Source organism: Salmo salar, chromosome 05 (genome assembly GCF_965601325.2).
Source record: "Salmo salar chromosome 05, fSalSal1, whole genome shotgun sequence".
Lineage (NCBI taxonomy): Eukaryota > Metazoa > Chordata > Actinopteri > Salmoniformes > Salmonidae > Salmo > Salmo salar.
The window spans coordinates 71,769,502-71,912,740 of NC_138295.1; the positions used below are offsets into that span (position 1 = coordinate 71,769,502).

Consider the following 143,239-nt stretch of genomic DNA (forward strand, 5'->3'; position numbering starts at 1 on the left):
TTTAGTGTATGTAAACTTCTGAGTGAATTTGAATTTTAAGTGAAATAATCTGTCTGTAAACATTTGTTGGAAAAATGACTTGTGTCATGCACAAAGTAAATGTCCTAACTGACTTGCCAAAACTATAGTTTGTTAACAAGAGATTTGTGGAGTGGTTGAAAAACGAGTTTTAATGACTCCAACCTAAGTGTATATAAACTTCCGACTTCAACTGTAAATATAATAACATTTTTAAACATTTCTTCCATAAAGAATGCTTTTTTATTAATCAGTATATTTAAGTTTAACCATAACATTTGTTGTAATATTTGTTCTATCTTTTCTGGAGGATAAAACTGAAATTGTACCCCGCTTTGTATGGCTTGTTTAAGAAAGGGCGATACTTTAAACAAAATTTAATTTTCCGTTAGTTGGAAATGAGAAGTAATATGTATATAGGCAAAAAAACTAAAAAATTTTTAACAAGGATGAGCTTTCCTTATTAATAATCTACTGGAGAAACATTTTAAGTAAAACTTATGTATGAGTGAAGCTTTGAGTGGAAGGTTTAAAGCTTTAATATTTAATAATTTACCACCAGTGTTTGTAATACATTGAGTTCGTCGACAAAACAGACCAGTGGACACCTTTTCATAAAGAGATGCATTTATAGAATGGATGTATTTGTAAGTATCAGTTAGGGAAAATAATTGTTCTCACTGATAGAACATTCAGATTTTTCTGCCTGACTGGCGCTCTTTACCACTGTTGGTAACCAGTTGCACAACTGAATAACAGCTACTATGTTGTTCTAGCTGACATACTGGTGTTGTGTTGATGTGTCTTCATCAGATGTGGCAAGAGCTGTTCTCCACGCTCTCAACTTTGGGGTGGAAGGTGACGCAACATAGAATGCCTAGTGGAGATTGAGCAATGGAGAGTTGGCCCACATCAGCCCAAAGGCATGTATACACACAGACAACACGTTAGTACATTACATTAGAGTTGATCATACACTCCTCATTGTTCAGATTTAAACCCTAATGGCTGCACAGACCCATTGAACATGCTTTTAAATCAAGTGGTATGAATGAAACTGCCCACCAAGTTGATGTTTGTGTCTCTGCCTCCACCAGGTTGTGGTGCTGTGGGTGGACACCAATAATCATGGTCACACTGCAGAACAGATCTGTGGAGGCATCATGGCCATAGTCCAACTCATCAAGGACAAGCTGCTGAAGGCTTACACTCTCGTACTGGTAGGTTGTACTACTTTTTTTCTACCACAAATGTGACTTAAAGCATTAATGGGACCTTTTTTATTCATTGTTTTCCTGTATTTGATTTACTGTTACTAAGTAGTGATGTTCTATCATTGACCTGTTTAACTGCCAGTATCACATGTCTGCCAGTGTTGAATGTTATGGTTAAGGTTTGCTGCCAGACATCGCAAAGGACACACTGATAATGTATCTGCGACAATGTGATTCTGTTTTTGTGACTTCCTACAAGCCTCTCGGGCTGGTGTTTACTCAACACTTGGTGCTGTGGGATTAATATATATGTGCCTTCTCAGAGAAGCCCATTAGACATTTCTCTTGGCTTCTGCTCTGGAGTGTTCTTCTTGAATTCTTGTAATAAACTGAAATGATTTGGATTAATGTGATTGACTACTCTCCCCTTTGCTCACATGTAAAATCCCCTTTACAACCATTAACCTGTATGATAACCCAAACCTAAATTATCATTGCTAACTTCAAACCTAAACTATCGTTGCTAACTACAGTATATTGGCACGTTTGTCCTTTCTAGCATGGCCATCTAGTGACTATCATGCACAGGAGGTTGGTGGGACCTTAATTGGGGAGAAGGGGCTCGTGGTAATGGCTGGAGCTGAATCAGTGGAATGGTATCAAACACATGGTTTTCAGGTGTTTGAAGCCATTCAATTTGCTCTGTTCCGGCTGTTATGAGCCTCCTGTGCTATCATGTATGTTTCCAACCACAGGGAGTGCTGCCCAGGGGTAAGATGCCCAATGGGCAAGGAAGGTCCCGGTCATCAAGCTGGTCCAGGAGGACTTGTCCTCCCTCCCCAACGTAAAACCTGGCTTTGTGCACTCGGACGGCAGCATCTCCCACCAGGACCTGGATGACTACCTCCACCTCACCACTCGGGGCTACCAGGCTGTGTGCCAGCCGCTACACGCCCACCTCAAGACAAACTGATGGAGAACTGATGGCCAATGACCAAATGACCCACTCACTACATCAGAGGTAAAAACCCTGGACCTGGAGAGCCACAAGAGTACAGGCTTTTAGCACATTCACTACTTTAAGAACACTTTTTAGTATTTTAGTACAGCCTTTTGTTCCATCCCATGATTCAAATAATGATCTAGTCCTTGATTGGTTGAATCACATTTTATGTTTTGAATACTGGGTTGGAAGTGTAAGTAACCGACGCTGGAGATGTGAAGCAGGTACGGGGAGACAACATTTAATCAGGAACAAACAGGTAACAAGACAGGCACAGCTTCAGCAAACGGGTAAACAAGGACATACGACAAGCAATGCTTCAGCAGGGAATAGAGCGGGAAACCAGACAGATATAAAGGAGGTAATGACAGAGGTGATTGAGTCCAGGTGAGTCCAATAATCGCTGATGCACGTGACGGGAAAAGCAGGTGTGCGTACTGCTGGTGGCAAGAGTGCGTAATCCTGGGGAGGGAGAGCGGGAGCAGGCATGACAGGAAGAAAAGCCTGCTCTAAAAAGGCTTTCCAGAACCAGGGTTGGTAACCACTGCACTACTCCATTCTATGGGACCATACTGTAACTTACCAACAAAATGGCAGAGTAGAGGACCACTAAGCACTAATAGGATCAAATATCTGTGTTGCTAGTCAGATTTGACCTCTTATCAACAACTGAGATTTGATTGAGCTGATTTGAGAGATTATCCTTCTCTTTAGTTTCATGCTGTATGGTGGATATGATGAACAATATGCCAGGATCTCTCTCCTCTGGCTGATAGATACATTATAAGAGCTTCCCCACAGAAAGGTTAGGAGAATCTGAAAAGCTACCATACTAAAGGTTTGTTTTGTTTCCTCTGTCAAATAACCGCATTTCCTGTCTTTTTCTCTTCACTTTGAAAACATATACAGTCCTATTGATCTGATTGGTTACTAATAGTATCATCTCTTTAATGGTGTCATGTGTTTAAACACGTAGACCATTTACGGTGACGGTGCAATAAGGCATCACTTGGCCAGTCGGCTCCACTGTTAAAGCATTACTAGTTTCCTGTATCTGTTTACCACCGTTGCTTTTTTGTTATTTGTGAAGATTTAGGCTGAATATGTCTTATTTTGGCTGCACACATATGGAGAATGAAAGGGAAGGGTATGGTGTATTTGGAGTGAATGATGAGGTCATTTCAAAGTAGCTCTGAGACTGGTGGCTATTTGGCTTGGATATGGTATGATACTGTAGTCAGTGTGTATGGATGTGCTGTAGCTAGCTTATACTCTTTATTCAAAGGCAGTCACCCCACGAGACCCAAGACTCCCTATAAAAGGCTGCTTTGACTGTTTGTATATACTGTGTATGTAGGCCTACCCGCCTCTGTACTTGACCATGTTTGTGTCGTTGATCTTGAATGTTGATTGTGTCAAAATGCAATGCATTAAAACCAATGAAAGCTTGGACATTGCTTTGTTTGCAGCTTCCAACCACAGAAGTGTGTCTGCATGACGGCTCTGCAAAGATTTTTTTTTTTAAACCAAAATAATAAAATAATTGACCTTTAGCTGTAGCTTGTCAAAACATCTGGCGTGTGCGTTCCAGTGTGTGTGTGTTTGATTGATTAATGTACTCAAACTAATGGGTGCAGCAAGAGTACACATGGAACACAACAATGGAGTGATGTATTGGATTGGGATGACCAAACAGTTTTATACCTGCATGTGATGCCCTGAGCACATCCAAGATACGGTACCTGTACGAATTGAGTTATGCCTGAGCAGAGAACCACAAGAGAGTCTAGTGACACACAGTACTGTGATGAGACATTGGACCCACTCCTTTGTATGGTTAGTTGGCAGTGTCAGTTGTCAAGAAATATTTATTTACCAGTTCCACCTTACAGCTTCTAACATGCCACAAAATGGAAGCTCAAGAGACCAAGTGTAAATATCTGTTTTTAAGTAGGTCTTCAGAGATATCATCGACATGGGGTTGAATGATCCAGCCAATCCAGCGTAGAGGTGTGGAGCCCAATACCGTGACTGATTAATGGAATCCAGCAAGCACCAAACCGTTATGCCGTGAAAGAATGTTCATGTCCTGTGATAGTCAATGTGAGATTTGACTAGGTGCAAACAGAACTTCTCTAACCCTTTCACACACACTGTCATTTTAGTTTGCTCTAATCGCTTGAATGATGATCTGGGCAGCATATTGACCTATCAGATCAATGATACTTTTATTTCCTCATTGCTTTGCTAGAGGAATATTGGATCATTGTCTTAATGTTTGCCAAGGAAACACAATCACAGTGTCTGGCTGACAGTTTCAAGCGGCCTTCAAGTCTTCAGGTGAACATTCAACATAAGGTTATTTGTTAGTTTGCTCTGATAGAAAGTATATTTATTGAACATAAGCCATAAAGGAAGAATAGTGTTTTCCTATAGACACTTTCACAGGTCAGTATCATAAAGGGCCCTCATCCACCTGTCATGCTGACTTCACTCATCAGTAGCACTATGAGGTGTTGTTTTGGCCAACGTCCACTCTTTCCAAAACTCTTGGCGTATATAACACAAGCCACAAGGCAGGTGTAGGTAGGGGCACATGCTTCACACAACATGGCCCTTTCATCTCAGACTGAGACACACGTCTATATAAAGGGCTGAAGTAACTGCAGAGTTTAGTTGTTCATTCAGCAGCAGCTGCAGAGGTTATATTGCACATTCACAAGGATGGTGTGGCCATAGGAATGGGATTAAAGATGCTAATGCTGTTCTGTGTATTGGCATTCACTAGCCAAGGGCAAGGTAAAGTATTGAACATTCTGTTTGATTTACTGTTGAATGTATTTGGCTTCAGCATGTACAGTGAGTTATAGCAGGTTACACGTAATACAACTGCTACTGGTGTGCATCATGTGAGGTGTCTGTGAGAGCACTACATTTAGCTCTTAACTCATAGGGAGTCTTATAGATTGACATGTGAATTTGATTGTTTCTTTCTGATGTTTTGAGCGTTTCATGAAGTGTTGCAAACAGACATAGCCATCTCATAGTAGTTGCATACAGACATTCATCATACATTAATATTCATCATACAGACATATCCATCATACAGAAATATCCATCATACAGACATATTGCAAGCCGAAGAACACCATCCCAACCGTGAAGCACGGCGGTGGCAGCATCATGTTGTGGGGCTGCTTTGCTGCAGGAGGGACTGCTGCACTTCACAAAATAGGTGGCATCATGAGAAAGGGAAATTATGTGGATATATTGAAGCAACATCTCAAGACATCAGTCAGGAAGTTAAAGCTTGGACGCAAATGGGTCTTCCAAATGGACAATGACCCCAAGCTTACATTCAAAGTTGTCACAAAATGGCTTAAGGACAACAAAGTCAAGGTATTGGAGTGGCCATCACAAAGCCCTGACCTCAATCCCATAGAAAATTTGTGGGCAGAACTGAAAAAGCGTGTGCGAGCAAGGAGGTCTAAAAACCTGACTCGGTTACACCAGCTCTGTCAGGAGGTATGGGCCAACATTCCCCTAACTTATTGTGGGAAGCTTGTGGAAGGCTACCTGAAACGTTTGACCCAAGTTAAACAATTTAAAGGTAATGCTACCAAATACTAATTGAGCGTATGTAAACTTCTGACGCACTAGGAATGTGATGAAAGAAATAAAAGCTGAAAATAATAATTCTCTCTACTGTTATTATGACATTTCACATTCTTAAAATAAAGTGGTGATCCTAACTGGCCTAAGATAAGGAATTTTTACTAGGATTAAATGTCAGGAATTGTGAAAAACTGAGTATAAATGTATTTGGCTAAGGTGTATGTAAACTTCCGACTTCAACTGTATATTTTTTTAACGAGTTTAGTTTGAAAATATTATGTTATCTCTATTTCCCGAACTCGAATTCGTCCCACCTACGTAACAGCCACTTGAAGCCTGTGGCGCGATTTTCAAAACCTTAAAAATCCTATTACTTCAATTTCTCAAACATATGACTATTTTACAGCTATTTAAAGACAAGACTCTCGTTAATCTAACCACACTGTCCGATTTCAAAAAGGCTTTACAACGAAAGCAAAACATTAGATTATGTCAGCAGAGTACCAAGCCAGAAATAATCAGACACCCATTTTTCAAGCTAGCATATAATGTCACAAAAACCCAGAAGACAGCTAAATGCAGCACTAACCTTTGATGATCTTCATCAGATGACAACCCTAGGACATTATGTTATACAATACATGCATGTTTTGTTCAATCAAGTTCATATTTATATCAAAAACCAGCTTTTTACATTAGCATGTGACGTTCAGAACTAGCATACCCCCCCGCAAACTTCCGGGGAATTCGCTAACATTTTACTAAATTACTCACGATAAACGTTCACAAAAAGCATAACAATTATTTTAAGAATTATAGATACAGACCTCCTCTATGCACTCGATATGTCCGATTTTAAAATAGCTTTTTGGTGAAAGCACATTTTGCAATATTCTAAGTACATAGCCCAGGCATCACGGGCTAGCTATTTAGACACCCGGCAAGTTTAGCACTCACCATAATCATATTTACTATTATAAAAGTTTGATTACCTTTTGTTGTCTTCGTCAGAATGCACTCCCAGGACTGCTACTTCAATAACAAATGTTGGTTTGGTCCAAAATAATCCATCGTTATATCCGAATAGCGGCGTTTTGTTCGTGCGTTCCAGACACTATCCGAAATGGTAAAGAAGGGTCGTGCGCATGGCGCAATTCGTGACAAAAAAATTCTAAATATTCCATTACCGTACTTCGAAGCATGTCAACCGCTGTTTAAAATCAATTTTTATGCCATTTATCTCGTAAAAAAGCGATAATATTCCGACCGGGAATCTCCTTTTCGGCAAACAGAGGAAAAAAATCACAAAGACGGGGGCAGTCAGGTCACGCGCCTAAGCCCAGAGTCCCTTGATCGGCCACTTGAGAAAGGCGATAATGTCTTTCAGCCTAGGGCTGGGATGACGACATTCAGGTTTTTCCCGGGCTCTGAGCGCCTATGGACGACGTAGGAAGTGTCACGTTAGAGCAGAGATCCTTAGTAAAAGATAGAGATGGCAAAGAAGTTCCAGAAATGGTCAGACAGGCCACTTCCTGTAAAGGAATCTCTCAGGTTTTGACCTGCCATTTGAGTTCTGTTATACTCACAGACACCATTCAAACAGTTTTAGAAACTTTAGGGTGTTTTCTATCCATATGTAATAAGTATATGCATATTGTAGTTACTGGGTAGGAGTGGTAACCAGATTAAATCGGGTATGTTTTTTATCCAGCCGTGTCAATACTGCCCCCTAGTTAAGGACTTGTAAGTATGCATTTCACGGTAAGGTCTACACCTGTTGTATTCGGCACGTGACAAATTACATTTGATTTGATCCTGTTTCCATTGATCATTGTTGAGATGTTTCTACAACATGATTGGAGTCCACCAATGGTAAATTTAATTGGTTGGACATGATTTGGAAAGGCACACACCAATCCATATAAGGTCCCACCGTTGACAGCGCATATCAGAGCAAAAACCACGCCATGAGGTTGAAGGAATTGTCCGTAGAGCTCCGGGAGAGAGGATTGTGTCAAAGCAGAGATCTGGGGAAGGGTACCAATAAATGTCTGCAGCATTGAAGGTCCCCAAGAACACAGTGGCCATCATTCTTAAATTGAAGAAGTTTGGAACCACCAAGACTATTCCTATAGCTGGCCGCGCGGCCAAACTAGGTAATCGGGGAATGGGCCTTGGTCAGTGAGGTGACTAAGAACCCGATGGTCACTCTGACAGAGCTCCAGAGTTCCTCTGTGGAGATGGGAGAACCTTCCAGAAGGACAACCATCTCTGCAGCACTCCACCAATCAGGCCCATATGGTAGAGTGGCCAGACAGAAGCCACTCCTCAGTAAAAGGCACATGACAGCCCACTTGGAGTTTGCCAAAAGGCACCTAAAGGACTCTCAGACCATGAGAAACAAGATTCTCTGGTCTCATGAAACCAAGATTGAAATCTTTGGCCTGCATGCCTAGTGTGGAGAAAACCTGGCACCATCCCTAAAGTGAAGCATGTTGGTGGCAGCATCATGCTTTGGGGATGTTTTTCAGTGGCAGGGACTGGGAGACTAGTCAGGATTAAGGGAAAGATGAACAGAGCAAGGTACAGAGAGATCCTTGATGAAAACCTGCTCCAGAGTGCTCAGGACCTTAGACTGGGGCGAAGGTTCACGTTCCAACAGGACACCTAAGCACACAGTCAAGATAATGCAGAAGTTGCTTTGGGACAAGTCTCTGAAGGGCCAGAGCCCGGACTTGAACCCGATCAATCATCTCTGGAGAGACCTGAAAATAGCTGTGCAGTGCCCCTCCCCATCCAACCTGACAGCGCTTGAGAGGATCTGCAGAAAAGAATGGGAGAAACTCCCGAAGTACAGGTGTGCCAACCTTGTAGCGTCATACCCAACAAGACTCAAGGCTTTAATCGCTGCCAAAGGTGCTTTAACAAATTACTGAGTAAATGGTTTGAATACTTATGTAAATGTGATATTTCCGGTTTTTTTTTTATACATTTTCAAAAAATTCTAAAAAACAGTTTTGTCATTATGGGGTATTGTGTGTAGATTGATGAGGGAGAAAAAATAATTTTATCAATTTTAGAATACGGCTGTAACGTAATAACAAAATGTTGAAAAACATCAAGGGGTCTGAATACTTTCCAAATGCACTGTACATATCCATTCTGATCAACCTTTCTCTCTCTCATCCTCTACCAAGGGATTCCTGAAACTGATGTACAACGTTCCGGTGTCAGTGCCGCTTCAGGTACAGCGGAGGACCCACGGAGAGTTGGAGACGAGATCAACCCCCCAGACACCATGACAGACTGTGTGACTGTAAGGGTGAGTGATTAGAAACTCAGTGCTATTTGTCCAGTAAGGGGATACAATCCTAGCCTGCTTGTCACTCTGTTTCTGACAGCCCATGATAGTAATGTTTTTGGATGTCAAATAGTTGGCAGAAACTGAATGGCACTCAGACTAATACAGCAGTTTACTTTGTGTCACTCAGGGAGGAGGAGAGAGGGTTTGAGTGGAGGCTGCCTCTGCCAGGAGTCTGCCAAATCCTACCGCAAGCCCAGGAAGGCCTGTGAGTAGTCCTGTGTTTCTGTAACACTAACAGCAGTACATTGAAGAGTTTCTACAATACTTGTTACCATGGACTCTCCCAAAGTCACCAATCTGTGTGTATCTCTCTCCCATCCTCTCCGACCTATACGCAATCCAGTTGTGGCAATGTGCCTAAGGAAAGGATTCCAGAATCATTGGTAATGCCAGAAGATCATGAAAATGGTAGAGAGGTCAAAGGGTGACCAAGGCAAAAACTTCATCAGTATCCCAATTTAAAGAGTTGACCTTTAATAACTATTTTATAAACCTTGTAACCATGTTTCGTAATCTCATGTTGCTCTCTCAAGAACTATGACTCGTTTTTTTAAATAAAATGTATTATATAATTATACTCCTTTGTAATACACATTTTTTTATAACAAGTTTCACTATGTGTGTGGAATGATTTCCAATGTGTTATTTTAGCATTTTCTCACTAGATTTCATATTTCCTTTTGCGTGTATTGTGCAACTCTAAATCCCTCTGTTGCTACTTCATTAGATCCACATTATTTCTGTATTTTACCCCCTTTTCTACCCGATTTCAATCTTGTCTCACGCTGCAATTCCCCAATGGGCTCGGGAGGGTAATGTCGAGTCATGCGTCCTCTGAAACATGACCCGCCAGACCGCACTTCTTAACACCCGCCTGCTTAACAAGGAAGCCAGCCGCACCAATGTCTCGGAGGAAACACCGTTCACCTGACAACCAAGGTCAGACTGCAGGCACCCGGCCCGCCACAAGGAGTTGCTAGAGCGCGATGAGCCATGTAAAGCCCCCCCCCCTCCCCCCTCCGGCAAAACCCTCCCCTAACCCGGTCGACGCTGGGACAATTGTGCACCGCCCTATGCGACTCCAGATCATGACCGGTTGTGATACTGCCGAAAGTGTGCCTGTGGTGATGCCTCTAGCGCCTGCGATGCAGTGCCTTAGACCTCTGCGCCACTCAGGAGGCCCAAGATCCACATTTCTTCACAGCAATTCTGCCGATAAAGAAATCACCCAAGATTGCAACATTCAGTAGGACAGGTGTGAAAAGACAACACTATATTTAAGACAATAATTAATGAAGAGGAAATATAAACATAAGACAACAGCACAAGCCTGCGTCTCCTCCGGGAATTTACAAGCTTATGCAAAAACAAGCCATATTTGACATAAACACCAGTTAACTGTACTATCAATTGAAATGTTTTACCTTCAAGGTATTTACAAGTTAAATAAACCTGAATTTGTACTTAACAGAGTTTACATACATGATCAAACACAGAACACAGAAAGAGACTCAGTGAATGGACTCCAGGGCAACAGTCACAAGGGCAGTGAATATCTAAGAACTTTTAGAAACAGAACTAGGCAGTGCTGCTGAGCAGTGGATGTTTTCCCTTTCATTTACCATGTTGAAGACCAGTTTAAGATTTTTGTTTTTATTTATAGAGATGATTGACAAAAACACACTGTCGAGGTGGGTTCTATTCTAGGTTCTATTCCCTTCTGACCTCTTGTTCTCTCTCCTCACAGTGTAAAAGCATTGGAAAGGAGCTGAGCATACTAAACCCAGCCCTATAGTGGCAAGATGGGGCAATTACAATATCAACAATACCACTTATTTCTATCGAGTCCTTTTTCAGATCAGTGAGGGGAGTCAGTGAGGGTAGAGGGAAGGGAATGATTGGCTCCCAGCCAGCAGACAGACATGCAGTGTGCTTACTGTGGTGGTCTCAGTGGTTGATCAGAGGCAGAGAGAGAGAGCTAGCAGGGCCGTCAGCATCAGACCAACTCTGGACTGGAATGGAGGGGCAGGCGAGTGGCCTGAGAGAGAAAGGAGAATGGGAGAGAAAGGGAACAAAGAGAATGGGAGAGGAGGGGGACCAAGAGAATGAGTGAGGAAGTTTAAAAAAAATGTATTTGTTTTTATTCCTGTCTGTACCCCCCTAGTTCAGAAAATGTCTGTATTGCATTTCCCTGATGCATGAAAATGATCCTTGCATAAACACGTACGCAAACTAGAACCAAATTAAATTCAACGTAATAAAAACAACTTTGTGACATTTAATTACTCAGTACATCCCACCTAGGTCTTAGTATAAGAACCCACCCACTTACCAGTGACATCCAGACTAATGGTCTTGGACATTGAGATGTTGGTCACAGGGTTCTTGGCCACACAAGTGTAGTCCCCTGCATTCTCCAAGGAGGCAATAACAGCCATCAAAGGACCAGTCCCTAGCACTGATTGGTTGTTGAATATCCACCCGTACTCGCTGGTTGGCCGGGAGTCGGCAGAGCACTTCAGCGTAACTGTGATTACTGAGCCAATCACTGCTGAGACTGGGCCAGAGACGTTCACACTCAGAGGGCCATCTACACAGGGGGGGGGGGGGGGGTATAGGCGGTCATAATAGGGAAAAGTCGAAACAGGATATTGGGTCATCCAACTCTTACATCAACCCATTGAGGTTGAAATTTAAAACAGTTAAGGTTAGGGTTTAGGCTAGGGACATTCCAAGTATCCCAGATAGCGCTAACCATCATACCAGTGGTGGCTTTCTGACTGTTTCTGCATTACATAAACGTGTATATTTTAAATATTACTAAAACACCAGTACTTACAGTTCACCAGTAACTGGTATTTAGGACTGGTGTGTAGACCAAAGAGGTTGGTGGCAACGCACTGATAGTTTCCATCGTTAGACACCTTGACTGGACTGAAGTGCAGAGAGTTGTTAGAGATGGTTATGTCAGAGTTCAAGGTGTTGTTCAGGACCAGAGACAGGTTGTCCTTCATCCAATAGATGGTGTCATAGCGCCCGGTGACATCACAGGTCAGGGTTAGGTTGTCAGATGATATTGGTATTTTGTTTCGTTTCACCATCACCGACTTTATAGCCTCTGTGAGGACAGAGTATTGCTTTATGTACAGTATCAAGATTTGTCATTTTATCAAATGGTTAGTTCCAGCGATGCAACAGTTGGTTATATAAAACAAATAATATATATGTAGTGTGTGTGTGTGTGTGTGTGTGTGTGTGTGTGTGTGTGTGTGTGTGTGTGTGTGTGTGTGTGTGTGTGTGTGTGTGTAAACTTTTTCAGGACCCTGTTTTCAAAGGTAATTCGTAAAAATCCAAAAAACTTCACAGATCTTCATTGTAAAGTGTTTAACCTCTTGACGTTACCCTAGGATAGGGGGCGCCACAGCGCATTTTGGAAAAAATTCGCGCCCATTTTCAACGGCCTACTAATAAGACTCAGAAGCTAGGATATGCATATAATTAATACCTGTGGATAGAAAACACCCTAAAGTTTCTAAAACTGTTTGAATGGTGTCTGTGTATAACAGAACTCATATGGCAGTCAAAACCCCGAGACCGATTGAAACAGGAAGTGGAATTCTGAATTGTGGACTCAACTTCACGTCATTGCCTATTATTCACACCGTGAACTATCGTTATTTGAGCACTTCCAATTGCTTCCACAAGATGTCGCCAGTCTTTACAAAGTGTTTTGAGCCTTCTACTGTCGAAACTCAGTCAATGAGATGCGTTGGAAATTGGTCACAGCGGGAGGGCCATCACCATTATGACGCCGGCGGCCCTGTCTACCCCCACCTTTGGAAACGTTTTGAAACACATTGAAATCGTCCCCCTCGAATCTTATTGGCTCTCTTGTTGAAACAGGCCCTGAAGATTTATGTTATACAACGTTTGACATGTTTGAACGAACCTAAATGGGAAAAAATAGCTTCTTTCCGACACGGCTGTCCCGCGGCCGGCAGAGCTATTGGATACTGCCTTGATACGCGCTAACAACAGCATGCTAATGGAACATAAAGGATGGACTTTTTCGACCGAAAATACATCTGTTGTGGACCTGGGATTCCTGGAAGTGCTTTCTGATGAAGACAACTAAAGGTAAGGGATTATTGACAATATTATACAACATTAGATGTGATCTGCGATTGTTCCAAGATGGCGCCGAGCTGTATTTACTAGGTCATTTTCTGAGTATCGCATCCCCTTTTATCGCTAAGTGTGATTACCCAGTAAAGTTATTTTTAAATCTGGTATGACAGGTGCTTTCAAGAGATATTCATCTATAAATCTTAGAATGACAATATTACATTTTAAACATGTTTTCGAATAGTAATTCAGTAAAATGTAGCACTGTTTCATCGGATGCTTTTGACGGGAAAATAGTTAGTCAACGTCAGACGCCGATGTAAAATGCTGTTTTCATATATAAATATGAACTTTATTGAACAAAAGAATGCATGCATTGTGTAACATGATGTCCTAGGTGTGTCATCTGATGAAGTTTGTAAACGGTTAGTGCTGCATTTAGCTGTTTTTTGGTTATTTGTGATGCAAGTGGTTGGTCGGAAAATGGCTACGTTGCTGCTTTTTACGATGGACTCCTCTAACATAATCTAATGATTTGCTTTTCCTGTAAAACCTTTTTGAAATCGGACGACGTGGGTCGATTCAGGAGAGGTGTATCTATAAAACGAAAAAAAAAAAAATAATAATAATAATTCTTCAAATAATTAAATTTTGTTATGCTGATGGCGATATGATTTTTCGCTGGATTTTGATCCCGCTGACGGGATGAGACACTGAAGAGGTTTTAAACACTGTTTCCCGTGCTTGTTCAATGAACCATGAACAATTAACCTCTATGGGCTAGGTGGGACGCAAGCGTCCCACCCGTGGTGCACTCCATCAACAGCAGGTGCATTTCAAGAGCGGCAAATTTGAATCCAAATAAATGTCAAAATTCAAATTTTTCAAACATACAACTATTTTACACCCTTTGAAAGATAAACATCTCCTTAATCTAATCACGTTTTACGATTTCAAAAAGGTTTTACGGCGAAAGCATAAATTTAGAGTATGTTAGGACAGTACATTTACAAGAGTTGTAATGTTTTGTCAATTCAAAGACAGGGTCACCAAAACCATAAAACCAGCTAAAATGATGCACTAACCTTTTACAATCTCCATCAGATGACACTCCTAGGACATTATGTTAGACAATGCATGCATTTTTAGTTCTATCAAGTTCATATTTATATCCAAAAACAGCGTTTTACTATGGCATTGATGTTGAGGAAATCGTTTCCCTCCAATAACCGGCAGTCAAGTCAGCATCACAAATTAAATAATTAAAATTAGAAAACATTGGTAAAATATTATATTGTCATTTAAAGAATTATAGATTTACATCTCTTGAACGCAATCAACTTGCCAGATTTAAAAATAACCTTACTGGGAAATCACACTTTGCAATAATCTGAGCACTGCGCCCAGAAAAATACGCGTTGCGATACAGACTAGTCGTCATGTTGGGGAGATCTAAAATCGAAAATACTATGTAAATAATCCATTACCTTTGATTCTCTTCATCAGATGTCACTTCCAGGTATCACAGGTCCATAACGAATGTAGTTTTGTTCAAAAAAGCTCATCATTTATGTCCAAAAATCTCCGTCTTGTTAGCACATGATCTAAGCCCGCCGGACATCACTTCATGAACGAGGGGAAAAAATATATTTACGTTCGTTCAAACATGTCAAACGTTGTATAGCATAAATCATTAGGGCCTTTTTTAACCAGAACATGAATAATATTCAAGGTGGACGAATGCATACTCTTTTATAACGTATTGGAACGAGGGTACCCAACATGAACTCGCGCGCCAGGTGTCTAATGGGCCATCATCGTTCCATGGCTCTTGTTCGGTCAGATCTCCCTCCAGAAGACTCAAAACACTTTGTAAAGGCTGGTGACATCTAGTGGAAGCAATAGGAAGTGCCAAAATATTCCTCAGCCCCTGTGTTTTTCAATGGCATAGGTTTAAAGGTAATACAACACATCAGGTATCCACTTCCTGTCAGAAAATGTCTCAGGGTTTTGCCTGCCAAATGAGTTCTGTTATACTCACAGACACCATTCAAACAGTTTTAGAAACTTTAGAGTGTTTTCTATCCATATATAATAAGTATATGCATATTCTAGTTACTGGGTAGGATTAGTAACCAGATTAAATCGGGTACATTTTTTTTATCCAGCCGTGCAAATACTGCCCCCTAGCCCTAACAGGTTAATGAACATGCACCTGTGGAACGGTCGTTAAGACACTAACAGCTTAAAGACAGTAGGCAATTAAGGTCACAGTTGTGAAAACTTAGGACACTAAAGAGGCCTTTCTACTGACTCTGAAAAACACCAAAGAAAGATGCCCAGGGTCCCTGCTCATCTGCGTAAACGTGCCTTAGGGATGCTGCAAGGAGGCATGAGGACTGCAGATGTGGCCAGGGCAATACATTGCAATGTCTGTACTGTGAGACGCCTAAGACAGCGCTACAGGGAGACAGGATGGACAGCTGATCGTCATCGCAGTAGCAAAGCACGTGTAACAACACCAGCACAGTATTGGTACATCCGAACATCAAACCTGCGGGACAGGTACAGGATGGCAACAACAACTGCCCGAGTTACACCAGGAATGCACAATCCCTCCATCAGTGCTCAGACTGTCCACAATAGGCTGAGAGAGGCTGGACTGAGGTCTTGTAGGCCTGTTGTAAGGCATGTCCTCACCAGACATCACCCGCAAAACGTCGCATATGGCCACAAACCCACCGTCGCTGGACCAGACAGGACTGGCAAAAAGTGCTCTTCTCTGATGAGTAGCGGTTTTGTCTCACTAAGGGTGATGTTCGGATTCTCGTTTATTGTCAAAGGAATGAGCATAACACCAAGGCCTGTACTCTGGAGCGGGGTCCGTCCGTCATGGTCTTGGGCGGTGTGTCACAGCATCATCGGACTGAGCTTGTTGTCATTGCAGCCAATCTCAATGCTGTGCGTTACAGGGAAGACATCCTCCTCCCTCATGTGGTACCCTTCCTGCAGGCTCATCCTGACATGACCCTCCAGCATGACAATGCCACCAGCCATACTTCTCGTTCTGTGCGTGATTTCCTGCAAGACAGGAATGTCAGTGTTCTGCCATGGCCAGCGAAGTGCCCGGATCTCAATTCATTGAGCATGTCTGGGACCTGTTGGATCAGAGGGTGAGGGCTAGGGCGATTCCTCCCAGAAATGTCCTGGAACTTGCAGGTGCCTTGGTGGAAGAGTGGGGTAATATCTCACAGCAAGAACTGGCAAATCTGGTGCAGTCCACGAGGAGGAGATGCACTGCAGTATTTAATGCAGCTGGTGGCCACACCAGATACTGACTGTTACTTTTGATTTTGACCCACCTTTTGTTCAAGGACACATTATTCAATTGCTGTTAGTCACATGTCTGTGGAACTTGTTCAGTTTATGTCTCAGTTGTTCAATCTTATTATGTTCATTCAAATATTTACACATGTTAAGTTTGCTGAAAATAAACACAGTTGACAGTGAGAGGACGTTTCTTTTTTTGCTGAGTTTATATATATAAAACAAATGGTTGTACGATCTGATGGATTGTAAAATACTGTTTTATATTACTGTTTTATATATTTCCTGTTTTATATCATTATATCCTCTTAGTATGAGTTTTTATATCTTTAGAGATTGAAAGTAGTGTTAGGTTCAAACTCTGTGTATGAGAAGAGTTTAATTATTTAGTGGACTGCAGTGGACAGTAGGAATGTGTACTCTCAAGGCCTCTCCTGACTGATGAGAAGTCCTGTGATATGCACAGAGGAGCACAGATAAATCCTGGCTGATGGATATGTACATCTTTGTGGAAGTAGGGGGTGAGAGCTCAAGGTATAAGTGGACACTGCACTGTATTGAATGGATGTATTTTGCTGTACATATTCACTGAGTAAAGATTTGAAACGTTTGGGCTCTTTTGTATGATAAGTATGTTTATTGTAATTCTTCTCAGATTTTAAATGAACACAACAAAGCAAAGATTCTGAAGTCTGACTTACCAATGATGGTGAGCATCTTGGAAGCAGTGCTGTTTCTGCCAGTGATGTTGTTGAAGGCCACACAGGTGTACTCCCCTTGACTGGCTAAGGTCAGTGGGCCAGTCTCATACACTGAGCCAGTCGCCACCTGGGAGCCATTGAAGAACCAGCTGAACTGGCTGGGAGGCTGAGAGGAGGCCAAGCAGTTTAAGGTCAAGTTGTGTCCTGTTTCTCCTAATGCAGGTCCCATTATAACAGGCATCTCTGGTCCATCTATAATACAAAAGACAATCAGCTAGACCCAACATCTGAATGTCACTCAATAGATGTTATTGGCCAGAAGGTCAAGGGTCAACAAAATATTTTAATGATGTTAGAGGTGGGATCTAAACATTTACATTGACTTTACTACAATATTTATTAAGGAAGTTCTCAAAGATTCCACCTTAAGCCGTGGGGTTAAAGTTGAACTTTATAGCACTTGTTAACTGCGCTCTTGGAAAAAAAGGTGCTATCTAGAACCAAAAAAGGGTTCTTTGGCTGTCCCTACAGAAAAACCCTTTTGGTTCCAGGTAGAACCGTTTTGTGTTCCATGTTGAACCCTTTCCACAGAGGGTTATACATGGAACCAAAAAGAGTTCTACCTGGAAACAAAAAGGGTTCTCCTATGGGGACAGCAGCAAAACCCTTTTGGAACACATTTTTCTAAGCGTGTACTCACAGTTCACAATCAGTCTATAGTTTGGGCTGGTCATGTTACTAAGGGGATTGGAAGCAGAACACTGATAGTCTCCGTTGTCAGAATGCTGGACCGAGTTGAATGTCAGTGTATTGTTGTTCATAGAGAAGTCAGTTCTGTTGCTAGCATACAGAGGCCAGCCGTTCCTCATCCAGTGAATGGAGTAAACCGTTCCAGTGGTCTCACAGGTCAGAGAGAATGTCTCATTCAGTATTGGCTGGGCTCCAATGACTTTCACGATGGTCATGGTCACAGGTACTGTGGAAAGTTGATCAAATGGTTTTTCAGCACTTTATCTCAACTTCCATCTAATTATACTGTTGGTTCAACAGCACTTAGGCTGTGTCTAAAACCAAATGAACACAAACAAAGTAAAGAAAGTTTTAGTCCCTTGATTTTAAGTAGCAGTTACTGACTCACCAACAACAATGAGCATCTTGGAGACAGTGCTGTTTCTGACAGTGATGTTGTTAAAGGCGACACAGGTGTAGTCCCCTTGACTGGCTAAAGTCAGTGGGCCAGTCTCATACACTGAGCCAGTCGCCACCTGGGAGCCGTTGAAGAACCAGCTGAACTGGCTGAGAGGCTGAGAGATGGCTGAGCAGTTGAAGGTCACAATGTATCCTGTCATTGCTATATCCGGACTCATGATAACAGATCTCTCTGGACCATCTGGGAAACACAAGATAATGAAGATAGAAGTATTATATTAGCTATTGGAACTGCCATTAGTGCGTTTGCCTTGGTTTGACCCCAGCAATACCCAACCATCCCCTTGACTTTATTACATTGGTGTCATAAGTGGGATCCAAACTTACCCCAACTCCTTTACTATGAATTCCATATTTCCCTCATTATAGGTCAACATTTGAATTTAATTTGCAGATAAGTTTGGTTTTGGGCAATAATAACTACTCACAGTTGACGATCAGTTTGTAGTATGGGCTGGTCATTTTGCTGAGTGGGTTGGAGGCAAAACACTGATAGTCTCCGTTGTCAGAATCCTGGACGGAGTTGAATGTCAGTGTATTGTTGTTCATAGAGAAGTCTGTTCTGTTATCAGCATACAGCGGCCAGCCGTTCCTCATCCACTGAATGGAGTAAATGGTTCCAGCGGTGTCACAGGTCAGAGTAAACAAGTAGTCTGCTATTGGCTGGGAACCCATGACTTTCACCATGGCCATGGTTACTGGGTCTGTGAAGAAAACGTCAGGGTCAGAAGAATATTGACTACAATCACAATCACTGTATGTTGAATGGCCTATATCTACATGTACAAGTTAAACAGTTTGGATGACTCTTCTGTCTTACCAATGACCGTGAGCATCTTGGAGACAGTGCTGTTTCTGACAGTGATGTTGTTAAAGGCCACACAGGTGTATTCCCCATGACTCTCTAAGGTCAATGGGCAAGTCTCATACTTTGAGCCAGTTGCCAACTGGGAGCCATTGAAGAACCAGCTGAACTGGCTGAGAGGCTGAGAGGAGGCTGAGCAGTTGAAGGTCACAATGTATCCTGTCATTGCTATATCCGGACTCATGATAACAGGTCTCTCTGGACCATCTGGGAAACACAAGGTAATGAAGATATTGAATGAGGTTAGCTATTGGAACTGCCATTAGTGCATATGCCTTGGTCTGACCCCAGCAATACCCAACCATCCCCTTGGCTTTATTACATTGGTGTCAGAAGTGGGATCAAAACTTACCCCAAATCCATTACTAAAAATTCCCTCTTGCCCTCATTATAGGTCAAAATTAGAATTAAATTGGCAGATATCAAGTTTGGTTTGGGCCATAATAACCACTCACAGTTGACGATCAGTTTGTAGTATGGGCTGGTCATTTTGCTGAGTGGGTTGGAGGCAAAACACTGATAGTCTCCGTTGTCAGAATGCTGGACAGAGTTGAATGTCAGTGTATTGTTGTTCATAGAGAAGTCTATTCTGTTGTCAGCATACAGAGACCAGCCATTCCTCATCCAATGAATGGAGTAAGTTGTTCCAGATGTCTCACAGGTCAGAGAGAATGTCTGGTTCAGTATTGGCTGGGATCCCATGGCTTTCACCATGGCCATGGTGACTGGTTCTGTGAAGAAAACATCAGATTATTACAAGATATTGACTTCAATCACTGCATGTTGAATGGCCTATATCTACAAGTTAAACAGTTTAGATGTCTCTTCCATCTTACCAACAACAATGAGCATCTTGGAGACAGTGCTGTTTCTGACAGTGATGTTGTTGAAGGCCACACAGGTGTAGTCCCCTTGACTGGCTAAAGTCAGTGGGCCAGTCTCATACTTTGAGCCAGTTGCCACCTGGGAGCCATTGAAGAACCAGCTGAACTGGCTGGGAGGCTGAGAGGAGGCTGAGCAGTTGAAGGTCACGTTGTGTCCTGTCATTGCTATATCCGGACTAGTTACAGCAGGTCTCTCTGGTCCAACTGTTTAACACAAGACAGTATGGTTAATCTTATGGTTTTACTATTTTGACAAAGTTTAGTAAATAAGTAGTCTTCCACAATCCTTGGCTTGTGCAAGTCGGAACAGCTCATAGAAGCAGAGCCTATCTCCTATTTCTGTAGAGTGTTGCAGCTTGATGTGTATGTACATCCTCTGGACAGGATGATAGTCAATCACAGGCCTTTACCCTCAAACAGTCCTTAATTCTGAGCGCCAAGTAAAGACACATTGGGTCCTATTTTTACAGTCGCTGGTATGACTCATCCAGGGATCAAGCTCCCAGTGGTGGAAAAAGTACCCAATTGTCATACTTGAGTTAAAGTAAAGATACCTTCATAAAAAAATGACTCAAGTAAAAGTGAAAGTCACCCAGTAAAAAAATACTTGAGTAAAAGTCTGTTTTAAATCTACTTAAGTATCAAAAGTAAATGTCATTCCTAAAATATACTTAAGTATCAAAAGTAAAAGTTAAAGTATAAATAATTTCAATTTCCTTACATTAAACAAATTTGACTGCATCATTTTCTTGTTTTGAAAATTTACGGATAGCCAGGGGAACACTCAAACATCATATACAAACCAAGCATTTGTGTTTAGTGAGTCCGCCTAATCAGAGGCAGTAGGGACCAGGCATGTTCTCTTGATAAGTGTATTAATTGGACCATTTTTCTGTCCTGCTAAGCATTCAGAATGTAACAAGTACTCTTGTGGGTCATGGAAAATGTAAGGAGTAAAAAGTACATCATTTTATTGAGGAATGTAGTGAAGTAAAGGTTGTCCAAAATATAAATAGTAAAGTAAAGTACAGATACCCCAAAAAACTACTTAAGTAGTACTTTAAAGTATTTTACTTAAGGACTTTACACCACTGCAAGCTCCCAACCTTCTAATCTTAGGGTGGACACTCTTAACTACAAGGCCATTGAATTGGTTTTATCAGACAAAGACTACCAGCTATTGTAATACTCACAGTTCACCACAAGCTTGTATGTCATGCTGGTCAGGTTGCTGACAGCATTAAAGGCCTCACAGAGATATTCTCCACTGTCAGAAAACTGGATTGGGTTGATAACCATTGTCTTGTTGCCCGTAGAGAAGAATGTTCTGTTGTTTAGGGAGATGAGCTGGCCGTTCATCAACCAGTGAATGTAGTCTACAGGTCCAGTCACCTCACACCGCAGAGTGAACGACTGATCCAGTATCGGTGGCTTCCCATCACGGCTCAACGAAACCGCTGATATCGGCTCTATGGTAAAAAGAAAGGAAGAGGAAGAGTACTTCACTTGATTGGTGGTAAAAAATACCATGATATAACATTGTATTCATAACCATCAATAATAAAATATTCACTACCAACTATATGACATTTCGTAACGATGAATGTTGCCTCACCCACAATCTTTATCATTGTGGTCATGGTGGCGTATCGGAGTGTGACATTGTTGTGGGCTAAGCAGGCGTAACTTCCTGTCTGGTTCTCTCTGGTGTTCTGCAGGCTGAGCTTCGGGCTTTGCTCATTGAGGAACGCCCCATTAAACCTCCACTTGAAGGACTCAGTGGGTTTGGACTGAGCGGAGCAGGACAGAATGATGTCAGAGCCCGTCTTGTAGGCTGTATGTCCTATGGTCATCTCAGGAACTACCAACATGGTGAGGTTACTTGGGCCATCTATGGGAGGAACAAATAACAATGAAGTGTTGGTGAAGCATTACCTAGAATATGTTTCCATCCTGCTCTATTGTGCATGCTGAGGAACTAAACACAGTGTACGAATGATCCATGCAAATAATGATCTGGATCATGTGTACACAGAGGAATGGTTTGGGATGAGAATAGGCATATTACATCATTGCATGGAATGCTGGCTCTCAATGACAAGGTACAATCCATGTCTGTTGTGTATGATTAATGTACAGTATACTGCATACTCTGATACTCACATCTAACATTGAGGCCAATGGGCTGGCTGGTGCCATTGCTGATTCCATTGATGACCTCACATCTGAACGGCCCTTCATCGTATCGTGTCACACTGACTATGGTGAGAGTGCTGTTCCCACCACCAAGCCAAACTCTGTCACTAGCTGTGACCTCTGAGCTGCCATTCAGCCAGCGGTAGGAGAGGGAGGTGCCAGAGGAGACAGAGCAGGTGAAAATGGAAGTGTCGTTCAATTCCACTAGATCAGTGGCGTTGGCCCTTAGAGTCACGTTTGAAATGGGCTCTGTGGGTGAGAGAGTAGATGGCAGTCAAGATAAGATGGATGTGTCTCAAGAAAGATTTTTTGTGTCTTACTGAATCACAACCATATAGTTGATATTTCTTTCACACTGTAAAACTTGTTTTGGAAATCAATCTAAATATGCTATTTTGTTTACTTATCATGGAGACTAAGTTTCAGGATTGAGCCATGTAGAGCCCTTAGTCTCTTTGCACACACATAAAAAGTATTGTGTATGCCTTGCAAAGAACAGTTTGCTCTGTGATCTGTTCAGGTTCATTCTTTTCAAAGGTATGATGTAGGTGAACTTCACTATAGGTTCAGAAAACATTGACACGTTTAAGTGTTAGCTTTCTATGTCAGGAAAATGACTTTCATTGTTGTGATAGAGATTAATCATTGATAGGTAATGTATGCCCATCAGTGGAGACTGCTGAGGGGAGAATGGCTCCTGATAATGGCTGGAATGGAGTAAATGGAATGGTATCAAAAACATGGTTTTCATGTATTTGATACCATTCCATTTACTCCATTACACTCAATTCCAGCCATTATTATTAGCTGTCCTTCCCTCAACAGCCTCCACTGATGTGCAAGTATGTTTGCATGTGAACCTGCGTGGAAGAAGGTATGTGAATGGGCAAGTAAGTGTGCGGGTGAGCATGTGTGCGAGGAAATGCCCGTGTGTGCCAGTGAGTGAGAGTCTACAATCATAGAAAGATAAACAGACAGGCAGAGGTCAGTTCCTTACCCTGGACAGACAAAGTCACCACAGCTTTCAGGACTGGCTCCATTCCCTGCACGGTATATATACCTGAGTCGTTGAGTTGGAGAGAGTTTATGGACAGCTCTGAGGAGGAGCGGTTGAATGAGACTCTGCCTTGATAACTTGTACTCACAATACTGCCACCAGGATAGAAAAGTACAATGATTGTAGTTTCATATGACCAGGTCCCTATGTTGATGGGGCTTTGAGGAACTAGGTTCAGGGTGACATTACTGCCCACAGCTAAGGGGTTCATCGAGGGAACCACCACCTGGCCAGAGACACCTAGAAGAGGATGGATTGATGAGTTTAGTTCATGTTTTGAGATAATATTAATCAGTACAAAAGTCTTTAAAGTTCTTTCAAATATTTAAATTGAGATTAATCAAATCTTTAGACTATGGCACTTTAACAGAAATACAAGCTTTTGTTTACAAATGTGTGCCTTCAAGTTGAACGCACAATTTACAACATGACCTACTATCTATTTCTAATGTCTCCTCTAGACATTGTTGTCAATGTCAGATAAATAGAAATCTCCATCTTTCTGACTGAAGTGCATCAACCAAACAGAGACATTTGAACAACCTGTTACTAATTTAACAAAGCGTTATAGCGCAAATAGGCATCAATATATTTCCAGAATGAGCGTATTGTCCTCTTTACCTGTAGTGAAGTTGAGCAGCACCAGGATGAGAACCCACACCAGAGGATACTCCATAGTTCTGCCACTTATCAAACACAACAGATCAGAAATGAACGGTAATCTTTCCTATGAACCAAATGACTGTCCACCCTTCTTGGTAAATCTGAAAATGTCGATACTGCTCAGTCACAGTCTCCTCTTAATCAGCAAATATTTATTCAGGATCATGTAATGGGGCTGGAGTCAGGTGATGCAAATGTACCTATCCACCCTATCTGTCGCCAGAACACACTCAGACACACCTACCCACGCCCTGTTTTGCCCACGTACATTTTTCCCACTGTGTTTTTTGTTGACACACAGGGGTGTTTTCAAGCTGATTATGGTTTACTGTAAATCTGATCAACTCTGTCTGTCCTATACGGGTCCTGGGAGAAGGCTGGATGGTACATGGCCAATGAGGCCGGAGATAGAATCTCTGACCCTGTCGAAACTCATGATCTATCAACAGTGGCTAAGGCAACGTGGGCTCATAAGACACTGTTCACATTGAACCTGTCAAGAAAACACTTACAGCGCAGTGAAAAAGTATTTGCTGCCTTTCTGACTTTCTATATTTTTGCATAGTTTTGATACTGAGTGTTATCAGATCTTCAACCAAAACCCAATTTTAGAAAAAGGGAACCTGCGTTTACAAATAACAAAATAAATGGATACTTATTTTATTTATTTAATAAAAAAGTTATGCTACACCCAATTCCTCTGTGTGAAAAAAGTAATTGCTCCTGTAACGGTTGTCGTCGGGAATGGAGGACCAAAACGCAGCAGGAATGTGGATGCTCATCTTGTATTTATTTTAAATCAAGAGAACACCAAAATAACGAACTCACAAACAACAAAACAGTCTTGTCAGGCACACTCAGCAAAACAAGAAACAATCTCCCACAAACACTACACCAAACAATTACCCATATATAGGACTCTCAATCAGAGGCAACGAGAAAGCACCTGCCTCCAATTGAGAGTCCAACCCCCCATTAACCTAAACATAGAAATACAACAAACCAGAAAGAACATAGAAATACCAAAACATAGAACATAGACCAAAAACCCGGAAATAATAAATCAAACACCCTACTACATAAAACACCACCCCGAACCACATAAAACAAATACCCTCTGCCACGTCCTGACCAAACTACAATAACAAATAACCCTTATACTGGTCAGGACGTGACAGCTCCTTTACACCCAATACCTGCTTGTGCCACCTTTAGCTGCAATGACTGCAACCAAACGCCATCAGTCTCTCACCTTATTGTGGAGGAATTTTGGCCCACTCTTCCGTGCAGAACTGCTTTAACTCAGATACTTTTGGGGGTTTCAAGCATGAACTGCTCATTTCAAGTCCTGCCACAGCATCTCAATTGGGATTAGGTCTGGACTTTGACTAGGCCATTCCAAAACATCAGATTGTGTTCTGCATCATTGTCTTGCTGCATGACTCAGCTCACAGCCAGTTGCCCTGATATTCTCCTGTAGAATTCTCTGATACAGAGCAGAATTCATGGTTCCTTCCGTTAAGGCAAGTTGTCCAGATCCTGAGGCACCAAAGCATCCCCAAACCGTCACACTACCACCACCATGCTTGACCATTGGTATGAGGTTCTTACTGTGGAATGCAGTGTTTGGTTTTCACCAGGCATAATGGGACCCATCTCATCCCAAAAAGGTATACTTTTGAATCATCTGTCCATAGAACATTCTTCCAAAAGTCTTGATGATCATCCGGGTGCATCCAGATGATTTTTGCCAAACTTGAATCAACGTTTTGGACAACATGGGTCCCATTGGGGCGGCAGGGTAGCCTAGTGGTTAGAGCGTTGGGCTAGTAACCGAAAGGTTGCAAGTCTGAATCCCAGAGCTGACAAGGTACAAATCTGTCGTTCTGCCCCTGAACAACACAGTTAACCCACTGTTCCTAGGCCGTCATTGAAAATAAGAATTTGTTCTTAACTGACTTGCCAAGTTAAATAAAGGTAAAATAAAAAAAATCTATTATGCCTGGTGAACCATCAAGACTCTTCCTGGAGCTGGCCAAACTGAGCAATTGGGGAAGAAGGTCCTTGGTCAGTGAGGTGACCAAATACACGATGGTCACACTGACAGAGCTCCAGAGTTCCTCTGTGGAGATTGGTAGAACCTTCCAGATGGAAAACCATCTCTGCAGCACTCCACCAATCAGGCCTTTATGGTATCGTGGCCATTTGGAAGCTTCTCCTCAGCCCGCTTGGAGTTTGCAAAAGGCACCTAAAGAGTCTCAGACCATGAGATACAAAATTCTCTGGTCTGATAAAACCAAGATGAACGGAGCAAAGTACAGAGCGATCCTTGATGAAAACCTGCTCCAGAGTGCTCAGGATCTCAGACTGGGATGACAGTTTACCTTCCAACAGGACAACGACCCTAAGCACACAGCGAAGATAACACCGGAGTGGCTTTGGGACAAGTCTTTGAATGTCCTTGAGTGGCCCAGCCAGAGTCCAGACTTGAACCCAATCGAACATCTCTGGAGAGACCTGAAAATAGCTGTGCAGCAACACTCCCCATCCAACCTGACAGAGCTTGATAGGATCTGCAGAGAAGAGTGGGAGAAACTCCCCAAGTACAGGTGTGCCAAGCTTGTAGCATCATACCCTAAAAGAAGAATCAAGGCTGAAATCGCTGCAAAAGGTGCTTCAACAAAGTACTGAGTAAAGTGTCTGAATACTTATGTAAATGTGATATTTCAGTTTTTTATTTTTAATACATTTGCAAAAGATTCTAAAAACCTGTTTTGCTGTACATGTACAAATATTCCCATATAGGTACAATTTCCACATAGATATAGATATTTAGGTAAACAGTAATGCTCAGGCACTATTCAATTCAATTCAAAGGGACTTTATTGGCATGGGAAACATGTTTAAACAGCCAAATTAAGTTAAATAAACAAGAAACAAAAGTGACAAGACACAAAACAACATCAACAAAAAATGATTTGAAATTAACTTTAAATATTGCACTCATAAAATTTTTACAAATATAGACATTTCAAGTCTTATTTTACTATTAAATATAAAGAAAAAAAGACTATAAAAAGCTTATTCATCTAGAACCCTTCTTGACTTCCAAAGTATCATCAAAGAAAAAAGGTTTTAGATAGAACCCTTTCTTAGAAGGATGGTAAAAAGGTGGTAGAACCCTTTCTTAGAAGGATGGTAAAAAGGTTTTAGGTAGAACCCTTTCTTTAGAAGGATGTAAAAAGGTTTTAGGGGAGAAACCTTTCTTAGAAGGATGCAAAAGATTTTAGGTAGAACCCTTTGCCTTACAAAGAACCCTCGTCTTCCAAAAAGGGTTCTTCAGATGAAAATGGTTATTGGCAGAACCCTATCCCTTATCAAGGAACCCTTTTGGAATCCTTTTGTCTAAGAGTGAATATGCCATCTACATCAAAGCCTTTTGCTGTGCCTTTATTATTGCATGTTTGCTCATGGACTGCTTCGCAGTCAGTAATATTGACTGGGATTTAATAGAGACATGAATCCGTCTGTCTCTCTGTTTACCCTTTATTATACAAACCACTAACCACAGGTTCTGCCTCCACACACATCACTCTAGTCACTGTTTACTGTATCTACACGGTCCAGCTGTAAATAACTCTTAAGGTCAGACATAAATACCGTAACCATCCTGGTCTGGAGAGATGAACAGGGTTGCGATACAAGGAAGTTGGAAATTTACCAAATGGTAAAATGTATTTTCAAAAAATGCCACCTATCCCTTGATAGAGAGTAATTTCAATACTAATCTCTGGGCTTCCATACTGGCTTGGGGTTTTCATTTAAATCTACATTAATACAACACAGGTGTCAGACACAATAGATATGATTAATTGTATCTGGGACTAGAACCCACAACCCACCTGAAAGAGAGTAACACACCTAAACACACACAAGGTCACCTTTACACACAAAGTGTGACAAACTGTGACGCACTGACTATTGCACCACAGCAAATGAAGGACTCACAGTGTACATTTTGATCAGGCTCTTTATACAGGACACAGTGAGCTCCAAAAGTATTGGGACAGTGACACATGTTTTGTTGTTTTGGCTCTGTACTACAGCACTTTGGATTTTAAATGATACAATGACTATGAGGTTAAAGTGCAGACTGTCAGCTTTAATTTGAGTGTCACGTTGGTAGAAAGCATAGGGAGACAGGCGCAGGAATGCGTAACAGTTTTTGTTATTACTACCCAAATTACAGCATGCCATGTAAAGGCATGGGGACGAAGACCAAACAAACAAGTATACAAAACACAGGGTTGAGACCCAAACGAAGAGCAAAATAAGTGCACGGGATGAGACCCGAAAACACAAGCACACAATGACACAATACAGAAGGAGACCCGTGATCATCTGCACAATACAAGCGGCACGAAAGCCAAAACAATAAGGCACAGCTACTCACACAACCAACAGACATTGGAACAATAATCGACAGCCCAACGGCGAACAAAGGGCACATTTATACCAATACAATCAGTGGGAAATAGGAACCAGGTGTGCGTAATTAGACAGTTCAGTGCCTAGAGGCCGGTGACGTAGACCGCCGAAACTGGTGCACGGAATGAGCAACAGTACCGGAGGGTTCCTTGACATTGAGGGTCTTTTCATCTACTGTATATCGGGTGAACCATTTAGAAATTACAGCACCTTTTGCATATGATTAAATGTAGAAATGTTTAGAAACATACTCTATTCTTATTTACAATAAAAGTGACTCCAAAATGACACAATACATTATTTACCATTCATTTCTATTGGGCACAAAATAATAGAAAACACAACCAAAACAAACAGTAAATGCATCCAACAAGTTTGTAGAGTCACACGATTGATGTAGTCATTGCATGCTAGGAATATGGGACCAAATACTAAACTTTTGGCTTCTTTAATACTCATAAGTGAATTTGTCCCAATACTTTTGGTCCCCTAAAATGGGGGGGACTATTTACAAAAAGTGCTGTAATTTCTAAACGATGTACCCTATATGGAAAAGTGCTGGAGTACAGAGACAAAACAACAACAAATGTGTCGTTGTCCCAATACTTTTGGAGCTCACTGTATATCTCACTATATAACCAAACGTAGACTATATTTAGGAGTAGTAGTATCGGGTGTCTGGGTATTACTACTGGGCATGAGGGCCAAGAACAAGATAACTGCCACATAGAATTATTGTAATTCTGTGGATAATCTTTAGAGCTAAAGTTGTAATTTGAAGGTATTTAATAGTGTCTTCCAAGAACACTATGTCATGAGTTTTGTTTGTCTGTAAAGCTAAAAACATCCAGAACTTGGTGACGATCTTCGTGTTTCTGACAGGTAAATGACATTCGTCTGAATAATGGTATAGTGGTCCCACCCAGCAGATTCAGCTCACACGCAGTGTTGCTGTGAAGAGTCATTCCTTATCACTTAACTGAATGCATTTCTTGGCATTGATCTCCAACTGTACTGACACTGACCCACTGCTGATGGTGATCTGTCTGGTGACATTGCTGTATCTCATGGTTTTGTTGTTGAAGACCGTGAAGGACACACCGTCTGGACCATCTGTGTATGGAGATATGCATTACTATCATGACTCAACAGATCGTGTTGGTACACTACATGACCATAAGTATGTGGATACCGGCTTGTCAATCATCTCATTCCAAAATCATGGGCATTAATATGGAGTTGGTCCCCCCTTTGCTGCTATAACAGCCTCCCTCTTCTGGGAAGGTTTTCCACTAGATGTTGGAACATTGCTGTGGGGACTTGCTTCCATTCAGCCACAAGAGCATTAGTGAAGTCGGGCACTGATGCTGGGCGATTAGGTCTGTCTCGCAGTCGGCATTCCAATTCATCCCAAAGGTGTTCAATGGGGTTGAGGTCAGGGCTCTGTGCAGGCCAGTCAAGTTCTTCCACACCGATCTCAACAAACTATTTTTGTATGGACCACGCTTTGTGCACAGGACCATTGTCATGCTTGAGAGGAGAGAAGATTTTTTCGCGCTACGTGCTTCTGCACTCGGTGGTCCCGCTCTGTGAGGTTTTGTATCCTACCACTACACGACCGAGCCGTTGTTGCTCCTAGACATTTCTAATTCACATTAACAGCCCTTACAGTTGACCAGGGCAGCTCTAGCAGGACAGACATTTAACCAACTGACTTTGTTGGAATGGTGGCATCCTATGACGGTGCCACGTTGAAAGTCACTAAGCTCTTCAGTAAGGCCATTATACTGCCTATGTTTGTCTATGGAGATTGCATGGCAGTGTGCTCGATTTTAAACACCTGTCGGCAATGGGTGTGGCTGAAATAGCCGAATCCACTAATTTGAAGGGGTGTCCACATACATTTGTATATACAGTGAATCTACTATGGAAATGTAGTAGATACTCAATGAGGCCTGGTGGTTGAGAGGAACCAGTCGCTTAAAGGGATATTCAGGGAGACTATGTGTTTTTGAGCAAAACCAATTGATCGTGATAAATCATACATCATTGGCCATATGATTGTAGCTATGTTATTGTGTCACTCCCAAATCACTGTAAAGAGTCAGTCAAAGCTTGACATACTCACTGCTGATATTGAGATGTAGAGGGTCAGTTGTTCCATTGAACTCCACTAAGTCGTCTGTGTTGTTGGCCACCAGTCTCACAGCAGAAACAGGTAATGTGGGTGAGATAGAGAGGGAAAGAGAGAGAGAGAGGGGGGGACACTTAACAGAAACCAGAGGGAACACCATGCTGGAAAATGACAAAGACAACCAGTTTCCATTAAAAATGTGTCTATAACAATGGTGACTTGCAGAATTCTACCAATACAAGCCATTTGAGTACGGCTGACCTTCAAACAACCATACTCAATTCACACAGCTTGATGTAGACGATTAAGGCCAACAGTCAAGTCATCACTCACCTGGCCCTGACAAAATGCCAACACAGACATTGTCATCAATTAAGTCAGCATTTCTATGCACACACACACACAAAAGTACAAACAGAGACAAGGACACACATAGGTACACACTCAAATGAAACCAGTATCTCTACGCCATATCAGACAGGCAAAATTGTTGTATTACACTGCAAGTCATGGTACAAGCCAGGCTATCTTAACAGTAGTTACAATAGAGACCCACAGGGCCTGCAGGATATTACTAATCTAACTAATCTAATAGTAAGATCAGCTGATGTGTCTGATGTGTCAGCTGATGTGACACCTATCACAGTGAAGGTGGAAGTGGCTGTGAGCTTTGGGCTGGTGCTCTGAACCACATACACCCCCAAGTTGACCTCTTTAATGGAGGTTAGGGTCAATGTGTTGTCCCCACTGCCTGGGTTCTCAGAGGGAAGCACCTTCACAGCGCTGGAGCTCAGCACACCAGGTGAAGAGGGGAAAGATGGGTCTTTAGCATCCAGTGGTCACAGGAACACAACAGGGTGTATCCACTTTTGTTCCTCTGCCAGCTAATCAGTTGCTGATCAAGACATACATCTGTACCCTCTCTTTCTAAAATTATCCGCCGAAATTGTTGCAACCCCTATTACTAGCCTGTTCAACCTCTCTTTCGTATCATATGAGATCCCCAAAGATTGGAAAGCTGCCGCGGTCATCCCCCTCTTCAAAGGGGGAGACACTCTTGACCCAAACTGTTACAGACCTATATCTATCCTACCCTGCCTTTCTAAGGTCTTCGAAAGCCAAGTTAACAAACAGACCACCGACCATTTCGATTCCCACCGTACCTTCTCCGCTATGCAATCTGGTTTCCGAGCTGGTCATGGGTGCACCTCAGCCAGGCTCAAGGTCCTGAACGATATCATAACCGCCATCGATAAAAGACAATACTGTGCAGCTGTATTCATTGACCTGGCCAAGGCTTTTCGACTCTGTCAATCACCACATTCTTATCGGCAGACTCAACAGCCTTGGTTTCTCTAATGACTGCCTCGCCTGGTTCACCAACTACTTCTCAGACAGAGTTCAGTGTGTCAAATCGGAGGGCCTGTTGTCTGGGGCTCTGGCAGTCTCTATGGGGGTGCCACAGGGTTCAATTCTCGGGCCGACTCTTTTCTCTCCATACATCAATGATGTCGCGCTTGCTGCTGGTGATTCTCTGATCCACCGCTACGGAGACGACACCATTCTGTATACTTCTGGCCCTTCTTTGGACGCTGTGTTGACTAACCTCCAGACGAGCTTCAATGCCATACAACTCTCTTTATGTGGCCTCCAACTGCTCTTAAATGCAAGTAAAACTAAATGCATGCTATTCAACCCGATCGCTGCCTGCACCCGCCCGCCCGTCTTGCATCACTACTCTGGACGGTTCTGACTTAGAATATGTGGACAACTACAAATACCTAGGTGTCTGGTTAGACTGTAAACTCTCCTTCCAGACTCACATTAAGTATCTCCAATCCAAAATTAAATCTAGAATCGGCTTCCTATTTCGCAACAAAGCATCCTTCACTCATGCTGCCAAACATACCCTCGTAAAACTGACTATCCTACTGATCCTTGACTTCGGCAATGTCATTTACAAAATAGCCTCCAACACTCTACTCAGCAAATTGGATGCAGTCTATCACAATGCCATCCGTTTTGTCACCAAAGCCCCATATGCTACTAACCACTGCGACCTGTATGCTCTCGTTGGCTGTCCCTCGCTTCATATTCGTCGCCATATCCACTGGCTCCAGGTCATATATAAGTCTTTGCTAGGTAAAGCCTCACCTTATCTCAGCTCACTGGTCACCATAGCAGCACACACCCGTAGCACACTCTCCAGCAGGTATATTTCACTGGTCATCCCCAAAGCCAATTCCTCCTTTTGGCCGCCTTTCCTTTCAGTTTTCTGCTGCCAATGACTGGAACGAATTGCAAAAATCACTGAAGCTGGAGACCCATATCTCCCTCACTAACTTTAAGCACCAGCCGTCAGAGCAGCTCACAGATTCCTGCAGATTCCAGCCGTCACATAGCCCATCCAACTACCTCATCCCCATACTGTTATTTTAATTGTATTTTTTTTTTGCTCCTTTGCACCCCAGTATCTCTACTTGCATATGCATCTTCTGCGCATCTATCATTCCAGTGTTTAATTGCTAAATTGTAATTATTTTGCCACTATAGCCTATTTATTACCTTACCTCCCTAATCTTACCTCATTTGCACACACTGTATATAGACTTTTTCTATTGTGTTATTGACTGTATGTTTGTTTATTTCATGTGTAACTCTGTGTTGTTGTTTGTGTTGCACTGCTTTGCTTTATCTTGGACAAGTTGCAGATGTAAATGAGAACATATTTAGCCTACCTGGTTAAATAAAGGTTCAAATGAAAATTTAAAAAAATTAACATGAATATCTATGGACAAGGGTTTGAAGTGCATGGTGAGTGGAACTTTTTTAGCAGCAACTCTCAAATGAATCATAATTTATGACATGTTTTCAGTCAGCACAAAATAAAAAGGAGCATTAGTGAATGTTGGTATTGTTCTGTTAAAACGTGTAACATAGGGATTTAACAGTAACCTATTCCTGTAACCATACTACGCAGCTTTTATACGTGAGGTGAGGTCCTCAGGACTAAGCTAAAGGTTCTTTGCATCAAGGAGTGGAGGGAATCAGACAACAATATTAGGATGCAACAATTTATTGTCGTTTTAAGCGTCACAAGAAAGGTAGAACCTCTATATTACGTAATCATTTCCATACATCTTCTGATCCAGGAGCTTCCTACAAGACAGACTTCAACAGAGCAATGTCAGATTTCTCACAACCAAATACCACTAGGTTTATATGTTTTATTTACATACTCAAACAGACAATGTGTTGGAACACTCATGGAGGGAGTGCCCAGGGAGAAGTAGTGCAGGTCTAGGTGGAAGATGGGTGCCAATGCCTAAAAGCACTACATTCACAATGATTCCTATTTCTTATATTAACTTTTTTTTAAACACCATCACTGCTCCCGTCCTCTCAGTAAAATGATCCCCTGATTGACACAAACAGGAAGGCTTCTATACAAAATGCCACTCAAATACACTTGGCACAGGTAGACTATCAAGGGTGTGGGGAGGGGAGGGGGGTTGGGGTGCTGAGGAGTATTTATTTCTGTTAAAAGGCCCCTTTGTGGGGGAAAACTCATTCTAATTGGCTGGGCCTGGCTCCTCATTGAGTGGGCCTGGCACCCAAGTGGGTGGGCCTATGCCCTCCCAGGCCCACCCATGGCTGCGCCTCTGCCCAGTCATGTGAAATACATAGATTAGAGCCTAATGAATTTATTTCAATTGACTGATTTCCTTATATGAACTGTAAACTTGCATGTTGCATTTATATTTTTGTTCAGAAATATATTTAACCATTATGATGTTATTTCAAACACGGCATCACTCATCATCACCATGGCATTTACAGGAGTAAAACTTGGGGAAACTGACTCATGACTCTTTCCCAATCGCTTACAAGTATTTTCCACAGATTTTTGGACCTGTCATCCTGAGAAGGAACATTTCTGCTGTAATTGCAAAGGAATGATTTATCTGAAAACAGTTTTTTATTGTATTTTTTCTTTATTCAAATGTTATTTATCCAGATTAGTATCACTGAGAAGAATCATATAATATGTATTTCAACACACCTCAGTACTGTAATTATCTTAAGACCTGATGGAATAACAAAAATATGTCAAACATTCTTGTTTTAATATGACTTGAACATACAGTAAATGTCTTAATTGCCTATATAAAAGCAGATTTTTGTGGTTGTTATTGAATAAATCAAAAATGTTCCATAAGGATGCACAGTGCATTCATGATTTCCAGACAAGTTTGGCATGTTCTATTATTTCTACTGCTTTTTTATTTTTCTCTGTTAATATTTGAATAGATGGATATTTTACTATATGAATATGGTGCAATGTATTTTCTCTTTCTAAATACACTGAGTTTGCAAAACACTAGGAACACCTTCCTAATATTGAATTGCACCCTGTTTTGCCCTCAGAACTGCCTCATTCGTTGGGGCATGGACTACAAGGTGTCAAAAGCGTTCCGCAGGGATACTGGCCCATGTTGACTCCAATGCTTCCCACAGTTGTGTCAAGTTAGCTGGATTCCTTTGGGTGGTGGACCATTCTTGATTCACATGGGAAACTGTTGAGTGTGAAAAACCCAGAATCATTGCAGTTCTTGACACTCAAACTGTTGGACTGGGACCTACTACCATGCCCCATTCAAAGGCACTTCAATATTTTGTCTTACCCATTCACCCTCTGAATGGCACACATACACAATCCATGTCTCAATTGTCTCAAGGATTAAAAATCCTTCTTTAATTTGTCTCCTCCCCTTCATCTACACTGATTGAAGTGGATGTACTGTAACAAGTGGCATCAATAAGAGTGACCATGTTTGGTTATAGCAATATCTATGACATTATTTCACCATGTTATAACATTTTTTTTTGTCAATTGCATAATTTATTCACATTTCCCTGGCCCATGGCACTACGTAAATGAAATTAATGTTTGAATAAATATATTTTATGGGTTTACTTAACTGAAAGCATTTTTTGGTCTGTGTGTTATTTTTCAGTCAGTGAGACTTGCTTTCCCGTTGGCGTTCAGAAGAGGAGAGGAGAAGGAGCCAGACACTGACCCCCAGCTGTTCTGACACTGACCCACTGCTGATGATGATCTGTCTAGTGATGTTGCTGTAGCTCTGTCCTGTTGTTGAAGACCAGGCAGGAGCATAGGCCACTCTGGCTCTCCACAGCCCTGTATAGCTTCAGATCTGAACTCGTCCAATTCAGATGCTTCCCATTGAAAGTCCATTGAAACTCAGCCTGAGGGTTGGACTGGGCAGAGCAGGACATGGTGAGAGTAGACCCGATCAGGAAAGAGGTAGTGGTGCTCAGCCCGTTGACTGTGAAGGACACACTGTCTGAACCGTCTGTGTTGGGAGATATGAATTACTGTCGTGATACCCAAGTAGGCCTGGTGGTAGAGAGGAACCTGTGGCTTGAAGGGATATTCAGGGAGCCGATGTGTTATAGAACAAAATCAATTGATCATGATAGATCATACATCACTGGTCGTATGATTGTAGCTATGTTACAGTATTGTGTCATTCCCAAATCACTGTAAAGTGTCAGTCAAAGCTTGACATGTGGACTGCAGCCAAAATATGTGAATTCATCAAGTAGAGTTAGTGTGCATACTCTCATACTCACAGCTGATATTGAGATGTAGAGGCTCAGCGGTTCCATTACTGACACATTGAAAGTATTACAGCTAAACGGCCCACCATTGAATCGAGTCACATTGACTATGGTGAGAGTGCTGTTCCCATCACTAAGCTGAAATCCATTACTGGCTGTGACTTCAGAGTTGCAGTAAGAGGTAAGAGAGGGAGGAGCCAGAGGACGAGCAAAACAGACTGACAGAGCTTTGAATTCCATTAAATCGCCTGTGTTGTTGGCCACCAGTCTCACAGCAGAAACAGGTTCTGTGGAGAGAGAGAGAGAGCTACAGGGAAAGAAAGAGAGGGAAAACACATAACAGAAACCAGTAGGAACACCATGCGGGAAAAGGGACAAAGACAACCTGTTTCCATTATGCCCATTGTTTTAGTGGAGTTTGTTGGTGTCAGCCCATCTTTAGGCCATACTTGTCTGTAGCCATGATGACTTGCAGAATCAAATCTAAATATGTTATGGCCCTTTCAGCAGTAGTGAAAAAACTCATACTTGAGTAAAACTAAATATACATTCATAGAAAATGACTCAAGTAAAAGTAAAAGTAACCCAGTAAAATTCTACTTCAGTAAAAGTCTAAAAGTATTTGGTTTTAAATATACTTCCGTATCAAAAGTATATGTAATTTCAAAAATATACTTATGTATAAAAAGTAAAATTATAAATAATTGAAAATCCCTTATATTAAGCAAACCAGACGGCACCATTTTCTTGTTTTTTTTTTATTTACGGATAGCCAGGGGCACACTCAAACATTCAGACATCATTTACAAATGAAGCCTGTGTGTTTAATGAGTCCACCAAATCAGAGGCAGGGGGGGGATGACCAGGGATGTTCTGTTGATAAGTGCGTGAATTGGACGATTGTCCTGTCCTGCTAAGCATTCAAAATGTAAATAGTACTTTTGGGAGTCAAGGAAAATATATGGACTAAAAAGTACATTATTTTAAGGAATGTAGTGAAGTAAAAGTAAAAGTAGTTACAAATATAAAGTACAGATACCCCAAAAAACGACTTAAGTAACTTTACTTCAGAACTTTACACCACTGCCTTTCAGTATGATTGTCTTTTAGTTCAATTAAAACAGCTTGAGGTAATTTTATGAAGGTTACTAGTTGTTTGTGAGCCTTGTATTTTTTATAATAGTATGAGAAAGTCAATGTTATGCTTGATCAAAGACCAACAGCCAAGTCATCAGTCACCTGGAACGGAGAAAATGCCAACACAGACATTGTCAACAGTGTAGTCAGCATTTCCATGCATACTATTGATGCGCAGGTTCACTCTAAACCCGCAGTCCCCGCAGTTATATCTGTGGGGTGGACGGATTTATGGTCATTAAGTATTGTGTGGCTGAAGGGACTGTGGGTGGCGGGCAATTTGAATAAAGAGAAAACAATACCTTAAAAAATCTCTAATTCTTGTGCAGTTTTTATCTATAGGCTACATTGAGGTTTTTCTTAAGTTATTTTAGGCTATCGGGCATTAGTGCATAAACCTAAACTTCAGGGCTTAACTGTACATGAGCCAGATAGCCTACACCAATCATCAAATAATGCTTTTGGGAACAGGAAGAAAAAGTTAACATCAATCCACGGAGGCAGAAGGGACATAGTCGAAGTTTAACTTAATAAGACAAAAGCTGCGAAAGGAGAATTGAAAATAAAGAGAAGGTAGGGCCAGAAAAGTAATGTTTGGGAAAGATTTGGTGAAATGGTAAAAGAGGATGATAGCAGTGTGATGTTATGTGTGATGATTGTGAGGCGCTATACAAATTCCACAGTCACAAGACTGGACTTCAAGTAGGCCTATGCAAGTCAAGGGAACTGAAGCCTACTGTTCAGATGGGTTCAATGGAAAATGAAACCTGGACACTGACTGTAGGTCTATAACCTCTCACATAGCCTTAATATTAACTCCTGCAGAATTAAGTATTTCTTGCAGTAAATGATACACCAAATGTAGGCACAATTTTGACTTGGGAACAGAAGTGGAGAAATATGATGTATTTATTTCTCCATCTTGAGATGCTGTTAGCATCATAAAATCTGATAATATTTCAACCACAGAAAATATGCATCGAAGCCGAACTGAAATGTTTTCAGAAACACATTGGGTCGTTTTCACAGCTTTCAATGTCCTTTCACCTGGTCAAACAGATGTAATTTGGACATTTTGCACAGAAAATCTTCCCGTTTTTTTAGCGTCATTGTCACGGTTGTCGTCGGGAATGGAGGACCAAAACGCAGCAGGAATGTGGATGCTCATCTTGTATTTATTTTAAAGTGAACACCAAAATAACAAAAGAAGAACGAACGATCAACAAAACAGTCTTGTCAGGCTCACACACGCAAAACAAGAAACAATCTCCCACAAACACTACACCAAACAATTACCCATATATAGGAGTCCCAATCAGAGGCAACGAGAAAGCACCTGCCTCCAATTGAGAGTCCAACCCCCATTAACCTAAACATAGAAATACAACTAACTAGACTAAACATAGAAATACATTAACATAGAACAGTGCCCAAAAACCCCGGAATACATAAATCAAATACCCTTCTACAAAACCACCACCCCGAACCACATAAAACAAATACCCTCTGCCACGTCCTGACCCAACTACCATAACAAATAACCTTTATACTGGTCAGGACGTGACAGTCATTGCATTTACTCCCCAGATCCTAAACGTCTTTGCTCCGCAAAAAAAAGATGACAGAGAAAAGTTTACCGATGTCAACTACATTTAAAGGATTTGTCACGTTTTCATGAGCTGAAATTAAAGATCACACAAATGTTTCATTACGAACAAAAACATATTTCTCCAAATTGTTTTGCCCAATTTTTTTACATCCCTGTTAGTGAGCATTTCTCCATTGCCAAAATAATCCACCATCTAACAGGTGTGTCATATCAGGTACACCTTGTGCTTTGGACAATAAAAGGCCACTCTAAAATGTGCAGTTTTGTCACACAACACAATGCCACAGATGTCTCAAGTTGTGAGGGAGCTTGCAATTGGCATGCTGACTGCAGGAATGTCCACCAGAGCTGTTGCCAGATAATTTAATGTTCAATTCTCTACCATAAGCTGCCTCCAACATCGTTTTAGAGAATTTGGCAGTACGTCCAACCGGCCTCACAACCGCAGACCACATGTAAGCATGCCAGCCCAGGACCTCCTCATCCAGCTTCATCACTGCGGTATCGTCTGAGACCAGCCACCCAGACAGCTGATGAAACTGAGGAGTATTTCTGTCTGTAATAAAGCCTTTTTGCGGGGAAAACCTCATTCTGACTGGCTAGGCCTGGCCCCCAAGGCACAAGGCTGTGCCCCTCCCAGGCCTACCCATGGCTGCGCCCCTGACAATTCATCAGGGCCTCAACTGACTGACTCAGTAAAATCGTTGAAATTGTTGCATGGAGCGTTTATATTTTTGTTCAGGGTAGATTGAAGCATTCATTTTATCGATCTATTATATTATTTTGTTGAGCAAGAGTTTATAACATATAATGACAAAAGAGAAGCTGCATGTATCTAATTATAGACAAGTTGACTGACTAACAAATGGCCAACCAAAATGTCAGAAATTATAAGCAGAAACATACTGTATACAAATCAGGCAAAAAAACATCCTGCACCCTCTCAAAAAAATCATTATTCCGTCTTTGACTGTAGCCTACAGTCCAATTCTATATTTGCGGGTCAGGGTTGGGCCTCAGATTTTCACTTTATCACATCTAGTCGGGCAGTTGCGGAAGAATTGTTAGCAATTGTGGGCAGATGCGGGTGAACAACAGCTGACCCGCGCACCACTAATGCACACATACATACAGTGCAGTTGGAAAGCATTCAGACCCCTTGACTTTTTCCACATTTTGTTACGTTACAGCCTTGTTCTAAAATAGCTTAAATTACAATTTTTAGTCATCAATCTACACACAATACCCCATAATGTCAAAGTGAAAACAGGTTTTAAGATTTTTTTTCCAATTTATAAAAAATAAAAACAGAAATACCTTATTTACATAAGTATTCAGACCCTTTGCTGTGATACACAAAATTGAGCTCAGGTGCATCCTGTTTCTATTGCTCATCCTTGAGATGTTTCTACAACTTGATTGGAGTCCACCTGTGGAAAATTCAATTGATTGGACATGATTTGGAAAGGCACACATATGTCTGTGTAAGGTCGCACAGTTGAAAGTACGTCAGAGCAAAAACCAAGCGATGAGGTCGAAGGAATTGTCCGTAGATCTCAGAGAGTGAATTGTGTTGAGAAACAGATCGGGGGAAGGGTACCAAAAAATGTCTGCAGCATTGAAGATCCCCAAGAACACAGTGGCCTCCATCATTCTTAAATGGAAGAAGTTTGGAAACACCAACACTCTTCCTAGAGCTGGCCGCCCGGCCAAACTGAGCAATCGGGGGAGAAGTCACCACCACCACCACCGACAGGAGAACTCTGTCACCACCGATAAACCCACTATAATTGAGAATTTGAATAAGCATTTTTCTACGGTTGGCCATGCTTTCCACCTGGCTACCCCTACTGCAGTCAACAGCACTGCACCCCCCACAGCTACTCGCCCAAGCCTTCCCCATTTCTCCTTCTCCCAAATCCATTCAGCTGATGTTCTGAAAGAGCTGCAAAATCTGGACCCTTACAAATCAGCCGGGCTATACAATCTGGACCCTTTCTTTCTAAAATTATCTTCCAAAATTATTCCAGTTCTCTGCTGCCAATGACTGGAACGAACTACAAAAATCTCTGAAACTAGAAACACTTATCTCCCTCACTAGCTTTAAGCACCAGCTGTCAGAGCAGCTCACAGATCACTGCACCTGTACATAGCCCATCTATAATTTAGCCCAAACAACTACCGCGTCCCCTACTGTATTTATTTATTTTGCTCCTTTGCACCCCATTATTTATTTCTACTTTGCAGTTTCTTCTACTACAAATCTACCATTCCAGTGTTTCACTTGCTATATTGTATTTACTTTGCCACCATGGCCTTTTTCGCCTTTACCTCCCTTATCTCACCTCATTTGCTCACATTGTATATAGACTTATTTTTCTACTGTATTATTGACTGTATGTTTGTTTTACTCCATGTGTAACTCTGTGTTGTTGTATGTTGTCGAACTGCTTTGCTTTATCTTGGCCAGGTCGCAATTGTAAATGAGAACTTGTTCTCAACTTGCCTACCTGGTTAAATAAAGGTGAAATAAATTTAAAAAAAGTGCCTTGGTCAGGGATGTGACCAAGAACCCAATGGTCACTCTGACAGAGCTCCAGTGTTCCTCTGTGGAGATGGGAGAACCTTCCAGAAGGACAACCAAGATTGAACTCTTTGGCATGAATGCCAAGCATTGCTCCCCATCCAACCTGACAGAGCTTGAGAGGATCTGCAGAGAAGAATGGCAGTAACTCCCCAAATACAGCTGTGCCAAGATTGTAGAGCCATCCCCAAGAAAACTTAAAGCTGTAATCGCTCCAAAGGTGCTTCAACAAAGTGCTCAGTAAAGGGTCTGAATACTTATGCAAATGTGATATTTTTAATACATTTGCAAAAGTTTCTAAAAACCAGTTTTTGCTTTGTCATTATGGGGTATTGTGTGTAGATTGATGAAATTAGTATTGATGATTTTATGTATAAGGCTGTAACGTAACAAAATGTGGAAAAAGTCAAGGGGTCTGAATACTTCCCGAACACGCAGGTCCACACTCAAACTAAACCAGTATCTCTACGCCATAGCAGACTGGCAGAATTATTGTATTACACTAGGTTATCTTAATAGCAGTTACAGTACGGACCCACAGGGCCTTCAGGATATTACTTGTCTAATCTAACTAATCTAATAGTGAGCTGGGCTGATGTCTCTGACTCACCTATCACAGTGAGTTGGAGGTGGCCGTGAGCTGAGGACTGGTGCTCTGGACCACATAGACCCCTGAGTCGACCACCGTGATTGAGGTCAGGGTCAGAGTCCCCATGCTGACGTCCACCGAGGCACTGCCATTGTGGCTCAGGAACACAGCCTGCTGGCCCCCCGACCAGGTCAGTATCTGAGCGCCCCCCACAGCCCAGCTGCCGCTCTGCAGCTGAGTGGCCGGAGACAGCGTCAGGGTCACCATGTTGCCCGCATGGGCCGGGTTCTCAGAGGAAAGCACCTCCACAGTGCTGGAGCTCAGCACACCTGGAAAAGAGTGGAAAGATGGGTCTTTAGCATCCAGTGGTCAACCATCCTGGTCCTGGAACACAACAGGGTGTACCCACTTTTGTTCTTCTTCCAGCTAATCAGTTGCTGATTTAGACATACATTAGTTGAATTCACCGATTTTTTGTTATTTTTGAAGTGATATTATGATGGTCAAATATGAACTTGAGGTCACTAGTCTTTAACATGCAATATTTTGGGGACATTTGGTAGAGTCTACCTGGTAAACACAACTTTGTAATTTCTTAGGTAATGATATAATACAAAAATAAATAAAAAGGTATTAATCAAAAAAAGTTTTCACAAACTATCTAGTCTTAAACTGTATACACTTTAGTAAAAGCTGTAAGTAAAACATTCACATTTGACTGTAAACGGCTCTATTTTACATTTTAATTTCTACATCTTCTGGACTTGAAATTCACAGTAAATGAAACTGAAACTTAACTCTGAGTTACTTGTATTATTGAAAAATAAGACATGTTACCTTGTATCAAAGCCAGTAGGAGAACATGTGGGACCCTTCCTCTTGTCTCCCCCATTGTGTTTTGGTGGTCTATGAGTGCACCTACTCTTTTATATTGGTATTTTGGGGTCCAGCCCCCTACACAAAAATCCCAGGAAACAAGCTAATATCATATCTTTATATGCCAGTGTCCATCATATAGTACTCGTTCTTGTCAAACTACAAAAGAGGGCTCACATTTATCGTTTTTGTTTTCTACAAATATTTTCCTTGGTGGCATGGTGTGAATGACCAATTAGGGGAATCTGATTGACAAATGGTGACAGAGAATGTGTGTAATCTCTGAGTCACCTATCCCCCTTCATCCCTCCTGTCTGCCTCCTTCACACTTTGATACAGTATGTAGCTTAATTGTGGCAATGGTATTGTAGTAAAGAATCATTACAAATATTTCACTGATCAATTAGACATAAAAAAACGTACATAAATAGTATTACTTCTATAGTATTTAATTGTGTGTAGTTTAAGTCTATGTTTTCTGACGACAGCTTTACTGGTTTAGAACAGGACTAAAGTCTCACAAAAACACCATGATAACAAAATGTGTTAAATGTTTATAATGCAGTCAACGATTATAGAATAGAACGGTACATACTGTACATCAAGTATTATATACCGTGTCTGTGATATTGTAACGTAAAACTTTAACATACAGTACCTATATCATTGACATTCCCATTTCACAATTATTCCTGGCACTGTGTGTGTAACAAGGCAAAAACACATTCCTTTCACATCTCCCAGGTCAACACCTGTAGAAGTGTCTAATCTGTGGGGAAAGGTCCCTATCAGGGAACACCTGACTACACCTATGTGTGTCTATGCCAGATCAGGTTTGATTGATGAATAGTGGCGGAAAAGGTATGCTGCCTGTCATTATCTCACTGTCCAACCAAGGAGCATGAATAGAGGAGCAAACTGGTCATGCGAAAGACATTCAACTATTCTATGAAACCAACATAAGTACCCACATGCTGTATTACAAAGCTCTTAGGTTGAGGGTAAGAGGTCATATTAACCAACATAAAGCCCTGAGAGAGAGAACAGGCACCCTATGATAGCAACATCAAAACATGAGAGCTGAGTTGAACAGTGGGACATTGTACTTATCTCAGTGCCTGAATGTTCTGCCTGCTGATGTACCAAGTGTTGTATTTCATGTTATATATTTACACAAAATCTGAGCAGTTCCCATGTATGATATTAGTGTACATTCCTTTTGGTGGTGTAAGAGCTCTTTTTAATGTTGCACACTTCCTTCTCCTTCTGTGTTCCCCCCATTAACATGCCCTGCCTTCTTACATCTTCCCTGTCTACCCTGTCTACTCTACACATGTAGAAGAGGTAAGTCACAGTGAAATTGTCCCATGGAAATCCTAATCCATCCTTCCCAATATTGAGTTGCACCCTGTTTTGCCCTCAGAACAGTCTCATTTTATCAGGCATGGACTCTACAAGGTCTCGAAAGCATTCCACATGGATGCTGGCCCATATTGACTCCAATGTGTCCAACAGTTGTGTCAAGTTGGCACGATGTCCTTTAGGTGGTGGACTATTCTTGATACACACAGGAAACTGTTGAGCAGGAAAAACCCAGCAGCGTTGCAGTTCTTGACACACTCAAACCGGTGCGCCTTTTATTCTACTCATTCACCCTCTGAATGGCACACATACACAATCCATGTATTAATTGTCTCAAGGCTTAAAACCCCTTCTTTAACCTGTCTCCCCCCGAGCATCTCTACTGATTGAAGTGGATTTAACATGCATGGAACCAAGGCTTTTCCGGTTACAGAAGTCAACAAATGAGAGCACCTGGGGAGTAGGAGTGGAGCTAGGCACTGCAGGGCCTGGATTAACCTCTACATCACCAGAGGAACAGGGGAGGAGTAGGATAAGGGTACGGCTAAAGGCTAACAGAACTGGTCGTCTTGTACGTTCGGGACAGAGAGTAAAAGGAGCAGGTTTCTGGGCGCGATAGAATAGATTCAAGGCATAATGTACATACAATGGTATGGTAGGATGTGAGTACATTGGAGGTAAACATAGGCATTGAGTAATGATGAGAGAGATATTGTCTCTAGAAATGTTTAAACCAGGTGATGTCACCGCATATGTGGGAGGTGGAACTAAATGGTTGGTTATGGCATATTGAGCAGGGCTAGAAGCTCTACAGTGAAATAAGACAATAATCACTAACCATGACAGTATAATGGACAAGGCATTTTGATATTAGGGAGAGGCATGCGTAGCCGAGTGATCATAGGGATCCAGTGAGTTGTTGGGCTGGCTGGAGACACGACGATTCAGACAGCTAGCAGGCCGGGGCTAGCAAGCTAGCAGAAGGGCCTTAGAAGGACGTCGCGACGGAGGAAAGTCTGTTTTAGCCTCCACGTGCAGTGACGTCGATAGACCAGTCCTGATGGATTAGTAGGGTTCTTAGTAGCAGAGGGGTCCAAGTCAAATTGGCAAAATAGGTATAGTGGCCCAAGAAATTGGCCGATGGAGCCATTCAGCTAACAGTCCAATATACTCTAGACAGCTAGAGGGCCGCGGCTAGCAGGCTAGCGGATGGGCATTCAGGGGACATCGCTGCGCAGGGGCCAGTTGAGTACCCCCTCGAGCAGGTTACGTTGGTAGTCCAGTCGTGAAGGATCGGTGGGTTTCCGTGCCTCGTACCGGCAGTAGACGGGGTCCAGGTATTGTAGCCCAGGAGTGGCTGATGAGCCTGTTCAGCTAGCCGGGAGAATGGGCCTAGCATGGGCTAGCTCCAGGCTAGTTGGTGCTTGTTTCGGGACAGATGTTAGCCAGGAGTAGTCCCTTGGATAGCAGCTAGCTAGCTGCGATGATCCGGTGAAAAGGTTCAGAGCTTGCGGTAGGAATCCGGGGATATAGAGAGAAAATAGCTGGCGAGAGCTTTCCGAGCTAAAGGTTAGCCTGTTTAGGATTGGGGGCAGTATTTTCATGGCCGGATAAAAAACGTACCCGATTTAATCTGGTTATTACTCCTGCCCAGAAACTAGAATATGCATATAATTGTTTGATTTGGATAGAAAACACCCTAAAGTTTCTAAAACTATTTGAATGGTGTCTGTGAGTAAAACAGAACTCATATGGCAGGCCAAAACCTGAGAAGATTCCATACAGGAAGTGCCCTCTCTGACCAATTCTTGTCCTTCTATAGCCTCTTTATGGAAAATAGAGGATCTCTGCTGTAACGTGACATTTTCTAAGGCACCCATAGGCTCTCAGAAGGCGCCAGAACGGGGAATGATGACTCTGCAGTCCCTGGGTGAAAAACAGTAGGGGATTTGGAAAGTGGTCAGCCTGAGAACAATGACACGGGCGCGCGTGTGCATGTGAAGACACCATTTTCTTCTTTCAGTGTTTGAACGGATACAACGTCTCCCAGTCGGAATATTATCGCTATTTTACGAGAAAAAAAAATCCCATAAAAATTGATTTTAAACAGCGTTTGACATGCTTCGAAGTACGGTAATGGAATATTTGGAAATTTTTTGTCACGATACGCGCCGGCGCGTCACCTTTCGGATAGTGTCTTGAACGCAAGAACAAAACGCCGCTATTTTCTAAGGCTTTCATTGGCTCTAGGAAGGTGCCAGAACGTTGAATGATAGCTCTGCAGTCTCTGGGCGAAAAACAGCAGGGGTTTTGGTGAGTGGTCCGTCTGAGGACAATGACACTGGTGTGCGCGTGCATGTGACGACTCCATGTTTTACTTTCAGTGTTTGAACGGATACAATGTCTCCCGGTTGGAATATTATCGCTATTTTACGAGAAAAATCGCATAAAAATTGCGTTTGACATGCTTCGAAGTACAGTAATGGAATATTTTGAATTTTTTTGTCACGAAACGAGCCGGTGCGTCACCCTTCGGATAGTGACTTGAACGCACAAATAAAACGGAGCTATTTGGATATAACTATGGATTATTTGGAACCAAAACAACATTGGTTGTTGAAGTAGATGTCCTGAGAGTGCATTCTGACGAAGAACAGCAAAGGTAATCCAATTTTTCTTATAATAAATCTGAGTTTGGTGAGGGCCAAATTTGGTGGGTGTCAAATTAGCTAGCCGTGATGGCCGGGCTATCTACTCAGAATATTGTAAAATGTGCTTTCACCGAAAAGCTATTTTAAAATCTGACACCGCGATTGCATAAAGGAGTTCTGTATCTATAATTCTTAAAATAATTGTTATGTATTTTGTGAACGTTAATCGTGAGTAATTTAGTAAATTCACCGGAAGTTTGCGGTGGGTATGCTAGTTCTGAACAAAACATGCTAATGTAAAAAGCTGGTTTTTGATATAAATATGAACTGGATTGAACAAAACATGCATGTATTGTATAACATAATGTCCTAGGAGTGTCATCTGATGAAGATCATCAAAGGTTAGTTCTGCATTTAGCTGTGGTTTTGGTTTTTGTGACATATATATGGATATTGGTGAGGCGTTCCGCTAGCGGAACGTCTGTCCATAATTAAGCTTTATTTTGATGTATTTCACATATATTTTCATGAATGTTAAATATTTATATTTCTGTAGTTTGAATTTCGCGCTCTGCAATTTCACCGGATGTTGTCGAGGTGTCCTGCTAGCGGCACGTCTAGCGGTAACAGGTTTTAATAGATTACATGTTTATTGTTTCCTTGTTACCTTACTCAGAGAGAGGGCTGGTTAAAATTATGACTTCAACACCAGTATGTGAGTTCAGATTTGTGTAAAATGCCTTCCTCTCTTTCCTCATCCCTTCATGACTGCAACTGACTCCGAAATGTCCTGTTGCCCCAAAGCAGAATGTTTCAGTTGACTACCATCGTTAGTTGATTATATTGAATCGTGTGTGTTAGAATAAAAGACTACACACTACCCTGTAGTCAACCCCTGTGGTTTGTGTATGATATCCCTGTGGATAACTGGGTCAAAGTCAAATTCCCTGACCTCTTAGCATAACTGTGGTAATCAGTGACTAAACTGACTGGAAGTTACCGTCACTGTAATCTCATTCCACTGCGCAATAACCTGGAGTCGAAGTTATCTTCAATGTGAAGGTGAGTAAGGTCTGTCTGATCTGATCTGGTGTGTCTGCAGGTATGACCTATTCACCTGACTGCATCATGGACTGCACTCAACCATTCTTGATGATGATGTCATCCCTTTGCCAGCAGCTTACCACCCTGCGTCCCACTGCTGGCTTGCTTCTGAAGCTAAGCAGGGTTGGTCCTGGTCAGTCCCTGTATGGGAGACCAGATGCTGTTGGAGGGGAAGTAGGAGGCACTCTTTCCTCTGGTCTAAAAAATATCCCAATGCCCCAGGGCAGTGATTTGGGACACTGCCCTGTGTAGGGTGCTGTCTTTCGGATGGGACGTTAAACGGGTGTCCTGACTCTCTGAGGTCATTAAAGATCCCATTGCACTTATTGTAAGAGTAGGGGTGTTAACCCTGGTGTCCTGGCTAAATTCCCAATCTGGCCCTCAAACCATCACGGCCACCTAATCATCCCCAGTTTACAATTGGCTCATTTATCCCCCTCCTCTCCCCTGAAACTATTCCCCAGGTTGTTGCTGTAAGTGAGATTGTGTTCTCAGTCAACTTACCTGGAAAAATAAATACAGTTCTTATGGATGTAGGACAACTGTGAGATAACAAGTAGATAAGGAGGATAACAATATACAGTTTAGTGGACAGGACTGGGTTAAAGAGATTAACTTATTGTATGTCATCCCTTTGCCTAAAGAGCACCATCTTATTTATTTCTGGTTGATGCATTCAGAAGAGAACAACATGAAATACAGCATTCTCAATTTAGAAAACTCTCTCTCCTTATGGATAGCATAAATACAACATGAGTTATTGAGGGAACTTAGAACTTCCTCAGCATTTGAGGCTAATCATTTCTTAACTACACTTTCAGTAACTGCAGTCTATGGGTCTGATATAAGGGGAACATGTATATTTGGTTAACCTGTTATGGCTAGGGGGCAGTATTTTCACGGCTGGATAAAAAACGTACCCGATTTAATCTGGTTACTACTCCTGCCCAGTAACTGGAATATGCATATAATTATTGGCTTTGGATAGAAAACACCATAAAGTTTCTAAAACTGTTTGAATGGTGTCTGTGAGTATAACAGAACTCATATGGCAGGCAAAAACCTGAGAAGATTTCATGCAGGAAGTGGCCTGTCTGACAAGGTGTCGTTCTTCTTGTCTCTGTTTATTGAAGAGTGAGGATCTTAGCTGTCCCGTGACACTTCCTACGGCTGCCATAGGCTCTCAGAAGGCGGCAAAATGTTGAATCGTGGCTTTGCAGGCTCTGGCTGAAAAAAAGTAGCGCGTTTGGGTAGTGGCTGGTTACAGTACTGTGAGACTCAGGCTCGTGCCCGCGTCGACCGAAAGCTTTGTTTTCTTTCCTCTGTTTAGCTAAATGGACATTCCCGGTCGGAATATTATCGCTTTTTTACGAGAAAAATGGCATAGAAATGGATTTTAAACAGCAGTTGACATGCTTCGAAGTACGGTAATGGAATATTTAGATTTTTTTTGTCACGAATTGCGCCATGCGCGCGACCCTGATTTACCATGTCGGATAGTGTCTGGGACGCACGAACAAAACGCCGCTATTCGGATATAACGATGGATTATTTTGGACCAAACCAACATTTGTTATTGAAGTAGCAGTCCTGGGAGTGCATTCTGACGAAGACAACAAAAGGTAATCAAACTTTTATAATAGTAAATCTGATATTGCTGAGTGCTAAACTTGCCGGGTGTCTAAATAGCTAGCCTGTGATGGCTGGGCTATGTACTTAGAATATTGCAAAATGTGCTTTCACCAAAAAGCTATTTTAAAATCGGACATATCGAGTGCATAGAGGAGTTCTACATCTATAATTCTTAAAATAATTGTTATGCTTTTTGTGAACGTTTATCGTGAGTAATTTAGTAAATTGTTAGCAAATTCCCCGGAAGTTTGCGGGGGGTATGCTAGTTCTGAACGTCACATGCTAATGTAAAAAGCTGTTTTTTGATATAAATATGAACTTGATTGAACAAAACATGCATGTATTGTATAACATAATGTCCTAGGTGTGTCATCTGATGAAGATCAAAGGTTAGTGCTGCATTTAGCTGTCTTCTGGGTTTTTGTGACATTATATGCTAGCTTGAAAAATGGGTGTCTGATTATTTCTGGCTTGGTACTCTGCTGACATAATCTAATGTTTTGCTTTCGCTGTAAAGCCTTTTTGAAATCGGACAGTGTGGTTAGATAAAGGAGAGTCTTGTCTTTAAAATGCTGTGAAATAGTCATATATTTGAAAAATTTAAGTTTTTGTATTTTTGAGGAATTTGTAATTCGCGCCACGCCTATCATTGGATATTGGAGCAGGTGTTCCGCTAGCGGAACGTCTAGATGTAAGAGGTTAACAATGTTGCTTTTGTCTCTTCTCATGAAAATCCACAAATAGTTCCGCAAACTATTGCTCACTGCTGAAACACATGATGCAATTTATCCTTCTGACAATGTAGGCTAAAAGCAGAACTGAACCAAAAAAAGTACACTGTAATATCCTCAGGGGAGATCAACATCACATACAGTATCTATCTTCTAGATTATTCACTATCTATCTTGACAATTCTACTTTACCAACTTGTTTTACAACCTTAGTACTGTTTTACAGTTTGATCCACCGTCTCCTTGTGTGATTGCACAGTTAGAGCACTGCACAGTATGACAGTATAGTTTATACTTCCTGTGTCACTGTTTTTGCACCTTACATACATGAAGGGCACTTTTTGGAATTTGCTGTATGATCGATGAGAAACTCCATATTGCAAATGTACGGTCCCTTACTAGACGTCCGCGAATGTTTGTAAATTCACGGATGGCGGCGCCCCGTGCACCGGGGCCAGATCTTCCAGGAAGTCATCGAACGAAGTCTCTCGGACATTCGGTTTCCGTTTTATAAAATGTTCAAATTTTGCTAATTTTTCCGCTGTCCCGGTAAATTCCAGCAGATGGCAAATGGAATCTTATTGCAAATGTGCAAAACATCACCAATCACGAAATGGCCATTTCTCCTAAACGGAAAAGACTTGGTGAGCATAGGTTGAGCATAATGGGCAGTTAGCCCAGAACAAGATGTCGTCGAGGCCTCAATGCTTTTTGAGTTAAGGCCTTTCTTTCTGGGATTAAAGGTAAAAAACGAAAATAGAGCACTAATTTGACCGCTTTACGTCAAAGTACATGAACCTACGGTGTCAGGAAAGAAAGAACCAGACATTTATCTATCATGCAGGCGTCCCACCCGTGGTGCACTCCATCAACAGCAGGTGCATTTCAAGAGCGGCAAATTTGAATCCAAATAAATGTCAAAATTCAAATTTTTCAAACATACAACTATTTTACACCCTTTGAAAGATAAACATCTCCTTAATCTAACCACGTTTTACGATTTCAAAAAGGTTTTACGGCGAAAGCATAAATTTAGAGTATGTTAGGACAGTACATTTACAAGAGTTGTGTGTAATGTTTTGTCAATTCAAAGACAGGGTCACCAAAACCATAAAACCAGCTAAAATGATGCACTAACCTTTTACAATCTCCATCAGATGACACTCCTAGGACATTATGTTAGACAATGCATGCATTTTTAGTTCTATCAAGTTCATATTTATATCCAAAAACAGCGTTTTACTATGGCATTGATGTTGAGGAAATCGTTTCCCTCCAATAACCGGCAGTCAAGTCAGCATCACAAATTAAATAATTAAAATTAGAAAACATTGGTAAAATATTATATTGTCATTTAAAGAATTATAGATTTACATCTCTTGAACGCAATCAACTTGCCAGATTTAAAAATAACCTTACTGGGAAATCACACTTTGCAATAATCTGAGCACTGCGCCCAGAAAAATACGCGTTGCGATACAGACTAGTCGTCATGTTGGGGAGATCTAAAATCGAAAATACTATGTAAATAATCCATTACCTTTGATTCTCTTCATCAGATGTCACTTCCAGGTATCACAGGTCCATAACGAATGTAGTTTTGTTCAAAAAAGCTCATCATTTATGTCCAAAAATCTCCGTCTTGTTAGCACATGATCTAAGCCCGCCGGACTTCACTTCATGAACGAGGGGAAAAAATATATTTACGTTCGTTCAAACATGTCAAACGTTGTATAGCATAAATCATTAGGGCCTTTTTTAACCAGAACATGAATAATATTCAAGGTGGACGAATGCATACTCTTTTATAACGTATTGGAACGAGGGTACCCAACATGAACTCGCGCGCCAGGTGTCTAATGGGCCATCATCGTTCCATGGCTCTTGTTCGGTCAGATCTCCCTCCAGAAGACTCAAAACACTTTGTAAAGGCTGGTGACATCTAGTGGAAGCAATAGGAAGTGCCAAAATATTCCTCAGCCCCTGTGTTTTTCAATGGGATAGGTTTAAAGGTAATACAACACATCAGGTATCCACTTCCTGTCAGAAAATGTCTCAGGGTTTTGCCTGCCAAATGAGTTCTTTTATACTCACAGACACCATTCAAACAGTTTTAGAAAATGTAGGGTGTTTTCTATCCATATGTAATAAGTATATGCATATTCTAGTTACTGGGTAGGAGTGGTAACCAGATTAAATCGGGTATGTTTTTTTATCCAGCCGTGTCAATACTGCCCCCTAGCCCTAACAGGTTAAAGCTAAAGGGGTAGTGCAATTTTTAACAACATCCAATTGCATGGTTGGGACTGGTTGTCCACAAGCTAAACTACAGGTGATAGATGTGTGTGGTACTGAACTTTGTCACCGACATAACCATTGTTGGTTTCATTCATTTCAACTTACAGAGAAGATATTGTCAGAAATAATAAGTAATACATTATTTGTAGTTCCCTATCTTGTTATTGGTGTTTTAATAATCAAATAGCATAGGGAAATTATTGATTTCCTGAATACACGTGCTGTACACTCCAAAAATATAACCAGAGAAACAAAGCAACTGTGAGTGAGACAGCTATTGCTAATAAACAAAACAAACAAAGGATTTATAATTTACACATACTGCGCACAGGGCTATTTCATTTCCCTGTTATGATACCTAACAGTACATAAGGTATCATGTACACCATACATGCAAATGACCAGGGCAATGGTACCCACGTCACCCTGAGAGATGGTGTTCCTCTGTGTTGCTGCTCTACTAAACCATGGGCTGCATGCTAATGATTTTCCCAATTTGTGGTATAGTAGGCCTCCAGTTACCTCAACAGTATGTATTAGAACTGAAAAGAGCAGTAGTTTAATAGAACCCCCCCCCCCCACCACCACCACCACCACCACCCCCCAGGCTCAGACAGGGCTTAGACTCTAGAGGGTTAACGGCACATGGTGTACATAGCTGTATTTTTGTATATCAAAATATTCACGATCCATCAAGATCTGATGATCTATTATAACATTATCAATAAAATATTATTTCTAGACTGTTAGTTGAGTATAAATTCTAAAACAGATAAACACCTAATGTATTGATAATAGCAAAGTCGTTAACTGACATTTTTGTTTGTCTAGGGATCTGTAAGGTCTAATAAGGGATACGGTATTAGAAAGAAAGTTTGGTTGGCACATAGACACAGAGAAGGTTATGGGGGCTTCACTGGCCATGTCTGAACAGACCTGGTCACCCTGACTGACCCCAACTGGTCCAGATGATTGACAGTGGGGCGTGTTCAGCTCCGGACGTCTGAGTAGATGGTGGATGCAGCATCAGGGGCAGGCTTATGGGCAGGTTTTTTCACTTGGGATTGGGATTGGTGGGCCTGGTAGGTGGGTTAGGTCAGCTGACTGGGCCTGTTGTTGACTCGGACCTGAGCGTACTCTGTGGAGGAAGTACCCAGGTTCCCCAGCTGAACTGACCCACCATCCTTCTTCTGGAATTGCGTGATGTCTGCATAGTTCAGCTCCTAATAGGAGAGAGGAGAGACATGTCCTAGATAAGTCCTGACCATGACCTGACCAGGAAAAACTCAGGTCCCTACTTATATTGTCTGTCATCAGGAGCTATAAGCAGCAGAGCAATGGATAATTACAAACACTGAGTTAGTTCAGTCAACTTGTTTTGGTTATTTCTCATACAACTTCTTGAGGGCAGGGAGCTTATCCCCTCAAACTGTGTGGTCATTAGTAGCCTTGCTTTCCAGGAGTGAAGGTGTGTCACGCAGCTAGTGAACCAGTTACCAGACTAGACCATTATGAGAAGGTTGCCATGTTTCTGTTGTTATCTTGAAAGAGGTCAGTGGTGTTGATTACAAAGATAGTTCCTCATATCTTTTATATTTCTTTTGGTTGAGTTTCAGGAGATATTAAATTGCAGCCAAATGGACACATTAGAGCTAATGGCACTTGACAGAAATACATTTGTCTGAACTGATTGGCTAAGGAAACCGTTATATCTATTTTAAATACTTCACAAAAAAAGGTGTTTAAGCTTAATAAAATAATCTCTTCCTGGAGCAAAGTCCCTCAGCCTTACAGTAAACAGACCACGTATACTGCCCCTGCCTGGAAGTGTACTCATTACTGTAATGACATGAGGTTATAAACCCGGTCAAAGGCCAGACTTTTGCTTAGCAGAGACGCCAGGAGATATAGCCTATCTAGAGTTTGGCTCTGGTGCTACACTATATATACAAAAGTATGTGGACACCCCTTCAAATGAGTGGATTCGTCTATTTCAGCCACACCCGTTGCTGACAGGTGTATAAAATCGAGCACACAGCCAAGCAATCTCCATAAACAAACATTGTCAGTAGAATAGCCTTACAGTATGAGCTCAGTGACTTTCAACATGGCATCGTCATAGGATGCCACTGTTCCAACAAGTCTGTTTGTCAAATTTCTGCCGTGCTAAAGCTGCCCCGGTCAACTGTAAGTGCTGTTATTGTGTAATGGAAACATCTAGGACCAACGACAGCTCATCCACAAAGTAGTAGGCCACACAAGCTGCTGAAGCGTGTGGCGCGTAAAAGTCGTCTGTCCTCTGTTGCAACACTACCGAGTTCAAAACTGCCTCCGGAAGCAACGTCAACACAATAACTGTTCATCAGGAGCCTCATGAAATGGGTTTCCATAGCTGAGTAGCCGCACACAAGCAAAATAACGTTACCTGCCTCAATGCATAGTGCCAATTGTAAAGTTTGGAGGAGGAGGAATAATGTTATGGGACTGTTTTTCCTGGTTCGGGCTAGGCCCCTTAGTTCCAATGAAGGGAAATCTTAACGTTACAACATACAATGACATTCTAGACAATTATGTGCTTCCAACTTTTCTGTTTCAGCATGACAATGCCCACATGCACAAAGCAAGATCCATACAGAAATGGTTTGTTGAGATCGGTGTGGAATAAATTGACTGGCCTGCACAGAGCCCTGACCTCAACTCAATCGAACACATTTGGGATGAATTGGAATGCCGACTGCAAGCCAGGCCTAATCGCTCAACATCAGTGCCCGACTTCGCTAATGCTCTTGTGGCTGAATGGAAGAAAGTCCCCGCAGCAATGTTCCAACATCTAGTGGAAAGCCGTCCCAGGAGAGGGAGGCTGTTACAGCAGCAAAGGGGGGACCAACTCCATATTAATGCTCATGATTTTGTAATGAGAAGTTTGATGAGCAGGTGTCCACATACTTATGGTCATCTAGTGTATGTCAACTATCATATTATCATATAGTTATGATTGACCCATCTTTATCTACACTGTGACAAGTCTATCTGTGATTATTATTATTGCATTATTCTCTTCAGTCTTTTTACTATTGTGATCAGGATCTCTGATAGCCAGACAAGCTATGATACAATACAAGTAGACCATTGTGCAGCTCTTTTACCTCAAGATGGCCGAATCAAAGTAATAAAAGCAGGCCAGTCATTTATCTATGCACTTACAGTATGACAATATTGTTAAAAATGGATGTACTATACATTGGTATTACATATTAGCCTACATCCATATCAGATAAACAAATGTACTATGGAAGCTATGAAAACAGAAAAACATGAAAGTTAAATGCATAGTACCTGGTTTCCTCCTGGTCCCCCTCCATTAGCAGAGCTTTTACCTGCTGAGATGACACACAAACAGCAGTTAGAGATGGGGCTGTAGTTTACAGTATATAGGCTTCACAATCCTGAAGCACTGATCAACTTCGAGTGTCTATACTCACACCATTGAAAGCATTGCCTTAGATTACAGGCATGATGCTATAAGAGGTTTTAACAGTAGGTTATCGTTAGTTAATATGTTGTGTGTCTGTGTAGAAGATTATGGTAAACAGGAGCAGAGAGATTGTTTGCCCACGTAGACAGAATAAATTAGGTATTTAGAGAGCTGGGAACTACCCACTGGGCATAGACGTCAATTCAACATCTATTCCACGTTAGTTCAACGTCATTTCATTGAAATGATGTGGAAACAACATTGATTCAACCAGTGTGTGCCCAGTGGGTAGAGATATGGAGCTCATTTGACTATTAGAGAGTGTAAGGACCGACGCTGGAGATGAGAAGCAGGTACGGGGAGTTTTTAATATGGAACAGACAGGTAACAAAACAGGAACAATGTCAGCACACGGGTAAACAAAGACATATGACAATTAATGCTGCAGCAGGGAATAGAGCGTGAAACCAGACATAGAGGAGGTAATGACAGAGGTGACCGGACCGCCAGCACTCACCGATGCTTCTTTAGATGGCTGCATCATTCTGTAAGGACCCTACGCTGGACAAGAGAAGCAGGTACGAGGAGTTGACATTTAATACGGAACAGACAGGTAACAAAACAGGAACATCGTCAGCACACAGGTAAACAAGGACATATGACAATTAATGCTGCAGCAGGAAATAGAGCGGGGATCCAGACAGATATAGGGCAGGAAATGATAGAGGTGGTTGAGTCCAGGTGAGTCCAATAATCGCTGATTGCGCGTGATGGGGAAAGGCAGGAGTGCGTACTGATGGTGGCAGGAGTGCGTAATGCTGGCGAGCCTAAAGCCATGACATCATTTTCAGGAATTTTCCAAGCTGTTTAAAGGCACAATCAACTTAGTGTATGTAAACTTCTGACCCACTGGAATTGTGATAAAGTGAATAATAAGTGAAATAATCTGTCTAAACAATTGTTTGAAAAATGACTTGTGTCATGCACAAAGTAGATGTCCTAACCGACTTGCCAAAACTATAGTTTGTTAACAAGAAATTTGTGGAGTGGTTGAAAAACTAGTTTTAATGACTCCAATGTAAGTGTATGTAAACTTCCAACTTCAACTGTATACACCGGGAATAATAAGCGACACCTGGAGGGGGTTGGAGACAATCACAAGGACAGGTGAAACAGATCAGGGTGTGATAGGTGTAAACTTTCTATAGACACTGTATATGTTCATCCTTCTCAGTATATGGACACTATTCAGGCCATTGAATAGTTACAAAGGGACGATCATGTTGGGTGGTTTGCTTTTTCCTCACTGCATGACAGAGCATTTACCAGCTACAATATACAATGCTCCTATGGAAATTGTCCTCACAACCGCAGCAACCAACACTGCATGGAATAACCCATATACAGTATTCAGTACAGAATCAGCTAATAATCCAATGCCGTCTGCTTTGTCTTGCGTGCCAGTCATAGGCCTTTCTTCTCATGTGTCGTAGACAGGGTTGGGGAGTAACGGATTACATGTAATTGGCTAATCCGTTACATGTAAGGGATTACAAAAAACGGTAACAGTAATCCTTTACGTTACCAGCTAAAATACAGTAATCACATTACAGATACTTTTGAAGAACTAGATGATTACTTCGAGGATTACTTTTAACCTCTATGGGCTAGGCGGGACGAATTCGTCCCACCTACGTAACAGCCACTTGAAGCCTGTGGCGCGATTTTCAAAACCTTAAAAATCCTATTACTTCAATTTCTCAAACATATGACTATTTTACAGCTATTTAAAGACAAGACTCTCGTTAATCTAACCACACTGTCCGATTTCAAAAAGGCTTTACAACGAAAGCAAAACATTAGATTATGTCAGCAGAGTACCAAGCCAGAAATAATCAGACACCCATTTTTCAAGCTAGCATATAATGTCACATAAACCCAGAAGACAGCTAAATGCAGTACTAACCTTTCATGATCTTCATCAGATGACAACCCTAGGACATTATGTTATACAATACATGCATGTTTTGTTCAATCAAGTTCATATTTATATCAAAAACCAGCTTTTTACATTAGCATGTGACGTTCAGAACTAGCATACCCCCCGCAAACTTCCGGAGGAATTCGCTAACATTTTACTAAATTACTCACGATAAACGTTCACAAAAAGCATAACAATTATTTTAAGAATTATAGATACAGACCTCCTCAATGCACTCGATATGTCCGATTTTAAAATAGCTTTTTGGTGAAAGCACATTTTGCAATATTCTAAGTACATAGCCCAGGCATCACGGGCTAGCTATTTAGACACCCGGCAAGTTTAGCACTCAGCATAATCATATTTACTATTATAAAAGTTTGATTACCTTTTGTTGTCTTCGTCAGAATGCACTCCCAGGACTGCTACTTCAATAACAAATGTTGGTTTGGTCCAAAATAATCCATCATTATATCCGAATAGCGGCGTTTTGTTCGTGCGTCCCAGACACTATCTGAAATGGTAAATCAGGGTCGCGCGCATGGCGCAATTCGTGACAAAAAAAATCTCAATATTCCATTACCGTACTTCGAGGCATGTCAACCGCTGTTTAAAATCCATTTTTATGCAATTTTTCTCGTAAAAAAGTGATAATATTCCGACCGGGAATGTCCATTTAGCTAAACTGAGGAAAGTAAACAAAGCTTTCGGTCAACGCGGGCACGCGCCTGAGTCTCACAGTACTGTAACCAGCCACTACCCAAACGCGCTACTTTGTTTCAGCCAGAGCCTGCAAAGCCACGATTCAGCTTTTTGCCGCCTTCTGAGACCCTATGGCAGCCGTAGGAAGTGTCACGGGACAGCTAAGATCCTCACTCTTCAATAAACAGAGACAAGAAGAACGACACCTTGTCAGACAGGCCACTTCCTGCCTGAAACCTTGTCAGGTTTTTGCCTGCCAAATGAGTTCTGTTATACTCACAGACACCATTCAAACAGTTTTAGAAACTTTAGGGTGTTTTCTATCCATATGTAATAAGTATATGCATATTTTAGTTACTGGGTAGGAGTGGTAACCAGATTAAATCGGGTACGTTTTTTATCCAGCCGTGTCAATACTGCCCCCTGTCCTAAACAGGTTAAATTCAGAAAGGATGTTTGCAAAAAAACATCTTTGACACTTTTCTCAATGACATTCAAATCAGCATTGAAAAAAGGCACAAGTTTAAGGTTGTTCCACCTGACCGAGTCTGACCACAAGTCAGAGACCACTATGATGACACACCAAATATGTTTGGTGGATCGCGGGAAAAGAGCAGGATTAGGCTTTTGTAGGCTACAGTCCAAGCTCTCTCTTCCAATGGTGCGACTCCTGAAGGCATCCAAAGATTATCCAACTTGAATAAACACTTGGAGGTAAGGATGACAGCACTGGTGTAGTCTACGGCGATATGGATATCACTTATTATTGATATTTACATAGCGCATTGATGTGAATCACTCTGCTGCGCTCTCATTTAGCTATTTGTGCCTTACGGATTGTGTTTGTTGCTGTTCACAAATCTAAGTGTGTATTTGAACCCAATAATGATTGAATTCAAGAAGTAAGCTGCCTATCATTCATTGTTTTTGAAACCAGTGGACAGCCAGTGAAAAATGCGCTCTTGCAACAGCTGCATAGTGCACATGCCAGCCTATGGAATAAAAGTGGGGCTTTTTTTGCTCAATCTAAATCATGCTGCTAAAACTTTTTTTCCATAGGCCTAATGGACACAGGCTGAAACTTGCACACTTTTGATAGACTTAAAGGAGCAATCTGTATTGCTACATCCATTTTTGGAATTATAAAATATATATATTAATGTAAAGGTATCATTCAATCATATTATTGTATGTAGTAGAAAGCGATGTGTTAGAAGAAGCCTACATAACCGACCCATAAAGTAAAATGTAACATCCATATATAGCCAGCTATGTAAACTTTAACATTGATTTATCCTGCAATAGATATTGTTCAATTGGTAACGTGCATTTTTGTATTTTTCTAATGCCTCTTAAGGGGAAAGTAATCTAAAAGTAACTAAACATAACAGATAACATTACTGAGTTTGGGTAATCCAAAAGGGTGGCGGTCTATGTATATTTGTAAACAACACCTGGTGCACGAAATCTAAGGAAGTCTCAAGGTTTTGCTCGCCTGAGGTAGACTATCTCATGATAAGCTGTAGACCACAATATTTACCAAGAGAGTTTTCATCTATATTCTTCGTAGCTGTCTATTTACCACCACAAACCGATGCTGGCACTAAGACTGCATTCAATAAGCTGTATATGGCCATAAGCAAACAGGAAGATGCTCATCCAGAGGCAGCGCTCCTAGTGGCCGGGGATTTTAATACAGGGAAACTTAAATACCTCATTTCTACCGGCATGTTAAATGTGCAACCAGAGGTAAAAAAACTCTAGAACACCTTTACACCACACACAGAGACGCGTACAAATCTTTCACTCGCCCGCCATTCGGAAAATCTGACCATAATTCCATCCTCCTGATTCCTGCATATAAGCAAAAACTAAAGCAGGAAGCACCAGTGACTCAGTCGATAAAAAAGTGGTCAGATGAAGCAGATGCTAAGCTACAGGACTGTTTTGCTAGCACAGACTGGAATATGTTTCGTTATTCTTCCAATGGCATTGAGGAGTACACCACATCAGTCACTGGCTTCATCAATAAGTGCTTCGATGACGTTGTCCCCACAGTGACTGTACGTATATACCCCAACCAGAAGCCATGGATTACAGGCAACATCCGCACCTAGCTAAAGAGTAGAGCTGCTGGTTTCAAGGAGCGGGACCCTCGGAATCTTATAAGAAATCCTGCTTTGCCCTTTGACTAACCATCAAACAAGCAAAGCATCAATACAGGACTAAGATTGAATCGTACCCCACCGGCTCCGACGCTCGTCGGATGTGTCTGGGCTTGCAAACTATTACAGACTACAAAGAGAATCCCAGCTGCGAGCTGCCCAGTGACACGAGCCAACCAGATGAGCTAAATTACTTCTATGCTCACTTCGAGGCAAGTAACACTGAAACATGCATGAGAACATCAGCTGTTCCGGATGACTGTTTGATCACGCTCTCTGTAGCAAGAGTAAGACCTTTAAACAGGTCAACATTCACAAGGCCGCAGGGCCAGACGGATTACCAGGACATGTACTCCGAGCATGCGCTGGCCAACTGTCCCTGACTGAGTCTGTAATACCAACATGTCTCAAGCAGACCACCATAGTCCCTGTGCCCAAGAACACAAAGTTAACCTGCCTAAATGACTACCAACCCATAGCACTCACGTCCGTAGCCATGAAGTGTTTTAAAAGGCTGGTCATGGCTCACATCAACACCATTATCCCAGAAACCCTAGACTCACTACAATTTGCAGACCGGCCCAACAGATCCACAGATGAAGCAATCTCTATTGCACTCCACACTGCCCTTTCCCACCTGGACAAAACAAACGCTTATGTGAGAATTCTATTCATTGACTACAGCTCAACGTTCAACACCATAGTCCCCTCAAAGCTCATCACAAAGCTAAGGACCCTGGGACTAAACATCTCCCTCTGCAACTGGATCCTGGACTTCCTAATGGGCCGCCCCAGGTAGTAAGGGTAGGTAACAACACATCCGCCACGCTGATCATCAATATGGGGGCCCCTCAGGGGTGCATGCTCAGTCCCTTCCTGTACTCCATTTTACATTTACATTTTAGTCATTTAGCAGACGCTCTTATCCAGAGCGACTTACAGTAGTGAATGCATACATTTCACACATTTTTTTTTTCATACTGGTCCCCCGTGGGAATCGAACCCACAACCCTGGCGTTGCAAACACCATGCTCTACCAACTGAGCCACACGGGACCTCATGCCTGCATGGCCAGGCACGACTCCAACACCATCATCAAGTTTGCAGATGACACAACAGTGGTAGGCCTGATCTCCAACAACGACAAGACAGCCTATAGGGAGGAGGTCAGAAACCTGGCCTTACGGTGCCAGGACAACTACCTCTCCCTCAACGTGACCAAGACAAAGGAGATGATTGTGGACTACAGGAAAAGGAGGACCGAGCACGCCCCCATTCTCATCGATGGGGCTGTAGTAGAGCAGGTTGGGAGCTTCAAGTTCCTTGGTGTCGACATCACCAACAAACTATCATGGTCCAAACACACCAAGACAGTCGAGAAGAGGGCACGACAAAGACTATTCCCTCAACAAGAGCCTGAAAATATTTGGCATTGATCCTCAAATCCTCAAATCCGCATACGGCCCAGTACATCACTGGGCCCAAGCTTCCTGACATCCAGGACCTCTATGCCAGGCGGTGTCAGAGGAAGGCCTTAAAAATTGTTAAAGACTCCAGCCACCCTAGTAATAGATTGCTATCTCTGCTACCGTACGGCAGGCAGTACCTGAGCGCCAAGTCTAGGTCCAAAAGACTTCTTAACAGCTTTTACCCCGTTGGGTTCTGATAGCTTGACTTATGAAATCATGAAATATACTTATTCCTTTCACTGAGGGAGAGAGGGTAATTAATAAAGTTTACATTATGTCAGGATATGTTATTGTTAGCCGTCAGGGATCCTATGGGAGGAGGAAAGACACAGTCTGGTATGAGTCAACATGACAGCCGTGAGTTGGGGAGGAGTAAGCACTTTGGGGCAGAGATCAGGTCAGATGAAGGGAGTAATAACAGATATCACTAAGGTTCTGTCTAGCAACAGAGATGCATTGGCTGTTCAGATGTGTGGGAGGAGACTCAGCAGAGGAGAAAGGGTTAAATATCAGTGATTGTGTGAATGTCTTTTGACTGTTCAGCTGATCGATCCTTTGGGGTGAATAATCTTGGTTTAACCTTTCATAGTGTCCGTCGAGTTCTTACTCTGATATTTAGAACCTAACAACCCCAAGCCATAAGACTCCTGAACAGCTAATCAAATGGCTACCCAGACTATTTGCATTGCCACCCCCTCCCTTTACGCTGCTGCTACTCTCTGTTTATTATCTCTGAATAGTCACTTTAACTCTACATCCATGTACATATTACCTCAATTACCTCAACTACCTGGTGCCCCTGCACAATGAGTCTGTAACAGTACCCCCTGTATATAGCCTCGCTATTGGTATTTTACTGCTGCTCTTATATTGATACTTTTATTTTTTTATTTTTTACTTATCTATTTTTTACTTAACCCTTATTTTTTCTTAAAACTGCATTGTTGGTTAAGGACTTGTAAGTAAGCATTTCACTGTAAGGTCTAAACCTGTTGTATTCGGCGCATGTGACAAATACAATATGATTTGATTTAGTGACATTACTGATTACAATTTTGGACAGGTAACTAGTAACTGTAACAGATTACATTTAGAAAGTAATCTACCCAACCCTGGTAGTAGACACTGTCTCTGTTGAAAGGGACTATCTTCTCTGGTTCACACAAGGCTACCCATCCAAATGTTTGTACAAAATGGAAGGAAAAGGAAAGGTGTGTACTCAAGGACCTTGAAAAGGACTTGAGCACAAACAGTTCAACCATGACACCCTCAGAACCAGTTACTCTCTCTGGTGATGATTATCTCAATTTCCTCTCTGCCACTTACCCAGCACAGTGATTTCAGAGGGCTCAGATGTCTGGTACCTCAGGGTTCTGGTATTATGGGCCCAGCAGCTGTAGCTACCGCTCTGATTGATCTGAATGTTCCCCAACCGGAGTTCTGGTCCCTTATTGGACAGCAGTGTTCCATTCAGAGCCCACTGAAACTGGGCAGGAGGACTGGACTCAGCTGAGCAGGACAAATTCAGGTTTGATCCTGTTTCATAATGTACATCTGATGGGATCACCTTCATTGCTGTGTTTTCTGGACCATCTGCAATGAATGATCCATGTTTAACACCAGCATTAATGAAGGTAATTCAACCAAAAGTTATGTACAGTTGTGCTCTAGAGTATCATGTTGAAATGACCCACCCAACAAATGTCAACACAAAATGCATATATCTTGTTTAGGTATCCCAACAGCAGCAATCAGACACACACAACATACAGTAGGTGGGCCTGATTAGCTGTAAATGAAAGCCTCAGAAAGATTTGCTTTGCCAAAGCATGATGAATTAGTGCCATAATACCAGAATATAGTGATTTATTAATATGACAGTATCTTCTTATGTCTTAACAGATTAAGTTTACAGTAGCAGACAGTCACTGCAGGAAGCACTATGAAGATGACCATATGTGAAAGGTAAACTAATGTTACATGAATGACTTTGTCCACATGCAGTGAACTAAGAAGAGTTAGACATGCATGTTAGAGACTCACAGCTGATAGTGAGGGTTAGATTCTGTCGGTTGATGTCACTGCTGACGGGGTTGGACACACTACAGCTGAACGGTCCTTTGTCATATCGGGTCACACTGACTATGGTGAGGGTGCTGTTCCCATCACCAAACTGAACTCCATCACTGACTGTGACCACAAAGCTTCCATTCAGCCAGTGATAAGATAAGGGGGGGGAGCCAGAGGAGGAGCAGGACAGACTGACAGAGCTGTTGAACTCCACTAAGTCTGTGTTGGTGGGAGTTATCACCACACTGGAGACTGACTCTGTGGGTTAAAAATACAATAACAACTTTCTCTTTCCTTGGTAGACTATTTCATCCAAAGCCATACAATATTCAAGGCCTGGCTTCAGTATCACACATTTTCATCAACACGGCAGGATGGAGCACTTAAAAATAATTTTCATTCAGAAGAGCTCAACAGTTGTATTAAAAACAAATAGATTTGGAATTACATCACAAGGTGACCATATTCACTGAGAGGTACTGAATGTGTCTCCACAAAAATGTAGACAATGCATTGAACACACCTTTACTTCGTTAATGATGTTGAGAAAAATGTACATGTTGTGCACTAGGCAGATAACAGATTTGACCTTGTTCAACACCATCATACACTAGTAATATACAATGTATAATAATAACGGAATTGGGAATGGGAAGAGATGGACAGAAGTAATGGTTCACACTGAATGAAATCATTGGATTTGAGAAACACCTACTCATGCAAAAGTAATGACAAACCGTAACTTAATCCACCTACAGAAAATAACTTGAAAATCAACAAGATATGTCTGAGATTTAGACAGAGGAAATGTGTTCTTTACTTCAAACCCATTGACTAAAATACAGTGTGTCAGTGTTATGGTATAGTAGCATGCTATATATCAATGGCTTTGAAATGTTTCTGAAGTCCAGCCTTACAGTAAAGTATTTAGACTGATGATGTCAAACCTAAAGCTAGAAAATGGAGGGGAAACTATTGACTGATAAAGGTAGAATACAAAACATCTTACCATACACTTCCAGTTTGGTGTTTTCTTCCACTGATACTGCTTCAGGTGTTAAAATGGTCACTGTGTATTGTCCACTGTCAGTCAGATCAAGATTCATGAGCTCCAGGGATCCTGACGATCTGTCCAGATTGATCCTGTCTCTGTATCCATCTTCAGGTATTAAAGTGTCAGAACTTCTGATATAGTTTAATATAATAGTTGTACCATTAACTTTCCATTCTAATGTTATAAATGGCTGGGCTGATGCTCTGTTAAATGTCACACTCCCTCCTATCACCCCAACCAGGGACCTGTCTGGTAACACACCTGCTCCATAACAAAACCCTGGGGAGGCAAGAACAGGTTTGAGTTACAATGTGTGAGTTACATTCAAATATTTTAATTGAGAGCCATAAAGAACATGAAAAGCATAAGTTTGATGAATGGGCTGAAATGGGCCATTTTTCTTCACACCAAGTTATGTTCTAAACAGGCTGATCGAGCTGAATTTAACGTAATTTAATTTCCATTCCACTACATAGGCCACACAGCCAACAACGACAACCCAAATTTAGAATTTCACAAGGCAGAATAAGTCATTCAAATGATTCCCTCTTACCTCTAACAGCCAGTAAATAAAGATAACAAATATGGGGAGAATCCATTCGAAGCATCCATCTGTAGGACATCCTGCATGTGCAGCAGCAGCCTGTGTGTGAGCAGAATTTAGTTAAATTTGAACACACCCTGTTGTAGAGTTCGAAGTCCTCCCACTTTCGAAATGGTAAAACCATTGACTGATATTACCTATTAGATTCACAGAAAACTTGATGAAATATCGCAAGGTAGTTAAAGTATTAGTATTGGTCAAATAGAATCAGAAATTGCCTGGTGATGGATAAAGAAGCCTTACAAAACAATTTTATTTGAAAAAATATAGGTAACACTTTACATTACAGTAAGGATCCTTAAAACACTGTAACAACTCATGTATTTGCAGTGTAACAAGTATTGAATATACTCATAATTACAATGATTTACAATTTCCAGCAGTGAACTTAACCCTAATCCCTAACCATAACCTATTGGCCTAACCATAACCTAAGCCTTACCCTAAATAGACTACAATGTAAGTACAGCGTATAATTATAGGAACAATTTCACCATTATGAGGGCACTGTAATGTAAAATGTATTTGTGTAACCATTTCCCCCAAAATATAGAGTAGATAGCTATTTATACAGAGAAAAATGACACAGTCAACAGTAATGTGGAATACAATTAGAGGAGGATCTGTCAAGAGGCACTGGCTGCTGGCAATAAAAAATACATGAAGCAATACTGACTCCTAATGGTGGAGGTGTAATATGTTAGTCTAGTTTAGTACCACTCCCCTGCGTTCATAATGTGGACAGTGAAGCTAAAACTTTTCATTTGGGTCTATACTCCAGCATTTTGGATTTGAGATCAAATGTTTTATATGAGGCGACTGTACAGAATGTTACCTTTTTATTTATGGGGATTTTCATACATCTGTTTTACCATTTAGAAATGAATGCACTTTATGCATCTAGCCCCCCCCATTTGAAGGTGTCAGTATTTGGACATATTCACTTATAGTATATTGCTTTAAGTCAAATGTTTAGTATTAAGTCTCATATTCCTAGCACGCAATGACTATATCAAGCTTGTGACTTTAGAAACTTGTTGGACGCATTTGCAGTTTGTTTTGGTTGTGTTTTGGATTATGTTGTGCCCAATAGAAATGAATGGTAAATAATGTATTCTGTCATTTTGGAGACACTTTTATTGTAAATGAATAGAATAGGTTTCTGAGCACTTCTATATTAACCTGTTATGACTAGGGGGCAGTATTTTCACGGCTGGATAAAAAACGTACCCGATTTAATCTGGTTACTACTCCTGCCCAGTAACTAGAATATGCATATAATTATTGGCTTTGGATAGAAAACACTCCAAAGTTTCTAAAACTGTTTGAATGGTGTCTGTGAGTATAACAGAACTCAAATGGCAGGTCAAAACCTGAGAGATTCCTTTACAGGAAGTGGCCTGTCTGACCATTTCTTGAACTTCTTTGCCATCTCTATCTTTTACAAAGGATCTCTGCTCTAACGTGACACTTCCTAAGTCTTCCATGGGCGCTCAGAGCCCGGGAAAAAACAGAATGTCGTCATCCCAGCCCCAGGCTGAAACACATTATCGCCTTTCTCAAGTGGCCGATCAAGGGACTGTGGGCTTAGGCGCGTGCCCTGGCCGCCCCCGTCTTTGTGATTTTTCCTCTGTTTGCCGAAAAGGAGATTCCCGGTCGGAATATTATCGCTTTTTTACGAGAAAAATTGCATAAAAATTGATTTTAAACAGCGGTTGACATGCTTCGAAGTACGGTAATGGAATATTTCGATTTTTTTTGTCACGAATTACGCCATGCGCACGACCCTGATTTACCATTTCGGATAGTTTCTGGAACGCACGAACAAAACGCCGCTATTCGGATATAACGATGGATTATTTGGGACCAAACCAACATTTGTTATTGAAGTAGCAGTTCTGGGAGTGCATTCTGACGAAGACAACAAAGGTAATAACCTTTTTGTTATAGTAAATCTGATTTTGGTGAAGGCTAAACTTGCCGGGTGTCTAAATAGCTAGCCCTGTGATGGCTGGGCTATGTACTTAGAATATTGCAAAATGTGCTTTCACCAAAAAGCTATTTTAAAATCGGACATATCGAGTGCATAGAGGAGTTCTGTATCTATAATTGTTAAAATAATTGTTATGCTTTTTGTGAATGTTTATCATGAGTAATTTAGTAAATTGTTAGTAAATTCCCCGGAAGTTTGCGCGGGGTATGCTAGTTCTGAACGTCACATGCTAATGTGAAAAGCTGTTTTTTGATATAAATATGAACTTGATTGAACAAAACATGCATGTATTGTATAACATAATGTCCTAGGTGTGTCATCTGATGAAGATCATCAAAGGTTAGTGCTGCATTTAGCTGTCTTCTGGGTTTTTGTGACATTATATGCTAGCTTGAAAAATGGGTGTCTGATTATTTCTGGCTTGGTACTCTGCTGACATAATCTAATGTTTTGCTTTCGCTGTAAAGCCTTTTTGAAATCGGACAGTGTGGTTAGATAAAGGAGAGTCTTGTCTTTAAAATGCTGTGAAATAGTCATATGTTTGAAAAATTGAAGTTTTTGTATTTTTGAGGAATTTGTAATTAAACTGAATGCGCACAACAGTAAACCGATAATCTCATAGATAACCTCACCTGAATACCATATTCATAATGTATCAAAATACAACATCATATCATTGGATATTGGAGCAGGTGTTCCGGTAGCGGAACGTCTAGATGTAAGAGGTTAATGTGGTTGCTATCATGATTATGGATAATCATGAGTGAGAACGTGACAGAAGCACAGACAAAAATCATGCCCTCAAAACTTGCTAACCTCCCACCATTACCAATAACAGGGGAGGTTAGCATTTTTTAGGGGTACGATATTTATGCCTCTGTAACTTTCTCACTCATCATTATTCACGTTTCATTCATGATTGTCCGTAATCATGGTACTGTAGCATCCACATTACTGTAGAAGTGTTCATAAACATATTCTGTTCTTATTTACAATAAAAGTGACTGCAAAATGACAGAATACTCTAAATTATTTACCATTCATTACTATTGGGTACAACATAATCTGAAACACAACCAAAACAAACTGAAAATTCTTCCAACAAGTTTTTAGAGTCACAAGCGTGACGTAGTCATTGCGTCCTAGGAATAAGGGACCAAATACTAAACTTTTGACTACTTCAATACATTATATGTAAATTTGTACAAATACTTATGGCACCTTCAAATGGGGGGACTAGATACATAAAGTGCTTTCATTTCTAAACGGCAAAACCAATATGTATGAAAATACCCTCAAATGAAAGGTGACAATCTGTACTGTCACCTAATATAAAACATTTGATCTCAAATCCAAAATGCTGTAATATGGAGCTGATAAAGGAATGTATATGTTTAAAGTAATGACTAAAGAATTCCACCCTGAAATGTATAAGACTATGTCAAATGTATTAGAATTATAAGACTATGTGAAATGTATTAGAATTATAAGACTATAATCCAAAATTGTATGTGTGAGACAACCTCTCTGGGGTATGCGGGTCACTCACCAACAGCCAGTGAAATAGCAGAGCACCAAATTCAAAACAGCAAAAAGCTCATAATTCAAATTTCTCACACATACAAGTATTATACACCATTTTAAAGATAATCTTCTCATTAATCCAACCACAGTGTCTGATTTCAAAAAGGCATTACGGCGAAAGCATAGCATTAGATTATGTTAGGACAGCACCTAGACAAGAAAAACCACACAGCCATTTTCCAAGCAAGGAGAGGCATCACAAAAACCAGAAATACAGCTAAAATTAATCACTAACCTTTGATGATCTTCATCAGATGGCACTCATAGGACTTCATGTTACACAATACATGTATGTTTTGCTCGATAAAGTTCACATTTATATCCAAAAACCTAATTTTACATTGGCGTGTAATGTTCAGAAATGTTTTGCCTCAAAAACATCCGGTGAATTGGCACATCAATTTACAGAAATACTCATCATAAACGTTGATAAAATATACAACTGTCATTCAAAGAATTAAAGATAAACTTGTCCTTAATGCAACCGCTGTGTCAGATTTCAAAAAAGTTTTACGGCGAAAGCACACTTTGCAATAATCTAAGTACAGCGCTCAGACAACAACAACCATACAGATACCCGCCATGTTGGAGTCAACAAAAATCAGAAATAGCATTATACATTTTCACTTACCTTTGATGATCTTCATCGGAATGCACTCCCAGGAATCCCAGTTCCACAATAAATGTTTGTTTTGTTTTGATAAAGTCCATATTTATGTCCAAATACCTCCTTTTTGTTTGCGCATTCAGTTCACTATGACAAATGCAGAAAGTGCATGCACTGGGTCCAGACGAAAAGTAAAAAAAGTTGCATTACAGTTTGTAGAAACATGTCAAATGATGTATAGAATCAATCTTTAGGATGTTTTTATCATAAATCTGCAATAATATTCCAACCGGACAATTCCATTGTCTTCATAAATGTATGGCCTGTTCATGTGTGTGTTTTTGACCTATGATTTACCACACACACAGCAGCACGCACACACAACTTACCAGTTATGAATATGGGTTAGTGGTGATAATCGCGTGGGATTTATTTGGTTTTAAATTGGGTATGCAGAAGGATGGAAATGTTTGAAATGTTTTTAAATAGTTTCTGAAGGACAGGGAAAGAAAAAGGAAATGTCACGTTCGTGTGTATAGATGGATCAAGGCGCAGCGTGAGTAGCGTTCCACATCTTTATTATAAAGTAAAACTTAGTAAAATACAAAACAAACAATAAATGAATAAACGAACCGTGACTACAGAGATGCTACGTGCACTAACTCGAAACAAACAATATCCCATAACCCACAGGTGGAAAAAAATGCTACTTAAGTATGATCCCCAATTACAGACAACAATAACCAGCTGCCGCTAATTGGGAATCATACAAATCACCAACATAGAAAATGACAGGAAAGGAAATACTTAATGGTGTTGAATGACCTGTATCCTGACTTTCTGGTGAGGCCTGATTAATCTCACTAGAAATTATTTAGACAGGTGGATTTTAATTATAGTATGAATGAGAGACACCAACCTCTAGTCTATTTACAATTACCTTATGGGATACCCTTATTTCCTTATATAGTTATCAAGAGTTCTAATTCTAAGTTGATTGGTTATTTTTTATTTTTTATTAACATGCAGTGTTGTTTGTTTTTGAATCACGGTGTGAATCATGTGTTCAAAGGGGAAATTGCCAGTTCCCTGGGGCCCTGGTCCTTGGGTAAATACACAAATGTATTTTGTTCAGCCTGCATATAGAATGAAAAATATATATGTTAATAAGGGTTGACAGTTACTCCAAATGGATTGTGATATGTCTATTGCTGATTTCATTTTGGCTTTGTTTCGATACAAATATAACCAGATTGGGTCGGCTGGATTGTTGGGATTTTCCCTGATGGGTTAGAGCTCTAACTCCCTGAACTGGTACCTCTTCAGAGAGGTCGCCAGTAAAATAAGGGAGTATGAACCAAGTTTGAAAGTGGTTTCAACAGCAAAAGTTTGTTGTTATGATCTTTGACCTTTGTCTTGGAGATAATGGTATTAAGAAAATTGGGAATGTAATAACTTGTCATATAGTCAATGCTTGTCTGGATTTCCTGAATCAGAAATGAACTGAACTAAACTGTTGTTCTGATCTGTCCTCTCTTGACGTTATCATGGAAGGTGATGTCAGTCGGTGTCTTAACCTCTATGGGCTAGGTGGGACATTAGCGTCTCTATTCAACAGCCAGTGGAGTCGCGTGGCTTGAAATACAAATACCTCAAAAATGCAATAAGTTCAATATTTCAAACATACAACTATTTTACACCATTTGAAAGATAAGACTCTTGTTAACCTCCCGGGGCAAGGTGAGATGTTTCCCACCTAGTCAACAGCCAGTGGAATCGCGTGTTGCGAAATACAAATACCTCGAAAATGCTATAACTTCAATTTCTCAAACATATGACTATTTTACACCATTTTAAAGACAAGACTCTCGTTAATCTAACCACATTGTCTGATTTCAAAAAGGCTTTACAGCAAAAGCAAAACATTAGATTATGTCAGGAGAGTACCCTGCCAAAAATAATCACACAGCCATTTTCAAAGCAAGCATATATGTCACAAAAACCAAAACCACAGCTAAATGCAACAGGTTTTGGCCTGCCATATGAGTTCTGTTATACTCACAGACACCATTCAAACAGTTTTAGAAACTTTAGAGTGTTTTCTATCCAAATCTACTAATTGTATGCATATTCTCGTTTCTGGGCAAGAGTAGTAACCAGTTTAAATCAGGTACGTTTTTTATCCGACCGTGAAAATACTGCCCCCTATCCCAAACAGGATAATGTTGCCGCTACCGTCTCTTATGACCGAAAATAACTTCTAGACATCAGGACTGCGATTACTCACCACGGACTAGCAGAATAATTTTTCTTCTTCACGACTCTGACGAGCCCGAGGCGGAGGATATACTGCTCCCTTGGGTACAGGCCCCGACCCCAGGGATCTGCGTGAAGAGGAGGCGGAGAAAGAGAGGCCAGAGGGCGGGCTGCCTTCTGAGGAGTTGGAGGTGATCGAATAAACCCTCACTCCGCTCAATTCTGATTGCAAACATGCAATCTTTGGACAATAAAATGGATGTTATTAGGATGATTAAACGACCAACGGGACATTAAAAACTGCAACATATTATGCTTCACGGAGTCGTGGTTGAACGATGACAATATCAACATACAGCTGACTGGTTATACGATGTACAGGCAGGAAAGAACAGCGGTGTCTGGTAAGACAAGGGGCGGCGATCTATGTATTTTTGTAAACAACAGCTGGTGTATGATATCTAAGGAAATCTCGAGCTTTTGGAAGTCTCGAGTTTCTCATGGTAAGCTGCAGACCACATTTCCTACCGAAAGAGTTTTCATCTAAATTCTTTGTAGCTGTTTACATACCACCGCAGTCAGAGGTTGGCACTAAGAAAGCATTGAATGAGCTGTATTCCGCCATAAGCAACCAAGAAAACGCTCACCCAGAGGCGGCGCTCCTAGTAGTTGGGGACTTTAATGCAGGGAAACTTAAATCAGTTTTACCAAATTTCTATCAGCATGTTAACCTGTTAGGGCTAGGGGCAGTATTTGCACGGCTGGATAAAAAAAATGTACCCGATTTAATCTGGTTACTAATCCTACCCAGTAACTAGAATATGCATATACTTATTATATATGGATAGAAAACACTAAAGTTTCTAAAACTGTTTGAATGGCATTTTCAACCTCTCCCTGTCCGAGTCTGTAATACCAACATGTTTTAAGCAGACCACCATAGTACCTGTGCCCAAGAACACTAAAGTAACCTGCCTAAATGACTACCGTCTGTAGCCATGAATTGCTTTGAAAGGCTGGTCATGGCTCACTTCAACACCATCATCCCAGAAACCCTAGACCCACTACAATTTGCATACCGCCCCAACAGATCCACAGATGATGCAGTCTCTATTGCACTCCACCCTGCCCTTTGCCACCCGGACAAAAGGAACACCTATGTGAGAATGCTATTCATTGACTACAGCGCAGAATTCAACACCGAAGTGCCCTTAAAGCTAAGGATAGGTAAAACACATCCGCCACGCTGATCCTCAACACGGGGACCCCTCAGGGGTGCGTGCTCAGCCCCCTCCTGTTCTCCCTGTTCACTCATGACTGCATAGCCAGGCACGACTCCAACACCATCATAAAATTTGCCGATGACACAACAGGCTGTCAGACAACGATGAGACAGCCTATAGGGAGGAGGTCAGAGACCTGGTCCTGTGGTACCAGGACAACCAGGACAACAACCTCTCCCTCAGCGTGATCAAGACAAAGGAGATAATTGTGGACTACAAGAAAAGGAGGAACGAGCATGCCCCCATTCTCATCGACGGGGCTGCAGTGGAGCAGGTTGAGAGCTTCAAGTTCCTTGGTGTCCACATCACCAACAAACTAACATGGTCCAAGCACACCATGACAGTCGTGAAGCGGGCATGAAAAAACCTATTCCCCCCTCAGGAGACTGAAAAGATTTGGCATGGGTTCTCAGATCATCAAAAGGTTCTACAGCTGCACCATTGAGAGCATCCTGACTGGTTGCATCACTGCCTGGTATGGCAACTGCTCGGCCTCCGACCGCAAGGCACTACAGAGTGTAGTGCGAACGGCCCAGTATATCACTGGGGCCAAGCTTCCTGACATCCAGGACCTCAATACCAGGCACTGTCAGAGGAAGGCCCTAAAAATTTTCGAAGACTACAGCTACCCTGGTCATGGACTGTTCTCCCTGCTACCACACGGCAAGCGGTACCGGAGCGCAAAGTTTATGTCCAAGAGGCTTCTAAACAGCTTCTACCCCAAGCCATAGGACTCCTGAAAATCTAGTCAAATGGCTACCTAGACTATTCGCATTGCCCCCTCCCCTCTCCCCTCTCCACACCACTGCCACTCTGCTGTCATCTATGCATTGTCACTTTAATTAAGTCTACCTACATGTACATACTACCACAACTAACCGGTGCCCCCGCACATTGACTCTGTACCGGCATCCCCCTGTATATATTGTTATTTTATACTGCTGCTCTTTAATTACTTGTCACTTTTATCTCTTATTCTTATCCGTATTTTTGAAACTGCACTGTCGGTTAGGGGCTCGTAAGTAAGCATTTCACTGTAAGGTCTACATCTACTGTATTCAGCGCATGTGACTAATAACATTTGATGCAATGTTTATGTCCAATGGCCAATACGTTTTATCTTAAATTTCTCTTCATATGACAGGGATCGAAAATTATTTGCCAGTATATTGTTGACTTCATTCATGGTGACGACTGCTAGCTTGCTAGCTAAGATTTTGAAAGTATTATGTTGACATGATCAGTCCAATCAAAGCTACTGTAGATATAACGTGATTTGATGTCATTCTATCTGTGGCCAATGACCCTGAGCCTTCTTGGATGGGCACTTCTAATATAACTATATGGCAGAACCCAAGGGGCAAATGTTTTTGACCTCGAACCTTAGACTTGGGGGTGACGTACTTTTTCATGAGTGACAGAAAACTGATCCAATCAGGCGCAGTGCTCTGTATTTTCTGCTGGCTAACCCCACCACAACAGAAAGCACTGAGTTAGGCTGAAACACCTGCATTTTGGAGCTGCCTTACTCAAGAAAGCAAAAAAGAGACCATGTATGTATGCGGCTTTATTAATGAACTCAATGGAATTTTTACATTGTTTGCAAACTGATATGTGACACGTATTAATGCCAAAATAACAAGTATCGGAAATCGGTGTCTCCATTTCCCCTCTCCCCACTCCACGTCCAGGGGAAAGGTCAAACATTCTTCAGACGGAATTCCAGATGCTCCAACTGTATGCATTGTTTTCTTTTGAAGGGAGGACAGACACGGCCGACAGAGACCCTCGGCCCCAGTGTCCACCAAAAATTTAATTCTATGTTTATTAACTAAAATGTCAATAAGGGGGTTTTAGGTTGACAAGGTGGTAAATTTTAGCATATGACAGATTTCTTCTGGTTCTTCATCATTATTATCTTTGTTAGTTTCTTCTTCTGTTTCCATCTCATCCTATGTTTTGTAGCCCCCTCGTTCACCTCATCTGCCTTTTCCTGCTCCAGGACAGTGTCTTGAGAAATGCCCTAACTTCCCACAGTTGTTGCAGCTGCAGTCTCTCCCTCCATCAGCTCCAGCAGGGGCCCCTCGGCTTCTACCTCTTCCTCTGCCTCTTTTTCTCTATGCTAGTTTGCTGCGGTTCTTGTCTTGGCTGGTTGATTTCTGTCTTCACCTCCAGCACCTTCTGAAGCTCCTCCAACAGCTCCTTATCCCACAGCTCCTCCACCTGGCACAGGCCCACCCCCAAGTGGGTTATGAGGGGGTGGGAGGCCACCATCTCCGTCTGCTGCTGGAGGATTTGGCAGGGGCAGGTACAAAGGGGGCCCCATGAATAGGTTACCCTTAGAGAAAGGCCAGCCAGGCTTCTTCCTTTTCTTTTGTCCTTCTTTCTATTCAACTCTCACAGACTCCAGTTTTTCTGTGCTCAGTATCTCATCAGCAGGGAAATCTCCATCTGTCCATCTTGTCCAGGCTTCTGTTTGGCTCAGTACCCCCTTACCAATTTTTTGCCATTACACTACACAGCCCTTTTGGTTCCCAGCACGGACCCTCCATCCTACTCTAAATATTTCCCTTTCCATACATGAAGGGCACTTTTTTGCATTTGCTGTATGATTGATGAGAAACTCCATATTGCAAATGTACGGTCCCTTACTAGACGTCCGCGAATGTTTGTAAAATCTGGCCGCGGTGCACGGCGGTCATCGAGCAAAGTCTCTCAGACATTCGGTTTCCATTTTATGAAATTTTCACATTTGTCATTTTCCGCTGTCCCAGTAAATTCCAGTAGATGGCGAATAGAATCTTATTGCAAATGTACAAAACATCACCAATCACGACATGGCCATTTCTCCTAAACAGAAAAGACTTCGAAGACGAAACTTTGTGAGCATAGGTTTGGCATTATGGGCAGTTAGCCCCGAACAAGATAGCGTCAAGGCCACAATGCATTTTGAGTTAAGGCCATTTTTCTGGGATTAAAGGTCAAAAACGAAAATAGAGCACTAATTTGACCACTTCATGTGAAAGTACATGAACCTACGGTGTCAGGAAAAAAGAATCAGACATTTATCTATCATAATTTAAGAGAAATCGTACAAATGTACAACTGGTGATGCTTAACCTCTCTAGGCTAGGCGGGACGAATTCGTCCCACCTACGTAACAGCCACGGCTATCCTGTGGCGCGATTTTCAAAACCTTAAAAATCCTATTACTTCAATTTCTCAAACATATGACTATTTTACAGCCATTTAAAGATAAGACTCTCGTTAATCTAACCACACTGTCCGATTTCAAAAAGGCTTTACAACGAAAGCAAAACATTAGATTATGTCAGCAGAGTACCAAGCCAGAAATAATCAGACACCCATTTTTCAAGCCAGCATATAATGTCACCAAAACCCAGAAGACAGCTAAATGCAGCACTCACCTTTGATGATCTTCATCAGATGACAACCCTAGGACATTATGTTATACAATACATGCATGTTTTGTTCAATCAAGTTCATATTTATATCAAAAAACAGCTTTTTACATTAGCATGTGACGTTCAGAACTAGCATACCCCCCGCAAACTTCCGGGGAATTCGCTAACATTTTACTAAATTACTCACGATAAACGTTCACAAAAAGCATAACAATTATTTTAAGAATTATAGATACAGACCTCCTCTATGCACTCGATATGTCCGATTTTAAAATAGCTTTTTGGTGAAAGCACATTTTGCAATATTCTAAGTACATAGCCCAGGCATCACGGGCTCGCTATTTAGACACCCGGCAAGTTTAGCACTCACCATAATCATATTTACTATTATAAAAATGTCATTACCTTTTGTTGTCTTCGTCAGAATACACACCCAGGACAGCTACTTCAATAACAAATGTTGGTTTGGTCCAAAATAATCCATCGTTATATCCGAATAGCGGCGTTTTGTTCGTGCGTTCCAGACACTATCCGAAATAGTAAAGAAGTGTCACGCGCTTGGCGCAATTCGTGACAATAAAATTCTAAGTATTCCATTACCGTACGTCGAAGCATGTCAACCGCTGTTTAAAATCAATTTTTACGACATTTTTCTCGTAGAAAAGCGATAATATTCCGACAGGGAATCTCCTTTTCGGCAAACAGAGGAAAAAATCCCAAAGGCGGGGGCGGTCGGGGTCACGCGCATAAGCTAGTGTCTCTTGATGGGCCACTTGAGAAAGGCGATAATGTGTTTCAGCCTGGGGCTGGAATGACGACATTCTGTTTTTTCCCGGGCTCTGAGAGCCTATGGAAGACGTGGGAAGTGTCACGTTAGAGCAGAGATCCTTAGTAAATGATAGAGATGGAAAAGAAGTTCAACAAATGGTCAGACAGGCCACTTCCTGTAAAGGAATCTCTCAGGTTTTGACCTGCCATTTGAGTTCTGTTATACTCACAGACACCATTCAAACAGTTTTAGAAAATTTAGGGTGTTTTCTATCCATATGTAATAAGTATATGTATATTCTAGTTACTGAGTAGGAGTGGTAACCAGATTAAATCGGGTATGTTTTCTATCCAGCCGTGTCAATGCTGCCCCCTAGCCCTAACAGGTTAACCTGTTGGGGATAAGGGGCAGTATTTGCATGGCTGGATAAAAAACGTACCTGATTTAATCTGGTTACTACTCCTGCCCAGTAACTAGAATATGCATATAATTATTGGCTTTGGATAGAAAACACCCTAAAGTTTCTAAAACTGTTTGAATGGTGTCTGTGAGTATAACAGAACTCCTATGGCAGGCGAAAACCTGAGAAGATTTCAAGCAGGAAGTGGCCTGTCTGAGAAGTAGTGTTTCATCTTGGCTCTTTTTATTGAAGACTCAGGATCTGTGCAATAACGTGACACTTCCTACGTCTTCCATAGGGTCTCAGAGCCCGGGAAAATGTTGAACGATATCGAGGCAGGCTCTGGCTGAATACTTCATCGCTTTTGGCAAGTGGCCACTCAGAGTACTATGGGCTTAGGCGCGTGCCCGCTTCGACCGAATGGTTTCTTTTCCTTTGTCTGTTTATATAAACGCAGATTCCCGGTCGGAATATTATCGCTTTTTTATGAGAAAAATGGCATAAAAATTGATTTTAAACAGCGGTTGACATGCTTCGAAGTACGGTAATGGAATATTTAGAATTCTTTTGTCACGAATTGCGCCATGCTCGTCACCCTTATTTAGCCTTTAGGATAGTGTCTAGAACGCACGAACAAAACGAAACTTTAGGGTGTTTTCTATCCAAAGCCAATAATTATATGCATATTCTAGTTACTGGGCAGGAGTAGTAACCAGATTAAATCGGGTACGTTTTTTATCCAGCCGTGCAAATACTGCCCCCTATCCCCAACAGGTTAACAGTGAAAACAGGTTTTTTTCATCTCACAGTTTACAATGACTTCTCTCCCCATAGGAATAAATTGCCTGCTCCCCTAAATGTAACCTGAAGACTATGTGGGTTATGAATGCCTTATGAACCTGTCTTCGATGACAATCCATCAGGCCACTATGAGGTCTACCTGTGTCGATTCAAAGCTTCCTAGAGCAACCGGAAGTGGTTAACCTGTCTGGGCTAGGGGGCAGTATTTTCACGGCCGGATGAAAAACGTACCCAATTTGAACAGGTTACTACTCTGGCCCAGAAACTAGAATATGCATATTATTAGTAAAAACAAAAACACTCTGAAGTTTCTAAAACTGTTTGAATGGTGTCTGTAAGTATAACAGAATTCATATGGCAGGCAAAAACCTGAGAAAAATACAAGCAGGCAATGAAAATCTGGTGCCTGTAGGTTTTTCAAGTCATTGCCAATCGAACACACAGTGACTAAGGATTCATTTTGCACTTCCTAAGGCTTCCACTAGATGTCAACAGTCTTTAGAAAGTTGTTTGAGGCATCTCTGATGAACAGAGACCGAATGAGAAGGCTGGGAAGTTGGTAACCCAGGGAAGGACATCACTTCATTGGCGCGCATGCACAAGAGAGGAAGCTCTGTTCCAAAATGTTTTTCAAGACACAGGAATGGTCCGGTTGAAATATTACTGAATCTTCACGTTCTAAAGGCCCTAAAGATTGATGCTATACAACGTTTGACATGTTTGAACGAACGTAAATAGATTTTTTTTTTAACTTTTCGTTGTGACATTTTCCTCGCGCCATTTTGAGCGCCATTTTCCTCCCTACATTTTGAGTAGCTTACTGAATGCGCAAACAACATGGAGTTATTTGGACATAAATTATGAACTTTATCAAACAAAACAACATTTGTTGTGGACCTGGGATTCCTGGAAGTGCCTTCTGATGAAGATTATTAAAAGGTAAGTAAATATTTCTAATGCTATTTATGCATTTAGATGACTCCAAAATGGCGGCTATCTGTATTGCGTATTGTATTTTTCTGAGCACAGTACTCAGATTATTGCAAAGTGTGCTTTCTCAGTAAAGTTATTTTGAAATCTGTCAATGTGGTTGCATTCAGGAGATGTTAATCTATAATTCTTTGAATAACAGTTTAATATTTTATCAATGTTTATGACGAGTATTTTTGTAAATTGTAGTGGGTTAAAATGGGTTAAAAAAGTCACATCTTTCCAAAACTTCACGTGTGACTAGGTAACCCTAATGAACTGTAAATTAGTTGAGTTGTCCTTCTAGATTGAGTTGTCCTCCCAGACGCGCCCCACAGTGAAAGTCTGTTCAGGCGAGTCCTCATCCTCTTTTAGTGAGATGGGAATATACCTTTACGCCTTCCCAAGAATGCGCCACCAGTGTTCCCTCTCAGACCTTCACTGATAGATCACGTCAAGAAAATCAAACATCCTGTTCCTGATGGCAAAATTGTCATGGAAATTTACCACTAAGGACTCAAACTCAATGTAAATGAATCAATCTTTATTATCACGGCCGGAGAGGTTCACACACTCAATCCAAGCTTGATGAAAACTCTGAAAAGGGCATTCCCTCTCAGTCCTTAAATACACTGCTACACAAACAAGTCATATAAGCATGATTTACATTATTCGTTATTAACGTTGGTTCCTGTATGTGACTTTTGTGATTTTTTTTATTTATTAGGATCATCATTAGCTAACGCCGTAACATTAGCTAATCTTCCTGGGGTCAAACACATATTAATAAGACATTGCAAATAATTACAAATTAAATAGACAATACAGACAATTAAAATACCTGTCAGGAAACACAATTAACATTCAGTTGCTTTCTATTTCCTGTCCAGTCATATGGTCTATTTCAGTGGTTCCCAAACTTTTTATAGTTCCGTACCCCTTCAAACATTCAACCTCCAGCTGCGTACCCCCTTTAGCACCAGGGTCAGCGCACTCTCAAATGTTGTTTTTTGCCAGTGGGTGGGCCTGGCTAACAAGTGGGTTGGCCTATGCCCTCCAAGGCCCACCCATGACTGCACCCCTGCCCAGTCATGTGACATCCATAGATTAGGGCAATATTAATTTACTTCAATTGACTGATTTACTTACATGAACTGTAACTCAGTAAAATCTTTTAAATTGTTGCATGTTGCATTTATATTCTTCATTGCTGCCTTCTTGAAACAGAGAAAATAGATTTGTTATCTCAACAGCATCACCTCTATAAATAATGGATTAATTAGTTACAAAAATATTGTTGTGAGATTCGTTAAATGACAAGTTACAGTGTATTCGGAAAGTATTCAGACCCCATAACTTTCCACATTTTGTTACATTACAGCCTTATTCTTAAATGGATTAAAGAAAACATTTTCCTCATCAATCTACACAAAATACCCCATAATAACAAAGCGAAAACAGATTTTTAGAAATGTTAGCAAATGTATTAAAAATAAAAAACAGAAATACCTTATTTACATAAGTATTCAGAACCTTTGCCATGAGACTCGAAATTGAGCTCAGGTGCATCCTGTTTCCATTGATCATCTTTAAGATGTTTCTATAACTTGATTGGAGTCCATCTGTGGTAAATTCAATTGATTGGACATAATTTGGAAAGGCACAGACCTGTCTATATAAGCAAAAACCAAGCCATGAGGTCGAAGGAATTGCCCGTAGAGCTCCGAGACAAGATTGTATCAAGGCAAAGATCTGGGGAAGGGTACCAAAAAATGTCTGCAGCATTCAAGGTCCCCAAGAGCACAATGTCTTCCATCATTCTTAAATGGAAGAAGTTTGGAAACACCAAGACTCTTCCTAGAGCTAGCCTCCCGGACAAACTGAGCAATCGGGGGAGAAGGGCCTTGGCCTTTGAGGTGGCCAAGAAACCGATGGTCACTCTGACAGAGCTCCTTAGTTGGAGATGGGAGAACCTTCCAGAAGGACAACCATCTTTGCAGAGTTGCCAGACCGAAGCCACTCCTCTGTAAAAGGCACATGACAGCCTGCTTGGAGTTTGCCAATAGGCACCTAAAGACTCTCTGACCATAAGAAACAAGATTCTCTGGTCTGGTGGTGGCAGCATCATGCTGTGGGGATGTTTTTTAGCGGCAGGGTTTGGGAGACTAGTCAGGGTTGAGGATAAGATTAATGGAGCAAAGTACAAATAGATCCTTGATGAGAACCTACTCCAGAGTGCTCAGGACCTCAGACAGGGGAAAGGTTTACCTTCCAATGACCCTAAGCACACAGCCAAGACAACACAGGAGTGGCTGTCCTTGAGTGGCCCAGCCAGAGCCCAGACTTGAACCCGATCGATCATCTCTGGAGAAACCTGAAAATAGCTGTGCAGCGACGCTCCTCATCCAACCTGACAGAGCTTGAGAGGATCTGCAGAGAAGAATGGGAGAAATTCCCCAAATACAGGTGTGCCAAGCTTGTAGCATCATACCCAAGAAGATTTGAGGCTGTAATCGCCGCCAAAGGTGCTTCAACAAAGTACTGAGTAAAGGGTCTGAATACTTATGCAAATGTGTTATTTCCATTTTTTATTTTTAATACATTTGCCCCCAAAAAATAAAAAACAAGGTTGTTGCTTTTGTCATTATGGGGTATTGTGTGTAGTTTGATGACGGGAAAAAACTTTTGAATACATTTTAGAATAAGGCTGTAACGTAACAAAATGTGGAAAAAGTCATGGAGTCTGAATACTTTCCGAATGCACTGTAGATGAGGTTGATTCGACAGTCAGTGTTATATCAGTCCATAGGTGGCTGGTGTGTTTTGCAGGCCCTGAATGAAGAGAACACTAAAACTGAACTCTATTTGCATAATTCCATTTATCCAATCAATTTATTGAGCTTTGACAGTGCAATAAAAAATAAACAAACACTCTGCTATGGTGACAACCTGTAAGAGTCTATATATATATATATAAATAAAATGCTAATGAATAAGTGTGTGTCTCGCCTTTCAAAAAAGTTAACCTGTTGGGGCTAGGGGGCAGTATTTGCACGGCCGGATAAAAAACGTACCCGATTTAAACTGGTTACTACTCTTGCCCAGAAACGAGAATATGCATATAATAGTAGATTTGGATAGAAAACACTCTAAAGTTTCTAAAACTGTTTGAATGGTGTCTGTGAGTATAACAGAACTCATATGGCAGGCCAAAACCAGAGATGATTCCATACAGGAAGTGCCCTTTCTGACAATTTCTTGTCCTTCTGTTGCATCTCTATCGAAAATACAGCATCTCTGCTGTAACGTGAAATTTTCTAAGGCTTCCATTGGCTCTCAGAAGGCGCCAGAAAGTGGAATGATGTGTCTCCTGTCTCTGGGCGAAGAACAGCAGGAGATTTTGTGAGTGGTCAGGCTGGGAATAGTGACACTGGAGATGTCATGAGAGTCTTTAGAGAGTCATTAGGCAACGTTCATGAGAATTCTCCATTTTTTTCTTTCAGGCTTTGAATGAATACAACGTTGCCCGGTTGGAATATTATCGCTATTTGACGAGAAAAATTGCATAAAAATTGATTTTAAACAGCGTTTGACATGCTTCGAAGTACGGTAATGGAATATTTTGAAAAATATTTGTCACGAAATGCGCTCGCGCGTCACCCTTCGGATAGAGACCTGAACGCACGAACAAAACGGAGCTATTTGAATATAACTATGGATTATTTGGAACCAAAACAACATTTGTTGTTGAAGTAGAAGTCCTGGGAGTGCATTCTGACGAAGAACAGCAAAGGTAATCACATTTTTCTTATAGTAATTCTGAGTTTAGTGAGCGCCAAACTTGGTGGGTGTCAAATTAGCTAGCCTGTGATGGCCGAGCTATCTACTCAGAATATTGCAAAATGTGCTTTCGCCGAAAAGCTATTTTAAAATCTGACACCGCGATTGCATAAAGGAGTTCTGTATCTATAATTCTTAAAATAATTGTTATGTATTTTGTGAACGTTAATCTTGAGTAATTTAGTAAATTCACCGGAAGTTTGCGGTGGGTATGCTATTTCTGAACATCACATGCTAATGTAAAAAGCTGGTTTTTGATATAAATATGAACTTGATTGAACAAAACATGCATGTATTGTATAACATAATGTCCTAGGAGTGTCATCTGATGAAGATCAAAGGTTAGTGCTGCATTTAGCTGTGGTTTTGGTTTTTGTGACATATATGTTTGCTTTGAAAATGGCTGTGTGATTATTTTTGGCAGGGTACTCTCCTGACATAATCTAATGTTTTGCTTTCGCTGTAAAGCCTTTTTGAAATCGGACAATGTGGTTAGATTAACGAGAGTCTTGTCTTTAATATGGTGTAAAATAGTCATATGTTTGAGAAATTGAAGTTATAGCATTTTTGAGGTATTTGTATTTCGCCCCACGCGATTCCACTGGCTGTTGACTAGGTGGGACCCACGCGTCCCACCTAGCCCAGGTTAGTTAATGAGCCTCTTCCCCTGAATTCTGTGAAACCCAATGTCAAACGTGATGTACAGTATAAGTGCATCTTTGTGCTTCAGAGACGGATGTGTATTCACTTTGCTAATGAATGTAAAACATATCCAAACTCATGCGAGAGGGAAAGAAAGTAAGAGAAAGAGGGAGAGTGCACGTTTGTGTCTGTGGATATTCAACGAGGAAATTCCAGAAACATCATTCTCCTTAAAGGGCAACAACCCCACTTTTCAACCTCATTTTCATTATCTCCAGAACAATACTCGTGTCTACATATGTGAAAACGGCACATTTCTTCATTTTGTAGAAAAATATATTGAAATTAACAATACAGAAAGTTGATTGCTAGATGTGGGGTACTGTACCTTGTCAGCAACGTGACCATTGTTTATTTAATTTAATACAACTTACAGAGAAGACATTGTAAGAAATAGGAAGTGAAACATTATCCTCAATTCCCTATCTTGTTATTGGTGGTTAAATAATCAAATAGCCATAGGGAAATGATTGCTCTACTAAACCATGGGATGCATGCTAATGCTTTCCCCAATTTGTGGTATAGTAAGCCTCCAGTTACAAGAGTATGTTTGAGAACTAAAAAGAGACTATCTTTAATGGCACATGGTGTACGTAGCTGTATTTTTTGTGTATATCAAAATATTCATGATCCATCAAGATCTGATGATTTATTATGATATTAACAATAAAATATCATTTCTTAACTATGAATTGAATTTAAATTCTAAAACAGATGAGCACCCAATGTATTGATAATAGCTAAGTTGTTAACTGACATTTTTGTTTGTCTAGGGATCTGTAAGGTCTAATAAGGGATACGGTATTAGAAAGAAAGTTTGGTTGGCACATAGATACAAAGAAGGTTGTGGGGGATTCACTGGCCATGTCTGAACAGACCTGGTCACCCTGACTGACCCCAACTGGTCCAGATGATTGACAGTGGGGCGTGTTCAGCTCCGGACGTCTGAGTAGATGGTGGATGCAGCATCAGGAGCAGGCTTATGGGCAGGTTTTTCCACCTGGGTGTACTGGGATTGGTGGGCCTGGTAGGTGGGTTAGGTCAGCTGACTGGGCCTGTTGTTGACTCGGACCTGAGCGTACTCTTTGGAGGAAGTACCTAGGTTCCCCAGCTGAACTGACCCACCATCCCTCTTCTGGAATTGAGTGATGTCTGCATAGTTCAGCTCCTAGTAGGAGAGAGGAGAGACATGTCCTAGATAAGTCCTGACCATGACCTGACCAGGAAAAACTCAGGTCCCTACTTATATTGTCTGTCATCTAGAGCTATAAGCACCAGAGCAATGGATAATTACAAACACTGAGTTAGTTCATTCAACTTGTTTTGGTTATTTCTCGTACAACTTAATGAGGGCAGGGAGCTTGTTATAATCCGTAAAACGGTGTGGTCATTAGTAGCCTTGCATGCCAGGAGTGAAGATGTGTCACACAGCTAGTGAACTATTTACCAGACTAGACCTTTATGAGAAGGTTGGCGTGTTTCTATTGTTATCTCGAAAGAGGTCAGTGGTGTTGATTACAAAGATATGAGGAACTATCTTTCATATTTATTTTGGTTGAGTTTCAGGGAGATATTAAATTGCAGCCAAATGGATACATTAGGGCTCGTGGCACTTGACATAAATACATTTGTCTGAACGGAGTAGCCAAGGAAACAGTTTCATTTATTTTAAAAACTTCTCAATAAAATGTGTGTAAGCTTAATAGAATATTCTCTTCCTGGAGCAAAGTCCCTCAGCCTTACAGTAAACAGACCACGCATACTGCCCCTGCCTGGAAGTGTACTCATTACTGTAATGACATGAGGTTATAAACCTGGTCAAAGGCCAGACTTTTGCTAAGCAGAGGCGCCAGGAGATATAGCCTACCTAGAGCTTGGATCTGGTGCTATGTTAACTATTATAAACACATAGTTATTACAGCTATTATATTGACCCATCTTTATCTACACTGTGACGAGGCTGTCTGTGATTATTATCATTACATTATTCTCTTCAGTCTTACAGAACACTGATATTTACTATTGTGATCAGGATCTCTGATAGCCAGAAAAGCTATGATACAATACATGTAGCTCAGTATCCAGCTCTTTTTACTCCAAAGTTATAAAAGCAGGCCAGTTGCTTATCTGTGCACCAGTATGATGTCAATACTGTAAACAAGGGAAGTATTATACATTGGTATTACATATTAGCTTACATCCATATCAGATAAACAAATGTACTATGCAAGCTATGAAAACAGAAAAACATGAAAGTTAAATGCATAGTACCTGGTTTCCTCCTGGTCCCCTCTGCTAGCAGAGCTTTTACCTGCTGAGATGACACACAAACAGCAGTTAGAGATGGGACTGTAGTTTACAGTATATAGGCTTCACAATCATGAAGCACTGATCAACTTTGAGTGTCTATACTCACACCTTAATTGAAAGCATTGCCTTAGATTACAGGCATGATGCTTAACATTAGTAGATTATCGTTAGTTCATATTTTGTGTGTCTGTGTAGAAAATTATAGTAAGTGGGAGCAGAGAGATTGTTTGCCCGCATAGACAGAGGAAATGAGGTATTTAGAGAGCTGGGAACAACTGGGCACAGAAGTCAATTCAACGTAATTTTATTGAAATGACGTGGAAACAACATTGATTTAACCAGTGTGTGCCCAGTGGGTAGAGATATGGAGATCAACTGACTATTAGAGAGTGTTAGCAGACAGAGCAGAAGTACATGTAGACCAGAAGGTCATTAGGTGGGCATATACATAATTTACTAAATCAATGGATGCATGTGAGACACAGAGCTCACACTTACTGTTGTCAACACTCCTTCCACTGGAGGATTCTTTCTTGAAGAAACTAATATACAATTTAGAAGCAGTCAGTATCTTTGGGAAATTATTATTGTTATTTGCAGAGACACATGTAGGCCAGGCAAGTGCACAACGTTGAACCACCAACAAATTCTGTGGAATTATATTTGTTCATAAGAACCATTGACAACCAGCCCTGCCAGCCAAATACAGGGAGGGTCGATCTGTTATCAGATTATAAACTCCTTTTACTGTAAACCATATTCAATATATCCCCCCTTCACGCAGTGGAGCAATACTTTGGTTGTTATCTGTCTATAATGACCTATACAAAATGGTAAAATGCCCCTCTAAACAAATGGTGACAACATAGGAATTCATAATTTACTACCAAACTTTAGAAATCTTTCTCCATGGCCTCTAACCTTATAAGTTCCATTAGTTAAAGTCTGTTAGTTTCAGCTATGGGTCAGAGGTCAGGGAGATATGCCACAAAGCTAATATTTTCCCCCTTTCTTCCTGTTTATTCTGCATACAGCTGTGGTTTCCCTCTGTGGGTTGTGACTAGTAAACCATTAACCACATACAGTAGTACATTGCAGTGATATTTAGAACTGATTCTCCTACAGATACTACTGGGCCTGTGTTGTTTTTCAATGTGTATGTATACTACTGTTATACTCTGTTTCTAAAATGATCATTACTATCCACCTAGATTTGGCCCTTAGGTTAGCTACCGAATGATTTATGTCATTGATATACTGATTTACAGGTGGGTGAAACTGCAGAGAATTGAGCAACAAACAAATGAGACTTCATTGGTTTACTGTACTGTATCTTAAAGAACTGCTAACTATTTGGTTGTCTGACAAAACAGCATTGAGCTAGTAAAGCTTTTTAGAGGCTAACCCAATACATTTTACCCTATTACACCATACAGAGCAAGGATAAAAGCCAAAAGCTCAGAATACAGTAAGTGATATACTTTAGTGAAATGGATTCCACTGTAAAACTTTTTCATTCAAAAAGTTGATAAAGAATATGTTCTGTAATATCATTTTTTATATATCCCTAAATAAAATAATCTACTTTCAAAATGTCTCATCTCAGAATGAAAAAAAAAATGTCTCACCCCTTTTTCTTCATGAAGTAGACTGCCACACCAACTGCCACTCCCACAACCAACAATACTCCAATCACAATCCCAGCGATGGCACCAGCAGACAGACCTGGAGTTAGAAAGCCTTCCGCTGCAGAGACCAGGGAGAGATCCATACACAGATGAGACAAAGACTACACAATGAACAAGCAGTACTGCACATTACAGTGCGTCTGGGTGACAATTACAACATAGTAAATACTGTCAAACTGTTAAATATTTCCATAGAATTACTCTGTAAAATCTTACCTATCCACCATTTACATTGTGACTGTCAGATGTTAATGCAAAAAGCCGTTAAAACACAGTAATTGTAACCCCAGGCTTATAGCAGATAAGGCCTACTTACACTTTACAATGAGAATGTGTTTAGCATCAGCGGTGCTGACAGGGTTGCTGACTCTACACAGGTATTCTCCACTGTCTGTTCTCTTGACAGGGTTTATGGACAGCACTCTCTTATCCTCAGAGATGATTAGGTTGCCACCAGCAGACAGAAGCTGACCATCCTTCATCCACTCTCTGGTGATGATGGAGCCAGAAGCATCACAGGTTAAGTTGACAGAATTCCCCTCGATGATTGGAGGGTTTGGGGAAGTTGTAATGATAGCACCAGATATTGGTTCTGTGAAGGATAATGGTTATATGAATCAGATATGTTGGTTTGATAATACAAATTGTAGTCTAAATTATAGTATAGATGATATATTATCTTGTCAAACAGTAACAGTTTCCTGAAGACACGATGAGCACATGTGAAATGAACATGCAACATGGTAAAAGTGTGCATGATAAAGTAAGTAGACCTGCACGTGGTATATGAAAAAATGTAAATGACTAAGGCTAAAAGTGTAATGCGGAAGAGCTGTCAGAGCTATACCAAGATCTCCCTCATTCTGCCCATACAGCGCCTATAGAAGATCTACACCCACCTGTACTTTTTTCACATTTTGATGCCTTAACATTAAGTCTAAAAAGGGATTAAATTCACTTTTTTCCTACAGATCTACACAACCTCATACACATTTTCAAAGTGAAAGAAAGTTATAGAACATTTTATAGAAATTATTATTTTTTAACTGAAATATAATTGGATAAGACTCCAACCCCCTGAGTTAAAACTTTGTGGAAGCACCTTTGGCAGACATTACAGCGGTGAATCATTTTCATTAAGATTCTACCAGCGAGACAATTACACAAATGTTAATACAAAAGACACACCAGAATGGCTTTCCAAGAGGTGTTGAGTGGTCCTGAGTGGTCTAGTCTTAGTCCTGACTTAATCCAGTGCTTAATTTGAGCCGGATCCTGCCGGAGCAAGATCTAGCACCTCTCAGATTTTACTTTGTTTGGTACGGCACCTATTTGACCGGATCCGGTAAATCTTGCGCAATGATTTATTAATTGTTTCACTTTTCGCACTGTAAACAATAATAAAAGCGATGATCAGTAAATCAAGTTACCTCTTCATTATTTCTCCCGCCCCCCAGAAAGGCCATCATGTAAAAGTGAGGTCATCCTTCTGTGTAATCATCCTATCCTGCCACACTGATTCCAGACCTGCTCTATTATTTGTACATAGAGGTTATTGAGAGGGCCGGAGGGGTAAGTAACTGATCTTGACACAGGTCTTGGTAGTGGTGGTCAGCTAGTGAAGAGGTCCCTACGTAATCACATCACGTAGTCTTGGCTAGTTGTCTCCCTACTGAATTTGAAACGTGGGAAAGCCAAATAAAAAATTTATGAGATAAGGTAATAGAGTTTGATGACGTTTTCATGACAAAAATTCAGAGAATGCTGGTGAATCGAACTATCAGTGCCAGAGGAGAGGAGTGAGGGACAAACTGTTCCTGATTGCAATGCCTTAGCTAGCAACGCTGTTAATCCCACCAGTTCAGCATCACCACTGGCACCTCCACTAGCTAGTAGGGTTACTATCAGACTCAGCAGGAGAGGGAGACGGGGAGCTGAGTCATCGACCGACGAAGTGCTCGGAGCAGGTGCAATTTGCAGTTCAAGAACAAGCAAATGTATAACCCCTGGCTTGTCATGTAGAATTCAAAACTGGGCTGTACAACATGAAGCTTGGGTCTAGAAATTACTGAAGGGCTTAAACTAGCCAGATGAAGTGATGGGTGGAATGTACAGTAACATCCTCTGTGTCTGACAAAAAAACAAAACAAAGAGGCCTCAGAAAAAAAGGCTTTTGAACATGCCGATTTGTGGCAGCAAGCATTGTAATTAAGGCTAAAGAGGACACCCAGGTTATAGTTAACACTCAATATGGAAAAATAGACACTACATCCAGAGTGTTCCGAACAGCCTTAGAAGGAGGTTAAACGTCACAGCCACAGGCCCGCTCATGGCTTTGAGCAAGAAATTGAATGTCAGGAGTTAAAATGGACTTGACATGGGGAGAGTCATTGTGTGAGCTTTTGAAAACTAAGGTAGGAAAATTGTTTTCCTTTAGAAACTTGTTCTGTACTGTGAAGTTACTCTGAATATGTGCTTCATATTATCACATAAGCAGGAGGCCTATATATTATCATATGTGTGTTCTGCTGTAACCTACATTGATTTATTTTATTTGAAGTTATATTCCGATATTGTGATATTTGTTCTACTGCTATGTTGATGTCTTGAAAATGATATGAAATTCGGGTCTTGTAAGCCCCACAGCTGTGTATGTGTGCATATGCATATGGCGGGTGTTCTGCAGTGACTTCTAAAATTGTTGCTATACACTGATGTCTAGAAAATGTGCCTATAAAAAATGTGGACTTGTGTAAGCCCCTCAGCTACACTCAAGGATGTGTGCATACTGCAGTGACATCTAAAATGCTTTAAATGAATCATCCCCTCGGAGAGTGCTGTCCATTTCACAACCACAGATAGTAAGCTACTCTGCTGTTTTCTCTGTCTGCTGCGCTGCTACGTTGTTTGTCACTTTTTTTCTCAATGTGTTCCAGTACCTAAAACCCCCCTGGATAACACCCCACATCTCGCGCCCCATATTTGTTCCGGGACCTCCCGATTTACAAATGAAGCTCTGCTTAACTCTGCTTCAAAATCAGAGACAAGGTTTGAATATTGGTGTCCATCTAGGATTTTTTGGGGGAGGCAGGTAGCCTACTGGTTAGAGCATTGGGCTAGTAACCAAAAGGTTGCTGGATCGAACTGACAAGGTAAAAAACTGTTGTTCGGCCCCTGAACAAGGCAGTTAACCCATTGTTCCCTGGTAGGCCGTCATTGAAAATAAGAATTTGTTCTTAGCTGACTTCCGTAGTTAAATAAAAATAAAATAAAATAATTCCCAACGAAATTTAATGAGCGTGAGCCATTTTTATAAAAATTGGAGATATATGTTGCCCTAGGAGTTATGCAAAGTTGGTAGAATCTTAATGATTCACAGCTGTAATGGCTGCCAAAGGTTCTTCTACCAAGTATTAACTCTGGGCAGTTGAGACTTTAGCAATTATTACATTATAGCCATTTAGCAGACGCTCTTATCCAGAGTGACTTACAGTAGAGAGTGAATACATTCTCGTACTGGTCCCCCATGGGAATCAAACCCACAACCCTAGCATTGCAAGTGCCATGCTCTACCAACTGAGCCACATGAGACCGAGATTATGATGTTTCATTTTTTTCTTTCTTAATTTGTAACATTTTCTATAACTTTCTTTTCACTTTGAAAATGTGGAGCAGGTTGTATAGATCTGTAGGATTTATCTTTATGTAATCCTTTTTAGTTTTAATTTTAAGGAAGAAAAATGTGAAAAAAGTTCAAGGGGGTGTAAACTTTCTATAGACACTGTATATGTTCATCCTTCTCAGTATATGGACACTATTCAGGCCATTGAATAGTAACAAAGAAACGATCATGTTGGGTGGTTTGCTTTTTCCTCACTGCATGACAGAGCATTTACCAGCTACAATATACAATGCTCCTATGGAAAATGTCCACAACCACAGCATAACCCATATTCAGTACAGTTTCAGCTAATAATCCAATGCCATCTGCTTTGTCTCGTGTGCCACTCAGAGCTCTCTTCCCATTTGTTGAACACACTGTCTCTGTTGGAAGGGACTTCTCTGCTACATAATTTTTTTATTTAACTTGGCAAGTCAGTTAAGACAAATACTTATTTTCAATGATGGCCTAGGAACAGTGGGTTAACTGCCTTGTTCAGGGGCAGAACAACAGATTTTTACCTTGTCAGCTCAGGGATTCATCCTTGCAACGTTTTGGTAACTAGTCCAACACTCTAACCACCAGGCTACCTGCTACATACAGAAGAAGGCATCCCGTCCAAAAGCTTTTACTCAAACACCTTGGATAGGACTTGAGCACAAACCTCAACTTGACAACCAGCACTGCATGGAATAACCCATAACAGTATTCAGTACAGTATCAGCTAATAATCCAATGCAATCTGCTTGTAGTCTTGTGTGCCACTTTTAAGTCTTTCTTTTCTTGTGTTGAAAGGGACGATCTTCTCTGTTACACACAAGAAGTCTACACAAGAAGGCTACCCATCCAAATGTTTGTACAGAATGGAAGGAAAAATGTGTACTTAAGGACCTTGAAAAGGACTTGAGCACAAACAGTTCAACCAGAGGTCAGGTCAGATGAAGGGAGTAATAACAGATATCACTAAGGTTCTGTCTAGCAACAGAGATGCATTGGCTGTTCAGATGTGTGGGAGGAGACTCAGCAGAGGAGAAAGGGTTAAATATCAGTGATTGTGTGAATGTCTTTTGACTGTACAGCTGTTCGATCCTTTGGGGTGAATAATCTTAGTTTAACCTTTCATAGTGTCCGTTGAGTTCTTACTCTGATATTTAGAACCTAACACCCCCAAGCCATAAGACTCCTGAACAGCTAATCAAATGGCTACCCAGACTATTTGCATTGCCACCCCCTCCCGTTACGCTGCTGCTACTCTCTGTTTATTATCTCTGAATAGTCACTTTAAATCTACATCCATGTACAAATTACCTCAATTACCTCAACTATCCGGTGCCACTGCACAATGAGTCTGTAACAGTACCCCCTGTATATAGCCTCGCTATTGGTATTTTACTGCTGCTCTTATATTGATACTTTTATTTTTTTATTTTTTACTTATCTATTTTTTACTTAACCCTTATTTTTTCTTAAAACTGCATTGTTGGTTAAGGACTTGTAAGTAAGCATTTCACTGTAAGGTCTAAACCTGTTGTATTCGGCGCATGTGACAAATACAATATGATTTGATTTAGTGACATTACTGATTACAATTTTGGACAGGTAACTAGTAACTAACGGATTACATTTAGAAAGTAATCTACCCAAACCTGGTAGTAGACACTGTCTCTGTTGAAAGGGACTATCTTCTCTGGTTTACACAAGAAGGCTACCCATCCAAATGTTTGTACAAAATGGAAGGAAAAGGAAAAATGTGTACTCAAGGACCTTGAAAAGGACTTGAGCACAAAGTTCAACCATGACACCCTCAGAACCAGTTACTCTCTCTGGTGATGATTATCTCAATTTCCTCTCTGCCACTTACCCAGCACAGTGATGTCAGAGGGCTCAGATGTCTGGTACCTCAGGGTTCTGGTATTATGGGCCCAGCAGCTGTAGCTACCGCTCTGATTGATCTGAATGTTTCCCAACCGGAGTTCTGGTCCCTTATTGGACAGCAGTGTTCCATTCAGAGCCCACTGAAACTGGGCAGGAGGACTGGACTCAGCTGAGCAGGACAAATTGAGGTTTGATCCTGTTTCATAATGTACATCTGATGGGATCACCTTCATTGCTGCATTTTCTGGACCATCTGCAAAGAATGATCCATGTTGAAAATCAGCATTAATGAAGGTAATTCAATCAAAAGTTATGTACAGTTGTGCTCTAGAGCAGTGGTCGCCAACCGGCATTCCTAGTCGATCACCAAATATTTCTGTAACAAAGCCAACGAACGATAAAGGCTTGCGTTCCTTTTTTAAAATCGTTTTGAGCTGTTTCCGGTAGGTGCACTTGATTCAAAAGTCCTGCGCACCGGGTAGAAAAGTGTTCCAATGAAACAAACTCTGCCTACCCGGCGACCGGCAAATCTGTGATTAAATCGAGTGCACCTACTGCGCTGCCCAATCGGACCGCTCAAATCACTGTGTCTACAGAGCTTCCATGACCCTGGCCACAGCCAAGTTTAATAGGCTACTAGCCTATGTAAGATTGAATAACTTTTAAAACCATGACCACAGAGAGACTGTTAACGAATACAGCAAAGAGCTGTAGTTTATATTCAGCAATGTCAGTGTTTTTATTCAACACTAATACAAAATCCGCTCCTCCATACTTCTGCTCGGGCTGCAGCTGCAATGAATGAGTAGCCAAGTATCGATAGCCTTGTGTTTTATTATTATTAGCAGCTCGTTGTGTCGATTTTAATATTAATTAAGGAATATTTAACTTTCTCTGGTCACAGGAACAACATGAACTTGTGCATGAGGCAGATGCGGTGCGACTCATGGTTCGCTATCAGGTGGAAGACGGTGTCCCCTTTCTCTGGTCAGTCTCACCAGAGGAAAGGAAAGAGAGAGCAGGGACCTTGAGAGGTGGTTGGGAAAAATTGATTGTTTTGAACGATCATCCAACACAGAATTCCAAGTCGGAAACTTGGGCATTTTTCTAGAGCTCCGACTTTTCGACCTGAAGATCAATGACGTCGTGACTTGACCTCGTTGACCATCAGATGCAGGTACATTAAAGGCCAGTAAAAAAAATAGCTAATTATTTCAATTCATGCTCCACAGTGCCTCGCCAAGTGCTAAACCAACTGATCTATTTTGTTATCAAAGTTCAAGTTTTGAATAACATGGTCGGATTAACAATATTGGCAGGCCAATCATATAGCCAATATGCTGTGATAATGTATTAGGCCTACTGTCCAAAGCTCATTCCTACAAAACTGTTGGTGTGAGGTTAATGTAAAAAAAAATCTGAGGGGTAGATCTTAGCTTACTTTTTGACCCGGAAAGTGATCTTGACTCAGAAAGGGTTGGTGACCATTGCTCTAGAGTATAGAGACCATGTTGAAATAACCCACCCAACAAATGTCAACACAAAATGCATATATCTTGTTTAGGTATCCCATCACCAGCAATCAGACACCCACAACATACAGTAGGTGGGCCTGATTAGGTAGAAATGAAAGCCACAGAAAGATTTGCTTTAGCAAAGCATGATACATTTGTGTCATATTCAATACCAGAATATAGTGATTTATTAATATGACGGTGTCTTGTTATGTCTTAACAGATTAAGTTTACAGTAGCAGACAGACATTGCAGGAAGCACTATGAAGATGACCATATGTGAAAGGTATTGTGAAAGGTACATTTTTCTTACATGAATGACTTTGTCCATATGCAGTGAACTAAGAAGAGTTAGACATGCATGTTAGAGACTCACAGCTGATAGTGAGGGTTAGATTCTGGCGGTTGATGTCACTGCTGACGGGGTTGGACACATTACAGCTGAACGGTCCTTTGTCATACCGGGTCACACTGACTATGGTGAGGGTGCTGTTCCCATCACCAAACTGAACTCCATCACTGGCTGTGACCTCAAAGCTTCCATTCAGCCAGTGATAAGATAAGGGGGGGGGGGGCAGAGGAGGAGCAGGACAGACTGACAGAGCTGTTGAACTCCACTAAGTCTGTGTTGGTGGGAGTTATCACCACACTGGAGACTGACTCTGTGGGTTAAAAATACAATAACAACTTTCTCTTTCCTTGGTAGACTATTTCATCCAAAGCCATACAATATTCAGGGCCTGGCTTCAGTATCACACATTTTCATCAACACAGCAGAATGGAGCACCTAAAAATACCTGTAAGTGTTATTCAGAAGAGCTCAACAGTGGAATTAATAACAAATAGATTTGGAATTACATCTCAAGCTGACCATATTCATTCTGAGAGGTACTGAATGTGTCTCCACAAAAATGTAGACAATGCATTGAACACACCTTTACTTCGTTAATGATGTTGAGAAAAATGTACATGTTGTGCACTAGGCAGATAACAGATTTGGCCTTGTTCAACACCATCATACACTAGTAATATACAATGTATAAATATAACATAATTGGGAATGGGAAGAGATGGACAGAAGTAATGGTTCACACTGAATGAAATCATTGAATTTGAGAAACACCTACTCATGCCAAAGTAATGACAAACAGTAGCTTAATCAGCTTACAGAACACAACTTGAAAATCAACTAGTTGTGTCTGAGATTTGGCAAGAGTCTTACCCTTTGACTTTTTACACATTTTGTTAGGTTACATCCTACACACAATAGCACATAATGACAACAAATGTTTGCTAATTTATAAAAATAAATAGCACATTTACTTAAGTATTCAGACCCTTTACTCAGTACTTTGATTAAGCACCTTTGGCAGTGATTAGAGCCTTGAATCTTCTTCGGTATGACGCTACAAGCTTGGCACACCTGTATGTGGGGAGTTTCTCCCATTCTTCTCTGCAGATCCTTTCAAGCTCTGTTAGGTTGGATGGGGAGCATTGCTGCACAGCTTTTTTCAGGTCTCGACAATGATGTTCAATTGGGTTCAAGTCTGGTCTCTGGCTGGGCCACTCAAGGACATTCAGAGACTTGTCCCGAAGCCACTCCTGCATTGTCTTGGCTGTGTGCATAGGGTCGTTGACCCGTTGGAAGGTGAAACATCGCCCGAGTCTGAGGTCCTGAGTGCTCTTGAGCAGGTTTTCATCAAGGATCTCTCTGTACTTTGCTCCATTCGTCTTTGCCTTGATCCTGACTAGTCTCCCAGTCCCTGCTGCTGAAAAAGATCCCCACATCATGCTGCCACCACCATGCTTCACCGTAGGGATGGTGCCAGGTTTCCTCCAGACGTGACGCTTGGATTTCAGGCCAAAGAGTTCAATATCGGTTTCATCAGACCAGAGGCCCTTCTCCCCCGATTGTTCAGTTTGGCCAGGCGGCCAGCTCTAGGAAGAGTCTTGGTGGTTCCAAACTTCTTCCATTTACGTATGATGGAGGCCACTGTGTTCTTGGGGACCTTCAATGCTGCAGAAATGTTTTGGTACCATTCCCCAGATCTGTGCCTCGACACAATCCTGTCTCGGAGCTCTACGGACAATTCCTTTGACCTCATGGCTTGGTTTTTGCTCTGACATGCACTGTCAACTGTGGGACCTTATATAGGCAGGTGTGTGCCTTTCCAAATCATGTCCAATCATTTGAATTTACCACAGGTGGACTCCGATCATGTTGTAGAAACAGCTCAAGGATAATAAATGGAAACAAGATGCACCTGAGCTCAATATTGAGGCTCATAGCAAAGGCTCTGAATACTTATGTAAATAAGGTATTTCAGTTTTATTTTTAATACATGTGCAACGTTTTCAAAAAATCTGTTTTCACTTTGTCATTATGGGGTAGTTTGTGTAGATTGATGAGGATTTGTTTTTTGTAATCCATTTTAGAATAAGGCTGTTACGTAACAAAATGTGGAAAAGTCAAGGGGTCTGAATACTTCCCGAAGGCACTGTACTTCAAAACCGTTTACTATATGGTGTGTCAAGATTATGGTATAGTACTACGGTATATATAAAGTGCCTTCGGAGAGTATACAGACAGACAGACAGACAGACAGACAGACAGACAGACAGACAGACAGACAGACAGACAGACAGACAGACAGACAGACAGACAGACAGACAGACAGACAGACAGACAGACAGACAGACAGACAGACAGACAGACAGACAGACAGACAGACAGACAGACAGACAGACAGACAGACAGACAGACAGACAGACAGACAGACAGACAGACAGACAGACAGACAGACAGACAGACAGACAGACAGACAGACAGACAGACAGACAGACAGACAGACAGACAGACAGACAGACAGACAGACAGACAGACAGACAGACAGACAGACAGACAGACAGACAGACAGACAGACAGACAGACAGACAGACAGACAGACAGACAGACAGACAGACAGACAGACAGACAGACAGACAGACAGACAGACAGACAGACAGACAGACAGACAGACAGACAGACAGACAGACAGACAGACAGACAGACAGACAGACAGACAGACAGACAGACAGACAGACAGACAGACAGACAGACAGACAGACAGACACACACACACACACACACACACAGACACACAGACAGACAGACAGACAGACAGACAGACAGACAGACAGAGAAAATAGTAAAAAATAAAGAAAAAACGTTGAATGAGTAGGTGTGTCCAAATCTTCACAGGTACTGTGTATGTATATGTGTATATATATATACACATCTTTGAAATATTGTTGCAGTCCAGCAATACAATTAAGTATTTGGACTGATGAATTGAAACCTAAAGCTAGAAAATGGAGGGGAAACTATTGACTGATAAAGGTAGAATACAAAACATCTTACCATACACTTCCAGTTTGGTGTTTTCTTCCACTGATACTGCTTCAGGTGTTAAAATGGTCACTGTGTATTGTCCACTGTCAGTCAGATCAAGATTCATGAGCTCCAGGGATCCTGACGATCTGTCCAGATTGATCCTGTCTCTGTATCCATCTTCAGGTATTAAAGTGTCAGAACTTCTGATATAGTTTAATATAATAGTTGTACCATTAACTTTCCATTGTAATGTTATAAATGGCTGGGCTAATGCTCTGTTAAATGTCACACTCCCTCCTATCGCCCCAACCAGGGACCTGTCTGGTAACACACCTGCTCCATAACAAAACCCTGGGGAGGCAAGAACAGGTTTGAGTTACAATGTGTGAGTTACATTCAAATATTTTAATTGAGAGCCATAAAGAACATGAAAAGCATAAGTTTGATGAATGGGCTGAACTGGGCAATTTTTCTGCTCACCAAGTTACATTCTAAACAGGCTGATCGGGCTTAATATTCCATTCCACAAAATAGGCCACAGAGCCAACAATGACAACGCACATTTATAATTTCACAGGGAAGAAAGTCATTAAAATGACTTCCTCTTACCTATAACAGCCAGTAAATAAAGATAACAGATATGGGGAGAATCCATTCGAAGCATCCATCTGTAGGACATCCTGCATGTGCAGCAGCAACCTGTCTGTGGGCAGAATTTAGTTACATTTGAACACACCCAGTTATAGAGTTCAAAGTCCTCTCACCTTCAAAATGGTAAAACCATTGACTGATATTACCTATTAGATTCACAGAAAACTTGATGAAATATCGCAAGGTAGTTATTTGTTTTGGTCAAATAGAATCAGAAATTGCCTGATGATGGACAAAGAAGCCTCACAAAACAATTTTCTTTGAAAAAATGTAGGTAACATTTTACATTTTACTCTGTAAACTGGTCATCTCTGTATACCCGTCGCAAGACCCACTGGTTGATGCTTATTTATAAAACCCACTTAGGCCTCACTCCCCCCTATCTGACATACCTTCTGCCGCCCTCAACCCTCAAGCCTAAAAAATGTAATCCCAGCCCCCGTCCCCGCAGGAGGCCTTTTGCCTTCTGGTAGGCCGTCATTGTAAATGAAAATGTGTTCTTAACTGACTTGCCTAGTTAAATAAAGGTTAAATAAAAATAAATAAACATTACAGTAAGGATCTTTAAAACGGTGTAACAAGTATTGTAGTTACTCATTATTACAATGAGTTACAATTACAGCAGTAAACGTAACCCTAATCCCTAACCATAACCTATAAGCCTAACCATAACCCTAATAGGCTACAATGTAAATACAATATATAATTATAGGAATAATTACACCATGATAAGGGCACTCTAATGTAAAATGTATTTATGTAACCATTGCCCCTAAAATATAGAGTATACAAAGATCAAATGTTTTATAGTAGGCGATTGTACAGAGTGCCACCTTTTATTTGAGAGTGTTTTCATACATCTGTTTTACCGTTTAGATTTGAAAGCACTTTATGTATCTAGTCCCCCATTTGAATGTGTTAGTATTTGGACAAATTCACTTATAGTATATTTAATTTAGTCAAAAGTTTTGTGTTAAATGACTTGCTTAGTTAAATAAAGGTTAAATAAATAAAAAATGTATGACCAGGGTTTGTTTTCATTTGGCCTATTTAGCATAGCTCTGTTCTGCCCTGCCTTGCCCTCTTGTGGAGCTCAAAAGTTACTGTTTCTTACTGTTATAACTGACATTTGTGATTTTGTCCATGCAATAAACTATTTTTATAGTGGTGTTTATTATGTTACTTCTTTGTAATATTTATTATTGCTATATCCTTACATTGAATTCTAATTAATAATTCCTCTTTATTCTGTACTTTCAGAAATCACAAACAGTATTTCCCAATATCATAACTGGAACTGGAGCTGGACATCTTCGGAGCTGAAGATTGAGGCCAGTTTTTGTATGCTACAGTACACTCCTTAACAGTTTTACTGGATGAAAACACAGCAAGAAAACAGATAGGCCAATGTGTAATAGTTGTCTATTTTATTGCAGTATTGGTGGTGGTTGGTTGAACAACAACAACAAAAACTTGTTTTACTAGAGTAAAAAAAACGGAATATGCATAACCCATATTTAATATTCATACAGTGACTGAACAACAACTGCATTTCCACCCCCACCTCTAATGGAATAGTATCATGGCAGGTCACCTGTCAAGTCACCTGTCAGGTCAGTCAGTCACTAATTGCTGCAGATGTGCTCAATAGTGTTTGAGCATATGATACTCCTCAAAGCATGGTGAAACACAGAGGTGTATCACAAGCTAAACACATGTATTTTTGTCAACTTCCTCTGCTTACCTGGTGCCAGACAGGCAGACTTTGCAGTGCCTCCGTGTGTGACTACCATGCGAAGCAGTTTGAGGGACTTTGCAGGGAAAACGCCATGCAGTGATGTGTAGGGAATTGTCCGCAGCAGGACGACCCCCAGTGGATGGGCGCCGAGGGGTGTGGTGCTCCTCCAGCAGCTCTCTCATGAGGTTCTCTCTGTACTTTTGGTAGGTAAATTACTTTACCTATGAGGGAGTGGGGAGGATGAGGGAAGGGAGAGGTTGATGAGGCAGAGGGTAGGTGGGTGAGATATTGTCACTATAATTGCATAATGTATTTGTATGTGAACTGTACATCCAATTACAAAAATACCTTGTTCAGTAATCATCTCACCTGTTAGTTGGCGGTGAACTATGCTGCCGTTGAGGACAGCAGTGTCGATCAGATGGAAAAATATCTTCTTATATATCACTTGGTCGTTTTCCGAGTGCATTCCACAAAGCTGCTTATCATGTCCGCCTTATCCACTGCCCCCATTTTGAGGTTATAGTCAAGCACACAGTCTGGTTTGATTTTTCTCTCTCCCGTCGGGTTGTCCACCTTCCCTGTGGCCGACATAGTTGCTGTATGGACAGTGGAGAGGACATGGATGTCTCGTTTGTCATGCCACTTTACTGCCAGCTGTTGACCATTCTCCTTGAACTCCACCTCCCCTCTCTGCATCTTCCTGCATCCGAATGCCAGCATCCCCATCCTGTTCGACCTGATTGTGTCACAGGCCCCTGTTGGAGAGCAGATGCTGTAAGAGTGTGGAACTGCTGTACCAATTGTCTACATACAAAGTGTGTCCGTTGTAGAGGTCGACTGATTAATCGGAATGGCCGATTAATTAGGGGCGATTTCAAGTTTTCATAACAATCGGAAATCGGTATTTTTGAACGCCGATTTGGTCGATTTTTTTTTTTATAAAAAAAAAAAATGTAGACCTTTTTTTAACTAGGCAAGTCAGTTAAGAACACATTCTTATTTTCAATGACGGCCTAGGAATGGTGGGTTAACTGCCTTGTTCAGGGGCAGAACGACAGATTTTTACCTTGTCAGCTCGGGGATTCAATCTTGCAACCTTACGGGTAACTAGTCCAACGCTCTAACCACCTGCTTTACATTGCACTCCACGAGGAGCCTGCCTGTTACGCGAATGCAGTAAGAAGCTAATGTAAGTTGCTAGCTAGCATTAAACTTATCTTATAAAAAACAATCAATCAATCATAATCACTAGTTAACTACACATGGTTGATGATATTATTAGTTTATCTACCCTGTCCTGCGTTGCATATAATCGCTTAGGTACACGTTGCTCCAACCATAAACATCAATGCCTTTCTTAAAATCAATACACAAGTATATATTTTTAAACCTGCGTATTTAGCTAAAAAAAATCCAGGTTAGAAGGCAATATTAACCAGGTGAAATTGTGTAATTTTGCGTTCATTGCACGCAGAGTCAGGGTATATGCAACAGTTTGGGCCGCCTGGCATAACATTGAAGGTTGTGCAATGTAACAGGAATATTTAGACTTACGGATGCCACCCGTTAGATAAAATACGGAACGGTTCCGTATTTCACTGACAGGAAAAACGTTTTGTTTTCGAGATGATAGTTTCCGGATTCGACCATATTAATGACCTAAGGCTCGTATTTCTGTGTGTTATTATGTTATAATTAAGTCTATGATTTGATAGAGCAGTCTGACTGAGCGATGGTAGGCAGCAGCAGGCTCATAAGCGATCATTCAAACAGCACTTTCGTGCGTTTGCCAGCAGCCCTTTGCAATGCATTGCGCTGTTTATGACTTCAAGCCTGTCAATTCCCAAGATTGGGCTGGTGTAACCGATGTGAAATGGCTAGCTAGTTAGCTGGGTGCGCGCTAATAGCGTTTCAAATGTCACTCGCTCTGAGACTTGGAGTAGTTTTTCCCCTTGCTCTACATGGGTAATGCTGCTTCGAGGTGTTCCTGGTTCGAGCCCAGGTAGGAGCGAGGAGAGGGACGGAAGCTTAATTGTTACACTGGCAATACTAAAGTGCCTATAAGAACATCCAATAGTCAAAGGTATATGAAATACAAATCGAATAGAGATAAATAGTCCTATAATTCCTATAATAACTACAACCTAAAACTTCTTACCTGGGAATATTGAAGACTCATGTTAAAAGGAACCACCAGCTTTCATATGTTATCATTGTCACGTCCTGACCAATATAAGTTGTTATTTTCTATGGTAGAGTGGTCAGGGTGTGTTTTTGTGTTTGTTCTATGTTTTCTCTTTCTATGTTGTAGTTCTAGTTTGACCTATTTCTAGGTTGGGGTTTATTGGGTTGACCTTCAGTTGGAGGCAGCTAGTCCTCGTTGCCTCTAATTGGAGATCATATTTAGTAGGGGTGTTTCTGCATGTTGTTTGTGGGTGATTCTATTTTGTGAGTGTTTATTTTCCTCCTGCGTCACGGTTTGTTGTTTTTCCCTTCAATGTTTTGTTAGTGAATTTCAGTTTCACGTTTAAAAAAATATGTGGAACAACGACGACGCTGCATTTTGGTCCAATCATTCAAACAGCCGTGACACTCATGTTCTGAGCAAGGAACTTAAACGTTATCTTTCTTACATGGCACATATTGCACTTTTACTTTCTTCTCCAACACTTTGTTTTTGCATGATTTAAACCAAATTGAACATGTTTCATTATTTATTTTAGGCTAAATTGATTTTATTGATGTATTATATTAAGTTAAAATAAGTGTTCATTCAGTATTGTTGTAATTGTCATTATTACAAATATTTTTTAATTTTTTTTTAAATCAGCCGATTAATTGGTATAGGCTTTTTTTGGTCCTCCAATAATCGGTATCGGCGTTGAAAAATCAGGAGCCAGCATGGTCATCACCACAGACCCAGACACCCCAAGCCCATCATAATGTTGGATGTCAGTGGTGGACCCTGTGTAAACTATAATGTCCTGGACAAATCCTGTCTTCACGTCGCACATGACAAAGAATTTGACCCCAAACCTGTGCCTTTTGGAGGGAATATATTGACGGAACGCCAGCCTACCTTTCCATAACAACCGGGACTCATCAATGCATAGGTCCTTGTATGGCACAAAGACCCGACCAAATGCTGATGTCAGGCTGATAAGAACATTTATTATTTGGTATAACGGGTCATTTAGGATGGCAGTAGCATTGTTGACGAAATGCAGGCATCGCAGCAGAACTAGGAAGCGGTCTTGGGAAAAGAGGGTGGCAAAGAAGGGAGTTGCAAACTTAAGAGAATACTGGAGCACAGATCCTAAGGAGTTCTTCTTTACTATCCCCATGAGAAGGACTGTCACCAGGAAGGTATACGTTTCACTAATTGTGGTTGTCACCCATTTAGTGAGTTTCCCCCCCACTCCTGGCTCTCTCTTCTCCTGTAGCTCTAAGGCATAGCGATTGGTCTCCTCTACTATGTCTCCCACCAGCTCCTCTGTCAGGAACAACTTGAAGCACTCTGCCTCAGTTGGAAATGGCAAGGGGCATTGCACTTGAAGTGAAGGGGTTAGGGTCCCAAAGACCCTCCCCATTATTGATTAAGGGGACCTTACGATTCATATGTTTTTCTGCAGGCCTTATAATAGATACTGTTGCTATGTGTCTAAAAACTCTGCCACTATACATTGCACAAGCCATCTATATTAGTCTTTGTGGTTAAGCCCTAGCTGTTGCTAGAGTGTGCTTGCAGGCTAGGTCTGAGTCAGACTGAAACTAGATAAAGAGAAGTAACCACTGTCTGATTTTGACATTTTGATCTTGTGTCACAGTGGACAATGCTAGTGAATTCAGAGAAGCTACTGTACTAGGTTACCTTATAAGGTAACCTCAGCATATTGCTGTATACATACATTGATGTAGATGATCATACCACTAGGGAGTGATCACATGTATAAAATCAGCTGCACCCTTAGGTGAGATGCAGAACTTACTCTGAAACATACATGCTGTGTTTCCGTTGTCAACTTCTGTCTGCAATTGCATTAATAAAGGTTTGATTGATTTACTTAAAGAAGATATTGTCTGATTGCACCAATAAGCCAATGATTGACAAGGAACAAGGAACCTACCCCGACACACTCCAGACTGGGACTCATCAAAGCAAACAGCAGGGCTAGAAGGGGTGAAATGGCTGGCAGCCTTCCAGCTACCACAGAACTCCTGTACTTCATCCACTGTTGGTCTGCCTCCATCACCACCACCATCTTCAAAGGGACCTGGGACTTCGTAAGTGGAAAAGGGATCCTCAGATTCAGGGTTCTCAATGGCTACAAGGTTGGGGCGCAGCTCCTCACTGTCACTGTCAGAATCTGATTCCTGACTTTCATACTCAGGCTCATTGTCAGAATTTTTTTTAATCTCCAGAATTTCCGCATTTGTGACTTGTCTCCTTTTGAAAGACATTGCTAATGCTAAAGCTTAGCTCACTAGCTACATACATAAACAACACCACTGAATGGCTCAGAGTGGGAGTGAGAGATTATGTGATTGACTGCCGGCACGCGCCACTTGTATCACTAAATCACTATCAGAAAATGTTTTGTGTGGTAATTATTTATATACTGCTCAAAAAAATAAAGGGAACACTTAAACAACACAATGTAACTCCAAGTCAATCACACTTCTGTGATATCAAACTGTCCACTAAGGAAGCAACACTGATTGACAATAAATTTCACATGCTGTTGTGCAAATGAAATAGACAACAGGTGGAAATTATAGGCAATAAGCAAGACACCCCCAATAAAGGAGTGGTTCTGCAGGTGGAGACCACAGACCACTTCTCAGTTCCTATGCTTCCTGACTGATGTTTTGGTCACTTTTGAATGCTGGCGGTGCTTTCGCTCTAGTAGTAGCATGAGACGGAGTCTACAACCCACACAAGTGGCTCAGGTAGTGCAGCTCATCCAGGATGGCACATCAATGCGAGCTGTGGCAAGAAGGTTTGCTGTGTCTGTCAGCGTAGTGTCCAGAGCATGGAGGCGCTACCAGGAGACAGGCCAGTACATCAGGAGACGTGGAGGAGGCCGTAGGAGGGCAACAACCCAGCAGCAGGACCGCTACCTCCTCCTTTGTGCAAAGAGGAGCAGGAGAAGCACTGCCAGAGCCCTGCAAAATGACCTCCAGTAGGCCACAAATGTGCATGTGTCTGCTCAAACGGTCAGAAACAGACTCCATGAGGGTGGTATGAGGGGCCTGACGTCCACAGGTGGGGGTTGTGCTTACAGCCCAACACCGTGCAGGATGTTTGGCATTTGCCAGAGAACACCAAGATTGGCAAATTCGCCACTGGCGCCCTGTGCTCTTCACAGATGAAAGCAGGTTCACACTGAGCACACGTGACAGACGTGACAGAGTCTGGAGACGCCGTGGAGAACGTTCTGCTGCCTGCAACATCCTCCAGCATGACCGGTTTGGCGGTAGGTCAGTCATGGTGTGGGGTGGCATTTCTTTGGGGGGCCGCACAGCCCTCCATGTGCTCGCCAGAGGTAGCCTGACTGCCATTAGGTACCGAGATGAGATCCTCAGACCCCTTGTGAGACCATATGCTGGTGCGGTTGGCCCTGGGTTCCTCCTAATGCAAGACAATGCTAGACCTCATGTGGCTGGAGTGTGTCAGCAGTTCCTGCAAGAGAAAGGCATTGATGCTATGGACTGGCCCGCCCGTTCCCCACACCTGAATCCAATTGAGCACATCTGGGACATCATTTCTCGCTCCATCCACCAACGCCACATTGCACCACAGACTGTCCAGGAGTTGGCGGATGCTTTAGTCCAGGTCTGGGAGGAGATCCCTCAGGAGACCATCCGCCAACTCATCAGGAGCATGCCCAGGTGTTGTAGGTAGGTCATACAGGCACGTGGAGGCCACACACACACTACTGAGCCTCATTTTGACTTGTTTTAAGGACATTACATCGAAGTTGGATCAGCATGTACTGTGGTTTTCCACTTTAATTTTGAGTGTGACTCCAAATCCAGACCTCCCTGGGTTGATAAATTGGATTTCCATTGATTATTTTTGTGTGATTTTGTTGTCAGCACATTCAACTATGTAAAGAAAAAAGTATTTAATAAGATTATTTATTTCATTCAGATCGAGGATGTGTTGTTTAAGTGTTCCCTTAATTTTTTGGAGCAGTATATTAGGAGTGTGTTTTTCACCTGGGGTTTGTGGGTTGTTGATTTTGCACTGCTAGTATTCGTTATAGCCTGTGAAACTGTCACCTGTCGTTCTTAGTTTTTTCTTGTTTTCTGTGTTCACTTTATTCTAATTAAATATAAAGATGAGCATTCATATTCCGTCTGCGTTTTGGTCATCCATACACCACGACAGTCGTGACAGAACAACCCACCAAACAAAGACCAAGCAGCGGAGAAAGGAGCAGGTGGATTATATGGACTATCGAGAGAAATGGACGTGGGAGGACATTCTGGACGGGGCTGGACCTTAGCACCAGGCTGGGGAATACCGTCGCCCACGGGAAGAAATAGAGGAAGCTAAGGCAGAGAGGCGGCGGTATGAGGCCATGTACGCGCTGAGGGAGAAGCACGAGAGGCACCCCCAATAAAACATTTTGGGGGGGCACACGGGTAGTTTGGCTAGGCCAAGGAAGAGCCATCAGCCAGCTACCCGTGCTTACATGGAGGAACGTATGGAGTGGAGGGCGCCGAAGTTTGAGGAAGTGCGCACGATCTCGCCCATACACTCGCACAGTCCGGTGCGAGCTATTCCAGCCCCTCGCAGATGCCGTGCTAGAGTGGGCATCCAGCCTGGTAGGAGGATGCCTGCGCAGCGCGTCTGGTCGCCGGTACGCCTCCTAGGACCAGGCTACCCTACGCCCGCTCTACGCACGGTAACCATCAAGCCCCTGCACAGCCCAGTTTGCCCTGTACTAGCACCCCGCTCATACAGGGCTGCTAGTTCCATCCAGCCAGGACGGGTTGTGCAGGAGGTGCGATCAAGGCCACCTGTGCGCCTCCATGGCCCAGTTTTTCCAGTTCCCGCCTCTCGTGCTGACCCGGAAGTGCGAACCTCTAGTCTGGCACGCCCAGTACCACGTATCAAGCTTCCAGTGAGTCAGCCTAGTCCTACTCAGCCTGTTCCCGCTCCTCGCACTAGCCTGGAGGTGCGTGTCCCCAGGCTGGTACCTCCACTACCAGCCCCACGCATCAGGCTAACAGTGCCTCGTCCAGAGTGTCCGGCAACAGTGCCTCGTCCAGAGTGTCCGGCAACAGTGCCTCGTCCAGAGTGTCCGGCAACAGTGCCTCGTCCAGAGTGTCCGGAACCGGGTGAGATGGCCCACTGTCCGGAACCGGGGGAGACGGCCCGCGACCCGGAACCGGGTGAGTCTGCCCGCGACCCGGAACCGGGTGAGATTGAAATGAACTATGAACTGTGTGAGTCTGCCTACAGCTTTGAACCAAATGAGTCTGCCTACAACCCGGAACTGAGTGAGTCTGCCTAGGGTCTGGAACCAAGAGACTATGTCATCAGTCGGGAGAACAGGAGGCCAGAACCAGAGCCTCCTCCAGTGTAGGTGGGTTGGGGAGGGGGGGTGTAGCACAAGTGCCGTCGTTGACGGCAGCCACCCTCCCTTCCCTCCCTTTTTGTTTAGGGGGTATTTGTTTTTTGTTGTTGTGGTATTGGGGGATTTTTGTGTTTTCTTTTGAGGTGCATTCGGGGTCTGCACCTTTAGGGGGGGGGGGGGTACTGTCACGTCCTGACCAGCAGAGGGAGTAATTGTATTAGATTTTGGTCAGGACGTGGCAGTAGGGTTGTGTTGTATGGTTTTTCTAGTATGTCTGTTTCTTTGTTAGTCTGTGTGGCTCCCGATCAGGAACAGCTGGTTATCGTTGTTCCTGATTGGGAGTCATATATTAGGAGTGTGTTTTTCACCTGGGGTTTGTGGGTTGTTGATTTTGCACTGCTAGTATTCGTTATAGCCTGTGAAACTGTCACCTGTCGTTCTTCGTTTTTTCTTGTTTTCTGTGTTCACTTTATTCTAATTAAATATAAAGATGAGCATTCATATCCCGTCTGCGTTTTGGTCATCCATACACCACGACAGCCGTGACAGCTACAATCTTGTATTTTGACAGCCTGGACATGACTCTGTTTGGTGGGGCTGGGGAAATTGAATGACTCTCAAATTCAGGGTTTGAAAAGTTGTGTTTTAACAATGATGGCATATCAAACTGTTTGCTTTAATAAAAACACCTCAACATCAAAGTCCAGTATTGTTATCTATATAATCAGCATTTTATAATATCTGCAGAAGGAAACACTATGACAGGGGAAATCCTGTGCAGCTAACTTCCTTATTGAAGCGTCATTAGATTTTGGTTATTTGTTCCGTTGTGCTGCAGTATCACTTTGGAAGACATTTTATCTAAATTGTATATAATATTTTGATCACAAAGAGTCTGATATTACTGAATAGCCTTGTTATTTGTTTGGACAGATTCAATCTGAATCACCATTTGTAACATCAGGAGAAATGGAAGCAGCTACAGTAGTTTCTTTCACCATGGCAGTACTTTCAGGTGAGACTTTACCTGGCATTCTCCACAGACACAGACACAGACACACAGAGGTCAAACAGGGATGTTAATTGCAGAGTGGAGAGGCAGACCCGGTGCCAGAACAAATCAGTTGGATGGGCATTTGATTTCCATAGGCGGGCCCGTTTTTTTAAATGGGTGTAATAGTAAAGACAATAGGCATCTCATGAGTTTCAAGTTTGTGGAAGCTTACAATTTATCCTAACATTTCTACCGATCTGCATGCTAGGTATTAATATATGCACATTTTCGTGGAACAGTTTCTGAAAATCATTGTCACATGGTTAATCATAAAAATCTGAAGCCAAATGACAAAAGTCTAGAAGTTAAAATCAGGCCAGTGGGTCAGAAGTTTACATACACTAAGTTGACTGTGCCTGTTGGGGCTCGGGGGCAGTATTGAGACATTTTGAAAAAAATATGTGCCCATTTTTAACTGCCTCCTACACCAACTCAGAAGCTAGGATATGCATATTATTAACACATTCGGATAGAAAACACTCTGAATTTTCTAAAACAGTTTGAATGGTGTCTGTAAGTATAACAAAACTCATATTGCAGGCAAAAACCTGTGAAAAATAGATCCAAAAAAAATGTGAATTTTGTGACTGTACTATTTAGTGTCATTGTTTTATAGATACCATAGTGAGAAAGGATTCATTTCGCAACACCTACGGCTTCCACTAGATGTCAACGATCTTTATAAAGTTGTTTGAAGCGTCTATGATAAACAGAGAGCAAATTAGAATCCAAGGAAGTTGACATGTCATCACTTCATTTTTTTGCGCCTGCGCATAAATCTGAGAAACGTGAGTTTGTCATAATTTTTTATCTAGACATAGGATAGGTTGTGTGAAAATATTACTGATGTTTAACGTTAAAAATGGACCAAAAGATTCATGCTAAACAACATTTGACATGTTTGAACGAACATAAATAGATTATTTACTAGGTTTTTTTAGCTTTTCGGCGTGATTTTACCAGCCCCCCACCACGTTTTGTGGGAGCATAATGAACGCTAAGTACTTGGTGTTATTTGGACATAAATTATGAACTTTGTCAAAAGAAACCACATTTGTTCCGGACCTGGGATGCCTTCCGGACCTGGGATGCCTGTCTTCTGATGGAGATAATCAAAGGTAAGGGGATATTTACAATGTTATTATCGATTTTAGATGATGCTAACTGTATAGCATAGCCTGTTGTTCTTAGCATAGCACCCCGTTTATTGCAAAATGTGATTTCCCAGTAAAGTTATTTTGAGATCTGGCCATTCGGTAGCAATTACGAGATGATAATATATTATTCTTTGAATGACAATATTATAATTTACCAATGTTTTCGAATAGTAATTTTGTTATGTTCACCGGAAGCATTTCAGAGAAGAAAAAAATCTGAATTTCACGCTACTGTAAAATGCTGTTTTTGGATATAAATATGAACTTGATGGAACAAAAAATGCATGTATTGTATAACATAATGTCCTAGGAGTGTCATCTGATGGAGATTGACAAAAGTTAGTGCATAATTCAAGCTGGTTTCTGCTTTTGGTGACGCCTGACCTTGAATTGAAAATGGATGTTTGTACTTTTGTGGCTATGTACTGTCCTAACATAATCTAACTTTATGCTTTTGCCGTAAAGCCTCTTTGAAAATCGAACAATGTGGTTAGATTAAGGAGATGTTTATCATTTAAATTGTGTAAAATAGTTGATTGTTTGAGAAATTGAAATTATTCGATTTTTGATGTTTTGAATTTCCAGCCTTGTTAGCAATCCCGGCTCGGGGTTCATTGCTAACCTGTAGCCCCAACAGGTTAAGTAGTTGTTTTTCCCACCTGGGTTGTGGGAGATTGTTTTTGAGTTAGTGTATGTTGCACCTCTTCGTCACGGTTTGTTGTTTTTGTTCTTTACTTTATTTGTGTATCTTGCATAGTTTCACAGTTCAATAAAATATGTGGAACGATACACACGCTGCACTTTGGTCCGCTCCTTCCGACGAACGACGTGACACAGGAACATTAGCTAATCAGTGAGGGGCAACAGTAGGAGGGGGCATGTCACGCCACCAATATAATCTATGCTCCAATCTCTGAGCCAATAAGAGAATGGAAACTAAGTAAGACAACAAGATTCGTAGAGTGGAGTGATGACGTAATGTAAGGATAAGACTGTATAAAAGTCAAGTACTAAGAATGAAGAGTTAGTTCTTCCATGGAATTGCTCGGCTTTGTTACTCTCTGTAATAAAGTCTATTTGAATTCACAAGCTCCGGTATCTGAGAAGTATTTGATTCAATATTTTCCACAACAAGGTCAGCACTGCCATGGGACCTGTGGATAGCTGGATAGATTGGCTCAAAGTGAGTGATCAAATTCTGATGGTACGAAAAAAATACAAAAGAACGGTTGGTTTTTTCTTTGTATTATCTTTTACCAGATGTATTGTGTTATATTCTCCTACATTCCTTTCACATTTCCACAAACTTCAAAGCGTTTCCTATCAAATGGTACCAATAATATGCATATCCTTGCTTCAGGGCATGAGCTACAGGCACATTCCCCTCAGCTCACCATACCACACACCTCCAGCCATGTCCTTTGAACCTCTTAGCCTTCACCCATATGGCACCTCAATACTCCCTAGGCCAGTTAGGTCACACATGCTGTAGTCTCTCAGTCCAACAGGGGATGATTTCCTCTTCTACCAGAGCTACCTCCAGAACCACCCAACAGGAGACTGCAGAACATGAGAGCATAGAAACACAAAACAGTAAAAGAGACAAAGAAAATGGCCCCTGCTCCACAACTGCACACTCAGTGGGCCAGATCCTGCCGACTACACCACACGTGTCACGAGGTGGAAAGTGACAGGTTATAAGTTTGGAGTTAATTAACCAATAGAAATGCTAGTTAAATTAAACATGCAAATAAGTTAAACCTGTGACAGGTACATTGAATCAAATGTTTTGTAATTACAATGTTGTTACAAAGAATACTCTTGTAATTATAATCAAGCAATGTAATTATAATCAAGCAATGTAAAGTGAAACACAGTAGGATTTACTTTTTAAATGCTATGTAATTACATTGTATCAACCTTTGCAGACAATAGGCTAACCAGGAGGTGACTTTCAAAAATGTAATTACAAAACATATTAGTTACAATGTGTAATAACATAAAGGCTGAGGATGCGCGACTGGATTGAACAGCCCTTCCGGTCCGTCCCGACCCGACCCCCTTGGGATGGAAAGCAGTAAAAAGGAACACTATTGCTTTGACTGCCTGTCTGCTCTGCTGCTATTTGTGATGATGCAATCATCATAGATATGCTTGATGTAATCATCATATACATGCTGCCGTATCATAGCCTGAAAAACTGAAAAACAACTGTATTACTTGACCGCCTGTTGATCTTGTCATTTATAGTTACAGCAGACAAAGAAGTTTAAATAGGCCTACATATCAATTGCTATGAAACTTCAACGACGTTACTAGTTATTACTGTGTAGTTACATAGTAATAGGGGAAACTTAATGTACAGCATTACCATTCGACCCAAAATGAAAAATAAGGATTCTGATATAAAAACAAATGCTGCTGTGATCATTGCCTCATTCGTTTTAATTTATTGCAACAAGAGGAGTTGATTTAGTCACCTTATAGGTAGATATGTATAGATGGCATTTGTTTCTCCTATCCAGCCATATCATTGACATCAGCGGACAGGTGTGTTACACAATCATTTTGTAGAAGTGACATCATTCAACTGACATACAGAAACAGGATCACTTGTGTACTTCAGTAAAGTCGACACACATTGTAACTCAAACCTGTTCTTGCCTCCCCAGGGTTTTGTTATGGAGCAGGTGTGTTACCAGACAGGTCCCTGGTTGGGGCGATAGGAGGGAGTGTGACATTTAACAGAGCATTAGCCCAGCCATTTATAACATTACAATGGAAAGTTAATGGTACAACTATTATATTAAACTATATCAGCTTTACTGACACTTTAAATCCTGCAGTTGGATACAGAGACAGGATCAATCTGGACAGATCGTCAGGATCCCTGGAGCTCATGAATCTTGATCTGACTGACAGTGGACAATACACAGTGACCATTTTAACACCTGAAGCAGTATCAGTGGAAGAAAACACCAAACTGGAAGTGTATGGTAAGATGTTTTGTATTCTACCTTTATCAGTCAATAGTTTCCCCTCCATTTTCTAGCTTTAGATTTCACATCAGTCAAAATACTTCATTGTAAGGCTGGACTGCAGAAACATTTCAAAGCCACATACAGTGCATTCGGAAAGTATTCAGACCGCTTGAATTTTTCCACATTTTGTTACGTTACAGCCTTATTCTAAAATGCATTAAATTAAAAATGTTACTCATAAATTTACACACAAAACCCCATAATGACAAAGCACAAACAGGTTTCGATACATTTTTGAAAATGTATTGAAATGTAAAAACCAGAAATAGCTTATTTATATAAGTATTCAGACCCTTTGCTATGAGACTCGAAATTGAGCTCAGGTGCATCCTGTTTCCATTGATCATCCTTGAGATGTTTATACTACTTGATTGGAGTCCACCTGTGGTAAATTAAATTGGTTGGACATGATTTGGAAAGGCACACACCTGTCTATATAATGATCCCACAGTTAACAGTGCATGTCAGAGCAAAAACCAAGCCATGAGGTAGAAGGAATTGTGGGTAGAGCTCTGAGACAGGGTTGTGTCAAGGCACAGATCTGGGGAAGGGTACCAAAAAATGTCTGCAGCATTGAAGGTCCCCAAGAAAACAGTGGCCTCCATCATTCTTAAATGTAATAAGTTTGAAACCACCAAGACTCTTCCTAGAGCTGGCCTCCTGGGCAAACTGAGCAATCCAGGGAGAAGGACCTTGGTAAGGGAGATGACCAAGATTCCGATGGTAACTCATGCAGGGCTCCAGAATTCCTATGTGGAGATCGGTGAACCTTCTAGACTGTCCACCATCTCTGTAGCACTCCACCAATCAGGCCTTTTTTGTAGAGTGGCCAGACAGAAGACACTCCTCAGTAAAAGGCACATGACAGCCCGCTTGGAGTTTGCCAAAAGGCACCTAAAAGGTTCTCAGACTATGAGAAACAAGATTCTCTGGTCTGATGAAACCAAAATTGAACTCTTTGGCATGAATGCCAAGTGTCATGTCTGGAAGAAACCTGGCACCATCCCTACGGTGAAGCATGGTGGTGTCATCATCATGGGGATGTTTTTCAGCGGCAGGGACTGGGAGACTAGTCAGGATCGAGAGAAAGATGAACGAAGCAAGTACAAAGAGATCCTTGATGAAAACTTGCTCCAGAGCACTCAGGACCTCAGACTGGGGCGAATGTTTACCCTCCAACAGGACAACGACCCCAAGCACACAGCCAAAACAACGCAGGAGTGGCTTCATGACAAGTCTCAGAATGTCCTTGAGTGACCCAGCCCGAGCCCGGACTTGAACCCGATCGAACATCTCTGGAGAGACCTGAAAATAGCTGTGCAGCTATTCTCCCCATCCAACCTCACAGAGCTTGAGAGGATCTGCAGTGAAGAATGGGAGAAACTCCCCAAATACAGGTGTGCCAAGCTTGTAGTGTCATATCCATGAAGATTCAAGGCTGTAATCAACAATTCGATGTTCTTCAACAAAGTACTGAGTAAAGGGTCTGAATACTTATGTAATGTCATTTTTTGTTGTTGTTTTTGATAAATTACCTTAAATAAAAACGTTTTTGCTTTGTCATTATGAGGGGTTGTGTGTAGATTGATGAGGGAAATTTTTTTTTTAAAACCATTTCACAATAAGGCTGTAACAAAATGTTGAAAAAGTGAAGGGGTCTTAATTATTTCCGATTGCACTGTACATATATACCATACTACTATACCATATTTTCGTAAATGGTTTTGAAGTAAAGTACACATTTCCTCTGGCCAAATCACAGACATATCTATGGCCGATAAGTGGATTAGGCTACTGTCTGTCATTGCTTTTGCATTAGTAGGTATTTCTCAAATTCAATGATTTCATTCAGTGTGAACCATTACTTCTGTCCATCTCTTCCCATTCCCAATTATGTTATTTTTATACATTGTAGATTACTAGTGTATGATGGTGTTGAACAAGGCCAAATCTGTTATCTGCCTAGAGCACAATCTGTTTTTATTCATCTCAGCATCAATATTGAAGTAAAGGTGTGTTAGGTACATTTTCGAATAGACACATTCAGTTCCATTCAGAATTAAGATAGTCATGGTCAGCTTGTGTTGTCCTACTTGGCTCCCAAGTTAGAATTACTGCTTTGATGCACATTTCTTTGAGATATGGAGCAGTTATGAATCCAGCGGGACCTATCTATTTGTTATTAATACCACTGTTGAGCTCTTCAGAAGGACACCTGCTTAGAAATAACAAGGCTTGATGCTTTGTTATTTAATATTTTGCTTTCAGTTTTAGATCCAGTCTATGGAGACATTTTCCCTGCTTCATGTATCATTAATATATAATGCTTTCGAAATTCGGTCTCATTCTGTGGCAGGTCTCAATGGCCTTATTTGGTCATTTCATCCTTGTATGTCCCTAAGCTTTCATCACTATTTCATGTGCTGGTGGCTGATTACAGGTTGCTGGTGATGGGATGCTGAAACTAGGTACACACTAATATTGATAACGTGGACTGATAATGGACCCATAATATTGTTAGAATGGCCCAATGGGTCATTTGAACATGGTCTCTAGAAATTATCTCTGTAAATCACTGATGGTCAACCTTCCATCTTTCATGGTGGTGTTTGACATGGACCATTCATTGCAGATGGTCCAGAAAACACAACAATGAAGGTGACCCCTTTAGATGTACTGTATGGATCAGGGTCAGACCTCACTCTGTCCTGCTCCGCTCAGCCCAGTCTTCCTGCCCTGTTTCAGTGGGCTCTAAATGGAACACTGCTGTCCAATCAGAGACCAGAACTCAAGCTGGAGAACATCCAGGCCAGTTAGAGTGGTAGCTACAGCTGCTGGGCCCATAATACCAGAACCCTGAGGTACCAGACATCTGAGCCCTCTGACATCACTGTGCTAGGTAAGTGGCAGAGAGGAGATTGAGATGGAGGATGTCATGGGACTGGTTTTAAGGATTCATGGTTGAACTAACTTTGCAAGGTTGGCATTTTTCCTATTTTGTTGCATTACAACCTGTAATTTAAATGGATTTTTATTTGGTTTTCATGTAATGGACATACACAAAATAATCCAAATTGATCAAGTGAAATAAAAAATAATAACTTCTCAAGAAATTCTAAAAAATTCAAAACGGAAAAGTGGTACATGCATATGTGTAACGCCCTGGCCATAGAGGGGTTTTTTGTTCTTTATTTTGGTTAGGCCAGGGTGTTACATTGGGTGGGCGTTCTATGTTCCTTTTTCTATGCTTTGGTATTTCTTTGTTTTGGGCCATGTGTGTGGCTCCCAATCAGGCACAGCTGAAGCTCGTTGCTGCTGATTGGGAGTCACACATAAGGAGCATGTTTTTCCTTTGGGTGGTGTGGGTAATTGTTTCTGTTTGAGTATTTTCCTAACAGGACTGTTTGCTGTCGTTTTTGTTCATTTTGTAGTGTTCTCTTGTTTATTTGAATTAAAATTCTAATGATGAACACATCCTCTGCTGCACCTTGGTTCCCTCTTCCAGACAGCCGTTACAATATGTATTCACCCCCTTTGCTATGAAGCCCCTGAATAAGATATGGTACAACCAATTACCTTCAGAACTCACATAATTAGTTAAATAAAGTCCACCTGTGTGCAATCAAAGTGTCACATGATCTGTCACATGATCTCGGTATATACACCTGTTCTGAAAGGCCCCTGAGTCTGCAACATCACAAAGCAAGGGGCACCACCAAGCAAGCAGCACCATGATGACTAAGGAGCTCTCCAAATAGGTCAGGGACAAAGTTGTGGAGAAGCACAAATCAGGGTTGGGTTATAAAAAAATATCTGAAACTTTGAACATCCCACGGAGCACCATTAAATTCATTATAAAAAATGGAAAGAATATGGCACCACAGCAAACCTGCCATGAGAGGGCCGCCCACCAAAACTCACAGACCATCAAGGAGGGCATTAATCAGAGAGGCAACAAAGAGACCAAAGATATCCCTGAAGGAGCTGCAAAGCTCCCCAGCGGAGATTGGAGTATCTGTCCATAGGACCACTTTAAGCCGTACACTCCACAGAGCTGGGCTTTACGGAAGAGTGGCCAGAAAAAAAGCCATTGCTTAAAAAAAAACAAGCAAACACGTTTGGTGTTCACCAAAAGACATGTGGGAGACTCCCCAAACATATGGAAGAAGGTACTCTGGTCAGATGAGACTAAAATTTAGCTTTTTGGCCATCAAGGAAAACTCTGTCTGGTGCAAACCCAACACCTCTCATCCCCCCGCGAACACCATCCCCCCGCGAACACCATCCCCACTGTGAAGCATGGTGGTGGCAGCATCATGCTGTGGGGATGTTTTTCATTGGCAGGGACTGAGAAACTGGTCAGAATTGAAGGAATGATGGATGGCGCTAAATACAGGGAGATTCTTTAGGGAAACCTGTTTCAGTCTTCCAGAGATTTGAGACTTAGGGTCAATGACCCTAAGCATACTGCTAAAGCAACACTTGTGTGGTTTAAGGGGAAACATTTAAATGCCTTGGAATGGCCTAGTCAAAGCCCAGACCTCAATCCAATTGAGAATCTGTGGTATGACTTAAAGATTGCTGTACACCAGCGGAACCCATCCAACTTGATGGAGCTGGAGCAGTTTTTCCTTGAAGAATGGGCAAAAATCCCAGTGGCTAGATGTGCCAAGCTTATAGAAACATACCCCAAGAGACTTGCAGCTGTAATGTCTGCAAAAGGTGGCTCTACAAAGTATTGACTTTGCCCCCAAAGAGAGTAGTTATGCACACTCAAATTTTCTGTTTTTTTGTCTTACTTCTTGTTTCTCTCACAATAAATAAATAAAAATGCATCTTCAAAGTGGTAGGCATGTTGTGTAAATCAAAATTATACAAACCGCCAAAAAATATATTTTAATTCCAGGTTGTAAGGTAATAAAATAGGAAAAATGCCAAGGGGGTGAATACTTTCGCAAGCCACTAGCTGATACTGTTCTGAATACTGTACATGGGTTATTCCATGTAGTGTTGGTTGCTGTGAGGACATTTTCTGTATGCGCATTGTATGTAGTAGCTGGCCACTGCTCTGTCATGCATTGAAGAAAAAGCAAACCGCATGATCATCCCTTTGTTACCATTCAATGGCCTTTTTGAAAAGTGTCCATACGAGTAGGATGAACAGAGAATGAAGGAGATGTCACAGCTTTGAGAGTTCTTCCGCATCGACTGGACTTCTAACCTTTTATTCACGTTTCATATACCACGTGCAGGCCTACTTACTTTATCATACACACTTTTACCATGTTGCATGTTCATTTCACATGTGCTCATCGTGTCTTCAGGAAACTGTTACTGTTTGACAAGATAATATATCATCTATACTATAATTTAGACTACAATTTGTATTATCAAACCAACATATCTGATTCATATAACCATTATCCTTCACAGAACCAATATCTGGTGCTATCATTACAACTTCCCCAAACCCTCCAATCATCGAGGGGAATTCTGTCAACTTAACCTGTGATGCTTCTGGCTCCATCATCACCAGAGAGTGGATGAAGGATGGTCAGCTTCTGTCTGCTGGTGGCAACCTAACCATCTCCGAGGATAAGAGAGTGCTGTCCATAAACCCTGTGAAGAGAACAGACAGTGGAGAATACCTGTGTAGAGTCAGCAACCTCGTCAGCACCGCTGATGCTAAAGACATTCTCCTTGTAAAGTGTAAGTAGGCCTACTCTGCTATAAGCCTGGGGTTACAATTACTGTGTTTTTTTTTTGGGGGGGGGGGGGGGGGGTTGCATTAAAATCTGACAGTTACGGTGTGAATGCTGGATATGTAAGATATTACAGAGTAATTATATGGATATACCTAACAGTTTGAGTGTGTAACATCACACTAATTACCAACTAACAAACACATGGCTATTCCTTTAGTTGTCTTTGTTGTGTTGTAATTGTTAACTATTTGCACTGTAGTGTGCAGTACTGCCTGTTCACTGTGTAGCCTTTCATCTCTGCATGGTTTTGTCTCTGGTCTCTGCAGCAGAGGACTCTTTATCACCAGTTCTGCCTGCTCGTGCCCTCACTGGTATTGTGATTGGAGTATTGCTGGTTGTGGGAGGGGCAGTTAGTGTTGCAGTGTTCTTCATTAGGAAAAATGGGTGAGTAAAAAAACATTTCAGTCAAACAAGTGTATTTTCTATCACTGCAGTTGGTAGAAAATGTAGGCTCTGTTTTCACATTCATCTAAACTGTTCACAAAGAGGGCCTAGTTGTATTTCAAAAGCACTGTAAAACTGTCAAAGCACTGTAATATTATATTCTTATTTTCTAAACAGCAAACTTTCAGTGTTAATTTCTTGTTGTATATAGAACCAATGCTGAGCCAATGCATCAAGGAGGTAAGCATAATGTATCTCCAATCTTACAGGTTGTCATGGTATTTCTAATTACTAATGGTTTTTAAATGTTTGTTTACTCCACGTTTACGTTTACAGGGACTATTATTTAGAGCGACTTAGTTTCCACAAATAAATTAAATGGATTCAGGCAAATTACAAAACATTCAAAGGCCATTTTTTCAAAAGTGAGTTTACAAGTTGATCAACTTTCAAAGCAGAATTACTTTCCCATTGTTCCTCAAATGCAGTGTATGATATTCAATTTTGTCGCTCTGAGTCTCTACTTTTATCCAATGTAAAATGCACCATCATATGTGACTCACCAGGTGGTGAGTCACATATAGTACAACACCACTATGACTTAATAATGTAACCACTAATGGTTAACAGTGTAACAATGCTCATGCAAACAAATGCAGACAAGATACTGTAGCATCATCTATTCAACCCCTACTATTTGTATATCTCTTACAGGCTCTCAACAACTTGTATATGAGCACACACCGGGACACATCACCTGTATATGAGAACACATCACCTGTATATGAGAACACATCACCTGTATATGAGAACACAAGACAAAATCAATCTCCACGGCCCTGACAGTAAGTAAGCCCTGGTCACGTGGGATGTCGGTGCACGTCTGTATTCTACTACAGTCGTACTGTAATAAACAAGATAAATTTGCTTAACAAGATGTACAATGTGAAAAAGATATGTATGGAAAGACTGTCTAGGAAAGTGTTATCCAGGATGTTTAAGTTTTGACTCAATGACAGCTATTCAGCCTCTGGCCTATTTAGGTTATTAATTAACATATGATCGCTGTAAAAGTTTGTTTAGGACTTTGAGGTTTCATATTTTCTCATGGCAACTCAGTGGAGGCTGCTGAGGGGAGAACTGTCACGTTCTCTATCTTCAAACTCCCTGTCGTAAATCAACCAAGGCGCAGCGTGCTTGTAATTCCACATCTTTTATTGAGGTGAAACCGGACAAAACAATAAACAGGAAAACAGAAAAGAACATGACGCAACTGAGTCGCACACAAAACACACACAGAAATAATAATTACCCACAAACACAGGTGGAGAAAAGACTGGCTAAGTATGATTCCCAATCAGAGACAACGATAGACAGCTGCCTCTGATTAGGAACCATACTCAGCCAAAACAAAGAAACCGTCGCTGCAGACTCCATGCCATGGATCATCACTGGAGGCTTCGTGCCATGGATCATCACTGGAGGCTTCGTGCCATGGATCATCACTACAGGCTCCGGGCCATGGATCATCACTACAGGCTTCGTGCCATGGATCATCACTGGAGGCTTTGGACCATGGATCATCACTGGAGGCTTCGTACGTGGAGCCGGAACAGGTCTCACCGGACTGAGGAGACGTACTGACAGCCTGGTACGTGGAGCTGCCACAGGGCGTACCAGGCTGGAGAGACGAACTGGAGGCCAGGTGCGTGGAGTAGGCACAGGGCATACCAGGCTGGAGAGACTCACTGGAGGCCGGGTGCGTGGGGCAGGTACAGGATATACTGGGCTGTGGAGGCACACCGGAGGTCTCAAGCGTAGAGCTGGCACAACCCGTCCTGGCTGGATGCTTACTTTCACCCGGCAAATGCGGGGCGCTGGCACAGGACGCACTGGGCTGTGAATGCGCACTGGCGACACAGTGTGCGGAGCCGGCGCAGGATATCCTGGACCGAGGAGGCGTACTGGAGACCAGGAGCACTGAGCTAGCACCACTATTCCTGGCTGAATGCTTACTCTAGCCCGGCAAATGCGGGGGGCCGGCAACGAGCGCACCGGGCTGTGAATGCGCACAGGAGATACATTGCGCATCACCGCATAACACGGTGCCTGACCAGTCACATGCTCCCCACGGTAAGCACGGGGAGTTGGCTCAGGTCTCAACCCTGATTCAGCCAATCTCCCCGTGTGCTCCCCCTCAAAAAAATGTGCCTCTCGGGCTTCCGTCGTTGCCGTGACTCCCGATCACGTCGCTGTTCCTCCCTCGCTGCTTCCACCTGTTGTCATGGGAGGCGATTCCCTTCCGGCCTGGATCTCCTCCCACGTCCAGGATCCTTTGCCGTCCAGGATGTCCTCCCATGTCCACCTCGTCTTCCCCGTAGGCGCACGCTGCCTGGTCTTCTTGTGGTGGGTAATTCTGTCATGTTCGCGATTGTCGTGGAAAATTGTCTTAAGAACATAATACTCTTACAAGAACTTGTGAATTCAATATAGACTTTAATACAGAGTAGCAAAGCCAAGCCCTTCCATGGAAGGACCCTCCCACACACGCAACAGAGCTGAGCCCCTCCATGAAAAAGACTAAATTCTCATATTACAGAGTCCTATCTCTCCATATCAGTTGTTGCTTGTTAACGCCCACATCTGACAGCTGTATAGATTATAATGCTAGCAGGGCCTCATGTGGTACAAAAATAATGCATGCAGTGTATGCTCATCCTTTCCTCTGTACCCCTTTGTCTGGATATCTTGAGTATTTGGGGCCCTTTCTGCATAGCTCAAGTCTGGTTGTCAGGTCGCTATGCCTCCCACCGTGGCCTGTTGCTCTATCAGAACCAGATGTCTTCTCCTCCTATAGCCAAAATATGTATGTTCTTTCCCCTTCAGCACAGCTGCTTATCTCCCACACCATCTTCAAACTCCCTGTCGTAAATCAACCAAGGCGCAGCGTGCTTGTAATTCCACATCTTTTATTGAGGTGAAACCGAACAAAACAATAAACAGGAAAACAGAAAAGAACGTGATGCAACTGAGGCGCACACAAAACACACACAGAAATAATAATTACCCACAAACACAGGAGGGAAAAGGCTGCCTAAGTATGATTCCCAATCAGAGACAACGATAGACAGCTGCCTCTGATTAGGAACCATACTCGGCCAAAACGAAGAAATACACAACATAGAATTCCCACCCCACATCACACCCTGACCTAACCAAAATAGAGGAAATAAAATGTCTCTCTAAGGTCAGGGCGTGACAAGAACGGCTCATAATAATGGCTGGAATGGAGTACATGGAATGGTATCAAACACAAAGACATGGTTTCCATGTGTTTGATAACATTCCAGCCATTCATATGAGCCGTCCTTCCCTCAGCAGCCTCCACTGTGGCAACTGTTGGTGTGGCTGTTGACTTCTATGCAGTGGTGGAAAAATGACCCAATTGTCATACTTGAGTAAAAGTAAAGATACCTTAAAAGAAAATGACTGAAGTAAAAGTGAAAGTCACCCAGTAAAATACTACTTGAGTAAAAGTCTAAAATAATTTTGTTTTAAATGTACTTAAGTATCAAAAGTAAATGTAATCGCAAAAATATACTTAAGTATCAAAGTAAAAGTAAAAATATTAATAATAAAACATTCCTTATATTAAGAAAATCAGATGGCACAATTTTCTAGATTTTTTAATTAACAGATAGCCAGGGGCACACTTCAACACTCAAACATCATTTACAAATTATGCATTTGTGTTTAGTGAGTTTGCCAGATCAGAGGCAGTAGGGATGACTGGGGATGTTCTCTTGATAAGTGTGTGAATTAGACAATTTTCCTTTCCTGCTAATCATTCAAAATGCAACTAGTACTTTTGGGTGTCAGGAGTAAAAAGTACATTCTTTTGTTTTGGAAAATAGTAAAGTACAGATACCCACAAAAAAACTACTTAAGTAGTACTTTAAAGTATTTTTACACCACTGCTACTATGTATTGCCTTTTTTAATTTAAGCTTTATCCCAAATTATGAAATGCAGGACTTCAAGAGTAACTATGATACTAGGATAATGGTAAGTTTGTGCTAGACCACACGGCACCATGTGACTGCAATACTGTAAAAACTGTCACACCCTGTGAAAGATTAGTGGAATCTGTGTGGGTGGCTGGACAGGTAGGATGACTGACAGAGAAGGTGAACAGGTGGTCACGGGTCACAGGAATGGATGAGACTGAGGCAGGAATTCCTTTAACCATAAAGTGGTATATTTACTGGGTAGTCTGTGCTGCATAACAAAGGAAACATAATAACATGTATCCAATCAAATTCATAATCAAAGATCAAATCATAACAATCATTCATTATTAACATAATTAGGTAATTCAGCAATTCAGTTCAATAAAAAGTCAATAGGAATCATCCTTGTGTCATTTAGGCTCGTAACTATTCATCATAATCATGAGAAGAATAATGCAAATAATTCAATCAGTGTATATCAGTTCAATGTATAATCCCCATCAGTTTTATTATTCTGCTCATAATCATGAGCAGAATAATGCAAATAATTCAATCAGTGTATATCAATTCAATGTATAATCCCCATCAGTTTTATATCAGAATTGATCAGTTCAGCAAATAATGACGTTTCATATTTCACCCTTTCAAGTTTGTTTTCATCTTGAATTTCATTACATATTAACCATATATCGATGGCATGATTGGCCTGTGATGATCTGTAGGGCCGTGATCATTTTTGTCACCAAAGCCCAATATACCATCCACCACTGCGACCTGTATGCTCTCATCGGCTGGCCCTCACTACATATTCGTCGCCAGACCCACTGTCTCCAGGTCATCTATAAGTCTTTGCTAGGTAAAGCTCCGCAATATCTCAGATCACTGGTTACCATAACAACACCCACCCGTAGCACGCGCTCCAGCAGGTACGTCTCACTGGTCATCCCCAAAGCCAACACCCACTTTGGCCGCCTTTCCTTCCAGTTCTCGCCTGCCAATGACTGGAACGAATTGCAAAAATCGCTGAAGATGGAGACCTATATCTCCCTCACTAACTTTAAGCATCAATTATCTGAGCAGCTTACCGATCGCTGCAGCTGTACATAGCTCATCTGTAAATAGCCCACCCAACTACCTACCTCATCCCCATATTGTTTTTATTTACTTTTTTGCACACCAGTATTTCTACTTGCACATCATCATCTGCACATTATCACTTCAGTGTTAATTTGCTAAATTGTAATTACTTCGCTACCAAGGTTTATTTATTGCCTTACCTCCTTACTCCATTTTCACACACTGTATATAGATTTTTCTATTGTGTAATTGACTGTACTTTTGTTTATCCTGTGAGTAACTCTGTTGTTTTTTGTCGCACTGCTTTGCTTTATCTTGGCCAGGTCGCAGTTGTAAATGAGATCTTGTTCTCAACTGGCCTACCTGGTTAAATAAAGGTGAAATAAAAATAAATAAAATGTATCATTTACATTACACAATAGGTTTGAAGTGTGCGCTCCAAGCCGCACTCCGCGGTAATAATTATAAATAATAACTGATGGCCCGCTCTCCCGATCGCAACATAGTTCAGATGGAAAGGTAACAGATGGAAAGGTAACAGCTTCGGTGGACTTACGTGGATTCATGGACGCACAGAACTTCTGGATTAGACAGAGTTAAGGAAGAGAAAGCAGTGAGGTCGGGCGATGGCGATTTCCTCCTTTTAATGAGTTGAGATCTGTCAGACATTTCCCCTCACCTAATTAAAGCGCCCCTGGCCCAGCTGAGCATGTGGCCATGAATTAAAGGATTCTTCCGCCAACTCCATGGGCCTTTTCTACACCCTGATCTGTTTCACCTGTCCTTGTGCTTGTCTCCTCCCCCTCCAGGTGTCACCCATCTTCCCCATTATCCCCTGGGTATTTATACCTGTGTTTTCTGTCTGTCTGTGCCAGTTTGTCTTGTTTTGTCAAGTCAACCAGCGTGTTACTCCATCCACCTGCTTTTTCCTCTTCCTTGTTTTTTTTGCTAGTCCTCCCAGTTTTGACCCTTGCCTGCCTTGACTCTGAACCTGCCTGGCTGACCATACTGCCTGCCCTGACCACAAGCCTGCCTGCCCCTCTGTACCCTCTGGACTCTGACCTTGTTATAATCTTTTGACTGTCCCTTGGATACTAATAAATATCAGAGACTCGAACCATCTGCCTCCCGTATCTGGGTCTTGCCCTGTGCCCTTATAAAAAAAACTATGTATTTATGTGTTAAAAGGTATTCATGCTGTGTCACTTTTCTCCCTCACCTTAAATCTAACAGTAAGAAAAGTCAATGGAAAAGATCTTCATTCAACCACCATTCTCCAGTGAATTCCATCATCATCACATAGAACACCTGCATGATAACACCCAGTGTGGATCTGTAATGTAAATAATCAATACATTTATCTTATGTTTGATTGTCTGCTTTTATTGTGTACTTTTAGTAATTAAAAACATATTAATAATAAGTAGATAATACAATACTATACTGTAACTTTGTCACGACCAGTATTTAGGTATTATTTGTATTATATTTGGTCAGGGCGTGGCAGAGGTATGTTTGTTTTGTATGGTGGGTTTTTTGTGTGTGTGGTTTAGAGGGGTGTGTTATTTAGGTGTTCCTGGGTTTTGGGTGTATGTTTCTGAATTAGTATGTTCTAGGTTAGTTTTTCTATGTGTAGGTTTGGGTGCTGGACTCTCAATTGAAGGCAGGTGTTTCTAGTTGCCTCTGATTGGGAGTCCTATAAGTAGGTGTGTGTTTGGTTTGTCATTTGTGGGTAGTTACATTTTGCACTGCTAAGTATTATTGCTTTAGCCTGTGAAACTGGCCTTCGGCTTTCTTGTTTTTTGTGTATGCTTCATTATATCTAATTAAAAGATGAGCATCCACATTCCTGCTGCGTATTGGTCCTCCCTTCAACACGGCAATACATGTGACAAACTTAATAAATTAAAGCATAATGATAAGGGTGTCCTCTGGTGGTAGGGGTGGGGACTGTACTGTAAATACACTTTTTTTGTAGGCTGTATTGTCAATTATGGTGCCAAAAAGGCACAGAAGCTATATGCTTTAAATGATGTAAAAATAGAATAACAAATATTGACATCTATTTCTCCATCTTTGTTGTTCTTTGTGTCAAGTGTGACCAGTAATATGTTGATGTGACCTTTTTATTTAACCAGGCAAGTCAGTTAAGAACAAATTCTTATTTACAAAGACAGCCTACCAGGGAACAGTGGGTTAACTGCCTTGTTCGTGGGTAGAACAACTGATTTTTACCTTGTCAGTTAGGGGATTCAATCCAGCAACCTTTCGGTTACTGGCCAAACTCTCCAACCACTAGGCTACCTGCCACCCCATTCAGTTCATTAATTCCTACAAAGCTGGGTGATGGTCCTAAAAGATCCTACAGTGATGTCAGTGTTAGAGATGGATTATAAAGCACAGATGTTTATTACAATATATAATCTCAAATTAATGTAAATTGTGCTTCACTTCCTATCAGGATATACCCCAAGACCAAAGTCCACTGTGTTTATCAGTCAAAGCCTGCAAAGCAACAGAGGGCAACATTGTTATCAGACTCAGTAAAGGTACAACTCCACACAGCTTCCTTATTGGTTTTAGTGGAGTTTGTGCTACAAATAGGGAAGTTTGGTCATTTGTTCCTTTATGCAGTGATGTAACTCATGAATACATGTAATATTTCTTCCTCATATCAGGTGTTACTGTAGAAAACTCTTATTGTAGTCTTGTCTTCTATACTTATTTGTGGAGACAAACATTTTTTTTAAATCTGAAGAGTTGGAAGACACTGCTGAAATTTCTCTCACCATTGCAATACTCTCAGGAGCGACTTAACGGGAAAATCAGCAGTTGAAACAATAACAATGTGTATTCCCCTCCCCTGTTTCGGTAAACAGCTGAGGGATGTGGCTGGAAGAATCCAACCACTCTCACATTTTTTAAACAGAGCTATGGATTCAAGGACTGACCATCCATGATATCAAAATGATAGTTTTAACCATGTTTTGAGGCTATAGTGTTTCTTTATATATTTCTTTGTTTACTAACATTGGCATATTGAAGCTTATATTTTGGGTTCTGCTGGGGTACGGCAGTTGAACTAAGCTTGACATTTATTATAGGTTATATTCTTCAAGTCAATAGGTGTATTCATTTATACGTCCAAAAATGGATGTACAGTTTTTCAACCACTCCACGAATTTCTTGTTAACAAACTATAGTTTTGGCAAGTTGGTTAGGACATCTACTTTTTGCGTGACAAAAATCATTTTTCCAACAATTGTTTACAGACAGATTATTTCACTTATAATTCACTGTATCACAATTCCAGTGAGTCAGAAGTTTACATACACTAAGTTGACTGTGCCTTTAAACAGCTTGGAAAATTCCAGAAAATGATGTCATGGCTTTAGAAGCTTCTGATAGGCTAATTGACAGCATTTGAGTCAATTGGAGGTGCACCTGTGGATGTATTTCAAGGCCTACCTTCAAACTCAGTGCCTCTTTGCTTGACATCATGGGAAAATCAAAAGAAAACAGCCAAGACCTCAGAAAAAATTTGTAGACCTCCACAAGTCTGGTTCATCGTGGGAGCAATTTCCAAATGCCTGAAGGTACCACGTTCATCTGTACGAACAATAGTACGCAAGTATAAAAACCATGGGACCATGCAGCTGTCATACCGCTCAGGAAGGAGATGCGTTCTGTCTCCTAGTGTCACGCTCTGACCTAAGAGAGCTGTTTTTTTCTCTGTTTAGTTAGGTCAGGGTGTGATTATGGGTGGGCATTCTATGTTTTTGGTTTCTATGTTTAGTTCATGTTTTTCTATTGCTATGTTGGAGTTTGGGGATGATCTCCAATTAGAGGCAGCTGGTTCGCGTTGTCTCTAATTGGAGATCATATTTAAGTTTTTTTTCTATTGTGTTTGTGGGTAGTTGTTTTCCGTTTTGTTGTCTGTTGCCTGACGGAACTGTTTGCTGTCATTTTGTTTCTTGTAAAAGTGTTTAGTTTTCATTAACTTCTATGGGCTAGGTGGGACATGACCGTCCCACCTGCAGGACACACTATTCAACAACCAGTGAAATAGCATGGCGCGAAATACAAAACAGCAAAAATCTCATAATTTCATTTTCTCAAACAATCAACTATTTTACATCATTTTAAAGAAACTTCTCGTTAATCTAACCACATTGTCCAATTTCAAAAAGGCTTTACGGCGAAAGCATAAAATTAGATTATGTTAGGACATAAACTTCACAAGAAAAACCACACAGCCATTTTCCAAGCGAGGACATCCATCACAAAAAACAAAAATACAGCTAAAATATTCATTAACCTTTGATCTTCATCAGATGGCACTCATAGGACTTCATGTTACACAATACATGTATGTTTTGCTCGATAAAGTTCATATTTATATCCAAAACCCCATTTTACATTGGCGCGTGATGTAAAGAAAATGTATTCCCACCAAAACTACCAGTGAATGTGCACATCAATTTACAAAAATACTCATCATAAACACTTATAAAATTTACAACAGTTATTGAAAGAATTATAGATATACTTCTCCTTAATTCAACCGCTGTGTCAGATTTTAAAATAGCTTTACGGAGAAAGCACCTTTTCAATATTCTGTGTACATAGCTCAACCATCAAAGCAAGCTATACAGATACAGGGGGGGGAAAGTATTTGATCCCCTGCTGATTTTGTACGTTTGCCCACTGACAAAGAAAGGATCAGTCTATAATTATAATGGTAGGTTTATTTGAACAGTGAGAGACAGAATAACAACAAAAAAATCCAGAAAATCACATGTCAGAAATGTTATAAATTGATTTGCATTTTAATGAGGGAAATGAGTATTTGACCCCCTCTCAATCAGAAATATTTCTGGCTCCCAGGTGTCTTTTTATACAGGTAACGAGCTGAGATTAGGAGCACACTCTTAAAGGGAGTGCTCCTAACCGCAGCTTGTTACCTGTAAAAAAGACACCTGTCCACAGAAGCAATCAATCAATCAGATTCCAAACTCTCCACCATGGCCAAGACCAAAGAGCTCTCCAAGGATGTCAGGGACAAGATTGTAGACCTACACAAGGCTGGAATGGGCTACAAGACCATCGCCAAGCAGCTTAGTGAGAAGGTGACAACATTTGGAGTGATTATTCGCAAATGGAAGAAACACAAAAGAACAGTCAATATCCCTCAGCCTGGGGCTCCATGCAAGATCTCACCTCGTGGAGTTGCAATGATCATGAGAACGGTGAGGAATCAGCCCAGAACTACACGGGAGGATCTTGTCAATGATCTCAATGCAGCTGGGACCATAGTCACTAAGAAAACAATTGGTAAAACACTACGCCATGAAGGACTGAAATCCTGCAGAGCCCGCAAGGTCCCCCTGCTCAAGAATACATATACATGCCCGTCTGAAGTTTGCCAATGAACATCTGAATGACTCGGAGGACAACTGGTGAAAGTGTTGTGGTAAGATGAGACCAAAATGGAGCTCTTTGACATCAACTCAACTCGCCGTGTTTGGAGGAGGAGGAATGCTGCCTATGACCCAAGAACACCATCTCCACCGTCAAACATGGAGGTGGAAACATTATGCTTTGGGGGTGTTTTTCTGCTAAGGGGACAGGACAACTTCACCGCATCAAAGGGACGATGGACGGGCCATGTACCGTCAAATCTTGGGTGAGAACCTCCTTCCCTCAGCCAGGGCATTGAAAATGGGTCGTAGATGGGTATTCCAGCATGACAATGATCCAAAACACACCAAGGCAACAAAGGAGTGGCTCAAGAAGAAGCACATTAAGAAAATCTGTGGAGGGAGCTGAAGGTTTGAGTTGCCAAACGTCAGCCTCGAAACCTTAATGACGTGGAGAAGATCTGCAAAGAGGAGTGGGACAAAATCCCTCCTGAGATGTGTGCAAACCTGGTGGCCAACTACAAGAAACATCTGACCTCTGTGATTGCCAAACACAGGTTTTGCCACCAAGTACTAAGTCATGTTTTGCACATGAGGGACAAAGATCGTACGTTTTGGAGAAATGTCCTCTGGTCTGATGAAACAAAATAGAACTGTTTGGCCATAATGATCATTGTTATGTTTGGAGGAAAAAGGGGGAGGCTTGCAAGGCGAAGAACACCATCCCAACCGTGAAGCACGCGGGTGGCAGCATCAGGTTGTGGGGGTGCTTTGCTGCAGGAAGGACTGGTGCACTTCACAAAATAGATGGCATCATGAGGAGGACAATTATGTGGATATATTGAAGCAACATGTCAAGACATCAGTCAGGAAGTTAAAGCTTGGTTGCAAATGGGTCTTCCAAATGGACAATGACCCCAAGCATACTTCCAAAGTTGTGGCAAAATGGCTTAATAAGGACAACAAAGTCAAGGTACTGGAGTGGCCATCACAAAGCCCTGACCTCAATCCTATACAAAATTTGTGGGCAGAACTGAAAAAGCATGTGCGAGCAAGGAGGCCTACAAACCTGACTCAGTTACACCAGCTCTGTCAGGAGGAAGGGCCAAAATTCACCTAACTTATTGTGGGAAGCTTGTGGAAGGCTACCTGAAACGTTTGACCTGAGATAAACAATTTAAAGGCAATGCTACCAAATACTAATTGAGTGTATGTAAACTTCTGACCCACTGGGAATGTGATGAAAGAAAAAAAATTAAATAAACCATTCGCTCTACTATTATTCTGACATTTCACATTCTTAAAATAAAGTGGTGATCCTAACTGACCTAAGACAGGGACTTTTTACTAGGATTAAATTTCAGTAATTGTAAAAACTGAGTTTTAATGTATTTGGCTAAGGTGTATGTAATCTTCTGACTTCAACTGCAGATTTCCCATTTTAAGATGAATAATTGGTCTAAACAAGGAAAAGAATGCAGAGAAAAGTGTAATGGACTTAAATTGTTGTTCAGCTTTGGATCCCTTTGGGGTTAGGGCTACCTTTCTTACAATATTTACAAATGTACCATTTCAAAGGCGTTGATATCCCTTCACCGTTATATGATGCCTGATATTAGTGACATTCCTGTAAGTCTTTGTCAATAATGTATATTTTGTATACATTATACTGTATGTAATGGGACAGTGACAAATTTTTTGTGGTTTTGGCTCTGTATTCCATCTTTTGGGATTTGAAATGATACAGTGATTATGAGGTTGACTATGACCATCCACTTTAATTTTAGGGTATTTTCATCCATATCGGGTGAACTGTTTCGAAATTACAGCACTTTTTGTGCTAACTTCTCACCATTTTAATAACAGGGGAGGTTAGCATTTTTTTTTTTGGGGGGGGGGTGATATTTATGCCTCTAACTTTCTCACTCATCATTATTCACAATTCATTCAGGATGATCCATAATCATGGTAGCATCTACATTAATGTAGAAGTGCTTAGAAACATATTATTATTTACAATGAATTTCTATTTGGCACAAAATCATCTGAAACACAACCAAAACAAACAGCAAATGCATCCAAGTTTGTAGTCACAAGCATGATATTATCATATTACACTTTTTACTACTTTAATACACATCTAAGCGCATTTGTCCCAATACTTTTGGTCCCCTAAAATGGATGGACTATGGACAAAAAGGGCTGTAACTGTTAACCCAATTTGGTTGAAAATACCATAAAATTGAAGCTGACCGTCTGCACTTTAACTCATAGTCATTGTATAATTTCAATGTTCTGGAATACAGAGCCAAAACAAAACAAAAATGTGTCACTATCCCAATACTTTTGGAGCTCACTGAATGTATGTTATATTAATGTACCGTAGGTATAACATGTCACAGTCAACAGATACTATTCATTAATTAAACTAATATGGCATACAAATTGGGGGGGAAATCTGTAAGGAGGAAAAGGCGGTCTTCAATTCAGAATACAGTGCTAGACAACCATTTCCAGGTCTTGCCATAGATTTTCAAGCAGATTTAAGTGAAGACTGTAACTCGGCCACTCAGGAACATTTACTGTCGTCTTGGTAAACAACTCCAGTGTACATTTGGCCTTGTTTTTTGGTTATTATCTGGCTGAAAGGTGAATTAATCTCCCAGTGTCTGGTGCAAAGGTGACTGAACCAGGTTTTCTTCTAGGATTTTTCCTGTGCTTAGCTTCATTCCATTTCTTTTTTATCTTGAAAAACTCCCCAGTCCTTAACGATTACAAGCATACCCATAATATGATGCAGCCACCACTATGCTTGACAATATGGAGAATGGTACTCAGCAATGTGTTGTTTTGTATTTACCCCAAACATAACACTTTGTATGCAGGACAAAAAGTGAATTGCTTTGCCACATTTTTTTCAGTATTACATTAGTGCCCTTGATGCAAACAGGATGCATATTTTGGAATATTTGTATTCTGTACAGGCTTCCTTCTTTTCACTCTGTCAGTTATGTTATTTTTGTGGAGTAACTACAATGTTGTTGATCCAACCTCAGTTTTCTCCTATCATAGCCATTCAACTCTGTAACTGTTTTAAAGTCACGATTTGCCTCATGGTGAAGTCCCTGAGCAGTTTCCTTCCTCTCCGAGTTAGGAAGGACAGCTGTGTCTTTGTAGTGACTGGGTGTATTGATACACCCTCCAAAGTGTAATTAATGGGATGTTCAATGTCATCTTTTGTATTTTTGCCCATCTACCAATATGTGCCCTTCCTTGAAATTCACTACTCGATTGAGGGACCTTACAATTATCAGTATGTGTGGGGTACAGAGATGAATTACTAATTTAAAAATCATGTTAAACACTATTATTGCACACTGAGTCCATGAAATGTATTACGTGACTTGTTAAGCACATTTTTACACCTGAACTTATTTAGGCTTGCCATATTAAAGGGGGTGAATACTTACTGACTCAAGATATTTCAGCTTTTGTAAACAATTTAAAAAACATAATTCCACTTTGACATTTTTTTTTACCTTCATTTAACTACGCATGTCAGTTTTCAATGACAGCCTAGGAACAATGGGTTAACAGCCTTGTTTAGAGGCAGAACGACAGATTTTTACCTTGTCAGCTCACGGATTTGATCGTGCAACCTTTCCGTTACTAGTCCAACGCTCTAACCACTAGGCTACCTGCCACCCCACATATTGGAGTATTGTGTGTAGGCCAGTGACAAAAAATATAAATGGCATCCATTTTAAATTTAGCTGTAACAACAAAATGTGGAAACATTGAAGGGGTGTGATTACTTTCTGAATGTACTGTATATTGTATGCAAAAAAAAAATGGGAAATTATATATTGAACAAAAATATAACTGCAACATGCAACCATTTCAAAGATTTTACTGAATTACAGTTTGTAGAAGGAAATCAGTTAATTAAAAATAAATGAATTAGGCCCTAATCTATGGATTTCACATGACTGGTCAGGGGTGCAGCCATGGGTGGGCCTGGGAAGGCATAGTCCCACCCAATTGGGAGCCAGGTCTAGCCAATCAGAATGAGTTTTTCCCCACAAAAGGGCTTTATTACTGAAATTAATACTCCTCAGCATCCCCCCTCCCCCTCCTCAAACGATCCCGCAGGTGAAGAAACCAGATGTGGAGTTCCTGGGCTGGCGCGGTTACACGTGGTCTGCGGTTGTGAGGCCGGTTAGATGTACTGCCCAAATTCTCTAAAACAACATTCATTTCTCTGGAAAAAGCTCTGGTGGACAAAAGCTCAAAACTTGATACATCTGTGGCATTGTGTTGTGAGACACAACTGCACATTTTAGATTGGCCTTTTATTGTCCCCAGCTCAAGGTGCACCTATGTAATGATCATGCTGTTTAATCAGCGTCTTGGTATGCCACGCCTGTCGGGTGGATGGATTATCTTGGCAAAGTAGAAATGCTCATTAACAGGGATGTAAACAAATTTGTGCACAAAACTTCAGAGAAATAAGCTTTTCGTGCATATGGAAAATTTCTGTCATCTTTTATTTCAGCTCATGAAAAATGGGACCAACACTGTATATGTTGCGTTTATATTTTAATTCCGTATATATTATTTTATACTAAAAGTATTGCTCAGAGAAAGAGATTTTGTTCAACAAGACAGAAAAATCTCAATGGTAGGGGTCAAAATTATTGACACCCCTAAAGATTCTTATGAATAAAGTAGTCAAAAGTGCAGTACTTGGTCCCTCTAACTTTCTCACTCATCATTATTCACTATTAATGCAGGATTATCCGTAATCATGGTAGCATCCACATTAATGTAGAATGGTTTAGAAACATATTATATTCTTATTTACAATGTAAGTGAATCCAAAATGACACAATACATTATTTACCATTCATTTCTATTGGGCATAATATAATCCGAAACACAACCAAAACAAACTGCAAATGCATCCAACACGTTTGTCGAGTCACAAGCTTGATGTAGTCTACGAATATGGGACTAAATACTAAACTATTGACTACTTTTATGATAAGAATCTTTAGGGGTGTCAATAATTTTGACACTTACCTCTCTCTGAGCAATTGTATTAGTATAAAATAATATATTTTCCCAATTTGTTTAGCATACCCAATACAGCTCAGTATTAGAGTTTATTTTATACAGTCATTATTGCTCATCTTTATCAAGGGTGTCAATACTTTTGGACCGCACTATGAGTAAGGCTGAATGAGAGTGTAAAATTCAATTCAACCTTCAATGATAGTGATACCATCAAACTGGCATACTATTTCTATGTAGCATACATGTTGTTGCATTCAAAAGTGTTTTTCCTTACCCTAACCCTTTCTCCTCAGGGTTTTGTTATGGATCAGGTCTGCTGCCAGACTCACTAATTGGAGAATTAGGTGTTTGGAGGGTTTGCAAAAACACATCATTGGGCTTAAGGGGTTGTTAAACTGAGATATAGGGCCACATTCATATATTGATATACAAGTTATAGAGATTGTTTACCTTCAAAGTACTTCAGGAGTAACTTTGATGTTCCCTCTAGACATCCAAATAACAACAACACATTTTTTTTTTAAGAAATGTGTGGTTTATGGGGTCAGATTACTGCAATTGATGACCATACATTTTATGGTAAAGTGAGATATGAGGTTATCTCTCCAAGTTAAACCAGAAAGTAGAACTAAATATTACTAAAAGTAAGTTTAGATGTTCTCCATACATTGAACGTACAAAATAGTTGATTCTTTCAAAAATCTATGTTTTTGACAGCAAAATACTGGAGATATAGGAAAAGGTCTCCACACACTTAAGTCAGATGCACATTTATTTTAATTATAGCTGAGTTTTCGGTCAGTCGACCTTCATCAGAGCATATCTCCACAAACAATAGTGGGACAGATTAGGTCAAACAGAGAGCCAGAAGTAAATGACAACGCCTGTTGTAATGTAAAGTACCCAAAAGGGCCACTAGATGTCATATCAGATAGAAATACAGGATAGAACAGAACATGTTATAGATGTACTTCTACTAGAACAACACACAGGAAATGTGGTGTTACTATAAGGAGCCCATACTCTCAAAGAGAGAGCAATAAAGCTGAAAAATGGCAAAAGAAAATAAAGAAAAGTAAAACATATCCAACACCATATATGTAGAACCAGGAGAAATCTAGAAAACAACTACATAGGTAAAGGATAAGGTCTGGTAAGTATTGGGCCACTAGGGCCGCTATGAATACAGTACACCATAATACCAGGGAGGGGGAGTGTGACGCTATGACGATGAGTATAGAACAAGAAGGCCTGCACACTGTTAAAGCGCCCAATTTACCGCTTTATTGACAAAGTTTCGATCCGAAATGGATCTTCGTCCGGTCAAACACACTGGGTCAAAATATACACATTTCACCTCACATGACCATTGCCAACATGACGCATGGTGGGTGCAAAAAACATTTGTATATCTCTAATAATTAAATAACAATGAGATGGGTATATGTAATGGTTCCAGAAAATAATATTTATTTACAAAATGACCAAGTGGGTAACTTGGAAGGCAAGACAAATCAAAGTGAAGTAACATATTCATGTAAGAAATGGTCTGATATCAAACTCTTGGTTCAGACCTCTAGGAGACATTGTACACAAACAGTGAATCCAATACAATTCTCTTCTCAATAATAGATTATCTGTATCTCCGCCACTCTTATTGTAGCCTTGTCTTCTATACTTATTTGTGTTGACAGACCTTCAGTCTGAAGACAGACATTTGATACATCAGATGAGATTAAAAATCTGCCCTCTATTTCGTGCGACCAAGAAAAGGACTAGCCTAGGACAGACTAAGTTAGGTTCAGGACTGTTGCTGCCACCATGGTGTGTCAATCAGTTATAGGGGTATTTATCACACACAGTTGAACAATAGAGGCACATGGGGGGTGGGAGGGGGGAGAGGTGGATGAAAGTGAATATGGAGGTTAGGAGTTGGGCTTGGAAGGCCTCTAGGTTATATAGGAAACATGTACTTTAGGATGTTTCATGCAAGGCCTTGGAGATAGGATTGGATCTTTATTAGTCATTGGATGTGTTCAAGTTCTTTACTAGTCTTATGTACGGGATACACAGTATCCATCTTCCAATGAAATGCTTATTTGCAGGTTTGTTCTCAACAGTAAGAAAAAATCTGTATAATGCAGGAAGGCACAATTTATAGTCCAATATTTACATGAGTATTAAGGAAGGGGGGCAGTGTATAATTTGAGCAGTATAATAAGTCTGGTAGCAGCAGTTGTGATACATGTGTAGCATGCATGTATATGTGTGTACTATGTCTGTGTGCTAAGCCTTCCCTGTAGCTCAGTTGGTAGAGCATGGTGTTTGCAACACCAGGGTTGTGGGTTCGATTCCCACGGGGGGCCAGCACAGAAAAAAGATGTATGAAATGTATGCATTCACTACTGTAAGTCGCTCTGGATAAGAGCGTCTGCTAAATGACTAAAATGTAAAATGTAAATGTCTAAGGTGCAGAGAATCAGAGCAGATGGTCAGTTCAGTTCAACTGTTCAGCAGTCTGATGGCTTGTAGATAGAAACTTTCTGAGCCTGTCGGTATCAGACCTCATGCTCGGATACAGTCTGCCCGACGGTAAGGGAGAGAACAGCTCGTGGTTGGGGTGTATGGGTTCCTTGATGATGCGTGCCTTGCTCAGGCACCATTTCAAGTAGATTTCCTGGATGGGTGGGACCACAGTCCCAGTGATGTACTGGGCCGTCTTCATCACCCGCTGGAGGGCCTTGCGGTCTAGGATGGAGCAATTCCTGTACCAGGCCATGATGCAACTGGTCAGGACGCTCTCGATGGTGCAGCGGTAGTATTTGTAGAGGACCCGGGGGTGGTATGATGAATTTCTTCAGCCGCCGTAGGAAGTACAAACGCAGTTGTGTCCTCTTGACAAGAGTGGTGGTGTTGTTGGTCCATGACAAGTCCATAACATTAGGAACAAAACATAAAAACAGAGAATGGGCTGAACCTATAACTACAAACTAAGAAGGCTGCCTGGACTAAACATAACGAATGGGCATTATCAAACTGAGGACATTCATTTACAAAGAGATATAACATAGGGCAAAGTGAAGGCAGCATGTGAATATAGTATTTACTTCTCTACAACAACGTAATAAATAAGCACTTACTTTCTCATATCATGCCCAAAGGAAAGGGGCCGCCCCCCTGACATCACCGAGCATGAACCAGTACTAGGCTGCAGTCCAAACAATTAAAAGACACACCCTATCCCTCAAATTAAGTGGACACTTCTGTTGACGTATCATGACGTCTGACGAATATACACTTGCAGGGCAAGGGGCGAGGGAGGAAGGAATGATTTTTAAATGGATTGCCCTTGCCGGAAATTCATCACTCCTTCATACCGCGATGATTGTGTATTCAGCCACCGGTAGCTTGTGGATGCTTTACGTGCCCTACAGTCAATTATGATTGCATGTCTACTTATATTAACTATATCATTATTAATATACACCTACTGTGTTATAGCTAGCAAATTAATTAGCTAACTAGCGTTAGCCTGCCTAGCTGGATCTTCTGAAGAAGGAAAATGTTTTATTTCTACAATTTCCAAAAGATAACCAAACAAAAACATATTTACTTTTTACGAGACATGTTTGTGCCGTCATGTGCATTAGTAGCACAATTTCAAAATTATTTGCATTAGTTTTTACTTACACTTGTATGTTGACTTCTCCATTGATGTTGTTTTTAAGTTTTGGCTGACTTTTTTCAGCGGATGTACAATCGTTGCAAATTGAATTATGGGGAGTTTCAGGCCGCGGAATGAGGGTGTGAGGGTGTGGCTCTTATGAGTTTGAACCATAGCCCTAGTGTTCAGGAAGAAGCATTCTGCTGATATGGGGAAACAGATTCAAGGGCCATTTCCTCAAAAGTGGGTTTACAAGCTTATCAACTTTCAAAGCATAATTACTTTCCCATTGTTCCTAAACTACAGTTCATGATATACCATTTTCTAGCTCTGAGTCTATACTTATATCCAATGTAAAAAACTACATTTCAAATTTTGCTACATAAGACCGAATTGAGACGGTGAGTAACATATGCACTGAGTTCACAAAACATTACGAACACCTGACCAGGTGAATCAAGCTGAAACCTATGATCCCATATTAATGTCACTTGTTAAATCCACTTCAATCAGTATAGACAGAAGAGAAAGGTTAAAGAAGGATTTTTAAGCCTTGAGACAATTGAGACATGGATTGTGTATGTGTGCCATTGAGAGGGTTAATGAGCAAGACAAAATATTTAAGTGCCTTTAAATGGGGTAGGGTAATAGGTGCCAGGCAGACTGGTTTGTATCAAGAACTGCAATGCTGCTGGGGTTTTCATGCTCGACAGGTGTGTATATAAAAAAGGAATAAGATAGTCCTTAATATTTAAAAAAACTAAAAGCATTGTATTTGGGGCAAATCTTTCACTTGTTTTGTTACACCTGGACTACTGTTCAGTCGTGTCGTCAGGTGTCACAGAGACGTCTGAAAATTACAATTGGCTCAGAACAGGGCAGCACGGCTGGTCCTCAAATATACACGGAGAGATAACATTTATAATATGCATGTAGATAGGAAAATACCCTTATATGACTGTCTGTGGCAAGTTACAGAGTGCAAGCAAAAACATGTCAACTTAAGTATCCAAAAATCACACACTAGTGAAAAATCCACACACTAGAGATGACAGATGCCCAACCTTGACTTTAGTTCTATTTTTTATTTTTCATTGCAAAGTGCATTAAATGGATCGTTTACACACATCTGTAATATTGCTCATCATTTTGGCACATATCTAGAACCAGTATGGTCAAACATCTATAAATAGAATAGCTGTTTGATTTTGTTTGGTCCAGCAATCAAGTTAAATCCATCATCAACACATAGAAAACCTGCATGATAACACCCAGTGTGGATCTGTAATATAATGTGCATAATCAATCATAGGTTTGTCTGCTTTATTGGGTGCTTTACTCATATTGAAAACCAAAACCTTGTTAATGAAAGTAGATAATGATACTGTAACTGATCAAAGCATGTGGAGGCTGTAATGTTAAACATGTAATGTAAACCGTCAATACAAGTATTTATAGAACACTGTATTGTGAAGTGTAGAGTCAAAAAGGCAAAGAAGCTGGATTACTTTATTGCTTTTGATGTAAAAACAGAATTAATTATAAGATTTCCGTCTTTCTCCATCAACTTTGTTGTTGTTCGTGTCAAGTGTGATGTTGATATGACCTGATAACATTCAGTTAATTCATTTCTACAAAGCTGGGTGTTGCTTCTAAGTGATTCTACAGTGATGTCAGTGTTTGAGAAGGAGTATAAAGCACTAACTTTTATTATATATAATAAATCATCTATTATCAGAAAATACCTCAAGACCAAAGTCAACTATCTTTAATAGTCAAAGCCTGCAAAACAATTGAGGCAATAGGCTCAGTGAATGTAAAACCCCACACAGCTTCCTTGTTAGTCTTAGTGGAGGTGTTCCAACAGTGGAGTTTGGTCATTTGTTCCTTCATGCAGCAATATAACTCATCAAAACATTTTCTCAATATTCCTTCCTCATATCAGGTTTTGATGTTACTGTAGACCACTTTTATTGAAGCCCTGTCTCTTATGTAATAATTATTTCTAGGTACATGTCATGGATTATGTCGTGGTGTTGCAGGGAAGACCAAAATGCAGCGGGTATCTGGATACTCATTCTTTTAATGAAAAAATGTGAAGCATCCACAGAACAAAACAATAAACAGTACTCACGATTCACAACAGTGTAGCAGGCTCAATAACGCAGTGCTCACAAACAATTCCCCACAAACACACAGACAAACACACCCAACTAATATAGGACTTCCAATCAAAGGCAACACCACACAGCTGCCTTCAATTGGAAGTCGGCGGCTCTGGCGACTCCTGACTGACGGGCGGCTCTGGCGACTCCTGACTGACGGGCGGCTCTGGCGACTCCTGACTGACGGGCGGCTCTGGCGACTCCTGACTGACTGGCGGCTCTGGCGACTCCTGACTGACGGGCGGCTCTGGCGACTCCTGACTGACGGGCGGCTCTGGCGACTCCTGACTGACGGGCGGCTCTGGCGACTCCTGACTGACGGGCGGCTCTGGCGACTCCTGACTGACGGGCGGCTCTGGCGACTCCTGACTGACGGGCGGCTCTGGCGACTCCTGACTGACGGGCGGCTCTGGCGACTCCTGACTGACGGGCGGCTCTGGCGACTCCTGACTGACGGGCGGCTCTGGCGACTCTTGACTGACGGGCGGCTCTGGCGACTCTTGACTGACGGGCGGCTCTGGCGACTCTTGACTGACGGGCGGCTCTGGCGACTCTTGACTGACGGGCGGCTCTGGCGACTTCGGACTGGGATGACGCACTTGAAGCCTGGTACTGGACGTACCAGACTGGGAACACGTACCTCCAGGCTAGTGCGGGGAGCTGGCCTGGGGCTCCATTCTTGCCCCGCAAAACTGCCCTTGTGCCCCCCCAAACAAATTATTCGGGCTGCCTCTCGAATTTCCTAAACTCTTCCATCGCCCTGGAAACGCTCCTCCTTAACTCGGCCCATGTCCATC

At 41.3% G+C, this 143,239-nt stretch overlaps 4 protein-coding genes and 2 long non-coding RNA genes across 17 annotated transcripts; 3 read left to right on the forward strand and 3 right to left on the reverse strand.

Moving 5' to 3' along the window:
- Nucleotides 1-4,820: 4,820 nt before the first annotated feature.
- Nucleotides 4,821-9,791, forward strand: LOC106605565 (uncharacterized). Its single transcript, XR_001328897.3, has 4 exons — nt 4,821-5,034; nt 9,048-9,172; nt 9,342-9,419; nt 9,558-9,791. It is a non-coding gene; the product is annotated as an uncharacterized LOC106605565 (long non-coding RNA).
- A 665-nt stretch (nt 9,792-10,456) lies between these two features.
- Nucleotides 10,457-24,390, reverse strand: LOC145879551 (hemicentin-1). The gene is made up of 15 exons (XM_082975492.1): nt 24,200-24,390; nt 23,519-23,818; nt 22,489-22,770; nt 21,941-22,216; nt 21,519-21,794; nt 20,278-20,529; nt 19,897-20,172; nt 19,397-19,648; nt 19,005-19,280; nt 18,506-18,757; nt 18,068-18,343; nt 17,368-17,619; nt 12,054-12,332; nt 11,547-11,804; nt 10,457-11,252 (listed from the first exon to the last, which is right to left on the reverse strand). The coding sequence occupies exons 1-15, from the start codon at nt 24,252-24,254 to the stop codon at nt 11,173-11,175; spliced, it is 3,642 nt and encodes a 1,213-aa protein (XP_082831618.1). The 5' UTR covers nt 24,255-24,390; the 3' UTR covers nt 10,457-11,172.
- A 2,716-nt stretch (nt 24,391-27,106) lies between these two features.
- On the reverse strand, nt 27,107-86,392 carry LOC106605564 (cell adhesion molecule CEACAM6). Of its 3 annotated transcripts, XM_082975496.1 has the most exons (9): nt 86,107-86,392; nt 66,549-66,638; nt 65,951-66,274; nt 64,915-65,199; nt 64,198-64,464; nt 57,072-57,115; nt 56,416-56,459; nt 54,016-54,302; nt 38,799-42,754 (listed from the first exon to the last, which is right to left on the reverse strand). In XM_082975496.1, the coding sequence occupies exons 2-6, from the start codon at nt 66,616-66,618 to the stop codon at nt 57,111-57,113; spliced, it is 951 nt and encodes a 316-aa protein (XP_082831622.1). In that variant the 5' UTR covers nt 66,619-66,638; nt 86,107-86,392; the 3' UTR covers nt 38,799-42,754; nt 54,016-54,302; nt 56,416-56,459; nt 57,072-57,110. The 3 variants fall into 3 exon arrangements, 1 of the variants encoding a protein (XP_082831622.1); XR_014392392.1 differs by lacking the exons at nt 64,198-64,464; nt 64,915-65,199; nt 66,549-66,638; nt 86,107-86,392 and adding an exon at nt 27,107-29,842 and having other exon boundaries at nt 30,858-42,754; nt 56,416-56,456; nt 57,072-57,110; nt 65,951-66,238; XR_014392391.1 differs by lacking the exons at nt 64,198-64,464; nt 64,915-65,199; nt 66,549-66,638; nt 86,107-86,392 and adding an exon at nt 27,107-29,842 and having other exon boundaries at nt 30,858-42,754; nt 57,072-57,110; nt 65,951-66,238.
- LOC106605720 (cell adhesion molecule CEACAM1-like) lies at nt 81,210-100,363 on the reverse strand. 4 transcript variants are annotated; one of them, XM_045718713.2, is made up of 8 exons: nt 100,259-100,363; nt 99,677-100,000; nt 94,749-95,015; nt 89,543-89,818; nt 89,167-89,284; nt 88,037-88,080; nt 87,500-87,542; nt 81,210-86,396 (listed from the first exon to the last, which is right to left on the reverse strand). In XM_045718713.2, the coding sequence occupies exons 1-8, from the start codon at nt 100,326-100,328 to the stop codon at nt 86,390-86,392; spliced, it is 1,149 nt and encodes a 382-aa protein (XP_045574669.1). In that variant the 5' UTR covers nt 100,329-100,363; the 3' UTR covers nt 81,210-86,389. The 4 variants fall into 4 exon arrangements, with proteins under 4 accessions (XP_045574669.1, XP_082831621.1, XP_082831620.1 ...); XM_082975495.1 differs by lacking the exon at nt 100,259-100,363 and adding an exon at nt 96,653-96,938 and having other exon boundaries at nt 99,677-99,966; XM_082975494.1 differs by lacking the exon at nt 94,749-95,015.
- On the forward strand, nt 99,960-104,930 carry LOC145879552 (uncharacterized). The gene is made up of 2 exons (XR_014392393.1): nt 99,960-100,034; nt 101,561-104,930. It is a non-coding gene; the product is annotated as an uncharacterized LOC145879552 (long non-coding RNA).
- A 5,431-nt stretch (nt 104,931-110,361) lies between these two features.
- LOC106605566 (cell adhesion molecule CEACAM1-like) lies at nt 110,362-127,966 on the forward strand. 7 transcript variants are annotated; one of them, XM_082975498.1, is made up of 9 exons: nt 110,376-110,645; nt 114,514-114,531; nt 114,688-114,837; nt 120,316-120,591; nt 120,914-121,031; nt 121,243-121,271; nt 121,746-121,758; nt 121,790-121,876; nt 127,070-127,966. In XM_082975498.1, exons 1-8 carry the CDS (start codon nt 110,600-110,602, stop codon nt 121,872-121,874), a joined length of 735 nt encoding a protein of 244 aa, XP_082831624.1. In that variant the 5' UTR covers nt 110,376-110,599; the 3' UTR covers nt 121,875-121,876; nt 127,070-127,966. The 7 variants fall into 7 exon arrangements, with proteins under 7 accessions (XP_082831625.1, XP_082831624.1, XP_082831623.1 ...); XM_082975497.1 differs by having other exon boundaries at nt 127,351-127,966; XM_082975499.1 differs by lacking the exon at nt 114,514-114,531 and having other exon boundaries at nt 110,362-110,645; nt 127,351-127,966.
- Nucleotides 127,967-143,239: the final 15,273 nt, after the last annotated feature.

Bases quoted from the DNA above. Each gene is read 5' to 3' on its own strand.
- LOC106605564 (XM_082975496.1), bottom strand. From the start codon at position 66,618: ATGTCCTACAGATGGATGCTTCGAATGGATTCTCCCCATATTTGTTAT. The intron at 65,200-65,950 runs GTAAGATGTTTT...TTTAACCCACAG, and splicing joins CACCAAACTGGAAGTGTATG to AGTCAGTCTCCAGTGTGGTG. The intron at 64,465-64,914 runs GTGAGTCTCTAA...CATTCATTGCAG, and splicing joins TCTAACCCTCACTATCAGCT to ATGGTCCAGAAAACACAGCA.
- LOC145879551 (XM_082975492.1), bottom strand. From the start codon at position 24,254: ATGGAGTATCCTCTGGTGTGGGTTCTCATCCTGGTGCTGCTCAACTTC. The intron at 20,530-21,518 runs GTGAGTATTACA...TGTGTTAAACAG, and splicing joins ATACAAGCTTGTGGTGAACT to TTGGACCAGAGAGACCTGCT. The intron at 11,253-11,546 runs GTAAGTGGGTGG...TTTCTCTCTCAG, and splicing joins CATTAGTCTGGATGTCACTG to GCCACTCGCCTGCCCCTCCA.
- LOC106605720 (XM_045718713.2), bottom strand. From the start codon at position 100,328: ATGTCCTACAGATGGATGCTTCGAATGGATTCTCCCCATATCTGTTAT. The intron at 89,819-94,748 runs GTAAGTGGCAGA...TATCCTTCACAG, and splicing joins CTCTGACATCACTGTGCTGG to AACCAATATCTGGTGCTATC. The intron at 88,081-89,166 runs GTGAGACATTTT...ATTGTATATTAG, and splicing joins TACTTCATGAAGAAAAAGGG to TTTCTTCAAGAAAGAATCCT.
- LOC106605566 (XM_082975498.1), top strand. From the start codon at position 110,600: ATGGAAGCAGCTACAGTAGTTTCTTTCACCATGGCAGTACTTTCAG. The intron at 114,838-120,315 runs GTAAGATGTTTT...TATCCTTCACAG, and splicing joins CACCAAACTGGAAGTGTATG to AACCAATATCTGGTGCTATC. The intron at 121,032-121,242 runs GTGAGTAAAAAA...TGTTGTATATAG, and splicing joins TTCTTCATTAGGAAAAATGG to AACCAATGCTGAGCCAATGC.